Source organism: Mya arenaria, chromosome 11 (assembly GCF_026914265.1).
Source record: "Mya arenaria isolate MELC-2E11 chromosome 11, ASM2691426v1".
Lineage (NCBI taxonomy): Eukaryota > Metazoa > Mollusca > Bivalvia > Myida > Myidae > Mya > Mya arenaria.
This window is the reverse complement of record NC_069132.1, coordinates 68296908-68413726: the sequence shown is the minus strand read 5'-3', so window position 1 is coordinate 68413726 and position 116819 is coordinate 68296908. Positions and strand designations below refer to the sequence as shown.

The 116819-nt window shown below is 35.8% G+C and overlaps 6 protein-coding genes across 6 annotated transcripts in view; 2 read left to right on the top strand and 4 right to left on the bottom strand.

Moving 5' to 3' along the window:
- LOC128209308 (spastin-like) overlaps positions 1–4919 on the bottom strand; it is a 22772-nt gene extending 17853 nt beyond the window's left edge. Inside the window, exon 1 of the mRNA XM_052913290.1 lies at positions 4479–4919. Within this exon, the coding sequence (XP_052769250.1) occupies positions 4479–4869 (391 nt within the window). The 5' untranslated portion in view covers positions 4870–4919. The remainder of the gene's footprint in view (positions 1–4478) is intronic.
- Positions 4920–12130: 7211 nt separating this feature from the next.
- LOC128209936 (autophagy-related protein 2 homolog B-like) lies at positions 12131–96649 on the bottom strand. The gene is made up of 41 exons (XM_052914209.1): positions 96366–96649; positions 95563–95731; positions 95200–95355; positions 94741–94843; positions 93419–93608; positions 92866–93075; positions 92234–92330; positions 90766–90915; positions 90147–90272; positions 89008–89046; positions 85134–85392; positions 84453–84603; positions 48010–48123; positions 47044–47217; positions 45614–45717; positions 44777–44946; positions 41113–41390; positions 40294–40436; positions 39776–39927; positions 39237–39545; positions 38672–38757; positions 38151–38312; positions 37457–37537; positions 36587–36693; positions 35462–35554; positions 34392–34530; positions 32031–32207; positions 31454–31577; positions 30267–30478; positions 29580–29809; positions 28092–28251; positions 27434–27601; positions 24502–24603; positions 23666–23875; positions 22928–23043; positions 22265–22331; positions 21665–21744; positions 20129–20250; positions 18465–18619; positions 17561–17680; positions 12131–17066 (listed from the first exon to the last, which is right to left on the bottom strand). The coding sequence occupies exons 1-41, from the start codon at positions 96543–96545 to the stop codon at positions 16836–16838; spliced, it is 6216 nt and encodes a 2071-aa protein (XP_052770169.1). The 5' UTR covers positions 96546–96649; the 3' UTR covers positions 12131–16835.
- Positions 53599–58372, top strand: LOC128209937 (uncharacterized). Its single transcript, XM_052914210.1, has 2 exons — positions 53599–53755; positions 55246–58372. Exons 1-2 carry the CDS (start codon positions 53751–53753, stop codon positions 58229–58231), a joined length of 2991 nt encoding a protein of 996 aa, XP_052770170.1. The 5' UTR covers positions 53599–53750; the 3' UTR covers positions 58232–58372.
- On the top strand, positions 62008–67825 carry LOC128209938 (insulin-like growth factor-binding protein complex acid labile subunit). The gene is made up of 2 exons (XM_052914211.1): positions 62008–62322; positions 63146–67825. The coding sequence occupies exon 2, from the start codon at positions 63147–63149 to the stop codon at positions 65814–65816; it is 2670 nt and encodes an 889-aa protein (XP_052770171.1). The 5' UTR covers positions 62008–62322; position 63146; the 3' UTR covers positions 65817–67825.
- A 9086-nt stretch (positions 96650–105735) lies between the features above and the next one.
- LOC128207175 (uncharacterized) lies at positions 105736–107829 on the bottom strand. Its single transcript, XM_052909958.1, has 3 exons — positions 107460–107829; positions 106663–107107; positions 105736–106461 (listed from the first exon to the last, which is right to left on the bottom strand). Exons 1-3 carry the CDS (start codon positions 107777–107779, stop codon positions 105979–105981), a joined length of 1248 nt encoding a protein of 415 aa, XP_052765918.1. The 5' UTR covers positions 107780–107829; the 3' UTR covers positions 105736–105978.
- A 6291-nt stretch (positions 107830–114120) lies between these two features.
- The window catches only part of LOC128207763 (calmodulin-A-like), a 6229-nt gene continuing 3530 nt past the window's right edge, over positions 114121–116819 (bottom strand). The window contains exons 4-5 of the mRNA XM_052910889.1: positions 115740–115982; positions 114121–115052 (exon numbers count right to left, since the gene is read on the bottom strand). Of these exons, the coding sequence (XP_052766849.1) occupies positions 115024–115052; positions 115740–115982 (272 nt within the window). The 3' untranslated portion in view covers positions 114121–115023. The remainder of the gene's footprint in view (positions 115053–115739; positions 115983–116819) is intronic.

Sequence of the window (116819 nt, the reverse complement as noted above, 5' to 3'; positions counted from 1 at the left end):
GACTAACTTTAAATAATTAATATCTGAACAACTTACCTAAAGGTACATGTATGATGCCAAGACTTGCATATAAATAAGTATGGAATTCACTAAAAAGTTTTATTTATTGTGTTACAGGGCTGCAACAATTTATGCTGGTATACCAACCATTAATAATACCAGTATAATGTCTGAAGTTAGCCACAGTATGATTTTCATCATACTTGTATATATATGGAAATATGCTTCATATAGAGAAAATTTCTTATAGAACAGTCCAAAATAAGAAAAATCATTGAAATTTATGCAAATTGCCTGCTTCATGTATTGTTTTACCTATGCCAACCTAAAACAAGGAAATATTAGACATCAGAAAGACACAATGGTGGCCAGCAACTCGTAAGATTACCGGTATAAGATTTCCAACACCATTCTGAACCAGATTTGTATTTCTAAATAATTATGTTCATTGGTCATTGTTGCAGCTCTCTTGTGTTAGAATTTAAGAGAGCAAGCAAAGATCAGGAAATAATGAGGAAACCAATACCAAGGATAAGACTATAACAGATCATAACAGCAGAACAAACATCATGGTCTTACTCAGCTGTAGGAAGAGAAATCAATGAGAAAATTGTGAGACAATTATGAAATATTAACCATACTCATATGGATAGATAGCTTGCCAATATCAGACTGAAATGTGCTGAGGTAGTTGATGATTATCTGACATGCTGCACATGGCAACAAAGAACATCAATGATAATAACCACAATACACCAGAATGACCTTGAATCTCGTTGTCAGTCGGTGATTATCCGCAGGATGTTCATAGCATCCAACACCGAAATGTTGTCACAACCAATTTGTGTGTATGTGTGTTTGTAACTGACACATCCTTGACAAAACATGCTGTTTTCCCCTTCTTTCTGGGCATGAGGGGCATAAATGACAGTTCCAACATCAGATACTGGGTACATTACAACATTTAGCTCACTACATCCATGATAATTTCCTCGGGCCAAACTCAACTCTGACTGACATGTTTTCCTTCACTATTTAGCAATGAATAATACATTTTGGCAACTATTTTAAGATTTTCTAAAAAGAAAATAGTCTGATTTATTTATAAGCAAACAAAAATTCTGCAAAGAAATAAACATAAATGTCTGTTTAAAGTGCTCCTTCCCAGTATTAATAAAACAAATTTCCTTAATTTTAGTATATCATTGGTCATAAATGTCTTAAAACTTGACAATAATATTTTTTTTAACTTGACTAGGGTTAGGAAAAAACAATATTTTATGAATACTGACCCACATATTTAGCAGGTGCAAAATTGCACATAATGGCAGCTTGCCAGGCACACATAAATGATTTTCTGATATATTGAGATATTTTATCAACAGTAATTATAACTTGCATGGCAGTAGTTCTGGTTATTCGCTCATGATTGCTGGACGAATTCTGATTAAATTATCAAGAAGGCGTTCTTTTCTGCATGTTTTTCAGCTGGCTGTATGCGCATCCACAATTGCTAGTTTAGTAAAGCAAAACTTCTCATCAAATATTGCATATTCTTATTAGACAACTCTAACATCTTGTTTTTGTCTATGACAAGTATAAGAAGGGTCTGCCCCCTGCCTAATAAGGGCTGACCCCCCTCCCTGCCCCCCATGAGACACACATGTGCACCTTTTTGCCTTCACAGAATCAAATGCTTCTGATATGCAAATATTCTTCTGTTTTATTAAGAAAATTTATTATTATAACTACAGGTTCATACAAACTTTCCATATTTAGCTGATAAAACATAAAACCCAATGTTTTCAATCAAAATCAATATGAACATCGTTAAATAAAGATTGTACATGTGTAGATAGATAGACTAAGAGATAGATATCTTTTATTCCTCCAAGTTGGAGAGCAAATCTAAGACTAAATATATTAAGAAAACCCAAAAGAAAATCTGCAAGCCAACATAAACTGCATCAAAGGAGTTGACTGAGCTGACATGACTGTATTCATTTTTCCCAAAGTACTGTTGAAACATGCATGATCAATTCTCATATATCTTAGGTCAGGCCCCCCAAAAATGGTTTGGATAGGGTAACATCCTTTTCAAAAACAGGTAAGGTAGGAAGGCTTTTTCGTTAGGCTTTATGTACGAATGTTATTGTCATCATTGGAGCTTGGTTTTAAAGTAAACTTCTGCATAAAGCTTTAAAGGTTTTAAGTTAAATATTAAAACACACACTTAAAAATATGTGTAAAAAAACAACATATGCATATTTTTACAAACTGACTATAAAAGCGGCAGTGTCAGCACCTATTCTGTAGGTAGGGTCAGGTAAACCAGACCAAATGTTGTTTGTTTTTTTTTGCCTTACCAAGTTAAACATGAATACCTTTCATGGCCTCATCAATTTTGGAGTTTGGTTTAACTCTGACATAACAGTTTTGAAGTCACAGCTTCTAAGAGGGGCACTGATGCTGATGAAGGTATTACCACATTATATAGCATTACTGTTAACTATCTCATGTGTTCTTTTATTAAATATTGGTCTCCATGAGGGCAGAAGGGTGCTACTGAAAAGACAGGGTGCAACGACCTTCCATAATAACCCTTCAGCTAAAACCCTACTACCATGGCATATCAGGCAAGGCTTGGACCAGGGGTATAGCTAGATCATTTGAATGTTACACCGCATCTATGGAGTTAATGAATTAAACCCCCCTACTTTGAACTGTTGTCCCAACCTTTGACCGTACTTATTTATTCCTCTATTCCAAGGGACGCCTGCAATGCCCTGCATCACCGCTAATGTAAGCCCCTGTAAACACCTATGTTCACAACTTATGACCATTAAGTAGAATATTGGTTTGGTGGAATCCAAAACATTCCAATTACTGTCTCTTTCAGAATAATAGGGTGTAAAAAAATGTTTGTTTCAACTTAAACCTGACAGAACCTAATTTTTCCTTCCGACCCTGCACTTATTTATTGATATAGTGTGGATTCTTTTTCGTAATTTCGTAAAAAATATACATATATATATATATATATATATTTCAGTGAACATTTAAAATTTTACCATTTCATATTTAAAACTTTCTACAATAGTGATATAGCGTGATATAGGCGACGGTTTGGTACAGAATGATGAATCCCAGCTCTTAAAATAAAGAATCGAACAAAAAAGGTTATGTCTACCGTAACAGTACCCTATTATTTTTGGAGACCAAGATTTATTCATTTTTGGCCTATATTAATGATATCTTCAATTTCAACTGTTATCATGGTACATGTAATATAGTAGTCTAACCAATCCGACATAGTTTCAGGATTCTAATGACCGCTTTACATCTAAACAGAGGCACGATGGTTCAAAATTTGAAGACTGTAAAACCACAATGTTTGTGTATAATTCTCTATTTCAAATAATACAGTAAATATTTTCAAACCTGATTGAATATTATATTTCTAGAATTAATGTGTTTCTGGATGTTATCTGATTAAAAATTGTGTCTGTTGCATGCATATCGACATAAAGTGTTGTCTGCAACCTCTCATTGCACTGAAACAACATAAATGATGTACTTTTTGCTATGTTTGTTCGATAATAAAATATATATTCGGCAAAATATTATTTTGGGGTGCAAATATCAGTGATTATAATCTCAAATCCCACCAAAAAGCCTCAAAAGAAGTAGAGACTTTTCAAATGCTCACTACTAACATAAAAATAAATTAACCCAGAATTATAAGTATAGATTGTTTCTAAAAATTCATTTTCTTCCAGCATATCTTTAATTGTATAAACCAAACATCTAAACAAAAACACCTTCACACAGACCTGTCCATTCTTTCATTTCTAATATAAATTTTTCAATTTTCTTTTTTCACTTTCTGAGTTTTTTTCTTAAAAAACATTTAGTCAAGGGGTCAATGAAGTGTTATTTCAATTTGAATGTTTTGAAGCTACTCTTATTGCAAATATTGAGACAAATAATAACTAAGCTGCAATCATTATGACTATGGACACAATAAGTCTGCCAGGGCGAGTGCTCTATCAACTCAGCTAATGGGCTGCTAAAACACCTGTAAAGTAATGATACAGTGACAGACTCCCCTGCTAAGTTGGAATTCTTCCGAGAATTTTCAGGCAAGAGAACAAGGTTAACATGATCTTGAAGAAACCAAAAGTATGCATTCATGTATCCCTATTGGGGGCCATATATCTCGGGGTGACAAAATGTGCAGTCAGACGTAGGCTCGACCCCAGGGTGCCTCATTTACAGATAGAGTGCTCTACAGAGCTACTGTGTCGCTTACACACCTTCTCAGCACCTGTATGCATGTAGGTAACCATCACATGACACAAAAATCATGAAGACTTGCGTCTTTTAATATATAGTTTTCAGACATTCTGAGCTATAAGTCTCTTACATGTTGAAATATCCCACTCAGATTATTCTACAATATCATTTGAATTACAAACCACTGTCTTCCTCGTCAATCTTGAGAGCTTTCGAGATGTATTCGAAAGCCTTTCTGTGGTGGTGTTTCTGCATAGCGAGTGCCGGATCTGCAGGACCCGGACTTCTTTGCGCACGGGAAGTCATTGTGACACCAGTCTCTGCATCCCTTTGGCAACGATAGCCAGTCCTCTGAGCTCTGTTAGTCAGAGCACTGGTTCTACATCCAAGATATTCAAAAACAACCCAAAGTTGAAACGCAATTGTTCTAAGCAAAGAGAAAATCAGCAGCAGTGGCCCAGCAAGAAATCTGAAATTTCGACGGTGAAAAGCAGTATGATCTGTTGGCTGAGGTTTGGATTTGTTTTCAGGTCTCCTACGCCCCCAAGTCCTCCCAAAACCTTTGCGATTCATCTTCTTGACGAGCCGCCATCTCTACAATATTCACATTTCATTTACATGGAACCCGTTTTAAGAAGATAGATGAACTTTTTTCGCAGACAGACCGGGAACCACTCTGTTTGTATTAGTCATGCGGATTGTTGCGCCTTTTTTCGTTACACGAAAACATCCGAGAAATCCGCTTGCAAAGTGACGTCATGTGGAAAATCCCAATTATGATTGGCCGTGAAATCAAATATACATGTACAGTATACTTCATTCATTGTTGACAAATTCGTCGGAGTGAACAGGTGAAAATGGATAATATTAATGAAACAAATGGAAAGCGAAAAAGAGGACTCGAATTTCAAGACTTTGATGAGAATGGGGAAAGGGTGAAAAGTTTGCAACAGATATGCAGAGCAACAGTGCTTTCAACAGTCACTCTAAATCGGGTGAAAAATGTCAACAATCTTGGGTTGCCAAATTTATTGAAAAATTACCTGTCGTCTTTCAACATTCCAGAGGACTTCGATTTGGACGGATTTTACATTGATTATCACTGCAATTTTCCAAACCATGTACATCACCGAGTGCATCAGATTCATCCAGGAAAGTGCTTAATAGATGGTGCTAAAGTACTGATCAAATCTCAACTGCTGAACGAAACATGTCGCACTTGTGAGACCTCGGGGAGATGTGTTATGGATTCCAGCAAAGATCGCGCCGTGTGGCAACATATGAGACACACGAACCTCATGACATGTCTCATGTCCATCCACGACCCTATTTCAGACAGATTGTGTCTTGTGTTCGAATTTCCAGGGATTACTCTGCAGGATTTTATTTTCCGCATGTTTCTTGCCAAAAGTAGCGTTCCTGAGTTGATATCGTGGCAAGTCTTATCAAAACTAGCCTCAGTCTTAATATTTTTAGAGAACAATGGGATTATACCTTGGGAACTGTGTCACCCTCAGAATGTTCTGATAACACACAAAGGCGAAGTCAAGTTAGAAAACCTGCTGCTATATCTGCCCATGAAGTGTGGATCTCGTTATCAGACCAACACGGCCAAGCGCCTCTCCCCCGAGCAAATGAAGGGAGAGCCAGTCACTTCAAAGACACTTGTGTGGGGATTAGGGCGGATCCTCTACGAAATATGTGCTCGTCTTCCCATGAAAGATCCCTCTCTAAAGCTGAGCGGATTGTCGCCAGTGTGCTACCACCAGGCTGTCAACTGTACGCGCGATCTTGCACGTGTTATGTGTGAGTGTTTACGGAACAACCCCGCTTCCCGTCCGAGCCTCCAGTCGCTGCACGAGCGTTGCGAGAAGCACGTGGAAATGTTGTCAGCGGACCGTTGGGATTCTAGATTGGAGACAAACCTACTCGGTATTATGCACTCTTTGGATAGAATGCCGCTCTCTGGAGGATTCTTGCGATGACGAAAAACAACAACGAAAGACTGCGACTGACGGTGCTATGACACCATTCCAGATTATTTCTAAATTTTGTGTCAATGTGATAGTGTTTTGTTATTTTGTACATGTGCCTTATGTCTATTTTTATCAATCATGCTTTATTATAGATGTAGCATTTTAATTAATCTTCGGCAGGATATATATTACTCGTGATATTTATTTTTTTAGATTATTTAGTTTACGTTCTACGGTTTTAATGCATAGTTTTACCTTCTTTTAATTATAACGGGCGCAGCTTTTCAGTTCTATTCGACATATCATGTCAACAATTTTCATGAATTTCGCTGATATTGCTTGTTCACACAGATTAAATCTGCAGATCTTTTCAATGCGACTGTTACTTGCGCAAAGTAAATACAGATTTGAAGTGTCAGGGATCGCCGCGACGCTTCGCCGTATCGATTTTGTCTCTATTTCTTCACATTCCTATACGAGCAACGACATATCGGTATTCAGCAAAATGAGTTTCATGAAATATGTATCTGGTTTCCTTGACGATGTTTTTACCTCTTGTTGTATCCCTCCGCCAGGGACGCGGCGTTATTCGCGGGTTACCTCTGACAATCGTGACACGAGCGACATTTTTGTACGCGATTATCGATGTTCAAATTAACGGTGTAGCCTGCCAATAAAACTAATTACTTTTGTTTGTAAGACGTTGATTACAAATTCAGGGTGTACAATTTTAATCAGGTATCTCGGCAGCACTCGTGGGAATCAATACATTTTCGCTCGTGTCTTTTTGTCAAACTTTGCAGGTAGCATTGTATTGAACCTTAACATCTTTCGTATATACTTTAAGAAAAATAGGATGCCAACGTATTTTAAATTGTTTTCAATAACTATTGTTCGAAGTACACTTTAATATCAGTACAGTATTTTTCCACCTTTTTGAGAATGGGGACAGGGCCCCTAGTATTGCGAAAATAGCGACAAAATACCTTAACTTGTTGATTCATCAAAGCAACGACCCCTTTTAGATCATCGATTTTAATAATTTTAAGAGAGTAAGACAGCATTTAAACATATCTGTTTTAGTTTTGCTTTTAAAGTGTTGACAAATGTTGGACCCTTTTTCGGTCGAAAAAAACGCTGCAGTGTTACAGCGCAACGGATTAGCGCATTCTTACCTATCTCTTATATCGTTTACTAAGGTATTTTTTTTATAGAATGTTCGTATACATATACTATTAAATATTAAATGGTTACTGCTAGAGTTTTATTTATTTATTTTTTATTTCTGCATGCTCGTGCTTGTAACGACATTAGATGGCTTAATTTCGAGAAATAATATTTTTATCATAATTTGACAGGCGCCGTGATGCACCAGATACGGCCAGACGTGCACGTCATGACTCTTGATCAGATATCTGGCACTTTGTTATCATAATCTCGCAGTTGTCTTGTCATTTCTAATAAACAGACGAGAGTATTTCTTCCATACTTCACACTGTTACCGATTCTACGTGCAGACACTTTCTCAATAAACCACACGACCTCTCTTTGTGTTTCTGTCTGGTTTGCGTATCCCAGTTCGCCCATTCCGGATTTTGAAATAACAGAGCATTAAACTCTCGTGCATTAATCACCCAATACCTAGAACAATGGTGTTCTGGTTAACAACGATGATAAATTGATCGCCGTCAAAACATATTTTAACGGGCGTTGATCGCGTTAAGTTTATTCAGGGAATGCCCCGTTATTCACCTGGTTCGAGAAGTACAAAATAGTTATTCTGTGATCTTGTGAAATAACACTTATTTTCTACGATAATAAAATACAAGAGAATACTTTTGTTGTATTTATGAGCGCTAGTTTCTGGTATTTTGAGTTGAATTTATCGATTTTTTTACGATAATTAAACACAAGAGAATATTTTTTTTGTTGTATTATTGGGCACTTGTTTCTGGTATCTCGAGTTGAAATTACCGAGAGTATGTGTTTACTTTCTCCAAAAGATTCACCGCGCACGAGAACAATGCTGAGTAATCGTAATATATTACCCCCCGTTTTTGAGGGCTTATGAACATAGAGAGTGCCACGGAACTCCACGTTTTTCGTGTTTTTGGTTTCTAAATATGAAACTGGCTGGCAGGTGGTTATTGTTCTGTTGTTTCTCCGTCAACGGGTCTATTATAGAACGCGTAAACACAACGCCCAACGTTCTGGTGAAAACGAAATTAATAATAGTAGTTTTGATTCTTACCTGGCGACTTCCACTGCCTCATACAATGCATTTTTGTGAATGATTCTAAGCTTCTTATTTATATTAATCTCTTTTTGTGGTTCCTCGTGTTTGATGTGTGAAATATTTATAAGTTAAAATGTTCCGTTTTTTTACTCTTCTTTTTATCAATATATATGATTTTATAAGCACTCGTGCACGTTTTCTGACAAAACTATATTGTATTATAACAGTTTTAATCCAGTGTCTTAAAAGATTGCAACTTTGTTGTTTTTATCTTATTTTCTTTGCCACATTTTAACTGGATTGATTACAAATTATAAATATTTTTTTTGCTGTGCCTTTTAGCTCATGTTTGAGCTTTTAGCATAAGTGATCCTCTAGATTTTGTGCCAATTTGATTGTGATTATTTTGATAACAAAAACATGTTGCTATTTAGGGGCGGATCTTAGGCATTTTTAAACAGTACACCCATACTTTAAAGGTCTGTAGTTTTTTCTCAGTAGTTTTTTATGGGGGCAGAGAGGAAGGGATGTCCCCTCCTGTACGAATATTATCAAAAAGACAGAACTGTATAAAGGAAATATTTGTCAAGCATTTACATTATTCTTAATGCCATCATTAAAGGAAATTACACAAGACTTTAACCTGTTCAGTAGAAAGTTACATATCTTACACAGTCGGTTTAGGAAAGTTAAGCAACCAGCCATAAGGCTTTTAATTCTTATTCCTTATGTCAAGACATAATATTAATTTGTATGACCGAACATTCTGCAGTTATAATGCCTAGGTACGCCCCTGGCATCATTCCATGTTTACACATTTTTCGCAAGTGAAATGTTTAATATTAAATATCTCACATACAGCTAAAAAAAATTGGTTTAGTCAAAGTTAGCCAAGATATTTATTGATAGGTGAATAATAAGGCCACTATAAATAAATTGCTAGATTTTCATCCCCACCCGCTCAATCTTTTTTACGCTGCTCCTTAAAATAAATATTCTCAAATCAACAAATTGAACTAGGGTCTGTATTTCTGTATCTGTACAGTACTGTCAGGGAACAGTGTTTGTTCATACTTATGGTGTCAATGTATAACATTCACATGTATAAAAGGAGAATTGTTATGATGGTGTAACTAAAGATATCCTCGTTTGATGCACTTTGCTGCTGAAGACTTTGAAGTACTCATCGTGTGCCAACCATGGTTGTCGAACACCACTAAAAGCAGCCATGTTCTCTTTCCAATGTTAATCAATGATGCTCACAAAACTTGGTAAAAATAGTTGTGTTTATGAGTATAAGGTAAATAAATCATCAAAATTCATCTTCATGGAATAAAAGGCCGTGATTCTCAACGCTTGCTTTCACATTGAAAGCTATAATTGAACTCAGGTAAGCGATAGAAGACTTTCATGGTCTCTTCGCCCTTTTTTTAAGCAAAATCTTTGTAACAAATTAGTAATTGAAATCAATTTACCAGCACATACATACTGATTTAAGTTTTGGAGTATTTCATTTTGTAACATTACCCATTTTGCTTCACATTAAAATTAATCACTCAATAATATTTTCCGTTATAAAATTCAAGTAAGGTATTTCCGCTGATTTTTACACTATTTCCCCTGATTTTTATAGTATTTTCTCCTCATTTGACAGTATTTTCCCCTTATTTTACAGTATTTTCCCCTCATTTTACAGTATTTCCGGTGTTTTTCCAGTATTTTCCCCGTATATAACAGTATTTTCCCCTCATTTTCCAGAATTTTGAAACCTTTCCTCATTTTAGGTTTGTTTTGTTTAATTTATTTAATATGATTTTGTTTGTAAGCAATATAAGTACATTTATATATTTTTTCATTATTAAACATACATATTTACCTCTGCCCATTTTGTTATCATTCCTGTGTAAGGTCAAAATTTATTCTATCCAATGATGACTTTTATATTTACTTTTCAAAGGTCGTGTATCCACAAGTGAAAATGTCATTCTTTGTTATCAATTGTGAAATAAATTTTGATCTTACACTGAATTTTCGATAAATGTCAATTAAAATGGCATTGTTTGGAAAATGTGTTAGATAAAGGGCTTGGTAGTTGACCCGATATGGGATATACGGGGCAAAGGAAATCATATAGGGTGATAGCAAAGCTCCAAACCAAATATGGTCACCTACTCACCCCTTAACATATGTATCACGTTCATAACCTGTATACATTGATCAAGACGCCTTCATATCTGGGATTTTCTTTATTTATTCATCGGAATCAGAAAATAGACGCCATTTTTGGTACGATATATAGATAGTGTCCCAAAATGGAAAAATATGGCGTCACCATGTGACCAGTCTTGGACTGGTAGTGTTGCGTCATTCATGTTGGAGGGGTGGTATTAAATTAGCGTATGTTTTGATGTCATTTGCCGATGTTGTTTTCAAACCGCGTACAAAGTTTCTCTTATTAAGCAATATGGTATCAATATCTATTAGAGCAGTGTAAAAACAACAACATTTGTATTATTACTGGAGTGAATATAAAAGCAGTGAAAATAACTTGATATTTCAACGAAAAGCATAAAAGAATGGCAGTTTTTGCAATAGGGTCATGTTTCACCGACAACACAGCCGAAGGTACAAACAAGAAATAGTCTTTAACATGAAGACTATCAAATTTTTTGAGGTAGCCTACAAAGCATGTCAAACACACAGGGATAACATAGTCCATTGTGGCCTGCCTCGTCATCATCCCACTTATGTTTACGATCAATGAAATTTTAACAGCTAGGTACAGAGTTCTCAAACTTGGTATGCAAATGGTCATTGTCAGTAGGTGATCAATATTGGTCTGGTCAATAATTGGTCAAGGTCATGATAACACGTTTATATATGACCCTTCCAATTTATGTTATTCTAACGTAGCTTCATTATTAATGAATGATCACCAAAGACACCTATAAGGACATAATGATAAATAAAAAAGTGAGGCAATGCAGTAGTATAGGCAGTTATGAATAATGGGGCCATTACCGAACACACCTATCATACCATCACATTTTCATATCAATATTTCTAAGTTGTGAACTTGTGATAATATATATTTCGAACACAAGTGCTTTAATTGTAATTTAAGGCAGAGTTTATTTGATTTTGCAAGTAAAACGTTAAAATAAATTTGTGATATTCACTATACTATAGTGCTATAACTTATAAGTGAATATCACAAATATATCACTCCAGTGAACAAGAACAACATGTTACATCTCAAAAAGGACACCAGGCTACAATGTCACAAAAATACTTAGTCTTTTCTTAATCTCAACTCATTTTACCTTAAAACAGCATAAAATTATTCAAAATCTTATATTGTTTTTATATTTTTAAGGCATTGTTCTCTCATAGAAAATGTTGATCAAACACTTTGGTCAATATTTCAAAGACAATCGACTGTACAGCAAAGAATGAAATTGAGTAATAGTAAAACTCTTTGTTTTTTAACAATTTCTCTAGTAAATATTTTGCTCTAGAAGGTTTTTATCAACATAGTCTAGTTTATATTGTGGTTTGACTGAGGTATTTTTGTAATATTAGGCCCATTACTTAGTTTCTACATAGAAAAGACAATCAAACCTCATTTGTACTAGTTTATAGCTGTTGTCGCAATCAAGCGAACACAAATAGTACATGAACATAATTATATCAACTAATCCAACAATAAAATAAAAGCTGTTTAAAGTAATATTTACTTCAATCATTTTTAATGTTATACAGTATACAAAACATGGGCTCAAAGAAAGGCAATATATAATGAAATCATACAATATAGATCACAAATATCTCACAAATATCTCACAAATATCTCATATTGATGAGAAAGAACATTAACAGTTTGAAAGACTTGCAAATTATGTACATATAAAGCCAAAGTAATGGCTTAGGAATTTCACTAAACATAAATGTCAACCACTAAATACATGTAATTATCACATCAAGCAGCTCTTGGTTAACATTAATTATGATCCTCACATGGAAGCAATCCATAGGAGTTGTGTACTTGTAGTTAGAATACAACCTACATTTTCAGCCAATCAAATTGCAGATAGGCAATCATTAAGTACTAGGCTTAATCATTAAGAGTTTCAACTTTCACGAGTGTGTAAAAGTCCGCCAACTGCCACTCATCAAATACACACTCCCGGAGTCAGATTTTGCGTCGACACTGTTTCATCCAATAAGGTTGTATTCTAAGACAGTTAGACCACCTGAAGTAGCCATACATGCCATATCCCCCGGAGGGAGAAAAAATCCCCCGGAATTTCGACCCATCCCCCGGTCTCCCGGAGGGGGATGAAAATCAAGTAACACTCACTCCACCCATTCTTAACCATTAAAATGTTACTTCATGTCATCTACGGTATCTATTACATATATTAAAATAAAGGGGGAATATAAGTTGATGCAAAAACTCTTTTTTTATTGAATGCATTATCACTCATTTAACTTTCATGATCAAAACAAAAAACACATGATTTGTGTACAGTTAAAGATGCACTCTTACTCCCAAATAAGATTAACCACAATTGATACAATTGTTTTAATATACCAAAAAGGATGAAAATATTTCGAAAACAATGGTTTTTATGAAGGATAATGAGTTTAAATTTAAAGAAATTTGCACGATAGTTCTACCTTATAAGACGATAGTAAATCACAGTAAATCTTTAAGCATTCACCAATCATTTAATATTTTTGCGCTTTCACCTATTTAATAAACCGTTACAATCTTGTTATCAGTTATTATTTTCCATAAATGCATTATTTTGTAAGAAGTTAAAGGTTGATCACTCAAAATTTATGATTATTAAACAGATGTATGTATTGATTTTGAATAAGAGTGTCACTTTAAAAACAATATAAGCCTTTATAAATGTTGCTTTGTTTTATCAATAGCTAGTCGTTGCCACAAATTTCCCAGTTAAAAAGCGCCAAAATATGTCATATGTTTCTTCCACCTGTACCAAAATCCTACACTTTTTTGTTTTGATCATTCAAGTCAAACAAGTTAAACATGATAATGAATTAAAATTTAAAAAAATATATATTTTTGCATCAGCCTATATTGTGCGCCTTTAAGCATCATTCAGTTAACATTACTCCACATGAAAACAATGCAAATGAGTAATTCAATAATTGCAGATAGATTAAATTTAGTGGGGTGCATACCAGGAATTTCAAGATATTTTTCATTTGACTACTTTTGCAGGGTTTTAATATTTGAGACATCATTATTTAATCATTTAAAGACATTTTCAAATTAATACTTGACTAGGTTTTAAATTTTTTACATGATCGATTCATAATCAATTCATGAAAAATTGTAAAATATTGTGAAATTAAACTCTCCCAATTTTAAAGATTCTACAATACTTTACCTCTTTTTCAGGATACTTGCAGCATTATTCTAACAAGAGCATCGCAGAGTGAACAGTAATGTTCGTCTGTTGTTTTTCACACAATAAAGGTGCACAACTCAACAGTTATTAAAGTCAGAGTTACCTGCCTTGATATACATGTGTACCAAGTTTCATATGAATATCTTCAACTTTTTAATAGTTATGGCCAAGGTTAAAATTTTGCACGACAAAATGCCACAGGTGACACCAAGTCAATAACAATATCCAAACTTTTTTTCTACAAAATCAGACAATCCACATATAATGACAGATTAAGTCCAAAATAATTTGCTATTTTAAAAACATAAATTGTTATATACCTGGGTGTATTTACATATAATGTATATATAATGTATTTTTGCCTCAAATGCCTCTTACATGTATATTATGGGCATCACCCATCTAACAACCTAAAAACAAAACAACAACAACATTAACACTATTTAAAAAAGAAAAACAGAAAATATCTGCTTAAATACAAGACACACACAGCTTAAAAAAAAAAGTTATGATTGAAAAATGTGCAACACAAATTGATGAAAATATGAACTGGTCACAGATAGATAGTCACAAAAGATAATCTGACATTTAAGGACCTTGCTCGTATTTCTTTTTATGCAAGAATCTTTTTACAATTAAAGTAAATTCTATATAGTCTAAGCAACCTGTAAAACAACCAGACTACAGACTGAACATGTTTGTATACATTTCATACATGTATCTTATTAAATGTTTGTGCAACTTTTTTCTGGTTTGAAAACTGATTACCATCCTAGCAACCAAGGAATTACTTAACAGTATTTAATCAATATCATAAAAAAATATCATGGTACCGTATTTACAATGCATGAAAAAAAAAATCAGCATTTATAATGCTATGGATCTGGGAACAAGCTGTATAGCAACTGATAAAAATCCCTTTCCATACTCCTGGCTAATATAAAAACCCTAACATGAATTATTGTCCCTCATGATAATGGCTTTCAAGCACAGATTGCAGCAATGAAATTAACAATTAAAGGTCATGCTTTTTGGTTTTTGAGTAGAAAAAACAAACATGACATTTTGATGATCCAATTGGTCTTTTTCCAGCAGTCCATTTTAAGGTATAGAAGAAATCGCACAGGGCTCTCTGACAGCCCAGATGACAAAATGGTGGTGGTTATCATCCAGTTAATGAGCACTGTGTTGGTTACAAATGAGTGACACACACAAATGAAATATACTGTGAAAGTAGACCTGTAATTTATACATGCACATTAGCAAAAGTTCACTCACTTATTAATTGTCTTAAATATTTGTGCCGCATTTTTTTTCTAGATGAAGAAATGATGAACATTTTAGCAACCAATTAAAGGGACTGTACACCAGATTGGCACAAAAAAAAAATAATTCTGTAACAAATCTCAGGACATTTATTTAATAAAATGGTTTACTCTTTGATATCATAATTGTGAAAAAAAAAATGGTTCCGGGGTCAAACTGGGGTCGCCAAAATTGCAGTCCAGTGATGTATCCACTATGGTACGAAGGCTTACTCTTAATGATTGGAATATTTCAGCTATATACCTTACTTGGTAATATCATGCGATAACATCGACTAGCCAATCATGCATACGGAATGAATTCTACTAGGTAGACATACCTAGTAATCTTTTTTAATGGGAAAATACAAAAAAACTGCGAAAAAATAAATCAATTGTAAACTATGTGGTACTTCAGTCAGTAAGTTTCAATGCATTGTACACATTGATACCAAGTTTATGTCAGTTTTCGACAATTTCTTCTTCTTTTTTTCGCTATTTCATCATACGGAGTACAGCCCCTTTAAGTACTCTTGGCTTTATATAAAGATCCTAAACTGAATTATTCTCCCTCATGGTTATGATTATGGCTTTCATAAACAGATTGCAATAATGAAATTAATAATCTAAAGGTCATGCTTAGTGATATGGAGTTACAGAAAAAAACAGGACAATTTGATGGTCATTTGCTCATTTTTTCAGCAGTCCATTATAAGTTTTAGAAGAAATCACACCGGGATCAAATGGCAAAATTGCGGCAATTGTCAGCCAAATATGCCCACTGGGCAGGTGATGCATGAATAACAAATACAAATGAAATATGAAGTGAAAGTAGTCCCTCACCCGTTATCAACAGCTACAACTCCCGATATAAAATGATACCCGATGCTTGGGAAAAATCGAAATATGTAGGGAATTAATGTTTAGTTTATAAAGGCTTACCAAGTATGTTGTCACTTGAATGAAGTGTAATTGCTAATAAAGACTTTTATATATTACCATCTCTATGACAACTAATTAGCACTGGTTTGAGAAATCTGTAGTGATTTTCTGAGGACAAAAGACTGGAAATGGCAACAAAAGTTCTGTCTGACTGTAGTTATGTAAGTCTTAGTTAGTAAAACACAACACTAATATAAGTTTGCACCTACAGTATCACAAGTATTAGTGTTTAAGCCAGGTTTTAAAACTAGCAAAGTGCTGCAGAAAATGAACAGGGTACTAAGGGAGAGAAGGACTCATTTGATTGCACTTCAAAAAAACAGAAGTACAGGAATTATGATAAGCTAAAATAGTATTAGGTTTCAACGGTCAAATCAGTAAAGTTTGTATGTATTTTAAGTCAAAGTACACGTTTGTATCAATACAAAAAAAAATATTTGACTCCCTTAAGCATTTAATTTTTTGAAGGCTGAAAGGTGCCCATGCTGAAATCAGGGCAGAAGGGTGCCCATGCTGAAATCAGGGCAGAAGGGTGCTTCCAAAAAAGGGCAGGGTGCAGAACCCTTCCATAACTCTTAAGCTTAAACCCTACGAATGATGGTAATAATGCTATCACAACAACGTCTGTAATTATGGATCAATCTATGATCTCCTCCTTCCATTTATCCTCGTCTTCCTTCCTGGCATCCGGTTTCAGCTGGCTTTTGAGTCCGGCAATCACGTTTGACGCAGCCTCCGGAACGGTGATGAGAGGCTGTACCATGGTTGGTGGAATCTGCCGGAGCACGTGCCCAACTGTCCGCATAACCCCTCGTGACTCATCCTGCTGTGCTGCACTGGCCATGTTACTAGCTGATTCCGAGAAACCCTGTGATATCAATAATAGGCTTAGTGTACTAGAACAGCATGTGACAAGTGTCTTGCACAAATACATTGTCACAAAAAAAACCTCCAATTAAAGTCCGAACTAACAATTTTTATTAACAAAAGTGAACCAATTTTGACCTGTTTAAAAAAACACCACTTAGTTTGTTTTTCAGGAAAATTTTGATAGCCCTTATGTTCTTGATGTCTTTATTGATTATGTGGGTAATATCAAATATCAATAATAAGAAATGAATGACAAGAAATTTATCCATCGGGCCAAATAGACAAATAACAAAATAGACAGAAGAAATAAAATAATGTTAAGGGAGGTTCCTTAAAAAAAAAAAAATCCCCACACAGTCTGTTTTCTTGCTAAAATATTTTCTTCAAAAGAATTTTCTTTGTTCTTTTGTAAAAAAGGATAAGGTTTGGCATTGGGAAAGAGGCTGAACTTTGGCCCCAAATTGGTTTAAAAAACCCCATAGCAATTCATACCTCTCTGAGAACGATGTAAGCATTTGAGACCCCCTCCCTCAGATCAGCTGGTTGGCGGGGGTAATAGCCACGTCGTCGGGGGCCGGGGGACACCATGTCAAACGTCAGCTCAGCACACCACTGTCAAAATACATAATGTGATGAAGATGAAAAATATTGAGTAAAATGGACTAAGAAAAGCAGCAAATAAATGTTGGTCATCAGGATGCTGAAAAAAAACGTATAGCTTCTGTACTGGTATCCCATTGATCCACCAAGTTAGCTCAATCGGTAGAGCGTTGGACTGTGAATCAGACAACCTGGGTTCGATTCCCGGGCCGACCAGGTCACTTCTGTTGTGATTGGTTATGAAATCCTTTCTACGACCATTCGCACTCTACCACTGCCCCAGGCATGTACAGAAGTTGTCAGTTCCTTGCAGAGGTGAAGGCACCTAGTACTGGTTAACCTCCTGATAGTCTGCCCAGGATAGGTGTGCGGTGGTTGAACTGTCACTCTGGGGCCCTTCGATGTGCTAACACCGGGACCCCGAGTATAAACTACTAACACCACCCATTGATAGTAAGACAAGTATTTGCTACACAAGCTTCTGTTAAATATAACCTTTCATCCAATGTGAACATGGTTACTATTGTTGGACTCAATATATTTGGCAGACAATTGAAATTTATATTTAATCTATTACATGTACAAATCAAAATACAATCAACAAGGAGATGTCACAATGACAAATGCTCCAGGAGTGCCATCCTGTTTGATTGATTATGAAATTACGATCAAGACAAAGTTACATGTGCCAAATAATTATCAAAAAAACCTTATATGCTTTATATGCTCTTCTTCAGAGGCATTTAAACAGTAATCTTCGAAATGACATCAAACTAATGTCACAGTTTCCTCATACCTGTATGCCCTGCACAAGTCGGTTAGTGAGTTCCAGCACAGACATCGCTGTAGACATGGAGAAAGATGACGCCCCACGTTGGATCCCCCGCATAATCCGCCCATCCCTCCGGTATTGCTCCACCGGCAACCAGAATAGGTCCTTCACACCATACGCTATATTCAAAATACAACATACATTACATAAGTGTTTATATATTGACTTCATCAAGCAGAAAGGGGTCTCATAGACAGGTTCTGAAAATAAGTTTTCAGCATTATATGTATTATGTTTTACATAAATTAATGTACGGTAAATAATCTTGACTGTACCCATGGTCTTAAAAACAAATCACTCCCAGTACCAAGGAACTATAAATATAATGTCACATGTAAGAATGAAAAAAATGATGTTTGGATAGATATCTTACACAATATTTCCCCCAAAAAACTTGGTTTAGAATAATTTTGCATGATTGTAAATGAAAGGAATCACTCTTGAGTCGGTTTCCTTCGCAGAAACCAGTACTGTGTCTGTTACGAGAGGCAATGAGAAGTAGCCCTAACGGGGCTGGAACCCACAACATCTTAGGTGAGGGGCGGACACCTTTACAACTAGACCACTCTCACCCATTTCAGGGATTAAGGGATGTTGGTCATGTTCAGGGTAGATTTAGAAAGGATGTCAAAAATAAAAATGTTATTAAACTAACCAGTAGTTAAGTAAAATATTCATTATTAAATCTGAGCAAACTCAGGCAGTTACTTCCCTCCGCATAATTGAATCTAATTTAATGACATCAATAAACACTAATTGGGCTTGCACTCAAACTCTGGATAATTGATACCCTTTAATTGCTTTAATTGCTGCAATATGCCTAATAAGGCTAATAATGGCATGCAGCATGTCGTAAATGTCGTGACATTTTGAACACAGGCTGCAAGTGACAGGAATTAACAAATGTTTTATGACAAGACTTCAGCAAGGATTAATGATGTTGCACAGTTAAAGGGACTCGCTCATGCTTTTGGACCAAAAATTAGTTTTACCAAAAGTGCATCTGAAAACACTTATTATATAATTATTATACTCTTTGATACAGAAATTGTAGAACAAAATACAATTTAAGTATAAAAATATATTCTAGTTTTAGTAAGGAGCGGACCCACGCCAGTACAGACAAGAAAAAAACAACAAAACCGCCATCTTAACCACTTGGCCACAGGGACTCATACATAACTTGATGGATATTTTAACCTTTATTAAATACATTGAAAGCATCATGTGATAATTTCAATCAACCAATCACGCCAGAGCCTTTTTGCTGAATTGCATTAGCAAAAAGTTAAGAAATCGTGTATTATAAAGACAATATGTGAGCATAACTATATCAACATTTGTTGAAGGGTTCCAGCTGTCAGTATTTCAGTTTTAACACTCCTAATATTTGCCAATGTTTTCGTATTTCAAAAAAAATCTGTAAAAAGTGCATTTTATAAACCATGAGCGAGTCCCTTAAAAGCATGTTGTATTGGTAGCTCAGCTTCTTTTGCTATCAACACTTCAGGCTATTCAACTTTTTCTGAATAGTTCATGATAGTATGTCATTACAGGATATATATATATATATATATATATATATATATACATTATCCCAAATCCTTAAGACAGATAATAAGGCTCACCAAGCTGTACAAATGCATGCACAGGTCCGAACCCTCCGAGAATTGTGGGTAGCTGGTTGAGGCGTATATCAGTCAGCCATTCATTCCCACAGTACATCAGCACCCGGTCTGACCCAAGCAACCTGTATAAACAATACATGAAATTAACAATCAATAGTAATTTTGTCAAAATCAATTCTTGAAAAAACATCATTTAAGACCCTCTTTCCAGGACTTCGGACCTTTTCAACTCCCATTTATTTTCCCTTCAAAACAGAAACCTTCCCTCATAGTGTCACAAACATTTATACTTTACTTTTTATCTCTCCAATTGGTTAGGCCAAAAAAAAAATTGTTTGTTTAGGGTAACCTTCCTAAAATTTCTAGGTAGGGTAGGTAAGGATTTTTTTTTCAAAATCTGTCGTAAGTTCAGAGTGTTTTCTTGCACATGGCAGTCTTTCCTTCATTACTGTCATTGCCTGACTTTGTTTTATCATATAAACAATAATTCTGATTAAAATCTGCATTTATCCGCCCTTCGTAACTCTTTATTCGCTAACAAATATTTTTTTTGCTCAGACACGGAAAAAAATAGTTAGGGTCGGCGCATTTTTATAGGTAGGGTCGGGTCACCCAAAACGGACATATTTTTTTGTTTGGCCTTATTGATTTTATTAATAAATGCTGTATGACTATGAGTAACAAAACGGCCTGATAAGGTATTTCATAGTTATAAAAAAGTGACGCCAATTTGCAAAATTGTGTTTGTAGAGGCAAGAAAATATTTGAATATTCACTGATCATCGATTGTTTTTGATTTCCAATAATCAATAATCAGTCTTTCTCAAGAATCATTAATTAAAGGTTGATTGCATACTTCATGTGTTCATGCAATGCATTTGCACTTCTTGGGAAAGTTCGTAAAATAGTTAAATATTTTGTTGTGTATTTATTGTTAAATACAGGCTATAGGCAACATATATTTGTATAATAAAAAGGTGATAATAATAATGTGTTAAACCCTTGGCTTATTCAAGCATTTTGAAATAAACAATGAAGGCAAAAACTTCTTGCAGGTCATTCAATATGAATGTCAATTGTTTTCTGTGCAGTTACAGACTGCCATATCCCTGACAAAATTAAGAGCAGTATCTATTTTGCCTTATGACAAAGGATTACAATTAAACAATGAACAATAACTCAACATATATCTGCACCCAGAGTTATGGTTCTTGTGCACTGCACTTACCCTTAATAAGATCTGTCTGTATATAAAAGTTTAAAGTCAATACCTCAAAGATTTTATAAGGTATGCTCCTGATAAAATGGCCTGGATGCGCACACACACACACACATGCCTGCATGTATCATTACTATATCCCCTTTGCCTTTTGGCACGGGACAACAAACTAGGTGAATGTAAATATATGACAATGGTTATTCTCGTTGTGTTGTTTACATGTAATTCAGTCATGAGGAAATCTTAGCGTACTTTCCACAGAGAAAACCATATACCCTAAGCCTTAATAACAGATATGAATCATTCCACAGACTTACCCTTGTTTATATGAGAGGCGTTTCAGCTTGAGCTCTGCTTTGTTCAGTGATACGAGCCCTCCTAGACCAGCTAGGGTACCCTGTAAAAGGACAAGTTCAAATCTTACAATGCTAAACACTACTCATTATCAGGTACTTGTCTCAGATTTTGACTGTTTTAATAGTTCAGCTAAATAATTCACTATCTAGCCAATTTACCAAGAAGTGTATCATGCGAATCATGTTTCGAAACTTTTATTCTTGGTGGTTAAAAAAACAAATTGTATTGAAAGACTTCACTAGGTTTATTTCAACTAGCTTCATTCTTTTTAACAATGGGTATTTACTTGATCCAGTTGTTTTTTGTTTCAAATTCCACAACTGCTATGAAGATGCATGTCCTAAAAAAGATTTCTGTAGTGAAGTTTTAAATTTTAAAGCAATTTTAAATATTTGTTCATTTTTTCCCAGCGTCCACTGTGTGGGGGTTTTTCCCCTGTTTTTTTTGTATTTTTTGGCCAGCCTTCTTTTCTATCCCAGCGTCCAATACACAGTACAATTCCAAAAGTAGTTTTTAGTAGATTTTGTGTTGTTGTTTTTTAAACAAGTGTGTATACTTACATGTTCACTGTCAAATTTTCCCTGGTAGTCCAGCATAATAGGCACATCAGGGGAGAACACAAAAGACCTGGAATAATGTCAAGACAGCTACATTCAGAGAAAGATAACATAACAGCAGAACTGAAAACCGTAATTCATTGTCGATCTTCCAAACAAAACCTTTCCCATTATAACCTCTCTTAGGCCTCAAAAAAAAATGATTGTTTCAGTAACATCCCTACCAATTACTAGGTATGGTAGATAGGGAGTTTCTTTTATTATTATTTTTTTCAAATTTACTTCATGTCAAGATCATTTTCTTGCAAAAAGCACTTTGACTTGCAAATATCACTCATATATTGCTGTTTTAATTTATTTTGTCAAAAATTAATGACAGTTTATGTTTAGAAAAAAGTTGTGTTTTTGGTTGGACTCTTTCTTTTTGCTGAATTTTTTTTACTAGGGTCGCTGGATTTAGATAGGCCAAACCATTATTTTGTTAAGGCCTTACATGCAATTTACTAATAACTTTCCAGTAAATACTTAAGTATGATTCTGCAGTTTAAACAATGTAGCTGGCTTCCAATTTAGCTAAAATATTTTATATGCACCAAATATAAATTCAATTTTAACATGGTCTTCATCCTTTTCATGTATTTGTCCAAGTAAAGCAAAACCTCTTACTTAAAAAACACCGGCTGAGAAGTGTGGACAGTGTCAGAAGTGATCGTATCTGAGCTGGACACACTGGACTTCATGGCTGACTGACCACTAGACGACAGGCTACCTCGTAAACTTGCCTGTAAATAAACATACAGGAACTTCATTATGCATCTGGATAGCATTTCAGTCAAGGGTTTAGGGAAGCACAATGCGCAGTGGTAAAACTGGCTGTAAATAAGCTCTTTTGAAGGCTCTCCTTCCTTTTAACTAGGGTGTCAAAACTAGCAACAAATGAAATATAAACCAAAAGCATCCAGTTAACTTTTTCATTTAAAAAAGCACTTTTTTTGGATGGGGTCCCTGGAGCAATCAGATCCGAAGAAGTCTGCTAATCTGTGGTCAAATCACATCCCTCTCTCTTCAGGGGACAGAGGACCAAATTGTTCACAAGTATACTTCTTTCCACTACAGTTGCTGAGTGCTATAATAAGGCATTGTTAATTTACTCTACAGCTCAAATATAGTTTGTTTTTTCTTAGAAAAATTACAGTACAGTCGAACCCGCTGGCTTTAACTTCCAGAAACCAGCGAAAATACCTTGAGCCCCGGGAAATTTCGAGCCATGCGGAAATTCTTTCCTTCATTAGTAAGAAAGTGGTCCTTTACATCCAGTTTGGACCAACAAGGATATCAAACCAAGCGAGTTCGAGCCAACCGGGCTCCAGTGTACATACATGTCGCTATGTGGATCCTATATACCTGAAGATCTTGAGTGAATTCGTCAAATTGCATTAGAAGATCTTGCTGGTCTTTGATGGCCTCAGGAGGAAGAGGTTTGTTGACTGTGATTACAGGAGGAGGGGCGCGGGGCGTCTCCTGGTCAGGGGGTGGGGCACTGCCAGGGGAGGTCACTCCTGCATCCCCACCGGATAACTCTGTGAAGAACCTCTTCAGGAAGAAGAGTGTGTCCTAAAACATTGGTAACCAGACAATAATACTGTGAAGTAAATATTTCTGCCGACATTTGAGCATATGACACTGGTTCAATTATAATTTTCAATTGATCTTACATAAAGTGCAATGCTCAGTAATATAGTGCAACGCTCAGTAAGTATAAAAACTTAAAAGTCATGGAAGTCCTGACCTGGCAATCTAGTTCCTTTTATTTGCTTTTAATTTTTCTTTATTTAACATGTATATATTGAACATCAAAATTCAAATTTTGTACACTTACATCATTTGCGTATGATATATTGAATCAGATTTCAATGAAAGCATAGATTATAAAGTTTCTCTCCATCGGAAATAAATAACAAGATTTGCAGTATTATGCATAGGTTAGATGTTCATATACATGTTGTTACTTGAAAAACTGTTATAACATGCAGACTATTGACTTGATAAAACTTGGGACAAACTAAAAATCAACGTGTCAGTTATGTATCGCAAGATTACTCTCTACACTCCTACGCACAGGGTACAGAAGGTAGAAAATTCAGCTCTCTATGAGCTTATCAAATAATGCTCACACTGAGCCAATTTCTGACCACTGTGCGCAAGTGTCTACATTGTCAGAACTGCAGATATCACATTACCTGGTCAATATTAAGCCTGAGAGGCTGTAGGGAAACTTTCAGGGCACACTCCTCCTCTGTCTGTTGAGGGTTTGGCCGCGTATGTATAGCTCGTATGTGGACCTGGGAAAATATAAAGATGTATAGAGGGCAATTGTTTGTGAAATTCATTGCTATCTTACAGTTAAACAAATATTTTTATTAAATGCCTTAAATTGGAATTAAAAGTCATTAAATTACAATTTAGAAAAAAACAAGGGCTGTCACAGAGAAAGCGCACTCGACTATTATGCCACTTTTCAGTGTAAAGATTAAACAAGAGGGCCAAATGGCCCTGAATCGCTCACCTGTCATATATTGCACATTCTTCCATTATATACAAATATTGAAAACCTAAGCCTATGAACACGGGGCGTGGCCAATTTTGACCCCAGGGCTAAAGTTTGAACAATCTTAATAGTGGTCCGATAAACAATGCTTCATACCAAATATCTAAGGCCTTCGCCTTTTGGTTTCGGAGAAGAAGATTTTTTAAGTTTTCATCATATACATATATAAGGAAACCCATGACCGCCCGGGTGGGGCCATTTTTTGACCCCAGGGCCAAAGATTGAACAATATTGGTACAAGTCAACTAGATGATATATCATGCCAAATATCTAAGCTCTTGTCACTAGTTGATTTTACGTGTGTATCTATATATGTATATTTGTTATTAATTGTTGTATGTGGCCCATATTGAAAATTGGTATGTGTACTAAATATGTTATCCAGTTTAAATTAAGACGTTACTTGTCTTTGTGAGTTCGGAGAAGATTTTTTAAGTTTTCACTATAACACATATAGAGAAAACCCATCAGCCCCGGGGTGTGGCCAATTTTGACCCCAGGGCCATCATTTGAACAAACTTTGTAGAGGTTCACTAGACGATGAATCATGCCAAATATCTAAGCTCTAAGCAACGTAAGTTCAGAGGAGATGATTTTTGAAGTTTTCACTATAAACATATAGAGAAAACCCATGACCCCCCAAGGGGGCGGGGCCAATTTTGACCCCAAGGCCATAATTTGAACAATCTTTGTAGAGGTCCACTAGACGATGAATCATGCCAAATATCTAAGCTCTAGTCCAAGTAAGTTCAGAGGAGAAGATTTTTTAAGTTTTAACTATAAACATATAGAGAATACCCTAACCCCCCGGGGCGGGCCAATTTTGACCCCAAGGCCATAATTTGAACAATCTTTGTAGAGGTCCACTAGACGATGAATCATGCCAAATATCTAAGCTCTAAGCAACGTAAGTTCAGAGGAGATTTTTGATTTTTTTTACTATAAACATATAGAGAAAACCCATGACCCCCCAGGGGCGGGGCCAATTTTGACCCCAGGGCCATCATTTGAACAATCTTTGTAGAGGTCCACTAGACGATGAATCATGCCAAATATCTAAGCTCTAGTCCAAGTAATTTAAGAGGAGAAGATTTTTGAAGTTTTAACTATAAACATATCAAGTATATCCCTGACCCCCCGGGGCGGGGCCAATTTTGACCCCAAGGCCATAATTTGAACAATCTTTGTAGAGGTCCACTAGACGATGAATCATGCCAAATATCTAAGCTCTAGTCCAAGTAAGTTCAAAGGAGAAGATTTTTGAAGTTTTCACTATAAACATATAGAGAAAACCCATGACCCCCGGGGCGGGGCCAATTTTGACCCCAAGGCCATAATTTGAACAATCTTCGTAAAGGTCCACTAGACAATGAATCATGCCAAATATCTAAGCTCTAGTCCAAGTAAGTTCAGAGGAGAAGATTTTTTAAGTTTTCACTATAAACATATAGAGAAAACCCATGACCCCCCAGGGCGGGGCCAATTTTGACCCAAGGGCCATAATTTGAACAAACTTTGTAGAGGTCCACTAGACGATGAATCATGCCAAATATCTAAGCTCTAGGCCAAGTAGGTTCAGAGGAGAAGATTTTTTAAGGTTTTCACTATAAACTTATAGAGAAAACCCATGACCCCCAGGGGCGGGGCCAATTTTGACCCCAGGGCCATAATTTGAACAAACTTTGTAGAGGTCCACTAGACGATGAATCATGCCAAATATGTAAGCTTTAGGCCAAGTAAATTCAGAGGAGAAGATTTTTTAAGTTTTCACTATAAACATATAAAGAAAACCCATGACCCCCGGGGCGGGGCCAATTTTGACCCCAAGGCCATAATTTGAACAATCTTTGTAAAGGTCCACTAGACGATGAATCATGCCAAATATCTAAGCTCTAGTCCAAGTAAGTTCAGAGGAGAAGATTTTTGAAGTTTTAACTCTAAACATATAGAGAATACCCATGACCCCCCGGGGCGGGGTTAATTTTGACCCCAGGGCCATAATTTGAACAATCTTGGTAGAGGACCATTTGGTTCTCCTACCTACCATATATCAACGGCCAAAGCCTTGTGGTTTGGGAGAAGAAGATTTTTAAAGTTTTTCCTTTTGTTTGCCATGGCAACCAGAGTTCTGCATGGAATTGAATTCTTTGAACAACTTTTATAGAAGACCACCCAAGGAACATCCCTATGAAGTTTTATTAATATTGGCCCAGCGGTTAAGGAGGAGATGTCTTTTAAGTAAATTGTTGACGGATGACGCACGACGCATGACGCACGACGGACGCCGGACAAAAGGCGATCACAAAAGCTCACCATGTCACAAAGTGACAGGTGAGCTAAAAATTTGGGGAAACATGCATGGATCATTGTAAAATCAGCTTAAAATGATGCCTGCGAAGATTTGTGTAAAATTCAAAAACATTCAGCCTTTATTAAGGTAATTAAGAAGCAACGCATTATACACAACAATATCTTTTTCTCTTGCAACTGTATCATCGGGTGTCTAGCCCCTAAAAAATTTATATGCATATTCAAAATTAACATACAGAGTGTGGTGCACATACCATATTAGCGTATGTCTGTTTTGGCATGTCATTGGAGGAATACTGGTAAAGAAACTTGTTCATGCGTGACGTGGAGAGTTTGTCCCTGATCTCCAGGTCGCTAATCAGGAGCACCTGTCTTGACGCCGCCTCTGTATGGGTGGGGTACACCTCATGTTGCAAACGGACCTGAAATAAAAGGGTGGAATAATTATTGGCCCTGTAAACCCTTGACCTTAAGTTCACAAATCAGGAGCATCTGTTTTGATGCCATCTCTGCAAAAAATGCAAGGAAATATCACTCAAGGTTTATTTATAATTTGCAATTATTTTATCAAATTTCTAGCCTTAGTTTAAATTTCTAGGTTTTGCACTATTTCATTGATGCGATGACCCGTATCTTCATCTTACTTTATGCATTGACTCTAGCTTAAAATAAAAGTTCTTCAAATTATCTCTGAAAAATATTTCTGAAGCTTAGGCCAATATACATTAATTACTAGATTAGCATCAACACCATATGTTTGAATAAATGCCGTTCCCGGACAGTACCAGACATATGTTGTTCAGCATTTTTATCTGAGACATTAAAATTTAAGGGGGAAAAAAAGGGGGCCAGTAATCTTGCAATTAATATATTGTCGCCTTATAGTTGCATCAAACATATCTACATCCCTACCTTGGTAAGCTGGAACTCCATACACATGCCTGTATTCCTGGAGGGGCCTCCTCGAGTGTGCAGGGTCTCCCGTTGAATGAGAGGGGCCTCCCGACCTCCTGCCCGGCCCGACCACAGGTCCACCGGCGACCCGCGCTGGTACGACACTGTCATACTATCCCTGCAGGAAATAACAAAACAAATGTTGCATTTTGTTTGAATGATCCTTTTCAGTATACCGGTACATGTATGTTGAAATATTGTTTACTAAATGACAAATAAATTGTTATTGTACTTTTCATAAAATATATGCATGTTAAACAAAATGACAGCAAATACATGCATTCGTAACTTAGCACATGCAGTTTATATAAAACATGTTTAAATGACACTGAAAATACACTAAGTTAACTCAGTATCATTTGATTTAAATCTTAAAGAATGATGTTATATCTTGCTGCACATCTTTGATCCCATTGATGTGTTTCCTTGTTTCATATCTGTACAGCATGTTAATGTAAGACTGCTCATTATCTGACATCCATGTTTGAAACATAGGCATTACACAACTGATAATTGTGCAATATAATCACCCCAGGCTGATGCATGCGTGATATTTCAGTATGGTGTAAAAACTGTGAGATGACCCAATTCAAAACAATAAGCGATAGATAGGTATGGAATACCGAATCAGGTCTGTTAATTTGACTTCAAAATGGCGATAAATTTGAAATACAATTTTTCTGTTTATTGATGTAAATTTCAATTAAACAACATAGAAAAGAAATGGTAACCAAAAACAAAATTTGAAACAACGATAAATTTGGATACACATATTTTGGATTAACAATGTTTAATGTACAAGTACAATGAGGTGAACAATACAGTAATCTCCCAGTCAGCCAAAGGCTTCAGTGTGTTCAATGTTTGTGAGGTGACTGGTTGGTATAATGCACGGTGTACCTCAGTGGTCTGTACTAATTGTTCAGTTTTAGCAAACAAGGTTGAAATTATGTTCTAATAAACATCACTTTAAAACTGACCAGTGCTCCATCTAGGCCTAAACAGCAGGGTGGGGCACAACACTGCCCTTTTTTGGCACCCCACTGCCCTTTTCTGGCACCCTGCTGCCCTTTTACTCCACCCATCAAGAGTCAATTTTCAGAAATAAGTATAAAAATAATAAAATACATAATTTTGACACTGAAATAAAGATAACAGTATAAAGGCATTTATGACAAACTATTAGTATTGTAAGTAGTTACCACACATACACAATAAGAATTGAAAATTAGTCCTTGCAACTGTCACATTCAAATCTTAACTTAAGTGCCTTTCTGGCCTACCAACCTGGCCTTTTCAAATCCTGGTTACAGCAATCCTTTACTATACATAAATTGTGACTAAACAAATACAATTCAACAAACCTTGACATTAATAAATATGCATTGCTTCAAACACCTACATAGTTGACAAATATGCAAGTACAGGGTAGAAAACTCTGCTCACCTGCTTGTAGACACACGGTCCTCTGAACCATCAGTCTGGGTAAGATCTGACCCCCCATAGATATGCCAGATCAGGGTAACTTCCTTGATGGTGTAGCGAATCTCCGGTAGAGGAAACGTCTCAGGAGACTTCAGAAAGTCTGTGCGTCCCACCGGTCTCTTGAAGAATTCATCCTTAATTTCTATTGGCTCCTCTGTGAGGACACGAATCAATGGCTCGCTGTCATTGGTCTGGGAGAAATAAAAGACAATAGAAAATTATCAATACTGGGCTGATGAAATGTATCCCTTTAAACATTGGTGCAATAAGTATACTCATTCAAATTTAAAGACAAACAAAGAATTACTTGTCGGTTGAAAGATATTTTTCTACATTAGATTATGCTTTGGTGACAAATACACACAATTGGCAGATTGCTCAAAAACTTAAAAAGTCAAAAAAGTTATTAATGTCATTCTTGTTAACTTTCAACTCGTATCTGCTATGGAAGTATAATGGGTACACTTGTGATCTTCTGTACTTCTAACAAGATCTGAGGCAACTGTTTCAGCTGTACTTGTTTGTATTTGAATATGAGAGCACATTGTCAAATAATTCAAGTTTAAAAGATAATAACAATGTTGTTAATCATGTTGTTAAGTTTAACAAAGTTCTGAACAATCGGCCTATAATGAAGTTTCTACTCACAGCTTTTCCCCATGCAGCATCCTCGACCATACAGAAGTCGTCGCTGCCATCATCATCGCTGACGTGGCCCGACATAGTGCTGCTGGAGACACTATCGATGTTCTGGGTAATCACTATAGGATCGAGCGATACCGGAGACTCAGCGGCACCATTTGTGTGGACAAAGAAAACCTCTGTCTTCTTGCGTGCAATCTGGGAGACTTCAGGGGATACTGTAAGAGGAACAGCAATTATTTCAACCTGAGTAACGAAACGGATTTCTGGGTGGTGGTCACCAAGCTGGATAAGTTGATTTTTTTCCAGGATCTCTAGCTTCACAAGACCACACTCTCTAACAACATTGTGCCAACTAGAGTGACTCAGCATAAATTAATCAAAATAAAAATAAATAAATTTTAAACTGTAGAAAAAGGACTTGTTGTTTTTTTAAAACAGTATGGGATATGAACCCATTAGGATATCCTTTCTCTTTTCTAATGTGATAATATACCAACAAAACCTCATAATTTAACATTCAATACAAAGTATGATTAATCTCTGGAATTAGAGTGATAATAGAAGACATGTCGGATTTTAATTTCTCATTTTATTTTTAAGCATGAAAAACAGAAAATTCGGCCACAATTAAAAAATATATTCTTTGGCATCATACAGCCCATAATTTTAATCATGGTAGGTAGATAGGTAGGTAGGCTTTTGTTTTGGTGTTTTTTAAACTTTCTTACCCTTAAAGCTGCACTCACACAGATTAACAGTTTTGACTTTTATTTTATTTTGTTGTCTCAGAATAAGCTGGTTTTAGCTCAATGCCCTCAATTGAGTCATATAAGATAACTCACGATTGAACAGATCTTTATTGTATGGAAAACTGCAGCGCGCATGCCATTAGTAACACTTTTACCAATAAAGATAATTTTGTCCACAGTAAATATGGACAACTGCGATCCGATCTTTTGTCATCAGTCTTACATCACTGGTTTCCAGTCATTTGAGGGGAAAACTGCTTGTTCCCTGACAAAAAAGTTGTCGAAATGGTCAATCTGTGAAAGTGCAGCTTTAATACCATAATGGAAAATAATAAAAATGAGACAACCAAAGAGGCTTTTCGTGCATATTTTTTTAAATCCAAGGGTAGTGCCAAACTATTAATTGTTGCTGTAATCCCTCTGACAGTGTGTTATTTGTACCATGTCCTGAAGACTGGTTACTGTCGGACGACTCAGCCATGGCCTCCGACATCAGGCAGTGTAGATGGTCCACACTGGAACTCGTTAATGGCTCGCTATCTTCAACGTCTGACTCCTCTTTACTCTGTTACAACAAGAGAAACAATATTACTCATCACCAGAGCTTCCATTAAGAATTTAAAATTGAAAGAATGAACTTCCTCACCATCAATATTGGAAGTTGTTTACTGAAATGTGGAAGTTTGAAGTCTGGCAAATACTACAATTTGTTATACAAATTTTTAACTTTTGTGTTAAAAATTAAATCATTGACAACTAAAACTTGCCAGCTTTATATTATAGTAGATCATGCTACTTCAAGACTGATTGTAAATATAACCATAACTTTAGGTGACATTGACACAAGGTTTTGATATTTTGAACTTCTGAGCCTTTAACTTTGGAAGTTTTCTCAACAGTTTTTGTACTTCAAAGGAATCAATTTTGAAAGTTTTAGCCAATTTCTTGTTGGCACAGAGCTGTCCTCGCAACATATATACATGATGTTATAGGAGTAGTTTATCTATTAGAAGCATACCAGTGATGGAGGGTCTGGCTGTGAATCTGGTGTCCCCAAATCTGCCCCCTGTGGTGGATGTAGGTCGCCGTCTCCAGCCACATACTGCAGCAGGTTGATGATGGCTGTCAGGGAATCCGCACACGTACGGATGTTCACCAGGTTAGACGACACTGAGAGATCAGTCTTTGGGAAATGCTGCAAGATACAAAGCCAAAAAATGCTGCAAGATACAAAACCAAGAAATTTGAACAGTGCTTTCAAATCATTATATTTTACCAAGTAGTGAAGTAAAATACATGCACATGTATATGACTTAAATCAGTATCAGTTAGGGAGTAGATCTCAGACAGATGTAGATCTTTGACAGTCACAATTTTTTGTTTGTTTTATTTATTTTTACAACAAGTGCCTGTTAAGATATTTAAGATGTATCACTTATTCAAAAACAATAACACTTGTGTCTTATTTTCTTTCATTGTGGTCTATATAAAACAAACAAGGTCAGACTGAAAAGAGCTGAAGTTCACGGTTCTTCTATACTTTAACAGGTCAGGAAGGTATCTTGATTTTCCTTTCAAATAGTGTCTGAAACCTACTCCCCAACTGGAATACAAGTCAATACTTGAGCAGGTGGATAGCTGTCTGTACGCAAATACGCAGTTGCGTAATGAAATTTTGACAGGTCAAAGTTTTTGTCATAGTGGAAACCCAGAATTTGAAAAAAAAAACGAAGGATGATACGGGGTGAAGGGTTTAATATGCTGTCCGTCCGTCATCGATATGCGTTATCTTAAAATGGCCCTAGCTACGCACCTGTTGAAAGAAGAAATAATACTTATTTTCATTCAATCTTACTTTATAATGCACAAAGTATAAATACATGTGTACAAACATGTTTTGCAGTCTACTAAATGAGTTAATCAAAAGAAAAAAAGAGTTAGAATACAAAGCATGGCCAGGAATATTCAATGTTGTCATGAACTGATGATATGCTAGAACATGTGTAACTATTTAAGGATGTTTTTCATGCAGTTTGATAGCTGGAAGGCAATCTTGTAAATTCCTATGAAGGGAGCTATCAATCCTGAATAAATTTACATTTTAATGGTTAATAATTGACGTTTATCAAACATTATGCCCCCTGAGCACCGTAGTGTCAGGAATAGTTGGACAATTTCATAAAATATGCATGGACGGAAATGCCAGCTGATTTGTCACTTCACATTGGATGCCAAGAGGCAGTTTCAAGATTATGATCAATGTTCATTCATTGTTTACCAATAGTAGATACAGTTCTGACTGACTGATATTTGCAGATGAACATGAAACCTCTTGGCAGCAGTGATTACGTATGACTTAATATGATTGGCAATTAAAATGTATTAGTAATATGACAATAGTCAACTTCTTGCAACATATTAGCAATACATGTTAGTTAATAATCACTACATTTATAAAAAAAACTTGTCTAGAAGGATGATCAAGACTGGACAGTTGAAGGTAAACTATATACACATCGAAACTAGAAATAATTGTGACCTTGACCTTTGGACCGAATGACCCAAAAATCAATAGGGGTCATCTACTGGTCACTCCCAACCTCCACATCAAGTTTGAGGACCATAGGTCTAGGCATTGTCTAGTTACCACAAAGATGAGCTTTTCACATTCAATGCCACTGTGACCTTGACCTTTAGGTCAATAGGAGTCATCTACTGGTCACATACACAACCTTAATGTCAAGTTTGAGGGCCATGGATGCAGGCATTGTCAAGTAATCGCTCAGACAAGCTTTTCACGATCAAGATCACTGTGACCTTTACCTTTGACCTGATGACCTCAAAATCAATAGGGGTCATCTTATGGTCACACCAAATCTTCTTTTCAAGTTTGAGGGCCATGGGTGCAGGGATTGTCAAGTTATCACTCAAACAAGTTTTCACCCTATTGACCTGATGACCTCATTTTCAATATGGTTCATCTAGTGGTTACACCCAACCTCTAAGTCAAGTTTGAGGACCATAGGTCCAGGCATTGCTGAGTAATCACTCGTACAAGTTTTGGTCTACCCAACCAACTTACTGACTGACTGACCGACCGACTGACTGACATGTGCAAAACAATGTACCCACTCTTCTGCAAAGAAGGCCATAAAACTATGAAAGGTTATTGACATTATACATTTGTATAAACAAATAGCTGATAATTGAAACATCATATATCATTGGTTAAATCTGAGCACAATATTGAAATAAACGATGACATCATAACCCCATGCATGTCATATAATTTGAACGTCAAGTTTTTTTCTACAAAAAAGGCAAAAGTTAATATTCATACAACACACATGAAAGAAACTGTAAAGCTAAAATATCTCACTGGATTGTTTCCTGTGTTGGACCGCAGCAAAATCTCCAGCCGACTGATATCCGCCACACAGACGTAATCATGCCGAAGATCTACATTAGACTTCCGCACATGACTCCCGATAAACAATGATCCTTCCTCCAGCACAAACCTGGGAAATATATGCACTGTATAGCAACATCTTATGTATTTAGTGCTGTAAATCATCAAATTATTTCAAGATATAAAACAAATATCACATTCATGGTCATCCATACAAAAATAAACCTGTTTATTATAATCGTTCACTAGTAATGTGTCCATAGGATGCCCCCATATGCTGCATTTGTCACAAAAGCAATGGTCATTTCTTTGTCTATTGTCTATAAATGTGCATCAAAATTAAAAATTATGAGTTCCACAACTTGATAACATACCTTCCTAAAAGATCTTATGAGAGTATGACTAATAATTCTGAAGTTATGAATGGCACAAGTTCAATAGTTCAAAAATGCCAATTTTTGCTAATTCAAGAGCCATTACTCTGGTTGTACTATGTGCAGCAGGAAACAAAACCCCAGGTCCACAACTTCATCGCCTGAACAACATTCCCCAAAGTTTCATGACTATAGGTGAAATAGTTTTTGAGGTTTGATCAACACACGTCCAGAAATGCTAATTTTTGCTAATTCAAGGGCCAAAACTCTTTTACTAAGCGCAGCAGAGAACAAAACCCCAGATGCACAACTTCATCAGCCAATTTACCTTCCCCTAATGTTTCATGACTCTAGGTAATGTAGTTCCGGAGATTTGAGCGACACAAGATGCAAAATTATCAGACAGAATCATGGACAGAATCACGGACGGCCGCACGGACGGCCGCACGCATGGACAGACAAGGGCAAATGTATGACTCCCCATTTTGCAGGGGCATAAAATATTGACGAGCCTTGCTTTCATAACTTTTTGAAAACTTATTTCATAAATTCTGTATTAAATGCACACTTATCTAATATCCTATCTATACATAGACATGTATATCAAAGGCTGAAAAACATTATTAAAATTAAACTTTAAAAATAGTAGCTTATTTTCACAAATACCTCAGCAGAGAGATGGCTGATTCCGCCACAATGTTGCTTGATATTGAGAAGGATTCAGCCAGTATCACAGATCGCAGTGGTAAATATTCAGGTCTGAAATTGTTGTGAAAATATGGTAATGAAACACATGAAAATGATTTGTATAATGATTTGTTGGTATCATTTTGAACCAGTTATTAGTTTAACTGTAAAAATGATTGCTTATCTATTGTCTACATGAAATCTACAAATAAAAGCTAACCTATAGTTTATTGCACATGTTCCTACATGTACAAATGTTAGCTCACCTATAGTCTATACCTAATGTACAAATGAGTGCGTACCTAACGTCTATTGCACAGCACCATAAAAGCACAAATGTTAGCTCACCTATAGTCTATACCAAAGGTACAAATGATGGTTTACCTATAGTCTATACCATTTTTCCAAATATTAGCTTACCTATAGTCAATAGCAAATATCCAAATGTTAGCTAATCTATGTCTATACCAAATATCCAAATGTTAGCTAATCTATAGTCTATACCAAATATCCAAATGTTAGCTTATCTATAGTCTATACCAAATATCCAAATGTTAGCTAATCTATAGTCTATACCAAATATCCAAATGTTAGCTTATCTATAATCTATACCAAATATCCAAATGTTAGCAAATCTATAGTCTATACCAAATATCCAAATGTTAGCTTATCTATAGTCTATACCAAATATCCAAATGTTAGCTTATCTATAGTCTATACCAAATATTCAAATGTTAGATTACATATAGTCTAAACCAAATATCCAAATGTTAGCTTACCTATAGAATATACCAAATATCCAAATGTTAGCTTACCGATAATATAAACCAAATATCCAAATGTCAGCTCACTTAGAGTCTATACCAAATATCCAAATGTTAGCTCACCTATAGTCTATACCAAGCGTACAAATGATTGCTTACCTATAGTCTATACCAAGTGTACAAATGATTGCTTACCTATAGTCTATACCAAGTGTACAAATGATTGCTTACCTATAGTCTATACCAAGTGTACAAATGATTGCTTACCTATAGTCTATACCAAGTGTACAAATGATTGCTTACCTATAGTCTATACCAAGTGTACAAAACAAATGCGTACCTATAGTCTATTGCACAGGTCCATAAATGCACATGAAGCTCGGTTAGCACCTTGGGATCCACATATCCCAGTATTGGGTAATCCTTCACGTCAAGGAACTGCAACAACTGGGGGAAAAAGCTTGTTAGTATGAAGTTGTGATTTATTGACTTAAATAGCTTTTTACATTGAGACTGGTCACCATGGTCTTGTCATGACACAAGACCCTATATAAACCTACACATAAGTCTGTTAAAATGGCTGCTTGAATTAGATGCATTGGGCTGAGACTGTCTTATAAAACAATTTTTTTGCTTCTCTTTCCAGTTTTCAAGGTGATTTTGTTGAAAAATTTAATGTACATTTTAATAAGCAGCGTGGCAGGCATCTGCCATGCGTTCAGTAATTGCGTTTGTGGCGATCATTTGATGTTTGGTTCCCTGCTTATAGTGCTTGTGTTGGGTTGCAGCAGTGATACAAAAACAAATCAGTTGGCTTACAATAGGTAAACGCTCCCGCAACTAAAACCACTGCTGGCCACAAATGTGTGTTGTATTCCACAGAGCAACAATCTTAGAATCGACAAGAACAAAGAAGAGTCAGAGAAGCTTAGAAGTATGTATTGCATCAAAGTTGGCTTGCATGCTCTTTTTTATTAAATCGGAATAACAAAATAAGAAAAGTTCATCTTTCGTTATTCAATTTTAACAATAATTGCGATTGGACCTTTTCAATCACAAACTTATTAAATATTGTTTTTATGACAGCAGTTCTTGTAAGTTTCTGCTACATGATCAAGCAGAATAGTGGTGAATACTTCTAAATATTTTCAGTAATTGATAAAGCAGCAACAACTAACAGCTGCTAGAGCACCAGTGTGTCACCATGTACCTGTGTGAAGATACTCTGGTAAGGCTGGAGCATCTTGTGTCTCATGGTGGCCCCACGCAACCCCACCGACACCTGGAACTCCTGGAAGATTACAAATATCCATATGCATCCTCAATTATAGCATATAGGGCTTTTACTTTGAATAAGGAAAATTTAAAACTTATCTAGTGACAATGACAACATGTAAATGTACTAACATTATAATTGAAGTTTATTCTTCTGCACTTCAAAGCTTCTTTGAAAGTAGAAAAAATGCATGTTCCTTTGAACTCAAAGGCTAAATTTATCTCTTATTGAAAATATAATTACAGGCCACAATTCCTCATAACATTTTAAGTACCTTATAACTGGTTCATTTTAAGAACAATATTTTTTGTAGTGATTTAAATTATTTGATGTTCACCTTTAAAAAAGTTTTGAAACCTTTCAGGTAATCATTAAAAAAATAATATAACATGTTTGGCTTACTGAAATATTATACTTAAACCTGTTACTCAAAATATTTGGTGAAATGAGGTCAGGTGATTATATATTGGTAATGCTTGGTATATAGTATACTGTAGGAATGGAGGATATGACCAGATATATATTTAAACCCACATTTTTATGGAGCCTAGCATTACAGGTGATTACATACTAGTAGAACCCAGTATTGCGTTGCCAATATTCCACATGTATGTAAGCCAATACCAACCTTGACCGTCTCATCAGAGATGAGGTCATGTTTTGTAGTGTGTGTATCCAGCTTAATGCGTAGAGCCACATTGAGCATGTCCAGTGACCCCTGACCTGACCCCACAGGCTCCCGGGTATTCACTAGCACACCGGTCTCCGACAGGTAGATCACCTTGTTTGCCTGCGGGGGGTAATTATATGTTACTAAACCTGCATGAGTAACATATCATACTTATAGTGTTTCAAACTTGAGAGTTATAAGAAAAGACAAACTAAGAAATTTATTTCTTCTATCAATATTGATACATGAAGCCATTAATTTATATTTTAGTGTAAGAAAAAATGTGTATGATATACCGGTAGGTTCATATTTATATCTGTAAAGAATGAACATTTTTCGGATTGAAGTGGGTTCTTTATGCTTGCAATAATTGTCAACAATATGTGAGAACTAAAATACTACAGGACATGTTTTTGAAATCAACACCTCTGTATGAAACATTATATAATGTATAAACAGAAATAATAGTTGACTGTAACCTGAAGCTGTTCGGGCACAGGTTTTCCTAGCTCACTGATGTTAACAACAGGCGGATCAGGGCCCCTGCCAGACTCTGAGACACTACCTGGAAACATGTGTAGCTTGACAAATCTGTGCCACAAAGAACAACACATAACTGATTTAAATTTGAAGCTTTTCCATAAATCAACTGTAAATTACATCATTTCAAACTGTTTTCTTATACAAGCTGCACTCCCACAGATTGACCGCTTTTTTTTTTTTTTTTTTTTTTTTTTTTGCCTTGGAATGTGCTTATTTTTGCATTAATATTTGACAACCAATGATATAAGACTGTTGAAAATAGATCAGATCCTGATTTTCTCATATTTTTTTAATGTTTATATGAAAAACTGCGATCTGATCTTTTGTCAGCAGTCTTATTGTCATTCAACAGTTGGCTCTTGCTAATACAATTTTTTTTTTTAAAGTTGTCAAAACAGTTAATCTGAGAGCAGATTTCAGAAAAAAGAAAATGAATTTGAATCAATAATAGGGTTATAAACCAATCGCATGTTATGATAGAGTTATTTATCTAATACTTACCATTATGGTAGATGTCGACCCTGTTACCCAGTATATTGAGAAACGTAAGTCCTGGATCCCCATTATGAGCTGAGACCGTGAACAACAGGAAATCTGACAACTGCACCAACACTTCCCCATGTACCCCCTCTCTGGCCTTCCCGTCTGACCCTGGTGACCCTGTGTATCCCGTGAGGCGCCCGTGCTTAATGCTGAGTGATATGCACAGTTTGCTTTGTTGTTGCCGTGGGGATTTGGGTTTCCGTGACAACCCTCTGTCATGGATGCTGTAGTGGTTAATGCTCTCTGAGTCGCTGTCAGAATCAGAGTCTGTAGAAAAAGAGAAGCACTGTTTTCTTATTAAATAAATTATTTTAAAAATAATTTAATTAAGGGGTGAATTAATTACTAATGTTGCTTTGACAAAGTAATGAACAATTGGCCTTATGGCAGGTACCTTTTACTTGTTAACTACAAACTGGAATGCGCTGAGACTTGTGTAAAACTATTCACAGATGGCAACTAAAACTTCATACGCTATGCAAGAAACACCCACACACCCATCTGTAAGCCAGACTTTGCCATCTCAAAGTGATCTACATGGAGGAGCTGGTTGTACACGTCTAGCCGGCCAGCGGTACAGTATGTGTCATGTGGTACCATGACGGGGGCAGGTGCACTGGGCTCCCATAGCAACATGTCATTGTTCAGTCTGAAACAATCATACAAATATTGTGCATGATTTGTATATGTGCATGACTAAGTATATAAGTTGTGTACAGTTAAAGAAAGATTAGCCTTTTCAATAAATAGCTATGTAGCCTCAACTTCCCCAGTAACAAAAGCTAAAAAATATCGTTAAAGACAAATGAGTTAAACCTAATCAGGCATAAAAGTTGATTTTATTTTTAACAATTCTATACTACATGCACTCTTAATACTGCTCAACCTTCATAATGGGTGAAAATCTTTGCTCATGTACTGTTCTACAGATTAAAAGAATGGTTCTAACTGATACTTTATTCACAGTGCCCCTTTAAGTATGCTTCTGATGGAAATGCATTTTAATCATCCATACCTGTTATACAAGACCTCGAAGAAGTGTTTGTCTGGTATGAAAAGACAGGCATTGGGCAGATTTATTTTCACCTCCATCTGGGTGTTATTCACGGACCGTTCTATGAACTCCTGAACTTCCTCACGGTCAGATGGTAACACCATCTGAAATGTACATGTATTTTATGTAAATTGTATAGTTTTAAAGCTGCACTCTCACAAATTGACAGTTTTGACATTGGTTTTTGTTTTGTCTAAGAATCAGCTGATTTTAGCATAAATGCTTTCAATTAAGTCAAATAAATTAACTCAATATAGAATATATCCCAATTGTTCGAAAAACAGCCAAAAATTTAAATTTTCATTAAGCATAAGTAACGCTTTTAACCATAAAAACATCCATTTTCAGGGTCTGGCCCTTTGTGAAGTAGCCAGGTATCACCTACAACAATGAAGGGTAAAAAGGCCCTGTGGCTTCAAGTAGATGTAAAAGTTGCACTTCATTTTGTAAGACCCTTGCTTAATTTCATTTCAAATGTGTAAGCTCTCTAATACTTGCATAAACTTTCCCTGTGCAATTGTATATGTCATTCTAAACTTGTACTATGTACACATACCTGGTTGACGCAGTGCACAAAAAGAAACCAAAGCATACATATACGCCTTAAAGAAGGATTTTGCAAGTGCTCTATTTTTTAAACAGTATTCAACCTATTTTCACATGTAGTTCAACAACCAGACTGAATGTAGGTCAAAGCAGTCTTAACATTTATTTCCTGCCAATGGTAAAAAGGTATCAATGTTTTCCCATTAAGTATACATGTATTTGAGTTTGATGTACCTGTTCAGTACGATCAGAAGTGGCCCCAGTGCCCGGAGTGGTATCATGCATGTTACGTTTTGACGAGAAAGCAGACGGCTCAGCTTTGGCAAATGCACACGCCCCGTTCAGGGAATCTGCAGGTGTTGTATCATCTGGGTACATGTTTTCATCGTTCAGCACGGAATGCGTGGTGTTACAGAAGCGGACCGTCACCATAGGGTTGTTAAACCCCTCCCCCTCCCCCATCACGTGAGCAAAATGGATGCCTTCATCATTTGGCTGGTATTTCAAATAACCTGCAATTCATACATATGCAAATCTCAAAGATTGAGTTAAAGAACATTTTCTCTTCTTCAGAAAAATCTCATTAAACCACAGTTGGTTAATTTTACAATGTGAATTCACTTGATGAAATCAAATCTTGTAAACAAAAAAATTAAAGTTATCGCATCAAAAATGTAAATATTTGATCAGTACTTCACTATATTCCTTGAAAATGATAAGTCATTCACTTTTATTCCTTGAAAATGAAAATATTTATCAGTGACTCATTTAATTCATTGAAAATGAGTATAATACAACATGTATGAATTGAAGATCCTAAAACTACACTCTATCAAACAATAAAGAAAAAGAGAAATGAGTTTTTACTAATTTTCATTTAGCATGATTGTGACCAAAGCTTATAACTTATAGAATCATTATCGAGTCTGTATCCTGGGTAAAAACAAGAACTGATGTCCATTTTGAGAGGCCATGAAAAAGTACCCCTGGTGGGGGTTCAATCCACAACCTCTTTGGTGAGGGGCAATATATCACTCGCCCACTCTCACCCTGGTAAAGATCTAACACACCTCTAGGGTGAGTTACAGACACCTATACCACTAGACCACTCTCACCCTGGTAAAGATCTAACACACAACCTCTAGGGTGAGATACAGACACCTATACCACTATACCACTCTTACCCTGGTAAAGATCTAACACACAACCTCTAGGGTGAGATACAGACACCTATACCACTAGACCACTCTTACCCTGGTAAAGATCTAACACACAACCTCTAGGGTGAGATACAGACACCTATACCACTAGACCACTCTTACCCTGGTAAAGATCTAATACACAACCTCTAGGGTGAGATACAGACACCTATACCACTAGACCACTCTCACCCTGGTAAAGATCTAACACACACCTCTAGGGTGAGTTACAGACACCTATACAACTAGACCACTCTTACCCTGGTAAAGATCTAACACACAACCTCTAGGGTGAGATACAGACACCTATACCACTAGACCACCCTCACCCTGGTAAAGATCTAACACACAACCTCTAGGGTGAGATACAGACACCTATACCACTAGACCACTCTTACCCTGGTAAAGATCTAACACACAACCTCTAGGGTGAGATACAGACACCTATACCACTAGACCACTCTTACCCTGGTAAAGATCTAATACACAACCTCTAGGGTGAGATACAGACACCTATACCACTAGACCACTCTTACCCTGGTAAAGATCTAACACACAACCTCTAGGGTGAGATACAGACACCTATACCACTAGACCACTCTTACCCTGGTAAAGATCTAACACACAACCTCTAGGGTGAGATACAGACACCTATACCACTAGACCACTCTTACCCTGGTAAAGATCTAACACACAACCTCTAGGGTGAGATACAGACACCTATACCACTAGACCACTCTCACCCTGGTAAAGATCTAACACACAACCTCTAGGGTGAGATACAGACACCTATACCACTAGACCACTCTTACCCTGGTAAAGATCTAACACACAACCTCTAGGGTGAGAGGCAGACACCTATACCACTAGACCACTCTCACCCTGGTAAAGATCTAACACACCTCTAGGGTGAGAGGCAGACACCTATACCACTCGACAATTCTCACCCTGGTAAAGATCTAACACACAACCTCTAGGGTGAGTTACAGACACCTATACCACTCGATCACTCTCACCCTGGTAAAGATCTAACACACAACCTCTTTGGGTGAGTTACAGACACCTATACCACTCGACCACTCTTACCCTGGTAAAGATCTAACATACAACCTCTTTGGGTGAGTTACAGACACCTATACCACTCGACCACTCTTACCCTGGTAAAGATCTAACACACAACCTCTTGGGTGAGAGGCAGACACCTATACCACTAGATCACTCTCACCCTGGTTAAGATCTAACATACAACCTCTTGGGTGAGTTACAGACACCTATACCACTCGACCACTCTCACCCTGGTAAAGATCTAACACACAACCTCTTTAGGTGAGAGGCAGTCACCTATACCACTCGACCACTCTTACCCTGGTAAAGATCTAACACACAACCTCTTTAGGTGAGAGGCAGTCACCTATACCACTAGACCACTCTTACCCTGGTAAAGATCTAATACACAACCTCTAGGGTGAGATACAGACACCTATACCACTAGACCACTCTTACCCTGGTAAAGATCTAACACACAACCTCTAGGGTGAGATACAGACACCTATACCACTAGACCACTCTTACCCTGGTAAAGATCTAACACACAACCTCTAGGGTGAGATACAGACACCTATACCACTAGACCACTCTTACCCTGGTAAAGATCTAACACACAACCTCTAGGGTGAGATACAGACACCTATACCACTAGACCACTCTCACCCTGGTAAAGATCTAACACACAACCTCTAGGGTGAGATACAGACACCTATACCACTAGACCACTCTTACCCTGGTAAAGATCTAACACACAACCTCTAGGGTGAGAGGCAGACACCTATACCACTAGACCACTCTCACCCTGGTAAAGATCTAACACACCTCTAGGGTGAGAGGCAGACACCTATACCACTCGACAATTCTCACCCTGGTAAAGATCTAACACACAACCTCTAGGGTGAGTTACAGACACCTATACCACTCGATCACTCTCACCCTGGTAAAGATCTAACACACAACCTCTTTGGGTGAGTTACAGACACCTATACCACTCGACCACTCTTACCCTGGTAAAGATCTAACATACAACCTCTTTGGGTGAGTTACAGACACCTATACCACTCGACCACTCTTACCCTGGTAAAGATCTAACACACAACCTCTTGGGTGAGAGGCAGACACCTATACCACTAGATCACTCTCACCCTGGTTAAGATCTAACATACAACCTCTTGGGTGAGTTACAGACACCTATACCACTCGACCACTCTCACCCTGGTAAAGATCTAACACACAACCTCTTTAGGTGAGAGGCAGTCACCTATACCACTCGACCACTCTTACCCTGGTAAAGATCTAACACACAACCTCTTTAGGTGAGAGGCAGTCACCTATACCACTCGACCACCCTCACCCTGGTAAAGATCTAACACACAACCTCTTGGGTGAGAGGCAGTCACCTATACCACAAGACAACTCTCACCCTGGTAAAGATCTAACACACAACCTCTTTAGGTGAGAGGCAGTCACCTATACCACTCGACCACCCTCACCCTGGTAAAGATCTAACACACAACCTCTTGGGTGAGAGGCAGTCACCTATACCACAAGACAACTCTCACCCTGGTAAAGATCTAACACACAACCTCTTGGGTGAGATACAGACACCTATACCACTAGACCACTGTAACCCTCTCAAACTGAAAACTTACCATCTACTTCCCCGCAGGACACATGAATCTCCTCAAGCTCCTGTGACGTCACATACGAGGTCCGTACAAGGGCATCCTTTAGTTTAAGGGTGAGTACATCATCTCGCAGCGTGCGCTTATACCAGGACTTGTTCACGTGCGGCTCCTTGCGCAGGTCAGGGATCGGGAACCTATAATGGGTAAAATAATTATAAGATTATACATCCCGCCCGCCCCATCTTTTTTTCATCCCCCCCTTGAACTTTATAGACTCAAATAAAAATGTTGAACAAGGGTCTGTATTAGTATTTGCCTATTGGCCTATTAATGTCCGGGAATGGTTTTTATTCATACCTATTGCGTCGAGGTATAACATTCCAATGTAAAAAAGGAGAATTGGTAAAATCATGTTTGTGGTTCATCTAGAAACACATGTACATGGTCCCTTATACAATAAGAAAGAGCATGAACACATTAAAAGGTGAAACAGTCATCTAAGAAAAATAAAAAAATAAAAAATGTCACTCCACACCCCATTTCAAAAAAACGTTGGATGAAAATCTAGCAATAAAAGTATATTGCTCGGACAAAACAGATGCTTTTTTGTATTACGTCTAGTTAGGTGTATAAATATTAATTCATGTTTACAACTCCAAACTCAATGTGAGACACACTGTCTAATGTCAGAAAGGTTTCATATCACAATATTCCCTAAAATATGAACTTGTATTTCTACCAAAAGATCATTTTAGGTTCGTTATAAAACCATGTATAGAAAATGATTATATCATAATCATATTGTATTCATAATCTGCAGCACCCTGTACTTATTAAAAGTTGGCTAAAACCCTGCTATACCTGACGTTAACAGCCGCACATGGACTGGTAACCTCCACAATGACATGCTGGTCTGTGCTTGACGTCCCTTCATTCAGGGTCTCACTTATACTGTAAAACTGTTGCTGGAAAAAAAAAATTTGACAATCATTTAAATTCTTCTAATGTCCTCTCAATATTTAAGGTATCTAATGGATAAATAATCTTTCGTTTTATCTTACCCTTTGCTATAATGTTAAATTTTGATGGATGGTGCCCCCAGTTTAATTTTGGTATTATTTAAAGCATAAATGCAGCATCCCATAATAATAAACCACCAAGTGTGACCTTGAACTTTTAGGTGCGGTCATGGCTCTTGCATGCAACAGGTTGTCTATATGTACCAAACAATCCCTCTCTGCATGACAAAGTTCCAACCTGAACACGACCACCTATACTCTTTGTGCATATATGCAGCATTCAATAATGATAAAACACCAAGTGTGACACTGAACTTTGAGGTCATGTCATTTTTATGTACCAAACACATGTTTCCATTTATTTTGTTAATTTCTCGGTCCTTGACAAAGTTAAAGCCAGGACACAACTAACCGTACTGTATATGCATATATGCAGCATTTTATAATGATAAACCTGTAAGAGTGACCTTGACCTTTGGGAAAGGGACTTGAGTGTGACACGTCATCATTATGCACCAAACACAAATTTGTGCCAAGTAATTTTAAAATCCCTCTTTGCATGACACAGTTAAAGCCCGGACATGAAAAAATGGACAGACAGTGCAATTTATATTTGTCCTTCTTTGGGTGCATATAAATTATAAACATACAAATGTGTCATAAAGGAAAATAAAGACTTTTAAAAATTATCAAAATAATATCAAGTAACCAGTTAGATACTTAAAGTAAAAAATGGCTTCAATCAGAATCACATGTTGTTATAAAAGGTTCAGCAATCCTCATGTATTAGCTGTGTTTTCCCATCCACTCACTTTTACAGCTCAGAGGCCCTAAGAGTAGCTTTATTTGGATTGCTTTTACTTCTCAATGAACAAATGAATCATTAGTTTGATTCTAAAATACATTTTTCAACAAAGAAATGACATTGGGGTTTGTGAAGTGTGACGCAATTATGATCATGGAACTTGTGCATCTCATACTGAAAACTGTTCATACATCTTTTTTTAATAGAGATAGAAGAAAACCAAATCTTAATGCATTTTGTCAAATAAGGATATGATTTTAAATGTTTTATGAATACAGGGCCAATATTCAATAATGATCTTATCCATACCCTAAGACATGCCTCAGTGATTCATTCAGCCTATTGGTCAGCTAAATAACCAGCCAATCAAAACACTGCGTTTCTAATCTTAAGCTTAAGTTCAATCTAAGTTGCTTATTGAATACTGCCCCTGGCCTGGATAGATTATAAGATATGGTAACACTAACCCCAACAGTGTGGTACATTGACATGCCAGGTTTCATGTGGCTGGGGGTTGGGCCAGTGTCAGGGTTCAGCAGTCCATGTATGCGGTCCACGAGGGTAACATCTAACTCCATTTCCAACTCTCCAAGCTCCAGGCGTACGTCCATCTGTGGTAGACTACCCACACGGGAGTTCCTCTGTTAAAATTCCATCAGATTAACATTGATATGTATATGTATATTTCCACAGTGTGTCTTCCATACATATATACATTTACATCTACATTAATATACCATCAATCATTAGAAAATTTCTGTATCATAACCTTTTTAAAAATCCAAATACTCCCTACAGTACACCTTTGTATGTCTTCTTAAAGAATGAGTCCAAAATGCACCTTTTTCGGACTAGAAATTGTTAAAATTTTCATTGGGGAAACCCAAATCCCTCTGCCAAAACTTTAAACCAAAAAAATTATGTTTCTGAGAGAGGGGCGCAAGTAAAAAGGGTACCTCCCTACGGTACTCCCCTTTAACGGCGAAACCTGGATTCGCCCCTGCAAGTAGCTAGCGTATTTTGACCTACATTGTCACTAGTGTAGTATGACCTACTAGTGCAATATGACCTACCTTGCCACTAGTGCAAGGTGACCTACTAGAGTAACGTGACCTACCAAGTCACTAGTGTATTGATACCTTGTCACTAGTGTTATGCCACTAACTAGTGTAATGTGACCTATCTTGTCCCTAGTATAATGTGACCGACCCTGTTACTTGTGTAATGTGACCGACTAGTGCAATATGACCTACCTTGCCATTAGTGTAATGTGACCTACTAGAGTAATGTAACCTACCTAGTCACTAGTGTATTGTTACCTTGTCACTATTGTAATGTGACTAACTAGTGTAATGTGACCTACCTTGTCTATAGTGTATTGTGACAGACCTTGTCACTAGTGTAATGTGACCTACTAGTGTAGTGTGACCTACCTTGTTACTGGAGTGAGTGGTAATGTTCAGGCTGACACATGGCACCCCGCTGTGCATGCTGCTATACATGCCGCCCCTCCCTGCTTCCGCACTATCCCTCTTGAACACCAGGATCTGTAAAGGCCAGAGAAGATAGTTAGTTTTATTATACCTCATGTGACCTGTCCATGTTGAATTTTCATATATATGGCATTAGCCAATCCTTAGTGTTACCCGGAGACGACGCTTTTCAAGGTGATACGTTACCTTGGCATGGGTCTAAAAATAGACACATGGAATTTCATATAGATCGAGTCTCGGTTGACATAAACGTTCTCAGGTTAAAAAATATATGCTATCGCCCACGATGGCATTTGATATTTATATAATATAAAACTGGTAATTTCTTTGGTTTGGTTAAGTTATCCAAAATGGTTATTGATTGGGTAATATACAGCCAAAACACGTTGACTCAAACAAGTTCGGCTCAAACTCCTCGTTGGCTCGAACTAGATGAAAGGTCAAATTTCTTTATACTGAAGGTAATCTTTCCCGCTTGGCTCGAATTTTCTGAGGTTCGAGGTATTTTCACCGGTCCCTGGGAGTTCAAGCGAACGAGGTTCGACTGTATAACCTATGATTACAATTAACCAATCAAATAATTTTAATGTGAAATCTAGCCAATAGATTTATAGTGGAAAACTTATCAAATGTTTGTACAATCCACCACCAGTTTTGTGACTTAAAAGACTTGACCTCTATGCAAGAAGGTTATTTCCCTTCTTTTTTTAAGAACAATTCACATTAGCATGACATAACTCTGGTGTACTGTTCTACAAATACTGAATTGTATCATGGAAATTCCTATATCAAAATATGTTCATACCCTATAACCTTAAGATGGCTAAGCATGAACTTAACTTCACCATATGTCATGTAATTACATGACCTATAAATAGACAGTTTCTCATTGGTCCATTACACCATCAGTGAAGCAAATACATCTCATATGAGGTTTGGGTTTTTTTCCCACTCATATTTTTTGTCTAAAAATAGCACATCTATGATTCTTGTTTCAGAATTTACTAAGAAGAGCGTGAACATATAAAACTGGGACAATGCAGTCACTGTCACCAGACATAATTTCTGACAAATTTTTGTGAGTTCATAGTGAATACCGACTTAGGCAAATAGAGTTTAAGAGTCATATACATGTAGGACCAAAAACTGACAAAACAATTTTGGATCAAAATCTTGTCAAAATTACGTATTGGCATAGGAAGGAAGACTTCGGACAGACCCTTAATCCTAGCAATATTAACATACTTGGAATTTTTGATGAGCAGAGTAAATAAACATTACAATGATACAGATGCAATGGGTTTTTCCTTAATATTATATCGAGTCACAGCCAGTCAAACCAAACACTAATGGAATTTTGGACTTCATGAATGCCTGACTGGTAAATATGAGTAATGTTGTTGTTTTTTTTCATAAATGCTGCATAAGGCTTTCATTTGTTTATTCATATTATATGTATTTAAGTTTCAGTGCGCGATTCCTATCTTTTACAAGTATGTCCGTATCCGTTAGCTGTTGATAATATTAATAATAATTATGTGCTATAAAGTGATTTGCTCTAAGAAAGGATCATATAACTTCCAGGATGCATTTGAGCATGATTTCTTCAAATTTTGGTAAAAAAATATTTTTGGAAATGAAACAAATGTTTCACTTCTTTATGAGAAAGAAGGAACTGTAACAAATCCGTCCATTTTCATAGAGTTTAAGTGTTCACAAATGCAATTGAAATTTAAATATTCATCACCAATGATACTAAGTGTTACAAGGGCATAAGTGTGTGCATGTAATGGATTATATGGCTATAAATGATGTACCTCTTAAATGTATGAGAATAATATCTTTAAGTGGATGGTATGAATATTAAAGGGACTATTTCATGGTTTGTAAATTGCACTTTTTACGGAAAAAATAAGTTCTTACAAAATAAAGTGTCGCAAATCATAAAGAGTCTTAAAACTAAGATACTGACGGCTGGAAACCTTCAACAAATGATGATATATGCTCAAATATTGTCTTTGAAGTCCATGATTTTGAGTTAGAAATGTGATTCAGCAAAAAGGCTGTAGCATGATTGGTTGATTGACATTATCACTTGATGCTACCAATGTATTCAATAAAGGTTAAATTATCCATACTATGTTCTCTGAGTCCTTATAGGGCAGTGTATATTATGGTATCAGTTTTATGTTATTTCATTGACTGTGCCGGCAAGGGTTTGCTCCCCACGACAACCAGGTTGTTTATTTTGTATTTTCATCTACAATTTCGTTATCAAAGAGTAATTAAAATATAAGTCTTTTCAGATGCATTTCGAGAAAACTTTTTGGTGCCAAATTATGAGCAAGCTCCTTAAATGGCACAAACTGGCATCACCATATAGATTTTTATTTCCAGGGTATTTTTTTGTCACTAAAATTCAAAAAAATGGTGTCACTTCACTCATACTTTGAAAACTGTATCATACATCACTTATACTTCAATATCTGGTGTCATACTTCACCAATACTTCAATAACTGGTGTCATACTTCACTAATACTTCAATTACTGGTGTCATACTTCACTAATACTTCAATTACTGGTGTCATACTTCACTAATACTTCAATAACTGGTGTCATTCTTCACCAATACTTCAATAACTGGTGTCATACTTCACTAATACTTCAATTACTGGTGTCATACTTCACTAATACTTCAATTACTGGTGTCATACTTCACTAATACTTCAATTACTGGTGTCATACTTCACTAATACTTCAATAACTGGTGTCATACTTCACTAATACTTCAATAACTGGTGTCATACTTCACTAATACTTAAATTACTGGTGTCATACTTCACTAATACTTCAATTACTGGTGTCATACTTCACTAATACTTCAACTACTGGTGTCATACTTCATTAATACTTCAATTACTGGTGTCATACTTCACTAATACTTCAATTAATGGTGTCATACTTCAATAACTGGTGTCATACTTCACTAATACTTCAATTACTGGTGTCATACTTCACTAATACTTCAATTACTGGTGTCATACTTCACTAATACTTCAATTACTGGTGTCATACTTCAATAACTGGTGTCATACTTCACTAATACTTCAATAACTGGTGTCATACTTCACTAATACTTCAATTACTGGTGTCATACTTCACTAATACTTCAATTACTGGTGTCATACTTCACTAATACTTCAACTACTGGTGTCATACTTCATTAATACTTCAATTACTGGTGTCATACTTCACTAATACTTCAATTACTGGTGTCATACTTCAATAACTGGTGTCATACTTCACTAATACTTCAATTACTGGTGTCATACTTCACTAATACTTCAATTACTGGTGTCATACTTCACTAATACTTCGATTACTGGTGTCATACTTTAATAACTGGTGTCATACTTCACTAATACTTCAATTACTGGTGTCATACTTCAATAACTTGTGTCATACTTCACTAATACTTCAATTACTGGTGTCATACTTCACTAATACTTCAATAACTGGTGTTGTGCCATACTTCACTTATACTTCAATAACTTGAGTCATACTTCACTAATATTTCAATGGTTTACTTTACTAATACTTCAATAACTACTGTTATATTTCACTAATACTTCAATAACTGGAACAAGGGTTATACTTCACTAATACTTCAATAATTGGTGGTATACTTCCCTTATTTGAGTTGTACTTCACTGATACGAATCTATGCGATAGTATTCCACTCAAGTGGATTTTGGAAATCAAAATTTCTGCAAAAATCCATGAGAGTAGAATAAAATCTTCAGGATCAAAATGCAAAACTAATGACACATTGATTATATACATTATTGGTTTAAATTACTTATAGGCCACAATGTATTGCATTTAAATGACATAATGGGCTGATTTTCAGAGTTGTTAAGGTTAACAATGTTGTTAACATCATTGTTGTTAACTTTCAAATAGCTCTGGAAGTTTTATGTCTACACTTGTGATCTGCAGTATTTTGAACAAGATCGGAGACACCTGTTTATCCTGTAATCGTTAATCTAAATATATGGGCGCATCATAAACTATTTCACCTTTTAAGTTGACAACCATGCCTTTAACAATGTTATTAATTTTAACAAAGTTCTAAACAATCAGCCCATTATTTTGTAACATGAGGTCATTTTTAACAATGTGCGCAATAATACTTGATGTGACATCAGAGGAGTGGAATACTGGAAAACATGTTTCATGATAATGAGTCACTTGCAGAATTCATATTACGTAATAAATAACAACAGATCATTTTGAATGCCTCACTAGCCAGTGTACACTTACAAAGCTATACTGCGTAGATATAATTTGACGAAACATATACTGCATAGATATAAATTGACGAAAGCTATACTGCATAGATATTAATTGACGAAACTTAAACTGCATAGATATAAATTGAAGAAACATATACTGCATAGATATAAATCGACGAAACCTATACTGCATAGGCATAAATGGACAAAACCTATACTGCATAGGCATAAATTGAAGAAACATATACTGCATAGGCATAAATGGACAAAACCTATACTGCATAGATATAAACTGATGAAACCTATACTGCATAGACATAAATGGACAAAACCTATACTGCATAGATATAAATTGATGAAACCTATACTGCATAGGCATAAATGGACAAAACCTATACTGCATAGATATAAATCGACGAAACCTATACTGCATAGGCATAAATGGACAAAACCTATACTGCATAGATATAAACTGATGAAACCTATACTGCATAGGCATAAATGGACAAAACCTATACTGCATAGATATAAACTGATGAAACCTATACTGCATAGGCATAAATGGACAAAACCTATACTGCATAGATATAAACTGATGAAACCTATACTGCATAGGCATAAATGGACAAAACCTATACTGCATAGATATAAACTGAAGAAACCTATACTGCATAGGCATAAATGGACAAAACCTATACTGCATAGATATAAACTGATGAAACCTATACTGCATAGGCATAAATGGACAAAACCTATACTGCATAGATATAAACTGATGAAACCTATACTGCATAGGCATAAATGGACAAAACCTATACTGCATAGATATAAACTGATGAAACCTATACTGCATAGACATAAATTGACGAAACCAATACTGCATAGACATAAATTGACAAAACCTATACTGCATAGACATAAATTGACAAAACCTATACTGCATAGATATAAATTGACAAAAATTGATATGTCCTGTTAATCAAAACTACTTCTTGGTATTGGCTCTTCTAGGCGTTGTGCTGACCATTTAGAAACTAACTCATCCTCATAGAAAATACCAGGTCTTGTTGTAGGAATATTTCTATGAAAAACATGTTTTGATACTTATGATAGTCATACAATCCTATATATAAATATCACGTTTGAAGTGATTGTAACATTCTATTTGTTGTTGCTATTATTGATATCATCATTATACACTTAGCAGGAAACTGGTAAATCCTGAACTCAAACGATATTAAGTACATATAACTTATGATTGCTGAAGATATTGACAGTCCTCCGCTCAAGATTTGTTTTAAATTTTTCGTGATTTCCTCAGATGCAAACAACTGCGAATAATTTAAATCAGAACATTTCAACTGTTTGATACAGCTAGTTAGAAAATGAGGTAAGTTATTTATTTATTTATTATCAATCTCTTTTACTCTAAGATGAAGTATATCAAAGGCACACAAAATAAGTTCATGTAAGAATTTATTTTTTTCCTTGTTTTTTTTTGTAATTCATCATGTTTAACTCATTTGACTTTAAGATAAAAACAAAAAAAGCATTTGATTTAGGTACAGCTAAAAAAATATTAGCCTCAATAAATGTTGTTTTTAATAAATAGCTATGTGATCACATATTACCCTATTAATAAAGTGCCATAATATCACTTTTATTTTTTATCTGTACCTATAAAATAATTCCGTTTTTTTTTTTCATCATTAAAGATGCACTCTTACTCCCAAATAAGATTTACCACCATTAATATTGTTGCAATATTCCAAAAGGGATAAATAAATGTCGAAAACAATGGTTCTTATGAAGGAAACCAAGTTTGATTTGAAAAAAAAATGAACATAAAACACAATATTTCTACCTTATGAGACTGTAGTAGACAACAGAAAATATTTTAGCATTCACCAATCATTTAATATTTTTGCGCTTTCTGCTATAAAATACACGGTTACAATCTTGTTATCAGTAATTGATATTTTCCATAAATGCATTATTTAGTAAGTAGTTATAGGTTTATCAGTCAAAATTGATGTGTGTTATACATGTGTATGTATTGATTTTGAATAAGAGTGTCACTTTAAAATCAAATGAGTTAAACATGATAATGCATTTAAATTTTAAAAAAAGAAGATAATTTTTAGCATCACTGTATATTGTGCACCTTTAAAATTTTGAATGTCTCGATTACCCTGATTGTTTGACAAAAAATGATTTTTTATTTTGGTAAAGCCATGTAATTGAAAGGTTTGACCTGAGTTGACGACCATAATGGTATTATTTCCTCTTTTTTAATTTAATTTAGTGAACATAATTTCCACTATGTTAATGCAATAAGGTACCACGTGAATGTTTTTATGTTTTTGAGATAATCCCATTAAAATGTTTTAATTCGTAGAAAATAAATATGTTGTAAATAAAATCTTTCATGATTGTGTAGTTTTATATACCCAAAAGGTGTGACATGACTATCATCATAAATTATGCATATGCATATTTAATTAATTTTGTGTTATGGTGCAATTATTTAGTATTTCTTGAAATTATACTGGGAAAAGGGTAGCATATGACATATGGTACCTTTATATTCGCAACATTTTTATCATTCCACAAACATATTGTTCCGTTTAAAAAGGTGCCATATGATATGATGGAGCCTTTTTCCATTAATATTTTCATGGATTATCACCTGGTACTTTCTTGTTCTTGTATAATTTATAGGTATAAAATTTATATTTTTACGTCACACGTAGATATAATGTAACTGTAATAAAATATGCCAAAAAGGCATTTTGGTAAAAATGTAAGTTGGCACCTTTCTGCACTAAGGGGGCGAAATGATGATGGTATTTTGTATGTAACCATATTTATTTTTTTCAGATCTCCTAACATTGTCACACTCCTGCTGTTCCTGGCTGTTGTTGTAAATGGACGACAGATTGCCAGTCACCACCTGGCAACGAAACATGGGAACGATATCAGGGACAACATGCTGACGCAAAAAAGAATTTCTACCATGTTACTCGGACATAACCACATGTTACTAAGACATAGCCCCATGTTACTAAGACATAACCCCATGTTACTAGGACATAAACGATTAGAGCGAGGAATATTTCAGAGCACAACAGGCCCATACCACCAATACAGACCACCATTACTTTTAGCATCAAGCGAGTGTGCCGCCATCGATAAGTGCTCATGCACGATGGACCTGACAATCAACAGACCGAAAATAGACTGCAAATCGCAGAAACTACAGGAAATCCCTAAGTTCAAACTGTTAAATACCGTATATTTTGCAATTGACTTGCAATGGAACCTCATAAAGTCAGTTCCAAATAACAGTTTTGCAAACTTGAAAGTAAATCGTATTGACCTCCTTGAAAACAAAATCCAGAACATTGATATAGATGCATTTAAAGGAGTTGAAGAACTGCTGGAGGAACTGCTGATTTCAGGAAACGACTTATTATCGATACCATTTAGTAGTATAATAAAACTGCGATACCTGAGAAGACTAGCACTGAAACATTTTACACAACAAACGCCCGTTGGCCTCAACTATCTGAGTTTTTTCCCTCGATTGGAAGCACTGGAGTTTAGCGACATTAACAAGCTCCAAGTAAATGTCTCTGCATCTGACGGTGTTTTACCAAAATTGCAGCACTTAGAACTACGAAATGTGTATATTCAAGAAATTCCACTCGCATCCTTGCAATTTCTAACAAGTTTGCGAACCTTATACATACGTCACAATGATATTCCTACATTGTTAGGTCGCAGCTTTGAGAGGCTTACTAACCTGCGGGACCTCGATCTGTCGTATAACAATATCAATTTAATCAATCGAGACTGCTTTCTTCAAGTATCAAGAAGTCTGAATAAACTTAACCTAGGCACAAATAGCTTCACTTCGAGCTCTCTTGAGGCTCTCTCCAGTCAACAGTGGCCGAACCTGGAAACCCTCATTCTGTCCTACAACAATGGATTGCGAACCATGCCAGGCTCAGTGTTTCAAAACATGCCCATTCTGAGATACTTGTACATGACTGGAGTTGGAATAACCACCGTATCAGGCAGTCTTCTGTATGGCTTACAAAGTCTCACGTCATTGGACCTAAGTTATAACAATATCGAAACAATCCAGGATAATTCCTTTGCAGCAGTTGGGGAAAGCTTTGAACTGAAGCTTGACAATCAGTTCCACTTTGAAAGTGGAAGCAAAGCATTGACAGTTTCACCAAATTCTTTCTCTGGTTCACAAGAGAAGATTTACTTTTTAAATCTTGACAATACTCCACTTGCTGTTTCTCAATTTTGGAACACACTGAAAACCTTGACCACCATAAAAGAAGTACTGTTACAGAAAACTGGCCTCACTGATATTCCTGAACTTGCTTTCGAAAACAACAAAGATCTGAACAAGCTTGACATTCGAGAAAACAGCATTAAATCTCTGAAGCTCAAAACCTTCAAGGGTCTGGAAGACTCTCTGAGTGAAATAGATATATCAGTAAATAACCTTGACACCCTAAGTGAGTGCATTTTCCAGAATTTCACCAAGCTACAGGTAATAAATTTAAGAGCGAATCCACTGCATTGTGATTGCCGACTTGTTTGGCTTCATCAACACTTGAATAAAGAAGTCAATTTTGACAACATTTACAGGGAAGAAGTCATGTGTGCTAGCCCAGCTCATTTAGCTAACAAAGTTCTCTACCAAGTTCCATTAAACGACCTCAAATGTGAAAATCTGACCCCTGTTTCCTGTTCAGAAACTGGAAAACCAACCACTGCAAGTCCAACTACCATTGGTCCAGTAGACAACCAATTGAAACTTTCTATCCCTAACACTTCGCCCAACTCAATTACAGTTTACTGGAGTGTCAGGAGTATGTCTGGCATCACTGGATACAAGCTGGAGTATTTCGTACCATCAGATGTTCACCAGACCAACGAGGTAAATATACACAGAGATGTGACCCTGCATGTAATACACAAGCTGCGTTCTGGGACATTCTACACTGTTTGTGTAACAGGGGAAGTTAACCAGGCTGAAAATGCAAAGCTTCGAGATTGCCGCACAATAAAAACTGAAGATGACGCCAATAAATCTTCAGGTCAAAACGGAAACATCGATAATGATGAACTAGGGAAGAGCAGGCAGATAATGATTGGTGCAATCATCGCATCAGTAGCTATCATTGTTTTGATAGCTGTTGGTGTCTGTGCGGTGATCAAGTACAGATACAAGGCCAAGAGGATGACTGAGCTTCTTGCTCTCACATCTCCGGTAAGACAACAGCCCCATGTGTGTGGTTCGCGAGAGGACATGGCAAATTTTCCTTACCCTGCACAAAATGACTACACAGAGATAAACCCTGCCCAGCTTGCCCATTACCTTGCAGGAAGTCGGAGTCCAAGGAACCTGCAGCGCCAGTTTGGGTTTGAAAGCCTGCAGGATGACAGTCCCTACAATACAATGAACTCTTGCCAGCGGATGAGATTCCGGCGGAAAAACCCGTACGAAAATGATGACGAGGAGTATGTGGCAGAAACAGAAACACAAGAAGAATCAGATGAAGAAACTCCACAGATAGATGAAGGTGTATGCTTCAGCAACAGTGAGGAAATACTGTTCAAAACAGATCTAGCTGAGCGCCATTCAGCTCCGTCCAGACTGGATGGGAAATCAGACAGAAACTCTCGTCCCTTGCCTGCCACGCCAGCTGAACAAGGCAAAACTGTACCTGCTAAAGACAAGAGGAGAAGCAATACAATGCAACAAAAGAAGGGCAAGAAGAAGAGGAATGAAAAGACAAATGAAAATATTTCCACAGTGTCAAAGGACAACCAAAATTGAATTTGAACATTTGCTTTATTGTTATTGATAACATTCTGTGATGTACTGACATTATTATAGTATTTAAGTCTCTACTACTGATGAAGTTCTTGATAAATAATGTGTTAAATAACTGATATATATAATAAACCATTAATGTTCGGTGTGGTGTCCTTAAAATGTGTGTGTGTTGGAGGGGGAGTGCGGGGAGGGGGAATTACTTGCCAATTATTTAAGCAAGTGTTAGGTCGTGATAAAAAAGTTTCTCTGGCAACATATGTACCAAGTTTCATTTGAATATCTTCAACAGTTTTTGAGTTTCGCGAAAGCTTTTTCACAGTCACCAACATCATCCAAAATCTATATTTGTTCTCAGAATTAAATGTGTTCTGACATTTATATCGTCCTTTTCAATTTATTTCTGGTGCTGAATAAGAAGAACAAGCTTGATCAATTTTTGCATTTGCCATCTTTCTAAGACTGTGTAGAATGACCCAATATTATTACTGGCCCGAATTTATCAAAACTTCTTAAGGTTAACAGGCTTAAGTAGCTTATTTCAATTTGATTTAGATAAATAAAAAATGGTTAAAATACATACTCAAATATGATTTTGATAAACAAAAAATGATTAATTGTAATTAAGATTATCCATATTCAAAGTATAAAAAAATCTTAAAGAAGTAAATATATCACAAATAATAGAAAAACAAGTAGTGAGCTAAGCTTAAAACTGTTATGAGAAAATTAAAAAGTTTGGAAAAGTTGGGCTTTGACGTCAAAAAAACACATACATGTAACTAAATGAGGGCGGAAAAGGGATAGCGTTTTCTTGGTAAATCTGAACATAACCTGTTTAATATTTCAAAAATCATATTTCGCAATATTTTGGATGCATCCTTTTTTCTTAGTAATGTCTTCTTTTTTTTGTTTAGATTAATTACCACTGACGAATGATATATATGGTTTTCAATGCAAAGACATTAATTTTTCTAATGGAAAAAAAAGAATTTATTCAAATGGTGTTTAATACTGCACTCTCACAGATTTACAGATTTTTTTCCATTTTTTGTCTTGAAATGAGCCAATTCTTGCGTAATTATGTGCAAACCAGGATATAAGACTGCTGATAAAAGATCAGATTGCAGATTTTCATATTTCAGTTCAAAAATTAATAAAAATTTGCGATCTGATTTTTTGTCAGCAGTCTTATGACTAATTATAGCGTAAATATCTGCAAACCAGTGATAAAAATTGCTGACAATAGATCAAATCTCAGATTTTCATATTTCCGTTAGAAAATTAATGTTTTATTGCTTAAACCGTTACTAACCGTAGTCAAAAATGCATAAAACATGCATTTTTGACTGTAAATATAAAAATTTGCATTCTAATTTTTTGTCAGCAGTCTTAAATAACTGGTTTCCATGCATTTTCGCGTAAATTGGCTCATTTCAAGACAAAAAAAATTAAAAAATTGTGAGATTGCAGGTTTAAAGGATCGTGTTATCATGAGATTCCATTCTGATGCTTCATGCAAGGCGCAACAAATGTGTTAAGAATGTAATGGCAAGACTAACTGAAAACTGGAAAAAATTATACATGTGTTCTGAAGCTCTGAAAAAGGTGACTTAATTTTTTTTATATACATATAAACATTGTATAGGCTTGTAAGGCAATAGAACGCGCTGATAAATGTGTAATTACCAAATGGAAAGATTAAGGAAATGCCATACCCAGATATTTTGTTGAGAAAAAGTAGTGTTGAAAATTGACGTTCATGAAAACAGAATTAAATTAGGATTTTTCAAAGGAATAATAAAAAAATAAAAAATACTTGGTCAATGTTCTAGATTTTTTTGAGATATAGACATTACATGTTTTTTAATGTAAAAAGATAATTTGGGATTGACAAACTCACATTCACATATGGGGGATATGCTTATAAACATCAGTTGTCTCCCTTGAATAGAAGCAATCACATATGGGAAAATACACACAAGCATCAGTTTTCCCCCTTGATTATAAGCGATTCACATATCAGAATATGCTTACAAGCATCGATTGTCTGCCTTGATTATAAGAGATTCACATATTGGAATATGCTTACAGGCATCAGTTGTCTCCCTTGATTACAAGCGATTCACATATCGGAATATGCTTACAGGCATCAGTTGTCTCCTTTGATAACAAGCGATTCACATATTGGAATCGGCTGTCTCCCTTTTTAATTATAAGCAATTCACATTTGGGAATATTCTTACAAGCATCAGTTATCTCCCTTGATTATAAGCAATTCACATATGGAAATATGCTTACAAGAATCAGTTGGCTCCCTTGTTATAAGCAATCCACAGGAATATGCTTATAAACATAAGTTGTCTCCCTTGATTACAGACAATCCTTATATTAGAATATGCTTACAAATATCAGTTGTCTCCCTTGATTACAGGCAATTCACACAAGATAGATGTGCAGAGTGTGGGGCTCGAACCATTTAATATGAGCTAGAAGTGTTACTTACTGAGCTATCTTGTCAACTTGTTAACCTTATTGCAAACTACAAGTGTTAAAATCAGTTTCAAAAGAAACATGATCAACTTGGATTTTTGTCTGTAAAACAATGGTACCTTAAGAACTGGTATAATTTATTATCTTATCTTATCTGTTCTATTTCTATTGAACAATAAAAGACACGTTTTGATATTATGCACCAGTCAATTGTAATCACGGCCCCCCAGGTCCGGGGGTATACCGGGGATAGCCAGGGAAATGGGCCATGTTTTTACCTTCGAGGTGGCCCCGCAGTGCCGGATGAATGTGATGGCTTTGTCTTCCCGCCAAATATGGCGGAGAATGGGACTTACCTCGAGTCCCTTGGGTGCAGGGGCATTTGGCGGGGGTTTCACGAGCAGGGGGCGTGGTTACAATTGACTGGTGCATAAGGTTGACATGTTATACTGAAATATATTATCAGCACCAATTTGTTTTGCACAGAACACCAGTTTTAATCAAGCGACCTCATTGCTTTCAGAAAATAAAGAGCGCTTATGCCAAAATGGCAAACTATCTCATATGAAATAATAGGCAGTTTAAGTCTGAAGTCTTAGAAAGCAGACAGATGCCACTAAATGAAGGATTTAATCAAAACCATTAACTCGAAATCCAAGGTGCTGAATTTGACATCCTAATCAACATTTGTCAATAGAGGCTGAACATCATTCTTAGAGGGTAAATTGATACCAAAAGTTCATAAACTAATTATTCTAGGTAAGAAAAATATACTTATATTATTAAAATAACAATTTACAAAGTATTAGGGATTTTAAGGATGCTTTTTCCTGTATTATATGCAAATGTCATGTACACATGTACATGTATTTCTATGTTTGAGCAGACTTGAATGTAGAGTAGTATTGACTACTTTTCAGGGCTAAATATGGAAAAGGAACTTGCATTTTTTAATGGTTGGATATTATATGAAGCAAAACACAACATGTTATGACTAGGCATAGTATGGTATTTGCATTGTTAATCCAAAGTTGAATACAAAATAAATCCCACTGTTTATAAAAATAAACATTAATCCTTTGTTAAACGATTACAAGAAAAGCCCCTCCTGTCCAGCCTTGCCTTAATTTGTTCTTTACTTTGGACAGGATACAAGTTATGCGCTTGTTTTCTTTTCAGATTGTAAAATAGTAAATATTTGACAACATTCCCTGTGTGGTGCCTCTTTCCCCCAAATAAGGGCCCCTCAGGTGAAAACAGGCGTGTTGATTCAATACACACCTGAATGGACTGTCATCTCCAGTGATAAACAGGTCAATAATAAATGAGTCAGTCTATTAGATTACAGTATTGGGAAATTCCTTCATGATAAGAAAACAAATGTATTGTGACATAAAAAAAGCATTAAAGTTAGTTTTTAAAAGATAAATTTCAACCTTGGATACAAGACAAGAATTAGTTAACATAGAAGTGAATATTAAATTGGGACTATCTAAGTGTGACATAAGTTTAACCTTTCCTCTGCACATGACAGAATAATTGATAGTTTTGGACTGGATATATTCAGAGATTGTAACAATATGGCTGTTTTATGAGAACAGGTAAGCTTAAAAGTTATTCAATTAGGTAATATGTATATGTTGATCTCAAAAGGCATTCAAATGGTTTAAGAAAATACCTTGATCGATATTTACTCATTTTATAAATGGTACAAGATACCCCTGGTCATTGACACTGTGACAACCTTTACTTTATACGGTATCACTCAAAATTAAAGGTTTACTTTTATATTTGAACTACAATGACTTAATATGAATATGAATATTCAATTTTAAACCTGGGCTTCAAATGTATTGTATAGGGGAACAGACAAAACTAATAGATCGGGATCAGAAACAGAATTAGCGGAAAGAGAAAATAAAGGATCAATGACCCATTCACACTTTCATCCATTATAAAGCAATATTATTTGAATTCAGTGATGCTGAAACATTTTCAACGAAACTGAAGATAATATTATACCAGTGATGCCTGAATTTATTTAATATCACTGGTAGGCCAACATTTAGATACAAAAAATAAAAATAGAATAAATAGGTTTCCTTTTTTCACCTCAATTCATATCTAAATATGAAAATTAACTGCCTCAAAATATTTTTGTCCCATTTTAATCTTAAATGAACTAGTCAATAAATTTGCAGGTATTATTTTGAAAGATGAGTTTTGGATTGATATGGATATTAAAGATTTATCTGAATTGTTCTTTGCCTGTCCTGTATATCTTACTATGTAATTGACCCTTCATAAATATGTCCTCTCCTCAATTTCTCACAACACAATTACCTAGCTATTTTTCTTATTCATTTTCAATTGTATATTGTAAGCATTGTGATTTTTTTTGAGATTTTAATTCTGTGTTTTCAGAATGAGGCTACAACCAAAGAGTCAAATCAGCATAATGTTGTTGGCGCTGCTTCTACAAGCAGTCCATGTCAGTGGGGAGATATGTGTGTCACCAACTGTACCATCCAACCTCTGTGAATGTAGGCTTGAAAATGGGGTGCGTAGGCTTAATTGCCAGGACAAGCGTCTCACAACCATTCCAACTTTCACACCAACCAATGACATCTTTGATGAAATAGACTTTACCTATTACATTCAAGAAAGTTCAGCCAGCAATAAAATTTCAAACATTCCAGACTATGCATTTGAAAATATAACTACCAAGAAAGTAAATCTGCTGACAAATCCAGTTTCATCAGTGAGTTTTAATGCATTTAACAGCAACAGATCAAAAACATACCTACAGGAACTACTTATAGAAGGGAATTTGACAAACTTACCACCAACAGATCCACTCGGGACCTTAACAAATCTAAAGTATTTGCATTTAAAAAGTTACCAAAAAATTGTACTAATAGGTGCGGATTTTCCATTTCCAAATCTTGTAACACTAATACTTGATACTTTCATTGGATTAACAACAGTGGATCCCGCTGCTTTTGCCCCCCTGCAGAATGTTAAAGAGTTACATCTTGAAAACATGCCATCCATGAAGACACTTCCAATACAGGCTTGGAATCAGCTACCAATGATCAAAGACCTCCGCCTTAAGGACCTTGCAGTATCCACCATTGAAGCTGGAACCTTCCACAGCTTACAAAACCTTGAATTCTTGTATATACATTACATATCAACATTAACGACTATACGAAATGGAACGTTTGGTGCAGCAAGCAACACACTAACGCACCTTTACCTCAAATACGATGATCTATCAGACCTTGGATTTTTGGCTTCAGAGACGTTTCCAAATCTTACCCATCTAGACCTGAGTTATAACACTAAACTGTACAATGGTCTCATCTCCCCAAACTTCACAACCCTGACTGCTTTGCGGACAATGAACTTGGGTGATGTAGGGCTATCTTCAGTGGGTAAAACAATGCTTTCTGGACTTGGTTTGCTTCATACACTTGATCTCTCGTACAATAACATTCAAACAGTAGAAAATCAGGCCTTTAGCTTAATGCCAAATCTAGTGGAATTACGGATGAGCAAACAGACACTTGCCATTAACTTTGAGCAGAATGCATTTCAAGGAATTGAATCTTCGTTGGAACATTTGCTACTGGATCTAAACAGAATCAGTTATACACAATTTTGGCCCTTACTTGAAACACTGACAAATCTTGTTGAACTGAATTTAGAAGGAACAGGACTCACTGAAATACGTGACTATACATTTCAGAATAACCAAAAATTATCCAATTTGCACCTTAAGTCAAACAGTATTTCATCCATAAACCAAAAGACATTTTTTGGCCCAAGAAATACTCTTCGAGTCCTTGACCTGTCCCTAAACCGTCTGACAACAATAAGTGCCTGTTTGTTCAGTGATTTTCAACCAAAGCCGACCTTCTACTTCACGGGCAATCCCCTCAACTGCACATGTGACCTGACTTGGCTGTTTGATTGGGTATTGACCCACCCTACGAGGCAGCAACAGATAGACGCAGCCCTTGCATATGTGGGAAAATGTGGATCCCCAGCTAATCTTGCAGGCAAGTATATGCTTGACGATTTTCAAAAGGTTGATATGTGTCCCACTGGGGGAGGGACCATACCCCAGTGTCCAGATCTGTATGCAACAACAACCCCAATACCGACTACAACAACCAGTGCTTCAACCATTGTCTCGACCACACCACCGCTAGCTCCAATACCAGACTTTGAGTTGCTTGTAGTCCTAGCAAGTGAAAACTTTATAGAACTAACATGGACCGTTTCAGACAAAACTGATGTTACAGGCTATCAAATTAACATGACTGCAAATTACATAAATGATCCTGTCATCAAGAATATTGTAAAAGAGGACAAAAATGTTAGATTTTATGAGCTAAAATCTGGGGAATACTTTTATTTCTGCTTAGCTTTAAGAATAAACAGTCAACTGAGGACTGAAACAAAAAAATGTGCCAGTGCTAATACACTACTTGTCCAGACAACAACAACTGAGGCTGTAACCCAAGCCCCAGAGGCAAACATTGGACTTATAGCTGGCCTCAGTGCCGGAGGAGCAATTCTCATCATTCTTATCATTGTCATAGTTTACCTACTGCTGAAGTCAAATAAACAAAAGAAGGCACCACCAAGTACCTCGCCAATGACTTTTACCATGCATCCACATGCAAATGTTCCCCAGGCCGGTGGCACAGCAAAACGGTTTGCCAAGAAGCCAGACAAAGAGGGCGCCACACCTGATGATATAAATATCACAATGATATCAAATGGTGATATGAACAAAGGCCGCATATCCGCTGGTAGCTACCAAGAATTGCATACAAAAGGTTTGGACAATAATCCAATGCCTTCTTCGTCAAAAAATGGGGCATACGCAATTGGTCCTGATCATCGACGAGGGGCATATCCAAGCAGTCCAAGCAGTCCAGATCATTATACTAACAGTTTTGACCAAAGACCTTTACCCCAAGCCCCGGGAGGAAGGCGTGGGTATGTTAATACAGGTTATAAGAAAAGCAACGAACACTTACCAGAGACCTCCAAAAATGAATATTCGGAAGCGAGGTATTAGTTTACACTGCATGGATGGCAATTGTTCTACTGTGTAGGATAAGTGATGGATGTAATTCAAGTTTCCTTTATTCACTCATTCCATAACATACATGGATACTTGAGGTAACAAGAATAGTGTAGCACATAAGTTTGAACTATTCTAAGTGCATGTAAGTGTGACATATGGTAATGTTAATACCAGTTTAACATGACTTCTGTTTACATGCAGCTACTATGCAGAAAGTGTAATTGTATTCAAGAAACATATAGATCTGTGAACACAGCTTATTGTGGAATGAACAAAAGACAGTCTGTGTTCGCTGGAATGATTTGGCTCCATAAGCAGCCACAAATACAATGTGTTCTGAACCTTACAATGATATGGGTCAATTTTGACCGAGTTCATGAAAACTGGAGGTGCATAACTCTTGTTTCAAGCCATACTGACATTGCTTAACAAATGTTTCACACACATACTGATTAATTCTGACACAATGGCTTTTAAAAGCAAGCACAACCTGCTGTGATATTATATATTATAATTTATGTACATATCAAAGAATTATATATGTACATATATGTTGCTTTATTTAACTGGATTCATACATTCCTTTTTACTTGATACCATTATTTCACTATTATATATAATCATGCTCATTTATTTTATTAAATCTTTTTAATTTTTTGTATATAATTTGCATCATTGTCAACTGCGAGCGGGGCCTAACATAATAATGCATTTAATTTGTTCGCACACAGGAACTTCACAAGTGAACAAACAGCCTTGAAATAATTGAAGCATGGTACTTGAATACAATTTTCTCAAGTATTCGTGATCTTCTTTCTACTTAACATCTAAATAGGAATGGGATGTTTAAGTTGTTCTCCTTTAATCTGACCTTAGCTTTACAGATTTAAGAAAACATTTAACACAAACACATTTAGAACGAAGTTAAGCAGTTATTGCATTGAATTATATAACTGAATTTTTAGAAGAAGATTTTTACTCAATACACTTTATGTATAAGCAATTATTACCATCCAAGGTTGGTTAAATGGTCTGGTTATTTATTTTAAACAGCTCATTTTTCTAAAAGGCTGCATGTGTATTGCCCTATATCAAAAGCTATTTACAAGTTTCATGTTAAATGATAATATTCCTTTGTTCATGGTAATGTTTAGCTTGTTTAGATAGGATGTTTTGAACCAGTTGACCTTGTTCAAAAGCATTTGTTTAGTTAACATTAGTGCCAAGTTTGGTTCACATTTCAGCAACTACATTAAGCTTGTATTAGTTGAAACATGCATCACTTTTGGGAAAAAAACTTACAAGTTTCAAAATACAACTCCTAGATATAGATCTATATATCTTTTATATTAGGCAAAGTATTTGGCAATTATAGAACATAATATTTCTCAGCTGTTTTTGAATTTCTAAAAGCGCATAATATAAATGAAATCATTCATTTGTAAATGTATCACTGAACAGCTAAGAACGATTATATTTTACATTCCATAAATCAGAGGTGTAAATTTCATAAATAATACATATTGGGCTAATAGTTCAGAACTTTGTTGAAGTTAACAACACGATTAACAGCATCACTGTTAACTTTTAAACGTAAAATATTTGTTCATGTGCTCACAAATTCAATTATTTAATTATAAACAAGTACAGCTGAAACTTTTTTCTCATATGTTGCCTGAAATACAGCGGATCACAATTAATGTATCCATTAAACTTCCAGAGCAGCAAGGACTTAAAGTTAACAATGATGAAGTTAACATTTTTGTTAGCTTCAACAGAATTCTGAACAGTATCCTGTTTTATCTCAACGAATGTCTGATGTGCTACATGTATGTACCTTGTACTATTGTTATTTGTTGAAATATAACTCTATTAATGGTTGTGAAAATGATAATATATCCTGTTAAAGTACTTCTTTATATTGTCTTTGTTATTTTTTATATTGTTCATGAAATGTTTATAGATATAATGTTTACTATGAGAAATAAATATTTTGTATATTTTTCTTGTTATGAGTTATAAATAGTGACATCTTTTTAACATTGATTGTATATAAACTTAGCAAAACGTGCCTGCCGATCTATTAAACAAAGCATGTTAACATCGCCATTATGCACTGATGTCAATGTTATGTTATACCACCGCCCAAACTAGAACTAGCCTTTTTTAAAACACGTTTACAGTCTCGTTTGATGTAACCGCACCGCAATTGTATTTGCGGCTGTGCCTGATGTGGACTGCTTATGATATCCGTGGCACACCCAAAGATATCTCCACTTTTTGTTCAAGCTAAGAGATTATATGTTACACGTACTTATACCGTATGTACACCCATTACTGACAATCTTTGCATGTGGTCGCAAATTAAAATCCTTCAGCAGATAATCATTGATAGGGGGCAGAATTAAAAGAGCTACTTTTCAATGCTTTAAATTAAAACCTTGAAATGCTCAGTCCATTTGCAAACAGAAGCAATGAACATTCTTCACAGCCAAAATAGCATAAAAAACATCCATGGTGGTCTGTTACCAAACTGTTCGAAGCAGGCAAACTTGAACATGGCTATTACCTGGGTCATATCTTCGCTTGACTTTCATTGTTTCATAATCGATACTTTCAATTCCTTACACTATGTTAATTACTCAAATTACAAAGCTCTATTTGATGTATTGCATGGTAAATAGTCTCGGGTTTACATCCATGAAAATACTTATTTATTACGTTTAAATTTGCACCTTCCATTGGGGCTAATTGGTCATGTAAGGAACATATACCCAATGTATCAAGTAGGTATTACATTTCTTCACAAGGCCAAAAAATATATCCGAGTTTAAAGGTGCACAATATGGGTTGAAGCCAAAATGTTTTTTATAATTAACTCACTTTGACTTTAATGAGCAAATCAAAAACATATGATTGTGGTACAATGAAAAAAGTATTAATGATAGTTTGGCCCTGAGGAATTTATGGCCATGTTGCTATTAATTAAACAACAAGACGCCAATGTGGCAATGCCACATTAAAGCTGGATTTTTTATTTGACGATGCAACTTGCAGACCTAGGATTTGAGCTAGTGACCTAATATTTTTAACCAAACAGACCCATATTTATACTTATCAGAGATATTGTTCATACTAATAATCTGATCAACAGAAACTATTCCATTTGTGTGAGGAAAAATGAATATTTTTCCTTAGATTTGACCTAGCCCACCCGCTCAAACTCCGGCGGGGGGGGGGGGGGGGGGGGGGGGGGGGGGGGGGGGGGGGGGGGGGATCATTAAAGTTTAATGAGTTATGATAATGGACTAAAATTGGCATCAACATTTATTGGTTGCTATTAAGGCAAGGGTTCTTTTGTTTTTGTTTGAAGTCAAGTCGACACTGGAAAACAAGTCGCGAATGCTTAGCATGACATTTGGGTTGTTGATAATGAAAAAAATTGAAAATGTATGTTTTTAACTGTAATCAACATAAATAGTCAATAAACTACAAAAAATCATCTACGGTCAAAAAAAAATCCAGGCCAAGGTAAGGCTTGAGTTGCCCTAAACATAGGGATTTTTCTTAAGGCCTAACTGAAAATGTGTTAATGCAATAAAAAGTAAACTAAAAAATCAAAACATTTCAAAAAACCTATTCTCCAATGAAACAAATTGTCATCTGATCATCAACTAGTTTGAAATATATCTTAGGCTGTATTAATAAAAGCTTTTCATTGAATGTAATCATATGCCTTTATCACTTGTATCATGTTTTTTCTTATGTTCATATTTTTTGGTAAAAACAGTGTTAGTTTTGTTTTTATAAACTTAGAAAAAAATAGTTTTTCACTAAGTTGAAAATTTCGAATAATATGCTTTATAAATATTTATTCTTTTCTGCATAACTACAAATGTTATCTGAGTCATGTACATGAATTTCATTGAATCCCCCCCCCCCAAGTATTTATATTTCATTACAAGCAATGCCATTCATTTATATGTAACCATCATGCATTTCAAGATATCTAAAAAAATGGTAAAAAAAACCCTAAAACTGAATTTAAAGCAAACGACAACCATGTAATAACACACTGTGACAATATTCATGTTATTTGTTGATGTAAGGATTGTAAACATCTGACAATGTCTGATTAATCGAAATGGTATCTGTTGAGGATATGATTACAGTACGGATATATGCCCTCACACGCACAAGTTAGCCACACGAGCGGGCCGGACTTACCACCGCTACAAAAGGATGAACTTGCAATCAAATCTGGGAAGATCTTTACAAATAATTATGCATGTAATTAACATATTGTAATTGAAATATCTTTGGAAATCTATTATCTATCACAAATATTTGTTGGTTTTAATGTTAAAAGATCACCTGCAGAACATTTATCTTTCTTATGAAAGCAATTATTATACTGTTTGTCTTTTTTACAAAAAATACAACATTGATATTACCATAAAAATGAAAACAACTTCAACATTTCAAGAGAATATGACTATGGAAATGAAAACAGAAATGCTTGCAGTTAGATCCTTTAGGGTTCATTATTAAAGTTACCAGTAAATTTCTGTGTTTATTTAACATACCGAGTGCTGTTTTAATAAAGAATTTTAAGCATAACTTCAATTCTCTGATATTTGTTTTGACATAACATATGGCAGTTAATTTTATTTCCACAACTTTGAGTACAGTTTTAATACTGGCTTCAAGTAATAAAACTTTGATGCTAAGATGATTTCAATTCACGACTTAAATCGACTCTGATCATTATTCATACAGCCCCGTGATTTTTACGAAACTAAATTTCTCTCTGTTAATATCAGTGTCACCAAGAAGACTGTATTTCAGTATTGTGCACTTGGAAAATGAGACTCACTATCCATAAATTATAGAAAGGTTCGCTGTTGACAACCTATTGTATATGTTCAGTACACTAGTATAAAATACACTGAATAATTCATTAACGTTGACATCATACACTTTTTTTGGCAAATTTACTTAGTAAAACAGCTTAAGATATTTGCCCAAGGCTGCATTTTGTAATTAAGCCTATGCATTAGTTTAAAGCTGCACTCTCACAGATTGACAATTTTTATCGTTTAAAAAAAAATGGTCACAAAATCTGCTGATTTTGTCATCAATGCCTTCAATTCAGTCATATAAGATAACTCACAACAGAACAGATCTCAATTGTTTGGAAAAACTGGCGAAGATTTCATTTTTCTTAAATGGTTAGAAACACTTTTAACCATAAAACATCAATTTTCAAAATAAAGACATAAATACTGTGATCTGCTCTTTTGTCAGCAGTCTTATATCACTGGTTTTCAGACATTTACGCAAAAAATGGCTCGTTCCAATACAAAAAATAAATAAGTTGTCAAAACAAACAATCTGTGCGAGTGCAGCTTTAACCTGTAGCAAAAAACAGAACAGTCTCGACTGTCACACAATTTAGTATTACATGATACGGCAATTACATGATACGGCAATTACATGATACGGCAATTACCTATACAGACAGATGTAAAGATCACTACTTTGGAAGTAAATCGAAATAAGAACACAAATATCTTTTACATAATAATGTGTAACAAAGGCTCGGCGCACAATGAATGTTATACTTAATACAAATGGAAATAATAAAGTCCTTGTTGATCGAGCCAAGTGCTCCATTCAACTACAAACACATTTAAACAATGTTGTTGTTTTTTTATCTTGATACAAAATTTCAAACATCATATATGCAGGGCAAGCATTCTTAAAATTTCAAACATCATATATGCAGGGCAAGCATTCTTAAAATTTCAAACATCATATATGCAGGGCAAGCATTCTTAAAATTTCAAACATCATATATGCAGGGCAAGCATTCTTAAAATTTCAAACATCATATATGCAGGGCAAGCATTCTTAAAATTTCAAACATCATATATGCAGGGCAAGCATTCTTAAAATTTCAAACATCATATATGCAGGGCAAGCATTCTTAAAATTTCAAACATCATATATGCAGGGCAAGCATTCTTAAAATTTCAAACATCATATATGCAGGGCAAGCATTCTTAAAATTTCAAACATCATATATGCAGGGCAAGCATTCTTAAAGATCTTAAGTCAGTTCCTAACTACCTTAAGTTATTTCCTTAATTAAGCATCTCGCTGGTCATTCGATATAATAACTTAATAAAATCTGAATTACTTTATTTTCATTGATTTTATTGAACATTCATACTATTATTCTAAAATCACTTGTACTTTTCCTTTAATTTGGCTATGAAATTTTAAAGAACTCGACTTAATGAACCAGACAATTGTAACCACGCCCCCCCCCAGGTCCGGGGGGATAGCGGGGTAAATGGGCTGTGTTTTTACCTTTCAGGTGGTTTTGTCTTCCTGCCAAAAATAGCGGGGTATGGTCCTTACCTATGGTCCCTGGGGTGCAGGGGCATTTTACCAGCAGTTCATCTCTGCAGGGCGGGAATTTTACCCGGGCTTGGTTGGACCAAAAGTCAAAGGGGGGGGGGGGGCGTGGTTACAATTGACTGGTGCATAAGATAAGAAATGACTTCAGGCCCCAATTTCTCGAAACTTCTTAAGTCCCTTATAACAGGATTAAGCTAATCTCACTATTTTTGTTATTCTATAAAATGTGTTTTATTTACTTCTTTTAGAAATTATGTAAGAATAATCTGTATGATTATCAGAATAAACCATTTTTAATTTATCAAAATCCATTTTCAGTATGTATTTTGGCTAATTGAAATAAGCGACTTAAGCCTATTAAGCTTAAGAAGTTTAGAGAAATTGGGGCCAGATGTTTATGAACACCTGCTGACATTTTGCTTTGTTTTCTCTTTAGCCAGTTTTTACTATTTTTCATTTAGAAATATCAACTTTCATATGTGTAGATGTAGGGAAGACAGTTTCATAACAATTACAATAACAAAGCTATATGTCACGGCCGTATTAAAGGGACACATTATAAGTTAAAGCATTTTTATTGTTTTCTATTTTATAACATTATTATGTTAAACTCATTTGACACTCAGATCAAGGGAAGATAGAGCATTTGGTGAACAGATGAAAAAAATAAATATCTTTTGTAAATGATTTTTTAGGCTTCATGGCCTCAAATCAACCAGTTAAAACCAAATAAACATGAGCCGTTGTAAGACAGCGCGCTCGACTACGCCGCTTTGACTTAGAATACAATAACAATGTAATAATACCAAGTTTGGTCTCTTTATGTCAAACCTAACTAAAATTATTTGATACATAAGGTGACTTTGATGCTGCCCTCCCACCAGCCCGCCCAAAGAATGATGCAAGTCATTCAAATAACTTGATTTCCCATTATGAAAATGTGGTAATAAATATACAAATATGCCTTTCAAAGGAAATTTCAAAAAAAAAAATTAAAAAAATCAAGGGCCATAACTTGTATTTAGGCTTAAAAAGGAGTTATGTTTCTTGTTGTAAGATGGTCATAAATAATTTTGAATTTTATTAAGTGCATTTAAAGAACAGTTTAGTAGTTTTTTTTATTAAAATCCCAACTCGCCCTTAACTTTTACTTGCCTAAAACTTTAACCTAAGTCAATCAGGGGCCATAACTTGTATTAAGGATATGGAGTTATGTAACCTCATTGAGTGATGGTCCTGAACAATTGTGTGAAGTATTAAGTCAATTGAATGAAGGGTATAGAAGTTATTAAACAATATCCCAATCTGCCCTAAAACTTTAACCTAAGTTCCATAGTCAATCAGGGGCCATAATTTGTATAAAAGATAATATGGACTTATCTAACCTCATTATGGGATGGCTCTGAACATCTGTGTGAAGTATTAAGTCAATTGAATGTAGGGTATTGGACTTATAAGTGAAAATCCCAACTTGCCCTAAAACTTTAACCGGACGCCGACGCTGGGGCGAGTAGTATAGCCCACCTATTCTTCAAATAGTCGAGCTAAAAAGGCACCAAAATATCACTTACATCTGTAAAATGTTGTTTTTTTTTGTTTGATCATTAAAGTGAAACAAGTTAAACATAATAATGCATTAAAATTTAAATATAAACAAGAGGGCCAAATGGCCCTGAATCGCTCACCTGTCATATATTGCACATTCTTCCATTATATACAAATATTGAAAACCTAAGCCTATGAACACGGGGCGTGGCCAATTTTGACCCCAGGGCTAAAGTTTGAACAATCTTAATAGTGGTCCGATAAACAATGCTTCATACCAAAATCTAAGGCCTTCGCCTTTTGGTTTCGGAGAAGAAGATTTTATAAGTTTTCATCATATACATATATAAGGAAACCCATGACCGCCTGGGTGGGGCCATTTTTTGACCCCAGGGGCAAAGATTGAACAATATTGGTACAAGTCAACTAGATGATATATCATGCCAAATATCTAAGCTCTTGTCACTACTTGATTTTACGTGTGTATCTATATATGTATATTTGTTATTAATTGTTGTATGTGGCGAATATTGAAAATTGGTATGTGTACTAAATATGTTATCCAGTTTAAATTAAGACGTTACTTGTCTTTGTGAGTTCGGAGAAGATTTTTTTAACACATATAGAGAAAACCCATCAGCCCCGGGGTGTGGCCAATTTTGACCCCAGGTCCATAATTTGAACAAACTTTGTAGAGGTCCACTAGACGATGAATCATGCCAAATATCTAAGCTCTAAGCCACGTAAGTTCAGGAGATGATTTTTGAACTTTTCACTACAAACATATAGAGAAAACCCATGACCCTCCAAGGGGGCGGGGCCAATTTTGACCCCAAGGCCATAATTTGAACAATCTTTGTAGAGGTCCACTAGACGATGAATCATGCCAAATATCTAAGCTCTAGTCCAAGTAAGTTCAAAGGAGAAGATTTTTGAAGTTTTCACTATAAACATATAGAGAATACCCTAACCCCCTCGGGCGGGGCCAATTTTGACCCCAAGGCCATAATTTGAACAATCTTTGTAGAGGTCCACTAGACGATGAATCAAGCCAAATATCTAAGCTCTAAGCAACGTAAGTTCAGATGAGATTTTTGATTTCTTAAACAAATAGAGAAAACCCATGACCACACAGGGGTGGGGCCAATTTTGACCCCAGGGCCATAATTTGAACAATCTTTGTAGAGGTCCACTAGACGATGAATCATGCCAAATATCTAAGCTCTAGTCCAAGTAAGTTCAGAGGAGAAGATTTTTGAAGTTTTAACTATAAACATATCAAGTATACCCATGACCCCCCGGGGCGGGGCCAATTTTGACCCCAAGGCCATAATTTGAACAATCTTTGTAGAGGTCCACTAGACAATGAATCATGCCAAATATCTAAGCTCTAGTCCAAGTAAGTTAAGAGGAGAAGATTTTTGAAGTTTTAACTATAAACATATAGAGAAAACCCATGACCCCCCGGGGCGGGGCCAATTTTGACCCCAAGGCCATAATTTGAACAATGTTAGTAAAGGTCCACTAGACGATGAATCATGCCAAATATCTGAGCTCTAGTCCAAGTAAGTTAAGAGGAGAAGATTTTTGAAGTTTTAACTATAAACATATAGAGAAAACCCATGACCCCCCGGGGCGGGGCCAATTTTGACCCCAAGGCCATAATTTGAACAATGTTAGTAAAGGTCCACTAGACGATGAATCATGCCAAATATCTGAGCTCTAGTCCAAGTAAGTTCAGAGGAGAAGATTTTTGAAGTTTTAACTATAAACATATCAAGTATACCCATGATCCCCAGGGGCGGGGCCAATTTTGACCCCAAGGCCATAATTTGAACAATCTTTGTAGAGGTCCACTAGACAATGAATCATGCCAAATATCTAAGCTCTAGTCCAAGTAATTTAAGAGGAGAAGATTTTTGAAGTTTTAACTATAAACATATAGAGAAAACCCATGACCCCCCGGGGCGGGGCCAATTTTGACCCCAAGGCCATAATTTGAACAATGTTAGTAAAGGTCCACTAGACAATGAATCATGCCAAATATCTAAGCTCTAGTCCAAGTAAGTTAAGAGGAGAAGATTTTTGAAGTTTTAACTATAAACATATAGAGAAAACCCATGACCCCCCGGGGCGGGGCCAATTTTGACCCCAAGGCCATAATTTGAACAATCTTTGTAGAGGTCCACTAGACAATGAATCATGCCAAATATCTAAGCTCTAGTCCAAGTAAGTTAAGAGGAGAAGATTTTTGAAGTTTTAACTATAAACATATCAAGTATACCCATGATCCCCAGGGGCGGGGCCAATTTTGACCCCAAGGCCATAATTTGAACAATCTTTGTAGAGGTCCACTAGACAATGAATCATGCCAAATATCTAAGCTCTAGTCCAAGTAAGTTAAGAGGAGAAGATTTTTGAAGTTTTAACTATAAACATATAGAGAAAACCCATGACCCCCTGGGGCGGGGCCAATTTTGACCCCAAGGCCATAATTTGAACAATGTTAGTAAAGGTCCACTAGACGATGAATCATGCCAAATATCTAAGCTCTAGTCCAAGTAATTTCAGAGGAGAAGATTTTTGAAGTTTTAACTATAAACATATAGAGCATACCCATGACCCCCCGGATCGGGGCCAATTTTGACCCCAGGGCCATAATTTAAACAAACTTTGTAGAGGTCCACTAGACGATGAATCATGACAAATATCTAAGCTCTAGGCCAAGTAAGTTTAGAGGAGAAGATTTTTTAAGTTTTCACTATAAACATATAGAGAACACCCATGACCCCCCGGGGCGGGGCCAATTTTGACCCAAGGACCATAATTTGAACAATCTTGGTAGAGGACCATTTGGTGATCCTACCTACCATATATCAACGGCCTAAGCCTTGTGGTTTGGGAGAAGAAGATTTTTAGTTTTTCCTTTCCGTTGCCATGGCAACCAGAGTTCTGCATGGAATTCAATTCTTTGAACAATTTTCAAAGGGGACCACCCATGGAACATTTCTGTGAAGTTTGGATGAAATTGGCTATTACTTTATGAGGAGATGTCGTTTAAAGTAAAAGTTTACAGACGGACGCCGGACAAATTGTGATCACAAAAGCTCACCTTGTCACTGTGTGACAGGTGAGCTAACAAGACTAATAATTTGCTTGCACTATTCATTGTAAGCAGCTTTTTTTTTAAATCAGTTTTGCTTGATTTTTCCCCCAAGATATAACTGAATGGTTTAGTTATTAAACCTTTGATCACCAATAAGAAAGAAGAAACTGGGAAAATGTCAGGCTATCAGACAATAATGGAACATTCAGGTTAACACAGATTTGCTAAAGGATAAAACCTTCATCCTGCCATAAAAAAATGTCTGATGCAGAAATCACGCCAGGATGTTACACTTCATGTTGACCTAGTGACCTAGTTATTGACTGCGGATGACCCAATATCGAACTTGACCTAGATTTTATAGAGATGATCATTCTGACCAAGTTGCATTGAGATTAGGCTAAAATTGTGACCTCTAATGTGTTCACAAGGTATTTCTACTAATTGACCTACTGACCTAGTTTTTGACCCCAGATGACCCAATATCGAACTTGACCTAGATTACATAGAGATGATCAGTCTGACCAAGTTTCATAAAGATTAGGTCAAAATTGTGACCTCTGTTGTGTTCACAAGGTTTTTCTAATAATTGACCTAGTGACCTAGTTATTGACTGCGGATGACCCAATATCGAACTTGACCTAGATTTTATAGAGATGATTATTCTGACCAAGTTGCATTGAGATTAGGCTAAAATTGTGACCTCTATTGTGTTCACAAGGTTTTTGTACTAATTGACCTAGTGACCTAGTTGTTGACCGCGGATGACCCAATATCGAACTTGACCTACATTTTATAGAGATGATCATTCTGACCAAGTTGCATTGAGATTAGGCTAAAATTGTGACCTCTATTGTGTTCACAAGGTTTTTCTACTAATTGACCTAGTGACCTAGTTTTTGACCTGGGTTGACCCAATATGGAACTTGACCTAGCTTATGTTAAGATGATCATTCTGACCAAGTTTCATTAAGATAAGGCTAAAATTGTGACCTCTATTTTGTTCACAAGGTTTTTCTAATAATTGACCTAGTGACCTAGTTATTGACTGCGTATGACCCAATATCGAACTTGACCCAGATTTTATAGAGATGATCATTCTGACCAAGTTGCATTAAGATTAGCCTAAAATTGTGACCTCTATTGTGTTCACAAGGTTTTTGTACTAATTGACCTAGTGACCTAGTTATTGACCGTGGATGACCCAATATCAAACTTGGCCTAGATTTTATAGAGATGATCATTCTGACCAAGTTGCATTGAGATTAGGCTAAAATTGTGACCTCTATTGTGTTCACAAGGTTTTTCTAATAATTGACCTAGTGACCTAGTTATTGACCGTGAATGACCCAATATCAAACTTGACCTACATTTTACAGCGATGATCATTCTGACCAATTTGCATTGAGATTAGGCTAAAATTGTGACCTCTATTGTGTTCACAAGGTTTTTCTACTAATTGACCTAGTGACCTAGTTATTGACCGCGGATGACCCAATATCGAACTTGACCTAGATTTTATAGAGATGACCATTCTGACCAAGTTGCATTGAGATTAGGCTAAAATTGTGACCTCTAATGTGTTCACAAGGTATTTCTACTAATTGACCTACTGACCTAGTTTTTGACCCCAGATGACCCAATATCGAACTTGACCTAGATTTCATAGAGATGATCAGTCTGACCAAGTTTCATAAAGATTAGGTCAAAATTGTGACCTCTGTTGTGTTCACAAGGTTTTCAGTGCTCCAGCTAGCCTGTTTTTCAATGGCGCAGCGCCCGTGCCCCTTTTCTTACCGCCCTGCCCCTTTTTTGAGTAGTGCCCTTTTCACAAATGCTCTATTAGCGCTAATTATCCCGTTAGTGCCCTTTTTACTATTGAAATCATTATTAAAGATCGGCAGCCGCTGTCATAATTGAGACAAATTACGTAATATTTATGATAATAGTGTTCCCGCTAGGTGTCACCATGTTGCCCCATTGCCGACTGCTTAAAATATGCCGTACTGTCCTTTCATCTTCCCATGTGCCTTGTCCAAGTCATATGACAGCTAATTGTGTATTTGTGTAGTGAGCAGACGACATGTGTTTTCATAACCGGTCATCTTTTAATCCGATAATTAGCAAAAGCCAAATAGGGAACATCGGCAGGAGGCGGAGCTATTGAATACCAGCCAATAAGAATATACATTGAGAACTCGTTTATTCAATGATGAAAGTTCATAAAATGCGATAGAAAATGTGAGGGGATAGTGAAAAATGTTGTCAAGCACAATTAAATATTTTTAAATAATTGTTTATTGTATTGTACAGACGAGACTCGCCATTTTAAACAGTGTTGATTTGAAGCAGACGGTCACTGCCGATTTATAAACACAGGAAAAGTGGCGCTAACACAATCAAATACATCACTTATTCAGTAAATGTTTTGAGAGTTTATTTGTAAAATATTGATGATGAAAATTTCTTTGTAACACACAAAAATATGTTGATGCTTTATCTAGTGTTTACCTATCATATCCACGATCTTGTCAAAATTCGCCAAAACCGCCATTTTGTCAGACCGAATTTAGGAGTTATTTTATTAATGTTTTATGTTTTATAAGTGACTTTTAAGAAAGGGCAGTGATTTTTATTGTCATTTTATTCTAAAACATGAGCATATTAAACATTATTTTACCAAAGACAATTCAATAACAGCCAGGCTGAATGTAACATTCGTACCCAATCCTGAACGTACCAAATTAAGATTCGTCCCTTACATATTTGTTTTTTGTGTATTTATTTATTTGATTGCTTCACATGTTCAACTGTCTTTGTTTTTTCTTCATTTTACATGATTTTTAGGAGAAATATGTGGCATTGCACTAAAGAAGACTCCAGTCAAGTGCAATCACACTATACCACAGACAATAAGACAAATTTTAATTTTGATATTAAAACACACCCTTCTAAATTTTGAGAAAAAGCCCCATTTTGTTCAAGTCTGAAAATCATGGAAAATGATTTAAAATGAGTATGAAAACAAAACAAATTCTAGGGTGAGACCTCCCCCCCCCCCCCAGAAAAAAAAACCTTGTGACAGGGGTGGACCCCTCCCACAACCACCCCCATACGCCCCTACACGACTCATGTAGCTTGCCCTTTTCAAAACTCCACCCTGCCCTTTTCAAATCCTGGCTGGAGCACTGGTTTTTCTAATAATTGACCTAGTGACCTAGTTATTGACTGCGGATGACCCAATATCGAACTTGACCTAGATTTTATAGAGATGATTATTCTGACCAAGTTGCATTGAGATTAGGCTAAAATTGTGACCTTTATTGTGTTCACAAGGTTTTTGTATTAATTGACCTAGTGACCTAGTTGTTGACCGCGGATGACCCAATATCGAACTTGACCTACATTTTATAGAGATGATCATTCTGACCAAGTTGCATTGAGATTAGGCTAAAATTGTGACCTCTATTGTGTTCACAAGGTTTTTCTACTAATTGACCTAGTGACCTAATTATTGACCGCGGATGACCCAATATCGAACTTGACCTAGATTTTATAGAGATGACCATTCTGACCAAGTTGCATTGAGATTAGGCTAAAATTGTGACCTCTATTGTGTTCACAAGGTTTTTCTACTAATTGACCTAGTGACCTAGTTTTTGACCCCAGATGACCCAATATCGAACTTGACCTAGATTTTATAGAGATGATCAGTCTGACCAAGTTTCATAAAGATTAGGTCAAAATTGTGACCTCTATTGTGTTCACAAGCAATTGTGAACGGACGGACGGACGGACGGACGATGGACGAAGAGTGATCACAAAAGCTCACCTTGTCACTACGTGACAGGTGAGCTAAAAAATGGCACCAACCTATAATGTGCCCCTTTAAAAGATTAAATGATTTGAAGCTTAACTTAAAAGTTATATCCTTTAACCAGAGCAAATACTGCTAACAGGATATTAAATAAGAATACATACAGTAATACGTGCATAAACTGTTTTTCAATATTCAAAAGCAAATAAAACACAAGAGGTATTGTAACAATTGGGGTATTTTGATGACTAAGAAGGGTGACATCAGATTTAAATTAAGGCGGGGCTGGTTTTTATTCAACCATTCAATTGACCACTAAAGGGATTATGCATCCGCAATAAATAACAGGATTTGGTTGTATAATCAAATAGATTACTTTGACCACCTTTGACAAACAGTGTCTGAAAAGTGACCAAGTTGAGAGCTGGGCTCCCATATGCATCATGTTTTATTTGAGAAAGAACATTAAGTCAAAACGTAAAATATTAAACCTCGCTATTTTAATAGTATTGTAGTTTGAATCGTTTCGCTATGACTTAAAGATATTGGTATCAGTAATTTCAATATTCAGAAAGTTCTATATTTTAACTTGATATCATCTCACTTAACAAACAAAATGTCTTTTTTTTACGCACAAGATTCAGAAAGTTCTCAATTTAAACGTGATATCATTAAAATAAACAAACAGAAAGCCTTCTATTTTTATGATGTTTGATTTATACCAAATCACGAGCCTACATTGTTATAAACATGTATTAATAATCCATAAATTTGACCATATACTTGAATAAACATTTTCAACAATTTTACAGTTTTAAAGTCATGTTTGTTAGAAGACCAAAAGTATGAAATGCATTTCCATTATATATGGTAAAATTCAATAAAAAAAACAAAATAGCTGATAAATGATTGCTTCAATAAGTTATATATCTTTAGTCTAGACATTTCGGTTTTGAACACCAAAATTATGATATAGAACATATCGTGTAAAATCTAAATCATTAAGGAAGTTTTTTGGGGTTTTTCTTGCAAGTGTATCATCTGGTGTCTAGTCCCCTTAAATTAGAATTTGGGCTTGTACATTTGACAGCTGTATTTCAATGAATGCTTTGATCCATCCTTGAAAGAAAACTAAAGATAGCAATATGGTTTGTTTGGAACATGAACTGGATGTCAGAACTAAATATTTGTAGCCTTTTGATGTTTAGCAAGTAAACATTTAAACATTTGGCTGATTGTTCAGAACTTGGTTCAAGTTTACAACATTGATAACGTCATCGTCATCGTTGTTAACTTTCAAATCTTATCTGCTCTGGAAGTTTAATTGATACACTTGTGATCTGCTGTATTTCTTACAATATTGGAGACAACTGTTTCATCCGAGCTAGTTGATTTTTTTTTTAAATGCTAGCACATCATAAAAATTTTCACAATTAAAAGTTAATCAAGAATCACGTTGTTAACTTTAACAAAATTCTTAACAATCGGCCCAGTGTTTGTTAAAATAAGTGCATATGAAATTTGGTTATAACCTACATTTTCAGCCAATGAAAGCGTGTATCAGCATCAAATAAGTACACCTCTTCATTGTTGAGAAGTGTGGTTTTACAACTCTCAATCGTGACGTCTTTACTAAGTGTTCTGCCTGGTTATAACACATTATGATTTAAGTCAGGAAGAAAATAATGTGTAAAATCTTAATGAGTAAGAAATTTTTCCATATCACTCGCTCGGCCTGCTCTTCCCTTAAAATTAATATCGTTGTTTTCCATGAATTGAAACTTACTTACTGATATATAACATTGCTTCCAACTCATGCATCTTTTTGTAGCTTTTTTAGCCCATTTTCCCAATTGGAAATTCACTGGGGTTTTCTACCACGGAAATCCCAGTAAGTTTAAAAATAGGTCAGTATTTTTATCTGTATCTCAGTCAATAGAAAAATAGGAAAGAAGTAGCTGTTTTGACAAAATATAAGATATAAAACAGGATCAAATTTTGTTTTACGAGAAAAGTAGGAAAATACAGAATTTTTCCCATCAATTTAAAAATGTGTTTCCTTACAATTTTTAATATCAAATCAATTTTCATTTCTTTAATCTACTTCATTAAAACTTTGATGAAACTTAGCTTAAAAAAATGTTGAGAATTTTATAGTAACCATGCCACTGGACAGCTCAAGACTGTTTTTGTTAATTGAAACATAACAATAAAATTATCACTATAATTAATATAAGAAAAGTAGAAAAAGTAGGAACAAGACGAAATGCTGCAAAGCCTGAGTCATTGTAACAGAATGCCTGCCTATGTGAAATTCAAATTTAAAGCAAGCTCAGCCAACAATTCATCAGTGGAGAAATTGCAAGTGTTTTTTGTGTTCATTTTGCCAACCATTAAATTATGAGCCTGTTAAGATTATCACTGTTTTAAACTCCCTGGGGCTGAACTTCAAGAATATTTATTTAGTTTTTATCCAAATTAACGCCTGTTTTTTCTTTAGAACTGTTTTTGTGTTTAACGGTGTATATAGATTACATTGAGATTGGTCTAAGTGTTTTAGTTTTTTTAGCTTTTTTTCTTACAACAAATGTTAAACAGTCTATCACCATTCGTCCGAACTCCCAGGGACTGGCGAAAATACCTTGAAGAAATCAGTCCTGTACATCTAGTTCGAGCCAATGAGGATTTTGAGCCAAACGATTTTGAACCAACAGGTTTCGACTGTACATGAACATATTTAGTCAACACTCACAATTAAAGGGACACAACTCTACAGTTTAAAGTGCAAAGGACTGGTTATCCAGTGGCTTCCAATAAAAAGTTTTGGTTTGTCAAAGTTTTTCAGTGATTGGTCAATATTCATCTTATAGAAACTACAAACCAATCAAATCGCTTTGGTGAGTCATCTAGCTAGATAACCAGTGGAAAACATGTTGAAGTGTTATACAACCAGCCAATATGTGGCTAAAATTCAGCCCAATTCATAATGCCAAAACATATAATTTTTTAATTTATTTTTTTAAATGAAAATAATTGGACCCTCAAACTGTTTCTGTATGGACAAGTTATTTTGTTTTAAGTATTTTTAAAGTAACAAACTTAATAACTTATTCCTTTTTTGTCTAATCTTTAAAGCATTCTTGTTCATTTCTATTTTAGTTAAAATGACACATTATTCCCAATCTGAAAGGCTTAGGCTCAATTACAAAATATACAACAACTTAATAATCAAACTTATCTGAGATAAAAATGCCCATAGAATATGTGGCCATAAACGTTGTAACAAACTATAAACTAGATAAAAAACATTAAAGCTGCACCCTCACAGATTGATTGTTATGACAACTTTTTTCTGTGTTTGAATGAGCCAATTTGTGCAAAAATGTCGGTAAACCAGTGATATATGATAGCTGACAAAATATCAGCTTGCAGTTGATCAGATTTACATTCAAAAAATGATGTTTTATGGCTAAAAGCATCACTAACCATTTAGAAAAAAATAATTTTTTTGGCAGTTAACCAAACAATTGAGATTTGTTCTATTGTGAGTTATCTTATTATGTCTGAATTGAAGGCATTGATGCCCAAATCAGTTGATTCTGAGACAACAAATTTAAAAAGGGTAAAAACTGACAATCTGTGAGAGTGTAGCTTTCAAATTTAGTGACAACAAGAGAATGGAGAATGAACATTATTTCATCCACACAAGACCAGAGTTTGAAATTGGACTCACCTCACTGTGTTGGTGCGCAGGCTTCTGGTCACGCGGGCCATACAGGGTCTCCACGACCTCAGCAACTCCGAGTGACACATGCACGCTCGTGCTGACCTGGCGAAGGGCAGACTTCTGCGTACACTCCACAGTTAACGGGCGACCCAGCAGTCTGTCACATTAGATATGTGTATGATAAGAGAAGATACTTTTATATAATGTACTGGAACTAATAGTATTTGCAAATATCTTTGGATGGTATGAGGGTATGTATTCTTGACAAATTTGACCTTAATAGACTTAACACCATTTTGAGTTATGGTCAACTGGACCAAAGTTATAGCATTATTTTGTACCTCTTTAATTTATTTGAAAATTAACAAGCTTTGAATAGACTGATGAATGATTTAAAAAAATAACTCAGTATATGAACAAGTTATAAGAATATTGTTTGAATGCCTTATGATGGCAGTCAGGTAAGCGCAGTGGTAATCAAACTCACTGCTCACCCAGGCGACCCAGGTTCCATTCCCAGCTTTGGAGTTTGGCTTATGGTCATCAAGCTGGACAAGTGGGATTCCTCCACATACTCCAGTTTCCTCAACAACAAAAGACCTCACTCTCACTCTCACTTATGTTTTAATAACTTGTTCCACAATCGTTGTAAAAAAAAAATAAGTTTAAACTTAATATCAAGCAAACCTGAGATGATCAAAGTGCAGCAGAGCAGTCATTTGTTCCCGTATCTCCTTCAGATCAGACATGCCTGCTGCAGTTACCCCGGCAACCCGCTGGAAGAATGTTGTGGCGACCTCCTTCATTCCATCGAGGGCAGGTTGGTCAGTGGGCGGGCCCGGGGTGGTGTGAAGAAGGGTCAGGGAAATGAAACCCACCCTCACATGGTAGTGGCTGAGATCAGCATTTGGATCCTCATGATATCTTGCCCCTCCTGCCATCCCATCTTCATAATTATATAAACCATCATAAGACATACATGCAGCTTTGTTTTAGTGAAAGATAGCAACATATTTCACTAAGTGAGCATCAAAAGCTATTTTGCGCAAGTGGCATTGAATACTGGCATGCATTAAAGGTTGTTATGGACTGTAAATACCAAGGTGTTTCAATTGTTTCACTCTATACACAACAAAGATGGTGTGTAACCTAAATTATACAACAGGGTATTGGTTTATATGCATGTCAGTTGCACACTGTAAACAACGAAGATGGTGTGTAATTATACAACAGGGTATTGGTTTATATGCATGTCAGTTGCACACTGTAAACAACGAAGATGGTGTGTAATTATACAACAGGGTATTGGTTTATATGCATGTCGGTTTCTCTCTGTGAACAACGAAGATGGTGTGTAACCTAAATTATACAACAGGGTATTGGTTTATATGCATGTCGGTTTCTCTCTGTGAACAACGAAGATGGTGTGTACCCTAAATTATACAACAGGGTATTGGTTTATATGCATGTCAGTTTCTCTCTGTAAACAACGAAGATGGTGTGTACCCTAAATTATACAACAGGGTATTGGTTTATATGCATGTCAGTTTCTCTCTGTAAACAACGAAGATGGTGTGTTACCTAAATTATACAACAGGGTATTGGTTTATATGCATGTCAGTTTCTCTCTGTAAACAACGAAGATGGTGAGTTACCTAAATTATACAACAGGGTATTGGTTTATATGCATGTCAGTTTCTCTGTAAACAACGAAGATGGTGAGTTACCTAAATTATACAACAGGGTATTGGTTTATATGCATGTCAGTTTCTCTCTGTAAACAACGAAGATGGTGAGTTACCTAAATTATACAACAGGGTATTGGTTTATATGCATGTCAGTTTCTCTCTACAAACAACGAAGATGGTGTGTTACCTAAATTATACAATAGGGTATTGGTTTATATGCATGTCAGTTTCTCTCTACAAACAACGAAGATGGTGTGTTACCTAAATTATACAATAGGGTATTGGTTTATATGCATGTCAGTTTCTCTCTACAAACAACGAAGATGGTGTGTAACCTAAATTATACAATAGGGTATTGGTTTATATGCATGTCAGTTTCTCTCTGTAAACAACAAAGATGGTGTGTAACCTAAATTATACAATAGGGTATTGGTTTATATGCATGTCAGTTTCTCTCTACAAACAACGAAGATGGTGAGTTACCTAAATTATGCAATAGGGTATTGGGGAATATGCATGTCAGTTTCTCTCTACAAACAACGAAGATGGTGTGTTACCTAAATTATACAATAGGGTATTGGTTTATATGCATGTCAGTTTCTCTCTACAAACAACGGAGATGGTGTGTTACCTAAATTATACAATAGGGTATGGTGTATATGCATGTCAGTTTCTCTCTACAAACAATGAAGCTGGTGTGTTACCTAAATTATACAATAGGGTATTGGTTTATATGCATGATGTCAGCAGTCTGAGCAAGAGCACTATAGTCAAATGGTATTGATGTAAAGTGTTTCATCAAAACAAGTTGCCTTTTCTTTTAAGTTTTTAAGTTTTGAGTTAAGGTAAGAATTGTTCAAGTCACAGAATTTGAAAATAGACCCATGAAATCACTGTTTCTAGTCTAAAAGGACATTTACAATATCTGAGACACTTTTCAATAATTTTAGAATACCACAAAAATGAAACTGAGCCGCATCAGAGATGCCTTGAAAGTATACAATATGTAATGCCACTCCTATGTATCAATGTGCCATGTAAGTCATGGTAACAAAAAAAACAAGAGCGGTCACAGACAGCTATATCCCCCGCCTCATGGGGACATTTTTTGTAAGGAAAGCCAATCAATGATAAGGGTAGTTTCTCAGGAACATAAAAAATGCATAAAATAAAGAAAGGGCAATAACTCTTTCAAAAAAGGTCAAATTGCAAAAGCCTGACAATATGCGCTGTGTCACTATATAGTCATAAATGTAAGGAGTTGCGAAGATACCAATTTTAAATGTAAAATAAAGAAAGGGCAATAACTCTTTCAAAAATGGTTGAATCGCTAAAGCCAGACAATATGCGCTGTGTCACTATATAGTCATCAATCTGTGAAAGTTTGGTAGAAATTGCATGAAAAATGTACAAGGAGTTGTGAAGAAACCAATTTCAAATGTAAAAAAAAAAGGGCAATAACTCTTTCAAAAATGGCCGAATCGCGACAAAAGTTTATGCCCGGAATTATAGATTTACTGGTTTTCCCAACCTAATCCTCCGGAACAAACAAAATTAAGCCGTTGTAATATACACACTTTACTTCGGAAACAATAGAGTCATTGGACTGTTACATGAATTTCAATAGCTCGAAATTCACCTTTTATTTGTATTGGCATGGGAAAACCCAGTTATGTTAATTCCGGGCTATATATATATATGCGCTGCGTCACTATATAGTCATCAATCTGTGAAAGTTTGGTAGAAATCGCATGAAACACTTAAGAAGATTGGCGAAGAAACCAATTTTAAATGTAAAATAAGCAAAGGGCAATAACTCTTTCAAAAATGGTCGAATCAGGAAAGCCCGTCAATGGGCTGCTTCACTATATGATTATCAATCTGTTTAAGTTTGGTAGAAATCCCATGAAAAACGTAAGAGGAGTTGCGAAAAAACTAATTTTAAATGTAAAATAAGCAAAGGGCTGCTTCACTATATGATTATCAATCTGTTTAAGTTTGGTAGAAATCGCATGAAAAACGTAAGAGGAGTTGCGAAAAAACTAATTTTAAATGTAAAATAAGCAAAGGGCAATAACCCTTTCAAAAATGGTCAAATCAGGAAAGCCTGACAATATGCGCTGCTTCACTTTATGATCATCAATCTGTGAAAGTTTGGTAGAAATCGCAAGAAAACCGTAAGAGGAGTTGCGAAGAAACCAATTTTAAATGTAAAATAAGCAAAGGGCAATAACTCTTTCAAAAATGGTCAAATCAGGAAAGCCTGACAATATGCCCTGCTTCACTTTATAATCATCAATCTGTGAAAGTTTGGTAGAAATCGCAAGAAAAACGTAAGAGGAGTTGCGAAGAAACCAATTTTAAATGTAAAATAAGCAAAGGGCAATAACTCTTTCAAAAATGGTCAAATCAGGAAAGCCTGACAATATGCCCTGCTTCACTTTATGATCATCAATCTGTGATAGTTTGATAGAAATTGCATGAAAAATGTAAGAGGAGTTGCGAAGAAACCAATTTTTAAAGTAAAAAAAAACAAAGGGCTATAACTCTTTCAAAAATGGTCGAATCCTAGAAGCCTGACAATATGTGCTGCTTCACTTTATGATCATCAATCTGTGAAAGTTTGGTAGAAATCGCATGAGAAATGTAAGAGGAGATGCAAAGAAATGAATGTGGGACGGACGGACGCACACACACACGAACGGAATCGCGCCTACCATTACTATATCCCCAGCCTTTTTAAGGCGGGGGATAAAAAAAGTTTGGTTGCCAAAGCTTGATCAAAAATTACATTTTTTGGAACATATACCCCACTTATATTGTGAATCTTTCTATAGATTCTGTGTCAACACTAAATAGATAATGTTCTTTACCTTTACTACTTTTTCCACCAGACTTTGGTTGGCTTGTCCCTGAAAAATTATCCAAAGATAATTATTATTTTCATCTATTTATTCTGATGATCTAAAAGCTGAAACAAACCTCTCTGAAATTCACTCTCACAGATTTACCTTTTTAACAACTTTTTTATTATTTGTCTTGGAACAAGCTAATTTATGCCAAAATTCATGTAAACCCGTCATATAAGACTGCTGACAAAATATTAGATTGCAGATTTGTATATGAAAGTTCAAAAATTGATGTTTTATGCATTTTTTCTTAAACCGTTAGTAACGGTTTAAACCATAAAACATATTTTGGAACGGAAATATGAAAAACTTCGATCTGATCTATTGTCAGCAGTCTTTTACTGGTTTGCAGATATTTACGCAAAAATTTGCTCATTCCAAGACAAAAAATAAAAAAGTTGTCAAAACGGTAAATCAGTGAGAGTGCAGCTTTCAGTCCATTTCCTAGGCAGAAACCAATAACAATCTACCTACCATAGTATGTTAATTTCTTTTTTACAATTTCTGAAAACAAGTTAAATCAATTCCATGTCATATCCTCTATATAATGTACAAAGTGTTACAAAAAAAAGTTCAATACAATTTTTTGACACAAAACAAAAGGAATTTTGCAAATCATCTGAAAATAGAGCTGCTGATGGAAACTCCAAATACTAAAGATTCCTCAAATTAGTATTTACTGTTTAAAGAGTTAAACCTAAGAAGAGGGAGCAGCTGAGCAGTATAGCAATATTCATAATAAATATATTATAGTATAGATATAGAAACCAACATAACTAACCCATTGCATTAAAATGACACTTTCATTGAATAACACAATCATCGGAAAAGTCCTTAAATTTTGATGTTTTGATTTTAATATTTTTAAATTCATTTGTCACATTCATTATAACTTACAGGTATTAATTTGTTTTTTTAACCAGATTATGAATATGTTTTACTTAAATGGGTGGTACAGCTGATGTTACCTTAATGGGAGGTGTAGGTGCTATAACCCTGTGTGGTTGTTGCTGGTTTCATGAATTACGTGAGTGATGTTGATGCTGTTACCTCAGTGGTTAGTGCTGGTTTAATTAACTTAATGGGTGATGTTGGTTCCTGACCTGAGAATGCAGTGCTGGTGGTCCTGGCACTGCTGGTGCTGTAGTTGCTGGTGAAGGAAGAGTCCATGTCACTACCCGGCCCCTGACAACGCCCCATCATGGACTGAAACTGGTCATCATCTTCACCTGCACAATTCAATTAGTTATTATTTTAATTAGTAATGGTCTAATATAGTTTTTCCCTCGGCCAAAAATACTGGAAAGGTGGGATGTAAATAGTCTACTAACAATAGTTTAAGTTTTTCAAAACAAGAAAGTATCTAAAGGATGTCAAGTCAAAAACATGAAGCCAAATGCATAACACAATAATAAAACAATGAAATCTCCAGGGATAAGCCCATAAGTATAAATCCTAGAAATTAGCTGGAAAGCCGGAGGGATGATTTCAAAAAAGAATAAGGTGCAACACCCTTCTATAAATCATTTGCTGAAGCCCTAGCAGAAGTGCTACCAAAATGGACTTGGTCCCCAAACCTTATAAAACCCTACAAAAGCTCTGTAATTGGCGTAGACTGGGCTGTGTTTCAATTAAAATAGTGAAGAAATGGTTGTGACCCAAATGGTCAAGTGGTTAACACACTGGTAATGCTGAATGTAAAGACTTTCATTGTAAGTTTACCATGTAGGGAGTACTCCTGTAGACTGGCGAGATTGTTGCTGGTCACTCTGCCCGACTGCAGCTGGTATTGGAGCTCCCTTTCTACCCGCGCCTGGTCCACAACATCCATGGGTCGACTCGATGCCCCCTGCCTCAATCCAGTGGAATTATCTGAACAATACATACCACACACACATTTATATATATATATACACTATGCATTAGGAAACAAAAGTTATATCAAAAACATAATATAATCAAATAATGACATGTTTAGACAAAACTGGCAATCTTAATGCCTTAATTGTATAAAACGTAATAAAGCAATTATACATGAAATATCTAGCTCATTAACAAAGTTATTTTGTGAAGTTTGATGATCATAGGCTAAACAATGCTTATGTTAGACTTCAAACAAGGTCAATCATTCAAGGGTAACTACTGTTGGTTATCTCTTTTTCAGGTATTATGGCCATTAACATTGTAACCAAGTTTGGAAAAGATTGCAAAAAAAAAAATGTTTTATTAGAATTTCAAAATTCATCAATGAAACCTCCTGTCCTTCATCCTATATTATGTCCATCTGATGAGGTATAAGTTAGTGTTTGAAAATCGGACTCCATTTGCTATCGATAATCGAATCGAATCGGACCAAGCATTTCGATTTACTATCGGACAATAATCGAAAGTTCATAATATCAGTAAGGAATACATTCTTTATACATAGTATCATCATGATCATATGAATGGTTAAACCTGGAATCAGTAAGTTTGATTTGCAACAGTTAATTTCCATAACCTTTTCTGTCTTTAATAACTTAACGAAAAAACATAACAACAACGCATGATTAATAATTGCACATAAATTGCAAAATGATGCACACCGCATTTAGTAAGTTATCATAGCATGTTATCCATGTAAAACATATTAAAAATTGTGAACCAGCTTAACATTCAATTAACTGTTATATTGAACATCTTATTAGAAAATATTAATTTCATAAAACGTTCACAAAAAAAGTAAATTAGTTAATTACAAACGATCACAAAAAAGGTTTTAAAACCAGAATGTATCGAGCCAAGATCACCGGTATTTGCAGGTAAGACCGGACCCACTACATCATAGAAATAAGTCATTGAAGAAGGTTTATGGATATATAAACAGATAAAACAATTTGTAATTTTGGGTGAGTTTGTAAGTTTTTAAGCAAAAGTATTTACATTCACCGCATTTGTGTAAGAGAGTGACGTTTCATGTTAAAATAACTTCAATGAGAATTTACCGGAAACAAAAATTGACATTAACTCGACTTTTACCACAGCAAAAAAACCTGTAGTTACCGGAAGTAACATTAGCGACATCGATTTTGGACAACCACTATCGATTGTCGCCAACAAAGCATTGTCAGCGACGATTTAACGATTGTACTCGATTATCGTTTTATCACTAGTATAAGTCATTACAACATTTAGCTTTTGGTCTGTTTACCTGAAGTGTTGAGAGCAGAGAGCAGCTGTGTGATTCCATGCAGCTGCCTGGGACACACGAGCACATGGATCCCTCCAAACTGGCACATTATCTCCAACTGGTCACAAAGGAAATAACACAAGTTTGTCAACTTTGAAAATTTAGCATATGAACATGTAAATTTCAGGGTTTTTAAGAATCACTATTTTTATTTTATTTTATTTTATTTTATTATAGTTCCATGTCTTGCATACAATATCTACATTCAACAACAACAACAACAACAACTCCTTTATGCCACACCAGAGACTTGTCTACCAGCTAAAGCTACCTATTACAGAGTGACTGAAACTTATTACAGGGTATTTTAAAGTTTTAGTAACAAAAGCCAACACCAAATGGTATGATAAAGTCGAAGAAGGGACATAACTCTTCACTCATTAAAGCCAGAGTTATGAGCCTTTTTATACATGTGCATCTTGTGTCTGGCAACATAAGTACATGTTTCAGTTTCAGTTTCATTTAAATATAATGGTTTTGAGGTGTGGCCTAGGTTAAAGCTTTGGAATAACAATTAGACGGACACCAAAGCTATGACATAACCTCCACTTTTTTCCTTGAAATGCAGGCAAGCTTATACACCAGTCACTGACCTTGGGGCCAGATATGTTGTCCCTCTGTTTGATCTTTACTTTGATCTCCTGTCTGCCTGTGATAGTGGCCAGATGTACCGGCTCAGACAGGGGAGTGGTGCCCAGTCCAGACTGGGTGCTTTTATGCAGGTTAGACTGGTTTGGTGACTGGATTGTGGACTTGTAAACACTGGCGCCTGAGGCTAGACTTGTCATGGCTGACTGGAACATCTGGTAAGGGAGAAAAAACGGAGCTCAACATATCTCTAACAAGAGAAAAGACTGGACGTCACTCTAAGAGGAAAGACTGGTTTGGTTTCGATTGTTGACTGGTGCACACTGGTGCCGAATGCTAATCTCTCAGCCGACAGTTTCTATATAGTTATTAGCTACCTTTCTTATATCTGTCTTACAACATAAAGCAATGAAAACTGCGAAAAACTCTTCTTCATTACTTTGAAACAATTGCATGACTTTTCAAATTCACTGATTTTATGCTTAAATTTAAGAAAATCTTATTCTTGAAATTTAAGATGGCAAAAAATATCATTATTGGCATTCATGGTTTATGTACTTGTGGAGGTGACCCATCAGAGCTGGTGGGAGAGCGTGCAGGAGATTTCCTCTCCCCAGTCTCGTCATAAAACAGCTGTATCCCCTCTATATGTAGATTCTTGAGGGCCATGGCTGCAGGCTCATGTGTCGTGTTACTGTCCACAGATGAGCCTTCACTTGTAGTTGCCATGTCATCAAAATACTCAATTCTGGATGAATAAAAAATACAACATATAATATATATATAAATGCACTAGGGCTTTTCTTGCATACCAGACGTGTGTCTCCAGTCATGTGACCAATGCTAGAAAAACGTTTCTTGCATACCGGATATGTCTTACACCCCCATGTAAGATGAGTCACGCGCAACATTATTTCTTTTATTGTATGATTTATGAAAAACATATGCCATTTTAATGAAGCACAATCAAATATTTAAGCATTCAAGACTTTTAATTAAAATTAAAAATAAATAATCATAAAAAAGCGTTTTTTAGAGGAACCATTTGACATCAATAGTGATTTAAAATTGATTTATAATTACTGCGCATTATGATGTCAGTAAACGTCGCACACACTTTTTGGTGCAACGTTTTCTATATCAATTCTTCCATAAATTTATCATTTTAGATATGCAAGACAGAATACCAATCATGTTTTTGTGGTCCGGATAAAAAATCCGCCCCTCAGGCATGTTTCATGGCCTGTAACACAGCAAGCCTCGTTACAGCCTTATGCACGTGCCCTAGGGTCAGATCTTTCTATCTGTACCGGAAACACACAATAGATACTTAATAATCTTAGTCATTAAAGACATATGCACAAATATTAAAAAACAAGCAATCTAGCATGATGCTAGTGATAGTAGTTTTCTTGGTTATACAGTACTTTACTGCAGTATAACATAAGGTACTTTGTGTGAAAAATTCTAAATTAACAGTAGTAAGGATGGCTGAAAGTGAAAATCCCTAAAGTTCGGCCTCTTGGCAGAGGTCACAGGGCTCCTGGATTTATGTACCTTTTTTACTTTTTAATCCATATGTCCAGTGCTATACTCTGCACCACATACCATGCTTTACCTTTTATTCCATTATTTAAGGCTCATCTGAACAGGCAACTTGAGTGACTATGTCACAGAAACTGCAGCGTCTTCCTTGTTTTCAAATATCAAAGCCTAGTCAGAATCGCCGAAATTTACAATGATGAGCAGCAAGCCATATGCTGAATGATTGTTTGGCGTAATTTTTCAGACAGTGTGCAGTTCACTGCTCCCTAAAATTGCAACCTTGGATGAGCCCTGTTATTCATGCACTGTACCCTACACAGCTTTCTGTTCTTTACCTTTTAATCCTAATTTCCAGTGCTGTACCCTGCACAGTGCCCCCTGGCTGATGCTCTAGTCGGATCACTGTATTTAGTAACTTCACTCGAATTTTAGACAATACTGAAAGATCATATACAATAAATATACATTGTACATCTACAAGAAATCAAGCAAAAGCAAAGTACCTAAATTAATTTTTGTAAACTGATAAGTACTGATGTTAAATTATATAAAAAGAAATATCAGTACAATACAAATAATGTAATGATGAAATTATGCATTTTATTTTCAGTTTTTATTCAACTTTTATCAGGACCACAGTTTCCGCTTGATTAGAATCTCTTTGGCTAGCTCAAGCTTGAATCTGTGTTGTTGTATAAGTATAAAAACATCTTTAATTGTTCTTGACAGTCTTAACTTCACATCAGAAAACCAAGAATGAAATATCAATATCAGAGACAAAAAAATCACAAGACCTGAGTCAATCATAAGGGCAAACTTCTGTACGCCTTCTATTGGCTGTTGTGGCTGCTGGGAGGTACCCGAGTCAGACTCGAGACATTCCCGCGCCAGCTGGAGGCTCGTTGTCATGCTTGAGTGCATGCTGCTTAACATATCACCTGCCATCATACCTGAAACATACATGTATATGCCAGGTAACTGGGTGACAGGTTTGTTGCGTTAAGTTTCATCGTCACCAACCAGAGTACTTTTTTCTGTCACACTCCATGATATATACGGCAGAAATTGATGATGGCAAACTACAGGTATTTATTATAGCAAAAAAGCTTTTTCAAATCAATAGGACTTATATCAAGCAGTTTCACCACTGATTGTACCATTATCTTCCCGCTGTTTTGGTTGTAAGGTCAGCTCCAGGCCGGTGACCTCAAGGCAGGTGTTGTCATTGATAAGTGATGACCAGGGTATAGAGACTGCTATACACTCAACAAACCCATCCACTAGCTCCACCGGCACTGCCAGGCTACCCAAATCTTCATTTATAGCCTGCAGGAAAGGATTTTAAAGTATACTCATAGTAATTGATATTGAATATCGAATGTGATTTCTTTTTCTACACAGAATATCTTTTACTGTTAACCAAAATACACCATAATTTTAAGCAAAACCGCAAATTTAGCAAGAGAACACTACATCACTGTGCATTTTGTTTACATTTTTTTTTTAATATCTTGCCAATTATATTTGCAACAGACTGCACAAATCGCTATGTGCATCTGGTGAGGATTAAACCTGTGACCTCTTGGTCTGCATACAGACACTCTACTGCATTGCTTATTTCGCTATATAAACTAGCTCATCAGGGAGACATTTGCAAATGCCAACATTTACATATTGATTACCAGGTCAGATCTATATTTGCTATCGTAATTCTTATTTCGCATCATTTCAGTCCTTCTCAAAGTTTAAATATATTCCAAATTGGGAAGACACATTCAAATAAATACCCCAAAATCTTTGATATTACATCAAGATTTAAAACATTTATTAAAATTAAAGGTGTTTGAAACGTCCCCTACCAACTTTGTTTACAAACACAGTTGACATTTTGTAAACAATAAATGTGACATACGGTACTTTTTTTATTTACTGTAGTTGGGACACAATACAAATATTATACCTGGACATCTAGATTCAAGTCCGTGATTTTCCCTTGTCCATTATACAAATCTAAACTCAACTGATCCAGTGACAGTTTCTGCTTCAGAAACTGGCCTAAATAATGTTGTAAAAGGTAACGACATGCTTTCTTCTTCAGGAAATCTTGCATGCCACCCAAATTTCCGAAATTCCAAGGCATTCTTCTCGATTTCGTTAAAATTTATTTATAACTCAGGTGTAATTCTCTCCAAAATAAAGAAAATAACTTTCACAATGTTGATACGCCATTTATTTTTCGGATTACTTGGAACTTTACGTTGTATTGAACATTTAAAGAAGGGAGGTAGCTCTAAACCAATCATTATGATTGGGGACTTTCTCAAAACTAAACGTATCATTCCTCTACCGTATTGTTAATATGCAATTCTATTTCACCCCGTGGCGAAGGTAACGCCTTTAAAGGGACAAGTTCACGTTTTATACTGTTGAGTTAAACTTGATGATTATTTCCCTAATTCCCAGTTTGTAGAGGACAACTATCAAATGTGGCGAGCTGACAGGACCTCGAATGGAGGAGGCATCATAGCCTACTTGCGCTCAGACATTGCTGGTGAAAGGAAACCAGGACTACAGTACTGTTAAGACCAAACTTGACAGTAAGTGCACATCGTGTTCACTATCAGTTCACTTCGTAGTGCACTTCGTAGTGCACTAGGGTAAGACAAGGGTAAGACAAGGGAAAGACTAAATGGAGACAAGGGGCTGACCAGATAAGGCTTCTTCAGTCTATAATAAATGCTATCTTTACAGTGAAACTTAGAAAGATGTGTTTAGTTTCAACAGATGTTTTAATGTAAACTATTTTATAGAATAATTATAATCAATTTTGACCTTTCATTTTAACAATATAGAATTATATGATTGATGTTGTTTTATAAAATAAAGTTAATTTGTCAAACATTTAGACATTTAAATGTTTTTGTTTTCTTTATAAATATGCATTGCATTATTTTCATATTAATTGATAGCTTTAATTATATAACTTTGGTTCTTAATAAAAGGGTTTCATCTTCAAATACTTTTATGACATAACATTCAAAGGAGTTCATGAGCCTTTCTTCAAAGTTTCACAAGGTGATAATTACACGTTGTTCGTTATTTGTAATAGTTAATTATCAAAGTTCACGCCTTATATATTGTTCCTAGCTCAAACTGTGAAATTGTTGTGCCATTGTTGATTCATTCAAAGGATATATTAACAAAGATTTTTATCCAACTCTTCTGATACTTTCAATTTTATGTTTATTCTTGTTTAACAAATGTGTTCGGATTTAAGGTGACAGCCTGACAGCAATCATCATCAAATAAGTACACCATTAGATATTATAGTATATTTTCTACATTGTACCCAGATTTATTAATTGCATTTCTAATTTGATACACATAATAGATAAACATATATTTTAGGCATTTTGTATAATTGGTTATGCTGCTCCATTATTTAATGAAATACTATCCATTGAAGGCTAATTTAAGCCTTCTTTAAGAGCCCCCCCCCCCCCCATAGTACACTGTGTATTGATTTTTATCTTTATTGCCTCCTGCTAACTATCAAATGCTTTAGAATAAGAATATGAGTAGTATTATTTATAATATCCCATTAAAATTATTTATATTTTACAACTTAAATGGAATAAAACCCTTTTTATTTTTTTGTTTATTATTTACTCCCAATCAGTCAAATTAATACATTTGCTATGCATATATGTTTATGCAAGAAGTGGTTGTGTATTAATGAGCTAATGCTATTTTCTGCTCTAAATGTTGTCAACTCTAAATGGCCCCAAGCCAATAAACAAATACACAGGAAATTGGCCCCTGCAATGACACTAGTGCAATAAACAAGGGATACACAGCAGACAATTGACATGACAACCATTCCTAAAACTAGGCCTTTGAAGGAAACTCAATATATTTTTTACGAATTTTGTTTTAGAGAAGAGATGCAAAAAAATATGTTTTAATAAAAGATGGAAAATTGTTAATTTTTATTATATTTTGTGTTGCAACTGCATAATAAAATAAAAATACTATTTCTTAAAGTGACACTTTTATTCAAAATCAATACATACACATGAATAACAAACATACATTTTGACTGATAAACCATTAACTACCTACTAAATAAGGCATTAATGGAAAATATTAACTACTGATAACAAGATTGTAACCGTGAATTTAACAGCAGAAAGCGCAAAAAATATTAAATGATTGGTGAATGCTAAAAGATTTACTGTACACTACTGTAGTCTACAATAGTCTCATAAGGTAGAGATAGCGTGTTTTATGCTCATTTCTTTCAAATTAAATTCGGTACCCTTATAAGAACCATTGTTTTTGACATTTATTCATCCTTTTTGGAATATTAAAACAATATTATTAATTTTGGTAAATCTTATTCTGCATCTTAAATGACACTTTTCATCATTTGTTAATCAAATTATTAAGAGTGGAGATATTTAATATTTACCATGCATATCATGTATTTTAACATCAAATAGCAAGTTTAATATGAAATAATATTCATTGTAATGCCTGGTTAATGGTTGAATGCATAGGATAATTTCATCTTTTGCCATTTTGAATGCTATCACAGCAGGGTTCCTGATACTTCCTGTGTATTGTTTATTGGCTCTGACCTATTGGGGCTAACACTGTTACAATGGGGTACACTCAAAAGCCCCCCCTATCAAAAGCCCCCCGTTCAAAAGCCCCCCCTATCAAAAGCCCCCCGTTCAAAAGCCCCCCCTCAAAATGGGCAAATGGTTCAAAAGCCCCCCCACTAAAAAAATAAATACATATATATATATTTTTATAACATTTTTTTTAAATAATAAATCTTTATTTTCCACCAGAATATATAGAATATATATAGGGAAAAACAGTATAGATACATAAAGGTACTTATAAATGTTAATAATCAAATTAAAGATATTTATTCATTTAATTGTCTTACACTGTTATCCTTTCAATTCCTTATCCTTGTATGAGTCCTTGTATGAGTCCTTGTCCGAGTTGAGTTGAGCCAGATCAAACACACCGTTCACTTGCTGATTACCAAGTCAATATGCTAATATTCTATCAATATGCTAATATTCTATCCAAATGAAACTCCAAGCTACTTGGTGTTTCGTCAGGAATAAGATTTCCAACAAAAAATTGACCCGAAAGCACTAAAGCACTAAAGTAGCCTAATTTATCGAATTAGTGCAGGAAATTAACGTAAAATAGGGTTAAAATGTCTGATCTGGATCTACTCAATAAAATATGACAACATTCTTCAATTGGTTTAAACTTATGGAACAAAATTATATTGAGGGGGGGCTTTTGAACGGGGGGGGCTTTTGATAGGGGGGGCTTTTGAACGGGGGGGCTTTTGATAGGGGGGGCTTTTGAACGGGGGGCTTTTGATAGGGGGGGCTTTTGATAGACACTCGTTACAATGGGTAATCTCATTACAAAAGTATGAATAAGCATTTTATCATTTTGCTGATATTCAATTAATTTTAATGCCTGGTTAGTTGGCCATTTGGTAGGACAATTCCCTTTGTGCTATTTCTATAGAAAAAGATAAATAGATATATTCAGTATCAAATGCTAAAACTAGGCTTTAAAGATGTTTGTTTATGGAAAGTTAATGAAATAAATCGTGAATATAGTTACGTAAAAAATTCTGAAAAATAGCTTGAGCTACTATTTTTAAATTATTCTACTTAAGGCAAGATCTTTTTTCAACCGCATGCATTTTTTCTTTTGTTAAATCACATTTACTTTTTTATCATAAATGAAACAATGATTTTGTATTTACAGTTTGAATATATAATAGTGCTGTTCACTTTTATACGTAGGATTTAGAATTACCAAAAAAATCATAATTGTTTGGATGTTACAATAGTATCACAATTATATTTATAACACTCTTATTTAAAATATTGGCTAAGAAATCATTTATTTAAGAAATGTTTTATTTTTATTTCATCTGCATTAGAATTAAAAATTGACAAATATGACCAGTAAATGACGGGTCCCCTTTTCTTTAGTTACTGGCCCGAAAAAATGATTTACATCATCAGGTGTGGGCTGAGTGTGTGCGTGTTATGGACAAAAACAATGTGTACTTGTGATGAGTTGTTGGGAAGAAATTTGACATTTCATCTGTTCTAGCTTACGTCTGTTAAGGGAGCAAAACAGTATTATGTGTTGTAAATATTATGATAGAAATAGTGCTGTTAACTGTATATACAAAGCATTCAGAATTAATATTTTGTTATCACTTTATGACTTAAATCAAATGTCTGAATTACAAAATATTGTCATAATTGTTCAGATGTTTCAATAGTGACACAAGTATATTATATAACACACCTGTTTCAAAATATTGGCTTTCAAATAAACTTATTGTATTTATTTTAAGAAATGTTATATTCTTTTTTATCAACAATAAAATAAAATTGAAAAATATAGTTCATGTATCCCCTTGTCATAATTGTTCAGATGTTATAATAGTAACATAATTATATTATATAACACTCCTGTTTCAAAATATTGGCTTACAAATAAACTTAATGTATTTATTTTAAGAAATGTAATATTCTTTTACTATCAACAATAAAATAAAATTGACAAATATAGAAACCCCTTGTCTTATAAGCCTAGTACAATGGCTTTACATCATAAAGCCATCAGCGAATACTAAAAGATTTTGTCACAAGTTTTGAAATGAACTGGTAGAGGAAAAGATCTTATCAGTGATATAAAATCAATATAGTAAGGCCAATCTCAGTGGACCAGAAAAATCAATACTGGCTTATCAAATAAACTACAGACTACATTAGTTTATCAATAGTGCACAAATTGTTCACTAGTAGTTCACTCCTAGTGCACAAGGGTGTAAAGTTTGGTCTTAACAGTACTGTATAGTTTAAAGACAGAGAATCTTTATGTGTTGAGGTAAAATTAAATAATTCTAAATGGATCAGCTATGGAACTTATAAACCACCATCTTTGAACAAGGATATTTTTCACGAAAACTGTGATATAACCCTAGACAAGTCTTTATAAATAAACAAATATGACAATTTGTTAATCATTGGAGATCTTAATTTTAACATGCTTATTGATGACAAATGTGTACCACTTAGAAATTGCTGTGATATTTTTGACCTTGGAAATATTGTTAAAGATCCTACTTTTTAACAGTAGCCCTACAGTATTAGATGTCAGTTTAACCACAAGCAAGAACCTACTCGACAACATTGTTAATTTTGATTGTGGACTTAATGATTGTCACAATTTTATTAGTGTACAGTTCAAACAGGATATTGATAAGATGAAGAATAGGTTCTGCATTTATAGAAGTTTTAAGCATTTCAATATTGAAAGTTTAACCAGGATTTATCTAAAAATCTTTTAACTGTAGATAGTTGTCAGACAGATGTAAACACAATGTATAATGAATTTAGCAAAACTTTCACTGAAACTGCAAACAAACATGTCCCCTTTAAAAAGAAGAAGGTCCTCCAGAGACCGGCCCCATTTATGAATAAAGCTTTAAAAATTGCCATTTATAAAAAAAGAATGCTTTTTAATAAATTTAATATGAATAAATCAACCAAAAACTGGGAAAATTTCAGGAAACAAAGAAACCTAGTAACTCGTTTGAGTAGAAAATACTTAAATAAATATTTCATTGACATATGTGTGGGGAGTTGCAAATCAGCTTACTTTTGGCCTACTGTTCAACCTTTTCTGACAAATAATCAATAAATCAAACACAAAGATACCATCTTACTTGAAAACACAAAACTAGTAACTGATCAACAAGAGGTATGAAATGTCTTTAATGATTTATTTGTCAAATAATTATCTCGATGTAAATGAAAATCATCCAAGTATTGTATCAATTAAAGAAAACAACCCAACATAAACCGAAATTCATTTTAAACCTGTAGATTCTAACTTTATTGATAAATAATTTGATAAATTATGTATCAAAAAAGCAACAGGCGCTGATGGTATCTCATCTAAACTGGTAAAATTAGCTAAACCTGTCATCGCCAATCACATCACTTCTACTGTAAACAAGTCATCTTCAACATCAACTTTTCCTGATAGTTTAAAATTGGCATAAGTTACTCCTTTACATAAAAAGAAAAGTAATCACGAGAAGGGCAACTATCGTCCACTCAGTATTCTTCCAGTTCTGTCAAAAAAATGAACGCGCCATGAATACTCAAATAGTTGATTTTTTTAACAACTTTTTAATATATTCTTGTCTGCTTTTAGACCAAAATTCGGATGCCAAAACAACACTCCTAAAAATCATTGAAGACTGGAAGCAGGCACTAGATGAAAACAAATACGTAGCATCAGTATTGATGGACCTTTCTAAAGCATTTGACTGCCTTCATCATGACTTTCTTATTCCCAAATTAAAATACTATGGTGTAAGTGAAAATGCACTTAACTTAATCGAATGCTACTTAAGCAATATGAATCAATGCGTTAAACTAGGTGAAATTAGAAGTGCCTTTAAACATATTTATAAGGGAGTGCCACAGGGCTCTATCCTGGGGCCTGTCTTGTTTAATATTTTCATAAATGATTTTTTCAACAAAAATAAATTATATAATTATGCTGATGATAACAATTTTGAATACTCATGTTTCAAACACTTGTAAGACAAGGCAATTAAATGTATTAAAACGCCATGGGAAAAATCTCTGCAAATTAGGTAAACTTAATATCTGCTACTTTTTATACCCCCCAAAACAAAGTTTGGGGGGGGGGGGTATACTGGAATCGGGTTGTCCGTCTGTCTGCCTGTCCGTCTGTCCGTCCGTTTTTTTTGTCCGGGATTCATCTTTGTCGTTATTGAACAAATCTTTTTCAAACTTTCAAATATTAATGACCATGATGTAAACCTGTGCCTCCGTGGATTTGGTCAGAGTCGCATGATCCTGAGTGGAGTTGTGGCCCCTTAATGAGTTAAATTGGGCAAAATTAGCTTTGTCCAGGATTCTTCTTTGAAGCTATTGAGCAAATCTTTTTCAAACTTTCAAATATTAATGGCCATGATGTAAACCTTTGCCTCCATGAATTTGGTGGGAGTCACATGATCCTGAGTGGAGTTGTGGCCCCTTAATGAGTTAAATTGGGTAAAATTAGTTTTGTTCGTCCTACTCCTTCGTCATTTTTGAATGAATCTTTTTCAAACTTTTAGCCATGGTGAGAACATTTGCCCCTGTGATTGTGGTTGGAATCACATGATCATGTCTCCAATTATGGCCCCTGAATAAGTTAAAATAGGCAAAAATTATACAGCTTTGTCTAGCCTAAACCTTGGTCATTTTTTCTCATTTTTTCTATAAATCTTTTTCAAACTTTTAGATGTCAATGACCATGATATGAACTGTTGAATATGTGATTTGGTGCACCTGTATTAATCAGAATGTTTGCATGGCCTTAAAAAGACCTTTAATTGATTTTGTCCTTAAAAAGACCATCAAAAGTCCTGAAGTTAGGTGCATACAGGCCTTAAATTTGTTACAATATTCGCTTTGGTGGCCTACTCCTTTGTCATTTTTCAATATGTTTTTCTCAAACTTTCAGCTATCCATGACCATGATGTGAACCTTTGTATATGTGATTTTGTGCACCTGTATTATTTCCTTGGTACTCATGTGTGGGGGGGAGGTGGTGGGGGTGGGTAAACAGAAATTGGGTTGGCAGACTGTCAAATTCACTCGTCCACCTTCATTTTGGAATATCCTGTCAGGAGTCATGACCCCTTTATGGTGAAAATGAGAGAAACAGGTTTGTTATCTCCCCTGAGGTGGGTGGGAGTGGGGTAATATTCGCTTTGGTGGCCTACTCCTTTGTCATTTTTCATCATGACCCCTTTATGGTGAAAATGAGAGAAACAGGTTTGTTATCTCCCCTGAGGTGGGTGGGAGTGGGGTAATATTCGCTTTGGTGGCCTACTCCTTTGTCATTTTTCAATATATTTATATTCAGTAATAGGTATTCTAAATAAACTAAATAAATGTATTGCCTTGTGCTTTCTAATGATACCATAACTAAGGCCAGGGCAAACAACCTAGACAGGGAAGGGTTGGGGGTATTCGTTAGCCTTTGGCATACAGTTCTAGTTTATTATGTCAAACTTTAATTTCTGTCCCTTAACCTGGCATTTTTGTGGAGAAGTAAATACTAATAAGATTGAAAAAAATACAAGAAAGAGCATAACGGTTTATCTACAATGACCATACATTAAATTATTCTTCTTTATTAATTAAGTTACATCTTCCATCACTAAAAATAGAAGACTAAGAACTATTGCCTCAGAAACCTTTAAGATAATAAACAAACATACACCAGTTTATCTTCACGATTTAGTTAAAATAAAACACAACTCTTATTATTTTAGGTATAGAAACATTGCAGAGGTACCCCAGGTAAGGACCTCAAAGTATGGCCTCAACTTTTTCCGATCTTCGGCGCCCAAACTCTGGAACTCACTCCCTCAACACTTTCGTGACGAAACAAACCTGAGTCAGTTTCGGAGTTTGGTCAACGCATGGAACGGACAAGTCGAGTTGTAGGTGTTCTTGTTGCGCTTCTCATAGTTAAACCTTCTCTTCTTTTGTTTAATTCCTGACTGTTTGTTGTCATGCTTTGCTTTTGCTATGCTTTGCTTTTGCCATGCTTTTTAGTTTAGTTATGCTTAGTGCTTACCTAGCCTGTATTGCATCATACAAGGAAAAAAACGACGTTCAGAAAATATACATGTATGAGGTCCCTTCTGCACCAATAGGAAGCTGTATGAACGAACCGACTCAACCAAAACCTGCATTGTAAGTCTGTTGAAGTTGTCCACTCATAAACTTGTCTCTTTATATTTCAGTCTTTACCAAACACATTTGCCATGCTTATGGCAAACAGTACCAACCTGCATGCCTTTAAACTTGTTTTCATTTCTCTTATTCTTTATTTCACAGTCTTGTTCATACGTGAATTTACCCAAATATGTTTAAACTAACCTGCCATTTAATTGTTTTATTTTGACCAAATTTACTGTCCGCTCTGTAAAATGACCATACGTGTATCTCATATAATCTGTTCAAAACTTGGCCACACTTTTAATGATTATGGTCATGATACATTGGACTAGTTCAGTTATCGCTTTAGTAACTTCTGAGTTATGACCCTTAAGTTGTGAAGTCTGTCCCCTGATCTGATTAGTTTTCATCCACTCTTAACCAATCTGCATCACAGGGTATCGGCATAGTATTTTGGAGATGTTAACTTAAAGCATTCTTCAATTTTACATTTATTAATAACAATATGTTCAAACGTAACAATAATCTCTAATGCGTCCGTTGTTCATTTCCTTAAATTGTCTTTATAGTATATCCAATTGGCTCCAGTGACGGCATGTAATGCTCCGACCCCGGTATTTGTATGTGAATCGTATTTATTTATTCTACTTTACTGTATTCCATTTACTTTATATATTCCTAAGTTTATTTGTATGTGATCATACGTGAATATGTTATTGAATAGTGCATCAGTTATTTCAATTTTAACACCACAATATGACAAGTATACGCTTGCCCCACTATAAGGCATGATGTCCTGCTGTCATAGCATACTGATTGTGGACGACACACTCCATCCCTTTCGGTAGCCAGTGTGGTCAGTTTGTGTTTGCCCTCACTAGCCACCTGCTGTATAGTATTTGAAATGTACCCACACACAAACACCTGTCCACTATTGGAAACACAAACACCTCTGGTGCGGTCCATGTCCCTATCATCTATTGTAGCCACCACTCGGCCTTGCAAGTCCACAGTGACAAGTTGGTTATCTAAACCGTTAGTGAGGTAGATTCGGTCCCCGTCTGAGCTCATTGCGATCCCCCACAAATACCCTCCACATGTTGTATATAACTTTCGCACCCTCTGACCACTGAGTGTGTACTGGTAAACAGTGTCAGGAGATGACACATACAGGTAACCTTCCCGGTATGCCACCCACCTGCATTCATGGTCCATCTAAATAGTTAACAATAAGCATTGTAGAAATAGTAATGGTAAAAGTATAAGTATCAATAATGGACCCTGGTGGTAAAGAATAATAATTAAGGGACCAATTATAAAAATACATAATCGTTTACTCATTTTAATGTATGCTTAAATGATAGAGATATGAGTAAAACTAGTACATGATAAAATGGTAAAATACAATTGTGTTACTTTGAGTTTCCTGTCAATCCCTAGTTTGCTGTTTCTGACGTGGAAGAACTGTATTTCGAAGTCTCCAGTGCAGACAGCCACCTGGTTGTCAGAGACGACGCAGATGCCTAATTGCTTCTTTGAAACTCTGACATGATCCACCACGATGTAATCTGTCGAAAGCAATTTAAGCTTTCTGTTCGAATAGTCAGTTATGATGATTTCACCACCTGGCAGAGCTGCCATACCTTGTATTGAGCATCGATGGTTGTCATTCGCTAATCTGACTCCGAAGCATTTGCTTTTTATCACTGTGTATGGTTTGTCGGGAATCATGTACGTAACCACAAGCGTTTTTGCATGCTCATTTGTCCTAGCACGATATTTACCTTCGGGCTGAGCGGAAGCTTTAGGAGGTTTTGATGATCTAACCATGTGTTGTAGACGAATAACTCGTTTGCATTTTCTGCAAAAAAATGTTAATTCAGTTTTTCAAGTGCCTTTTACATCATTATCTTATTTAGCATATCATTTTATCATACACATAATATATATCTTACTCTTATCGATTATCGAGTGAAACATTTATCATATTGTCATGGCATGGCAACATGTTGGATTGCAAGCATGTCGTGTCATCATTGTCTTGTTCTTTTCTTTATATTCAATATTTTGGGCAAATATTTATGATAGGACAGTAAGGTTTGGCAAGACGACCTGCCCTACTTGGTTCTACGTGAGTTTATCCATGACGCTCATTGGTTTGCTATTTTTAATACAAATATTGCATTACAAATACCTCATTTAGTCATTCTTACCTGTGTAGCTCATTTCGACATGTGACGCAACAGGTTTGCCAATGGTCTCTACAAAATACCACCATTTCATCACCAGGGTGTATTTTGCACGTGTTTTTCACCTTTCCCCATGAATTCATCTTTTCTGGACCAAGAACGGTATGTCTCCGGTAAAATCGGTCATGTTGCTTTAAACACAGGCCGCACAATTGACGGCTGCAGTGTTGACAGAAATAGACGGCCCCAGAGTTTAGTCCGTGCTCCTGACACTCTGTGCACGGCAAGTCGTATTTTAAGTCCCCAGCGTTAAGCACTTCTGATACACTCAGTCCTGTGGCCATTCTGACACATGCTTATTTCTATCATTTTTTCACCATATCGAATATATACGAATCGATTTTTAATATTTATATAGTCATTATTGCATTTTCTAACTGGTATGAGATATTATCCAATTAGCTGACACTATGGATTGCATTGGGAATCTATATACTGTGTAGCGATTAACGATTTCTGCGTCGATAGCGTACACAATTTTTCAGGATGGAATTTGGCGGTTCTATTGGTTATGAACAGGTGGTAAAGCCATTTTACCTACACCCTTGTAAATATACGTGCACTGACTGGCACAAATTGCATTCCGTTGCACCATAAAATAATAATAAGTGGTTTCCTTGAATATTGATTTTAATTGGTGTGTTGTGGTTGGTAGGTCAAATGTAATAAATCTTGATACATTTTTATACCTTGGAAAGAGAGGCATGCCCGTCCCTGCACGCTCCACCTGTAGATACTGTTCACAATTAAGTCTGGACAGTGTTCTTAAGGCATTCCTTTAAACGCTGGAAAGTATTCCTATATAATTGTTGCATATCACTTGTTCTGTCAATCAGTCAGATATTACCCTACATTACTTCAATAAAAGATCAATCATTAAAGATATATATTGGTTGACATATCAAATGAAACATGATTAGATCCTGAAAAACTACACACAATATTAATATACACCTCTAACATTTGAAACAGACAATGTCCGATTTGGGCAATTGTAAGGTCCTTCATCTATGGACGAATACTTTGAACGCAATATCAATGTCACATATCATAATCCGAGTGCCAGGCGGGTTTGGATATTGCACGGATGGAACGTCTCGATACTTCAAAATGGCCTGGCTGGTCGGTTGTCGTCTATCTATCATTGCAGTGGGAACACAAACCTTAGGTGTGATCGTCACGAGTTTGGCCGTGCGAGTGAGTATCCGAGTCAGTGCTTGGCTTGACATCATGGGAGTTAGGTGTACAAGACTGACTCTCTACCACTTTCTGGATACCTATATCAGTGTCAATGGTCAGCTCACTGAAGTGATCCTCACGAAACTGGAAATACTTGCGAAATGCGTCAGGCTACTCATTACGAAGCTCTGGGAAATTTTGTTCGACTATCACAGTCACTGGCTGCTGCTGATCTCAGTCCTTCGCAGGTATAATATTTCTAGTTCAAGGCGTTCAGAGAGGCCACCGCTGACAACAATCAATGGTATCTAAATAAGGTAAATTGTATGGCTGTAGAACTAGTAGCGTTGGTAGATGTAGCCGAGATGTGTCAAGAGCAGCTATGTCGTTTGGTAGAGACATCAGATTTGGAGGAACCGTAGGGTTTTGTGATACACAATCTGCAGCACGGTTGCGAATGTCCTGCAGGGAACGATCACCAACATTCTTGAGCAGAGACTTGTGATTCGCAGCTACTACAAGATACTTTCAGCCCAACACAAAGTACCTATCCTTGTCAATTGCATCCGTAACTGCAAGTGCTTTACCTTCAATAGGGGCGACTCTTATGCATGCTTGAATCTACTGCCTACAATAGTCACTTGCCAACCATTGCGGCAATATAAGGAGTATGAGTCAGGGCAGGAGCAATGTTTCTGAAGTAACCAAAATCTAATGCCCGACGTGGACCGATCCGTAACAAGACAGGATGGTTTGTCTGGATCAAATACCCTAATCCCGTGTTATATTTTACTGGCGGTAGCTCCCTTGAACTCATTTAAACAAAGCCTGAAGTTCATCGTCCCATCTGAACGGTGTTTCTGGCTTCAGCAGTTGTCGGAAAGGTTGCATCCTGCGGCCATGATAAACACATAAGAGAATTGGTTCACAAGTCCAAACAAGGAGCGAACATCTATGATATTTTTGGGAACGGGAAAATCCCAGATGGCACGCAAGTACTTTATGTAGAGGCGAAAACTGCCAGGGGTTATTTCAAAGGCAGCAAAATCCACAGTGTCCTTCCGAACATGATTATTTATCTGGATTTAGGGTGATTCCTTGTGTCCTACAGATGCGAGACATAGTGTAAGCTTTAAGGCTTTCTTCTCAATTCTGTTTACACTATTGTTTTGTGCATAATTAACATGTTCGTTGTTTATATGCATTACATATTTGGCCTTTGTTAACGTTGATTATGCTCGAATTTGTTAAACTAAACTAATTGTAAATACCAAATCTAACATCCTGGTCAATCTTTGACTGCTTCCTTACAGTGAAGTGGAACAGGCACCAATGTATGGTACACCACAAGCTCAGCGTTGGAGTTTTAAAGGTGGAACAGATACATTGGTGTACTTGTAGTATTCAAGAGGATACGCCTGGTGTTTTTGACGCTGATGCTCTATTGCAGGAAGGGGTAGCTTATTGGGTGGTGGAGGTGGTCATTGATGAACAGGGCACGAACACATGTGTATTGTTGCCTAGTTGGTTGACCCGTTCACTTGTTATGCTAGTCAGGGAACCAATTAGGAATGATTCCTAGGTCACTGCAAGCCTCTCTGCTAAGGCCAAATTTGTCAGTAGAATCCGTGACCTACATCATTTGCCTTGTCTCTGTCATCTCACCTTGCTTGCCTGTATATGTTGCGAAGAATGATAGCACCGATGATATTGATCCCTTCATTTTTAGTTGTGTGCATATTCATGGTGACTGGTACAAATTAAGACTGACCCAAGCCAAGGTGATGTTGAACATTTATGCCAGCTAGGCAACTTTGTCAACCCGTATCTGTCATAGCCACCATGGTGATAGCTGGTATTGCACAAGAAAGTTAAAATCCAAGCGCTTTATAATCTGAAGGCAAGGCTTGTAACTTGACGTTCACAAACGGCTGGGTTTTTGAGGGCTTTTTTCTCAACCATGTGTCACTCAATTCGTTGTACTTGTGATGATCTAAGGATATATATTTGCTAGCACGTCCTGCATTAGAAAAAGTGTGAAAAGTATACAAGGGGTTAATGTGCATAATGTTTCACCATTGCCAATGCTCTCCATATAGGTACTTGTAGGTAAGACGGTATATTCAGATGCAACCAGGAGCTGAAATGGTTGAGGCCGCCCAGATTTACATTACACATGGAGTGAAACACTGTGCCTTCACAGTCACCAGTAGACATGGAGGTATTTTCTGAACGTTTAGAATTTTCTTTGCTTCGACACATTAGCTCCATATGATGTTGTTCTCGATTACATGCACTGTTCTTGTGACCATCAGCAGAGCACACATTCGTATGGTGCAGCTTTGCCATGACCCCGTTTGTCACACTAGGAGCACACTTCCTGTTTGTTTTTGATGCTTAAATGTTAAGAAGTCTTATATGAACTGTTGATAGCTGACACAGTGTGTGAATCAATTAAACGAGAAGTTGATCGCTTACCAGCCTCCTAAGGTTCTACAAAACGAAACACTACCTCTTAGGCCATATTCTTTGTCGCCAAGCAGGTCCAACTGTATTTCTGGGTCACAGAGGCCGCAAGTGAGCACGTCACGCAAGACAGTTTGTATAGTTCACATGTGTCAGCATCACAACCATTGCACTTAATAATATACTTGTAGATTCCCACCTGGCCACGTAATCGAGCTTCAAAGCTGCGCATAGGCTCAACATGGTCCTGTCTCATGTTATGGAGTGTGACTCTTGCGACCGTATTGTTCTCTTTTACGACCAGCAAGTTTCTTGATGGCGGCAGGAACTTCATCCTCAGTCTTGTTAGTAAGGACACCATTCTCCTTGAAGAGTTGATATGTCTCGGGTACCCTCGTCAGTAATGACATATTCATACGTTTGCCTTGTTTCACGCGTCAGAAAGCATTTTTCTAGTTTCTTTAACCTGGGCGGCCTAAAATTTTACATGTTTTTGATCTTCACGGAGTTACGTGTAGTTACATAATATAAGACCATTCATTACTCTGTTCACTATCTTTGTTCTATAAAACACAGCACATGTACGTACTTTTAGCGTTTTTGTGCTTTTTGAATTTGGGCCTTTGGTTTTATCCAATCATTTATTGGAAAAGCTTTTCTTATGCATGTTTGTGTTTTAGCGGTGTTTGTACGCTTTGTGTCTCTCGTTTTGTGCTGTGTGGGCCTAAGCATTGTACCTCTGAACCAGGGTTTATAAGGGTTCTCCTATTGTTTTATTAGAAAAATGAAGGATGCACCCCTCTCTTGCCCACCCCGTTCAGCCCGATGGTCCTTAATTAAAACCTAGGGAAACACTGGTTTCATTGTATTCTTGAGGAAATCGCTTCCACTTGACTGTTTTGTCTATCCATGGTTTCCATTCCTTGGCTGTGAAATGTACTGGTCTAAAAGAGTGATGAGGGTCCTTTTAAATACGTCCAGGATTCTTCGTTGATACCACGTTCAGTTTGATTAAGTATGATGCTTCATGCTGGTAAAATGTTCTTCGAACATTTCTTCAAATATTCCCAGAGTACCTCTTTAATGCTACAGTGCATACAGACCTAATACATTGCATTTTAATGTAGTATGCGCATTCGTTGTCGGATTTTTTTTTATTTAAGTCATCGAAAAAGCTGACTGATTACTTTAAATTATAGGACCACTCGATCAAAGGATACAACGCAGTTATAATTCTTTCTAAAGTGGTCTGTCGATCTGATGAAAAGCGCCTGTGTCGCATTTTAAACATCACCAGGAAGTGTAAGGTTGCAAGTTCCGGAGCGGTAATGCCATCATTAAACGGTAGATTGTTCGAAGATTGTGTCATCTGTTTGTGCGCATGTGTCTCTGGTTAAGTTTCATTTTGGCGCTTACCTTGTACATGTAACTTTACACAGGGTTTATATTTGAGTTTTGACAACTGGTTTTGTTCCTAAAGTTGTCATAGTATTATTGCTAAATGATATGCTGTTTTAAAACGTTGGGCAATCTAATTTCCTTGTTTTTAATTATTTAAATATCAGGATTAGCATCGGTTTTGGGTTGTAAAAGTATTGTGTTGTAACTATAGTCTCATATAACTCACAGTTTTATTGGCATTGTTTATATGCTGTATTGATGGGACTTTATTAAAAATCAATCTCTATGTTATGTTTTCCCTTTCACGACAGCTGGCAAGAAGTGCTGTGTGGCGGCTGTACAAATACATCCACAGTATAGTGATATAATTATGTCATCACTCATTGATCACCCGATGCTCTCGGAGCAATGCCTACAGCATCAGCTTTAAACAATATCTTCAATAATGTGCATTTTATAGAGGTATATATATATATATATATATATATATATATATATATATATATATATATATATATATATATATATATAGAGGTAACTAACCTACGTGCACATCGGAGCACCTCGGCCAATGTCTATCGAAAACAAACTCGGATGTATATGGACGGATTACAATGTTAGTACTACGTACAATTGACTGAACTGCAAGTTGACCCGTAGTTATTTCAATTAAGCAGTAAAGCCTAAGGACTTTAATTACTGTTAGGAATCTTAATTATTTATACAACAATACACTTCACTCAGGGAATCAGTTAGAACTCAGTATGACAAATTACACGTTAAAACACTACAATTAATCAGTAGTAGTGGTTTTAACGAACTACTTTCACTTATGTATCGCCATACATACGAGGTTGTTTTCGATGAAAAATGGTCGAGGTATTCCGGTCGGTTTTTGATAAAAAATGGCCGAGGTGTTCCGAATGACACAGGACTATACAAGATTTGGGTTGAACATACCTGACTGATACGACCACCTACGTTTTACTCTAAAATTCGTTTGTTGCAAATTAAGAATGTTTAGCACCCGTGCGCACACCCCCACCCCGTCCCCCTAAAATCGTCCAAGTTTACATTTGATGTCAATATCGGAGAAACAAAAGTAATTAAATACGATCCAATTGCAACATTTTGGACAAGAAATTGTTAGAACTTTCCGTTGGGGGAGTAACCCCAACCCCCCTAGCTAACATATTACGTAATATACATCTCGATTTTGAGGGAATGTCACACGTCCTGGTGTCAGTTTGATTCCAAACAGTGTGTGTGTTAATCTTTGGAAATAGGGTTAGGGTTAACCCTAAGGATAATATTGGGCAGCTTATCAGCACTTTGTTAAAGCTAACAATAAGCTTAACGAAATCATTGTTAACTTTTTAACGTGAACTATTTGATGTGTTTATATTTTCAAATTAAACACAGTTGCCTCAAAGCGTGCAAGACAACTTGCAAATCACAAGCTTATCCATTAATTTTCCAGGGCAGTAAGCGTTGAAAGTTTACAACGATGATGTTAACAACGTTGTTAACTATAACCAAGTTCTGAACACCGGACCACTGTATGAAGACAAAAACGGTCCATTTTTCGTAACAAATTTATTACCAACGGTTATATTTACAAAATGAAAATGACGATATAATCTATGCATGAAATAAATGTTGTATTTTCTTTTATAATGCAGGATATAAAGTTACAAGTTAATCTGTTTGTTAGAATTTGCCGGAGTTCAGTTAAGGTTTAATTTAAGGTTGTTTGTGGTGGATAAGTGGTAAAAAATGTACCAACTAACCACAGCGACCCTATTTTTCCTCTGTTCCCTACACGTTTTTGCTGTAGTGTGGATTTTTTTCATTATTTTCTGTAAAAAGTGCATTATTTGAGTGAATATATTAAAATTTGACCATTTTATATTTAAAATAGTGATACACCCTGCTATACGTCGGTTTGGTACAGAATCCCGGTTCTCGAAAAAAAAAAAGAAAATCGAAAAAAGTATGCCTACCTTCACTATTTTTTGGAGATGTTCGTGGAAACAATTTTTTTTTTGGTCTAACGTAAACGTTTTTGGTTCCCTGCTTGCATTGTATGCGCTGCGATACAGCAGAGAGTCAGTTAATGTGAGCGAATGACAACCTTAAATGAAGTCGGATAAACTTACATCAGCCTTCATAAACACTGTTACCGCATCCAATTCATAATTACATTACTATCTTAAAATGATGGAAAAACAAAAGGAGAATATAATCTATAGTCTTAGAACTAAACTGCTTGTTACAAAGTCAAATACTCTCCCTTTAGCAATATCTTATATGTGTACGAAAACAAGTGCACAGTGCTGCAACCTTAAAATGATTCCAACTGCTGCTGATAAGCCCTGGATGATTCCTTTTTATCTTTTTCGCATAGCTGTTTGCCTTCTGAATCGATCCGATGTATGATTTACACAGAGTCAGTAGAAATGTGGAAATGAGTGAGATGAAATTATTTTGACGTCATCATCTTGACAAACTCTGAAAAAGTAAAAGAAAACAATTAATGATATTGAGTTATATCAAATCGGATTGCTTTCACATGCTAAATATATAAATATATTTGTTTACAATAGTTCCTTTTTGTAGCTTCGGGATTTAAAAAGTTTTGTTGAGTATATTCAAACAAGAACAAACCAACACAAGACCCAGCGAGTATTCGAATATATTCCACACCCGGCAGAAGAAACGCCCCTGCGGCCTTGTTACTTGAATATCTACCGTTTTAATCGACTTGTTAGTCACTGTCAATACCCGCCTCCCTGTCATCCACAAAAATAACGTACCTACCGTTTTAATTGACTTAAATGACACATGCAAAGTCTGCCGATCCGTCCATATGCACCCAACCCACTTACAACCCCTAACGTGAGTACGGTCCATCCACAAGACACATACCTTCATAATTGACCTGCCCGTCCCCGTCCAAATGCACCCGACCCACTTACAACCCCTAACGTGAGTACGGTCAATCCACAAGACACATACCTTCATAAGTGAACTGCCCGTCCCCGTCCATATGCACCCAACCCACTTACAACCCCTAACGTGAGTACGGTCCATCCACAAGACACCTACCATCATAAATGACCTGCCCGTCCCCGTCCAAATGCTCCCAACCCACTTACAACCCCTAACGTGAGTACGGTCCATCCACAAGACACCTACCATCATAATTCACCTGCCCGTCCCCGTCCACATCAGCCTCTCTTATCATCTCGTCCACCTCCTCATCCGTGAGTTTCTCTCCTAAGTTCGTCATAACATGGCGGAGCTCGGCGGCCGAGATGTAGCCATTCCCGTCCTTGTCAAAGACCTTGAATGCCTCCCGTATCTCCTCGTCGCTGTCACCCTCCTTCATCTTCCGCGCCATCATCTGCAGGAACTCGGGGAAGTCGATCGTTCCATTTCCTGAATCATAGAAGAGGCGGGCGATTATTTTACCTGATCTTGATTGAGTACATTAACATGTCTCTTGTGAGCAAATCAACAACTGGTGAATATTTGAAGGATTCATGTGTATACACAACAAAATTAAACCTTCATAAGATTGTCTATGTAAGCCTGGATTAACGTAACTGATTTACTGAAAATGTAATACTGTTGAGGTCATCGCAGAAAGTGCTTTAAAGCTGCACTCTCACAGACATACAACTTTTACAACAACAAAAAATGTCTTGAAAAGTGCAACTTTTTGCGTAAATATCTGCAAACCAATGATATAAGATTGCTGACAAAAAATCAGATCGTATATTTCATATTTCCGTTCGAAAATTAATGTTTTGTGGCTTAAACCGTTAATAACGGTTTAAGAAAAAATGCATAAAACATCTTTTTTTGAACTTAAATATAAAATTTTTGATCTAATGTTTTGTCAGCAGTCTTATATAACTGGTTTCCATGAATTTTCGCAAATATTGGCTCGTTCCAAAACCAAAAATAAAAAAGTTGTCAAAACGTTCAATCTGTGAGAGTGCAGCTTTAAAGGGACTAGACACCAGATGGTCCCATAATCGGTAAATACAGTATTTCATCAAAACAAGCCTTATATTGTCTATACCAGCTAGTCGGAGGTCGATCATACATCACATTACACGATTAAAAGAATATTGTGTCGCTGTCTCAGCTGAGTTTACCCTTAGCGCATAATGGTTTCCCAGTTTATAACTTGTATATAATATTTAGCGTGTGGCAGTCACGTGATTAGAACACATACATATAAAGATGCTTTTTTTATTTTAAATTTAG

What these genes read in the sequence shown, in the direction of transcription:
- LOC128209938 (XM_052914211.1), top strand. Translation starts at nt 63,147, where the DNA reads ATGAGGCTACAACCAAAGAGTCAAATCAGCATAATGTTGTTGGCGCTG.
- LOC128209936 (XM_052914209.1), bottom strand. Translation starts at nt 96,545, where the DNA reads ATGCCTTGGAATTTCGGAAATTTGGGTGGCATGCAAGATTTCCTGAAG. An exon ending in ACAACATATCTGGCCCCAAG is followed by an intron (nt 92,331 to 92,865) that starts GTCAGTGACTGG and finishes CTTTGTGACCAG; the next exon opens with TTGGAGATAATGTGCCAGTT. An exon ending in GCATGCATTTGTACAGCTTG is followed by an intron (nt 18,620 to 20,128) that starts GTGAGCCTTATT and finishes TTTTGAATATAG; the next exon opens with CGTATGGTGTGAAGGACCTA.
- LOC128207175 (XM_052909958.1), bottom strand. Translation starts at nt 107,779, where the DNA reads ATGGCCACAGGACTGAGTGTATCAGAAGTGCTTAACGCTGGGGACTTA. An exon ending in TGTCGAAATGAGCTACACAG is followed by an intron (nt 107,108 to 107,459) that starts GTAAGAATGACT and finishes ATTTTTTTGCAG; the next exon opens with AAAATGCAAACGAGTTATTC. An exon ending in GGATTGACAGGAAACTCAAA is followed by an intron (nt 106,462 to 106,662) that starts GTAACACAATTG and finishes TTAACTATTTAG; the next exon opens with ATGGACCATGAATGCAGGTG.